This window comes from Coregonus clupeaformis, unplaced genomic scaffold (assembly GCF_020615455.1).
Source record: "Coregonus clupeaformis isolate EN_2021a unplaced genomic scaffold, ASM2061545v1 scaf0012, whole genome shotgun sequence".
In the NCBI taxonomy this organism is placed as follows: domain Eukaryota; kingdom Metazoa; phylum Chordata; class Actinopteri; order Salmoniformes; family Salmonidae; genus Coregonus; species Coregonus clupeaformis.
The window spans coordinates 394,342-538,520 of NW_025533467.1; the positions used below are offsets into that span (position 1 = coordinate 394,342).

Sequence of the window (144,179 nt, forward strand, 5' to 3'; positions counted from 1 at the left end):
ATGCTCAATCTAGCCCGGCCGATACGTGGAGCTGGAATGTACCGAACCGGGCTATGCCTGCGTACAGGAGACACCATGCGCTCTACTGCGTAACACGGTGTCTGCCCGTACTCTCGCTCTCCACGGTCAGTCCAGGGAGTAGGCGCAGGTCTCCTACCTGACTTCGCCACACTCCCTTTTAGCCCCCCCAAGAAATTTTTGGGTAGTACCCACGGGCTTCCAGCCTCGACTCCGTGCTGCCTCCTCATACCACCTCCTCTCGGCTTTAGCTGCCTCCAGCTCTTCACGAGGGCGGCGATATTCTCCCGGTTGTGCCCAAGGACCCTTTCCATCCAGTATCTCCTCCCATGTCCATGAATCCTTGATAGGCGTCCATAAATCCTGTTGCCGCTTGACACGCTGCTTGGTCCTTTTATGGTGGGTTTTTCTGTCACGATCGTCTGAGGAAACGGACCAATACGCAGCGCGTGGAGTGAACATGATGACTTTATTTAAATAAAAGCAACCACGAAAACAACAAACAAATGACGAATGTGAAGTCCTACGGTACACTGACCAAAAGGAACAAAAACCCACAATTCCCACAGGAAAACAATCAGAATAAATATGGCTCCCAATCAGAGATAACGAGCCGACAGCTGACACTCGTTACCTCCGATTGGGAGTCATTGACCAAACCTAGAAAAGAACCCCACAGAACTGCAAACAAGAAATACACCCAAAACCCAACATAACCAAACCAAACCAAACGCCAACAAAACAAATACACCCTGGCTCAAATATAAAAGTCCCGGAGCCAGAGTGTCACACTTTTGACTGGTACTGTATGTACAGTGCCTTGCAAACGTATTCATCCCCCTTGGCAGTTTTCCTATTTTGTTGCATTACAACCTGTAATTTAAATGGATTTTTATTTGGATTTCATGTAATGGACATACACAAAATAGTCCAAATTGGTGAAGTGAAATGAACAAAATAAATAACAGAAAGTTGGTGCTTGCATATGTATTCACCCCCTTTGCTATGAAGCCCATAAATAAGATCTGGTTCAACCAATTACCTTCAGAAATCACATAATTAGTTAAATAAAGTCCACCTGTGTGCAATCTAAGTGTCACATGATCTCAGTATATATACACCTGTTCTGAAAGGCCCCAGAGACTGCAACACCACTAAGCAAGGGGCACCACCAAGCAAGCAGCACCATGAAGACCAAGGAGCTCTCCAAACAGGTCAGGGACAAAGTTGTGGAGAAGTACAGATCATGGTTGGGTTATAAAAGAATATCTGAAACTTTGAACATCCCACGGAGCACCATTTAAATCCATTATAAAAAAATTGAAAGACTATGGCTCCACAACAAACCTGCCAAGAGAGGGCCGCCCACCAAAACTCACGGACCAGGCAAGGAGGGCATTAATCAGAGAGGCAACAAAGAGACCAAAGATAACCCTGAAGGAGCTGCAAAGCTCCACAGCGGAGATTGGACTATCTGTCCATAGGACCACTTTAAGCCGTACACTCCATAGAGCTGGGCTTTATGGAAGAGTGGCCAGAATAAAGCCATTGCTTAAAGAAAAAAATAAGCAGGCACGTTTGGTGTTCGCCAAAAGGCATGTGGGAGACTCCCCAAACATATCGAAGAAGGTACTCTGGTCAGATGAGACTATAATTGAGATTTTTGGCCATCAAGGAAAACGCTTTGTCTGGCGCAAACCCAACACCTCTCATCACCCCGAGAACACCATCCCCACAGTGAAGCATGGTGGTGGCAGCATCATGCTGTGGGGATGTTTTTCATCGGCAGGGACTGGGAAACTGGTCAGAATTGAAGGAATGATGGATGGCGCTAAATACAGGGAAATTCTTGAGGGAAACCTGTTTCAGTCTTCCAGAGATTTGAGACTGGGACGGAGGTTCACCTTCCAGCAGGACACTGACCCTAAGCATACTGCTAAAGCAACACTCGAGTGGTTTAAGGGGAAACATTTAAATGTATTGGAATGGCCTAGTCAATGCCCAGACCTCAATCCAATTGAGAATATGTGGTATGACTTAAAGATTGCTGTACACCAGCGGAACCCATCCAAGGAGCTGGAGCAGTTTTGCCTTGAAGAATGGGCAACAATCCCAGTGGCTATATGTGCCAAGCTTATAGAGACATACCCCAAGAGACTTGCAGCTGTAATTGCTGCAAAAGGTGGCTCTACAAAGTACTGACTTTGGGGGGATGAATAGTTATGCACGCTCAAGTTTTCTGTTTTTTTGTCTTATGTATTTTTTATTTCACAATAAAAAATGTTTTGCATCTTCAAAGTGGTAGGCATGTCGTGTAAATCAAATGATACAACCCCCCCGAAAATCCATTTTAATTCAAGGTTGTAAGGCAACAAAATAGGAAAAATGCCAAAGGGGGTGAATACTTTCGCAAGTCACTGTATGTGTGCATGCTTGACTGTATACATGTGTGTTTTGTGGGTGAAATATACAGTAAGACAGGAATTATTGTCTCACCATGGACAATGAAAATTATAACTTTTCTTCTTTTTAAAAATTTTTCCCATTCATTATTGTTCGGGATACAATAAAAACAAACTAACCTAGGCCTTTATCAACAACAATAGATATCAGGACAGTCTGAAAATAACTTTCCAAATAGAATTTTGATTCATGAGAAAGCAAGAGCCTATCCTAACTCAGTACAATATAATATCACTGAGACTGAGAGAAGACATGCCATTGGTTGTGATGGTGATGATGATGATGATGATGATGATGATGATGGTGATGATGATGATGACTTGGATTCTTTTACATTTCTCAAAAAGCCCAGGGAGGCTACTCAAATATACACGATATAGCCTTATTAAAAGTAATTATGTCCTCCAAAAAACGCATTATTCTCATCAGCTGCTCAGCCTGCAGACTTGCATTGGCCGTGTTCGAGAGCATCAAATCCATGATGCAAAGCGCATAAAAGGCTTCATAATTCATAAAGGTCATGTTAACTAACTGCTACTATCTCATAAATCTGTGTTAACCTCAGACCTTATTTTAGGTGTTCATCCCAAAACCTTATTCTTTCCCCATTCATTTTCCGAATGGAATGAAGGAAACAAGAGAACTCATTTCCGGTTTAGGACTACAAACTGGCGAGCTCTATTTCGAACAATCCCACAGACACAAACTGCACGGGCAATTTCATCCGGTGGTCACGTTAGCGAAACGCGGCGATGGATTTGGATGACCGGGAGGAGGGGTGGTTGGTCGTCGTTAGAAATCGAACTTGGAGCTAGAAGTTCAACTCATGTGTAATTATCGTGGCTAGACAGATTTCGCTTTTCGTCATTCTCAAGCCCACATTGTGTTTTCAATGATGGAGGACGACGATTTAGTGTGCGAGTATGATTCCACCTGGGACACAGAGAGTGATGATGGAGACGACCCAGGAGAGAACCAAATGCGTCATTTAAACCAGGACAAAACTAAATCGTATTGGACATCAGGTTTAGTACGTTGCATTTCTATTTTTTCTTAATTTTGTGTAGGTAGCTAACGTCCGTTATAAAAATGTGTGCCTTAACAAGGTTCGCAAAAACTAGCACCAGGCCGCTATTTTAGCTAACAGCTAACATTAGCTAAATTGACAGCATGTTAAGTTAGCTAATGGGAGCTCTATATTGGGACGAAAAGAGCCTAACGTTACTCCTCAGTCCAAGGGCCTTACATGATTGTTCAATTTAAAGGGCAAATTGGCTCTGGTAGCCAAATACTCCATCTAAACGTGAATCGATTCTCAATTGCAGTACAGTTGTATAAATATAAATCCCTTTACTTTCATATCACATCCAAAATAATTTCACAAACGCAAAATATAGTTACTGTACACTAGTGGTGCATGGGGACTAATTCTAATTTTGCCAAAACATTTACAAACGGCCCGCCCAGCGAAGGAAAGGCGACTTGTGTAAAAAAATATATATTAGAAACAGTGACGTACACTCTGAATGACCTAAAATCATCAATCCCATATTGGTCTTTCAGTCAGGCCAACCCAAGCTGTACTGTGCAAGTAGGCTAATAGTAGGCCTACTATTGAAACGGATAAATGAGGCTGTCAACTGAGTCAGAAATGCACAGGTTTCAGATTTTTCCCACATCTTTTGTTTTGTTTTTGTTAACGCTCTGTCACACTTTATTTTTACAGAAATACAACAAAATTGTAGTGTTCTAATACCATAACTGTTTGAACTGCATCAGGAGACCACTTTTGAGGTCAGGGAAAAAATCTAAGATATTTAGATTTGAGTGCAGTTGCTTTGTAATTCAAGTGCGCAGGCACCTTGCACTGTTTGGTTAGCAGTGTTTCTGTTGTACATGAGATGGAGTTTGCAAAATAAATGGCCACTGGATTGCTGCAAATAATCATGCTATTCTGACAGGTAGGCATAGGCTACTTTGTAGCTGGTTAACATTTTTAATAGGGAAGTTTTTTTTGGAAAGCCTTTCCATCTACCAGAAGACTGCTAGGCCGATCATTTGCATTGCTATATTTTTTGACACCTGGATGTTTTACTTCATATTATGAGGCATGTCTTACCTTGCGTCAAAGTAGCCTATAGCCAAAATCCCACCATAGAAACTTTCTTTCATTGTCTAGCAGCCAAGGGCATTATCCTAGTCATATTAGCAACCCATGATAGTTGTTGCATCGTTAAATCCCCCCTACCGCTGTGTGTATATTGCTGCGCCTAAAATGTGAAGAAATAATAGTTGATCAACATTTTTTTGGTAAATATTCTGATCTGTTCCATCAGCCTTATTAATTGATATGGCATATACTTTTGTAAATAGTGTATGTTGACACCCCTTAAAATGAGTGAATTAGGCTATTTCAGCCACACCCGTTGCTGACAGGTGTATAAAATCGAGCACACAGCCATGCAATCTCATAGACAAACATTGGCAGTAAAATGGCCTTATTGAAGAGCGCAGTGACTTTCAACATGGCAGATAGCTAATTAGCACAGGTAACGTTAGTTCTCTTTTGTCCTTCTGTTTTCCGTAAACAAGCGCAGTAACATGGAAATATGGCAGTGTGGGATCCCTAACCCTATAAAGGTGTGCATCAATTTGAAAATATATATTTCTTGCTGATATGAAAGATACGGTCCTTATGCTTCCAAAACCGTACTGCAAGCGCTGCGTGTTAATGTTCAGACCGAGCGGCGCGGCGCTTAACAAAACTCCACTGTACTGAAGACCCCCATTCGTCCAATGACTCTTACAGTGCCTTCGGAAAGTATTCAGACCCCTTTACTTTTTCCGCATTTTGTTACGTTACAGCTTTATTCTAAAATAGATTAAATACATTTTAAAAATCCTCAGCAATCTACAAACAATACCCCATAATGACAAAGCGAAAACGGGTTTTTAGAAATGTTTGCAAATCTATAAAACAAAAAAACGTATTTACATAAGTATTCAGCCCCTTTGCTATGAGACTTGAAATTGAGCTCAGGTGCATCCTGTTTCCATTGATCATCCTTGAGCTGTTCCTACAATTTGATTGTAGAAACCGTCCACCTGTGGTAAATTCAATTGATTGGACATGATTTAGAAAGGCACACACCTGTCTATATAAGGTCCCACAGTTGACAGTGTATGTCAGAGCAAAAACCAAGCCATGAGGTCGGAGACAGGATTGTGTCGAGGCACAGATCTGGGCAAGGGTACGAATCACATTTACATAAGTATTCAGACCCAAGTACTTTACTCAGTACTTTGTTGAAGCACCTTTAGCAGCGATTACAGCCTCGAGTCTTCTTGGGTATGACGCTACATGCTTGGCACACCTGTATTTGGGGAGTTTCTCCCATTCTTCTCTGCAGATCCTTTCAAGCTCTGTCAGGTTGGATGGGGAACGTCGCTGCACAGCTATTTTCAGGTCTCCAGAGATTTTTGATCGGGTTCAAGTCCGGGCTCTGGCTGGGCCACTCAAGGACATTCAGAGACTTGTCCCGAAACCACTCCTGCGTTGTCTTGGCTGTGTGCTTAGGGTCGTTGTCCTGTTGGAAGTTGAACCTTCCACCCCAGTCTGAGATCCTGAGCACTCTGGAGCAGGTTTTCATCAAGGATCTTTCTGTACTTTGCTCCGTTCATATTTCCCTCAATCCTGACTAGTCTCCCTGCCGGTGAAAAACATCCCCACAGCATGATGCTGCCACCACCATGCTTCATCGTAGGGATGGTGCCTGGGTTCCTCCAGACGTGACACTTGGCATTCAGGCCAAAGAGTTCAATCTTGGTTTCATCAGACCAGAGAATCTTGTTTCTCATGATCTGAGAGTCTTTAGGTGCCTTTTGGCAAACTCCAAGTGGCCTGTCATGTGCCTTTTACTGAAGAGTGGCTTCCGTCTGGCCACTCTACCATAAAGGCCTGATTGGTGGAGTACTACAGAGATGGTTGTCCTTCTGGAAGGTTCTCCCATCTCCACAGAGGAACTTTGGAGCTTTGTTGGGTTCTTGGTCACCTCCCTGACCAAGCCCCTTCTCCCCCTATTTGCCAGTTTGGCTGAGCCGCCAGCTCGAGGAAGAGTCTTGGTGGTTCCATACTTCTTCCATTTAAGAATGATGGAGGCCACTGTGTTCTTGGGGACCTTCAATAGCAAAGGGTCTGAATACGTAAGTAAGGAATTTCTATTTTTTAAATTAAATTTGCAAAAATGTCTAAACCTGTTTTTCGTTTTGTCATTATGGGGTATTATTGTGTGTAGATTGATGAGGGGGAAAAAATAATTTAATCAATTTTACAATAAGGCCGTAATGTAACAAAATGTGGAAAAAGTCAAGGGGTCTGAATACCTTCCGAATGCACTGTATAACGTTAAAGGAAAAGTTTACCCAAAATCCAGAAACTCCCAAGTGATTCCGTATTGATACTAGTTCAATACTCAGTGGAGTTTGCCCCCTCTCCCTGGATTGCAGAACTGAGACAGCTGCAAAAATGGGTCATGTGACTTGTGATGTTGCTGGACTCTGCTCCATTGTCAGTGAATGCATGATTCACAGATCCGCGAACTGTGAACAAATTCATTGTTTTATTGAAAGCTTACGGGCCGAATTAGCTATTTTTGTAAAAAGTACTATCGGTTTTCAGTCAGGATTTTTTTTATTTTACACCTAAAATATTTGAAATTATTTTTGTATCATTTTATGTAGCCGACTGCCACAGCAGTGGAGATGGGTAACAACTGGGCCCTTGTGGGGGAAACCCTGCTCACAATATGCCCTTATGGAGCTTGATGTCACTTGTTTTGTGACCCGTTTTTGTAGCAGTCTCAGTTCTGCAATCCAGAGAGGAGGAGAGGGCAAACTCCACTGAACTAGTTTAGATGTATGGAATCACTTTGGAGTTTCTGGATTTTGGGTAAAATTGGGTAAAACGTTAGCTCTTGGGAAGATGGGTTGCCACCAACACTTTCTACCAGTGAGCTGAAGTAGCGTGTACTTGATTTGTACTGTAGATTGAACTAAGTCTCTAAAAGGCTTGCTAGGCCAGGTAGCTAGCTAAACAGATGCGTGAATATGATGAATACCCAGGGAGAATGTCAATTGCATACTCCTAGCATTTGCTCTCCTCGCCTCCTTCTCAAAACCCATTGGAGGAGAAGATCAGAGGGGAGGGACCTCTGGCTTTCTCATCCAATGGGTTTTGAGAAGGACGTGAGGAGTATGCAATTTAGATTCTCCCCCAGTCTCTCTGTCAGTGGTGACCACCAACCAGGGCGCCACGCAGAAATTTAGCAGGTAGACAGTGGAATGTGTAGAATGTGCAAACAAACTGTGCTGCTGTGTGGACCTGGTTCAGGTTGCCCCTACACTGTCGTCCCTTTCTGCAACTGACCAAACAGGGAAACTATGGGATGATGCTTGTCTCCTCTTTGTTTCCATTGACTTGACACCCAGGTCAGTCTTTTTAGGTACACAAAAACCAATAAATTGATTTCTGCCAAATGTAACATCCAGTATCTCTGATGTACCATGTCTTTCAGTGGTCAAACACGTGTTCCAGAAACATGAGGGCTGCGAAGGACATGCAGAACTACAGACGAGGGTATCCTGTAAGTCTAAGGGCTCTTGTTATTACACATGAATAGGGCCTGGTGTTTTTGTTGTCCATGTGAACTTGACAGGAAAAGCATTGGTTCCTAGTAAGCCTAGCAAGGCTAACCTGGGTTTACCAAGACCCAATTTTTCCTGATCAGGGAAAACTCCAGGCCCTGCACAGATTATCTGCTTACATCTAGACATCTGACTGTGTTGTTTCTGTGTTTCTCCACAGAATCTAACAGATGATGAATGCTCAGAAGAAAGAATGTTTAATTTAAAATTCTATCTCAATGAATACCCTTCCTCCCCTGATGGTAGGTCACTTGCTATTCATCCAAGCAGTTTTTAATGGCTATAAAATGTGTGTAATGATGAGTAATCACATATACAATACCTTGCAAAAGTATTTACACCCCTTGGATTTCTTCATTTTATTGTGTTACAAAGTGGGATTAAAATGTATTTAATAGTTGTTGTTTTTTTGTCAACAATCTACTCCATACTCTGTCAAAGTGGAAGAATATATATATTTTTAAAAGATTCATACAAATTTCATAACTAAAATATAGTTGTTGCATAAGTATTCAGCCCCTTTTATTTAGGCAATCCTAAATAAGCTTGAGAGTAAAATTTGACTTAACAAATCACATACAGTAATAAGTTACATGGAATAATAGGGGTTGACATGATTTTTGAATGACTAACCCTTCCTCTGTCCCCCATACATACATCTGTAAGGTATTGAATTTAAACTACAAAGGACAGGGAGCTTTTCGAAAGCATCATAAAGAAGGGCCGTGATGGGTAACAATAACAAATCAGACATCTCTTTAAGCATGGTCAATTTAATAATTATGCTGTGGATGATGTATTAAACCACCCAGACACAGTTGTCTTTCTGAACTGAACTGAGCTGCAGGAAAGGAATTAAACTGCTCAGGGATGTTCCTATGAGGTGATTTTAAAACAGTTCTGTATATATATTTTCTGTTGTATTTTTGACTTTATGTTTTGTTTACCCCATATGTAACTCTGTTGTTTTTATCGCACTGCTTTGCTTTATCTTGGCCAGGTCGCAGTTGTAAATGAGAACTTGTTCTCAACTGGCTTACCTGGTTAAATAAAGGTGAAAATAAAAGGCTGTGATGGGAGAACTCGGGATGGATCAAAACATTTGTGGTAACTCTACAATAATGACTTAAATGACAGAGTGAAAAGAAAAATACAAATATACAGAATAAAAAATATTCTAAAACGTGCAACAAGGCCCTAAAGTAATTTTGCAAATACACTTTTTTGGCCTAAATGCAAAGCCTTATGTTTGGGGCAAATCCAACACATCACTAGCTATGTTTCCATTAACTTGTCCAGTGATTTGTTGTTGTGATATTTAGAAAGTTTGCATAGAAAATAGAGTTGACAGTTGCTTGCTAGGGTGCATTTCCATTTTAATGATCTTCTATCGGTTTAAAAACAGCTGGACGTAATGACATCACACACACACACAAATACCTACAGCGTTGAATAAAAATGGGTCACTCCTATCCAGGATCCTTAGGACATCCCTAACTTTAACCCTTAACCATAACCCTGACCTTAACCATCTTGAATTTCAACTTCAATGGGGTAGGGACGTCCCAAGGATTCCGGATAGCACAGACCAATACAAATGTAGTGATTGAAGTCTTTCCATTACCATTTAGGCAAATGCGCATTAATAAATTGGCAACAGCCTGTATGCCCTCCCACCTATCTGTTTCATGTCTCAGGTAGCCCGCGAAAGCCAGCATAGAATGCAATAATTTACTAATAGGCTATTACCATGTTCGAATTGTCATGTGCCAACATATCTCCACGGTCCGTGCCGTGGGGAAACTTGTACTCCTGTAGATCTGAAATAATTGGATGGTGAAACTTGCTAGCCAACCAGAAAAGCAAGGCGAAGCAATTCAGGCATTCCTGAAAGTCAGGACAATCCTTGTCCTGTAAAGAAATCATTTTTATAGGAAAAAAAAAAAAGATTTTGCAAGCTGTAGGCATTTAGAATTAAATGTGGAGTGGAGCTTTTATACACTGAACAAAAATATAAACGCAGCATGTAAAGTGTTGGTCCCATGTTGTTTAATGAGCTGAAATGAAAGATCCCATGAATGTTCTTATGCACAAAAAGCTTATTTCTATTTAATTGTGTGCGCAAATTTGTTTACATCCCTGTTAGTGAGCATTTATCCTTTGCCAAGATATGCCACACCTGACAGGTGGATGGACTATCAAGAAGCTGATTAAACAGCATAATCATTACACAGGTGCACCTTGTGCTGGGGACAAAAGGCCACTCTAAAATGTGCAGTTTTGTCACACAATGCCACAGATGTCTCACGTTTTGAGGGAGAGTGCAATTGGCATGCTGACTGCAGGAATGTTCACCAGAGCTGTTGCCACATAATTTCATGTTAATTTCTCTACCATAAACCGCCTCCAACATTGTTTTAGAGAATTTGGCAGTACGTCTAACTAGGGTCGTGGCGGTCACGAAATTCCGTCAGCCGGTAATTGTCAAGAAAATAACTGTCGGTCTCACGGTAATTGACCGTTAATTAACAAACACATTTAGCATCTCCTGGTTTCCACACACAGCCTACAAGCCACCGATGCTGACCTTTGGAACATCTACAAGTCTAATAAATACATGTAATATAGCCTTCACAATAAATCCATTATTTATTTTAGACTGGTCTAAAGAAGCATGATATGAAGAAAATGTAGTCTATTTCGGAAGAACAGAATAGCAGTGAGGGGAAAAAAGTATTTGATCCCCTGCTGATTTTGTACATTTGCCCACTGACAAAGAAATTATCAGTCTATAATTTTAATGGTAGGTTTATTTGAACAGTGAGAGACCGAATAACAACAAAAAAAATCCTGAAAAACGCATGTCAAAAATGTTATAAATTGATTTGCATTTTAATGAGGGAAATAAGTATTTGACCCCCTCTCAATCAGAAAGATTTCTTGCCCCCAGGTGTCTTTTATACAGGTAACGAGCTGAGATTAGGAGCACACTCTTAAAGGGAGTGCTCCTAATCTCAGTTTGTTACCTGTATAAAAGACACCTGTCCACAGAAGCAATCAATCAATCAGATTCCAAACTCTCCACCATGGCCAAGACCAAAGAGCTCTCCAAGGATGTCAGGGACAAGATTGTAGGCTGGAATGGGCTACAAGACCATCGCCAAGCAGCTTGGTGAGAAGGTGACAACAGTTGGTGAGATTATTTGCAAATGGAAGAAACACAAAAGAACTGTCAATCTCCCTCGGCCTGGGGCTCCATGCAAGATCTCACCTCGTGGAGTTGCAATGATCATGAGAACAGTGAGGAATCAGCCCAGAACTACACGGGAGGATCTTGTCAATGATCTCAAGGCAGCTGGGACCATAGTCACCAAGAAAACAATTGGTAACGCACTACGCCGTGAAGGACTGAAATCCTGCAGCGCCCGCAAGGTCCCCCTGCTCAAGAAAGCACATATACAGGCCAGTCTGAAGTTTGCCAATGAACATCTGAATGATTCAGAGGAGAACTGGGTGAAAGTGTTGTGGTCAGATGAGACCAAACTCGAGCTCTTTGGCATCAACTCAACTCGCCGTGTTTGGAGGAGGAGGAATGCTGCCTATGACCCCAAGAACACCATCCCCACCGTCAAACATGGAGGTGGAAACATTATGCTTTGGGGGTGTTTTTCTGCTAAGGGGACAGGACAACTTCACCGCATCAAAGGGACGATGGACGGGGCCATGTACCGTCAAATCTTGGGTGAGAACCTCCTTCCCTCAGCCAGGGCATTGAAAATGGGTCGTGGATGGGTTTTCCAGCATGACAATGACCCAAAACACACGGCCAAGGCAACAAAGGAGTGGCTCAAGAAGAAGCACATTAAGGTCCTGGAGTAGCCTAGCCAGTCTCCAGACCTTAATTCCATAGAAAATCTGTGGAGGGAGCTGAAGGTTCGAGTTGCCAAACGTCAGCCTCGAAACCTTAATGACTTGGAGAAGATCAGCAAAGAGGAGTGGGACAAAATCCCTCCTGAGATGTGTGCAAACCTGGTGGCCAACTACAAGAAACGTCTGACCTCTGTGATTGCCAACAAGGGTTTTGCCACCAAGTACTAAGTCATGTTTTGCAGCGGGGTCAAATACTTATTTCCCTCATTTTAAAATGCAAATCAATTTATAACATTTTTGACATGCATTTTTCTGGATTTTGTTGTTATTCTGTCTCTCAATGTTCAAATAAAACTACCATTAAAATTATAGACTGATCATTTCTTTGTCCGTGGGCAAACGTACAAAATCAGCAGGGGATCAAATACTTATTTCCCTCACTGTATACTCTGAGTTGTCCTGATCTGGCTATGGCTGTGGGCTACACTAGTTCATTTAGCAGACAAGATTTGCTTAGAATTCCGTGGCATTATTTTATAGTATGAAGAATACAATTTGAACAGCTGAATAAAATCTAAACAATATTTTCTCCAAACGATTTGAGGGAGTGCGCACATGCGGCTATTCTGTGTTGAGCGGTTAACGAAGAAATAGGTATTCCTATATGCTTAATTTAGAGTTATTAATGTAACTTTAGTTGTTATACAAATGTTGGGCTATATGTTTATATTTTTTATACATTGTAAGGCTGTACAATGCGACTAATGATGATTTTGAAAAAAGTTGCTTGAAAGGCATAAGCTCTGCTTTGTTTTTTGCGCAGGCTGTACACACTACATCAGTCACTCATTCACAATTTGACAAGCACTTGATAATGCCTAGAATTTCACGGCAGCATCCCCTTTGTGTGGCCGTAATGCACCCTAAAAAAATCGATGCCTTTTGCGGCCAGTGGCCGGTGTGCCCTTCTCCCTGAGTGCTGCGCGCTACATCACGTGATCGGGTCTTTCTCACAGGCTACAAGTGAAGACAGACACATCGGGGACGCAACTGCGTGCGTCCTTATCCAATTCCGAGGTGCATATTGAAGATATTGGAAGAACTGTCCACATTTCGTTTTTGTCAGCCAACAAGATGAGTAGGACTAATGAAAAGCAAAAGCACTAGCCTATGTCAATCTACTATCCCCCATAGTACAAAGGTCAACCTATTCTATTCTGTGCGAGAAATTAATATTCCAAACATAGTCTGTGACAGTTGTGGGATGCGATAGATCCCAAATTAATCCAACCACTAGCATCAACAAAAAAAAATTTATGCAATGTGGCTGACGCTACAGATCAGAACGTTTAGCTTAAAATGTTGATAAACTATTAGGCTATTTCTTCACATTATAAGCGCAGCAATACGCACATGGTAGTAGGCTATAAGTGTGAATGTTCCATTAGCAGAAAACACCATTATCAAAAGTGACCGCAAATGCAATTATGCATGTAATGCTTTTATTATAAATGTGCCGTTTTATGGTGAATTAATTATCTTCCCCAAACTTGAAACTCACACGCTGCTTATGTATGCCAGTTAGGCTCTACACCCCTTTGTAAAGCGGATTAATGTGTTTAATTTTAAGAAGTTATTTGGCCACTTTAGTTGTGATCCAAACCTTATTAAAACATACAGTGGGGAGAACAAGTATTTGATACACTGCCGATTTTGCAGGTTTTCCTACTTACAAAGCATGTAGAGGTCTGTACTTTTTATCATAGGTACACTTCAACTGTGAGAGACAATCTAAAACAAAAATCCAGAAAATCACATTGTATGATTTTTAAGTAATTAATTTGCATTTTATTGCATGACATAAGTATTTGATTACCTACCAACCAGTAAGAATTCTGGTTCTCACAGACCTGTTAGTTTTTCTTTAAGAAGCCCTCCTGTTCTCCACTCATTACCTGTATTAACTGCACCTGTTTGAACTCGTTACCTGTATAAAAGACACCTGTCCACACACTCAATCAAACAGACTCCAACCTCTCCACAATGGCCAAGACCAGAGAGCTGTGTAAGGACATCAGGGATATAATTGTAGACCTGCACAAGGCTGGGATGGGCTACAGGACAATAGGCAAGCAGCTTGGTGAGAAGGCAACAACTGTTGGCGCAATTATTAGAAAATGGAAGAAGTTCAAGATGACGGTCAATCACCCTCGGTCTGGGGCTCCATGCAAGATCTCACCTCGTGGGGCATCAATGATCATGAGGAAGGTGAGGGATCAGCCCAGAACTACACGGCAGGACATGGTCAATGACCTGAAGAGAGCTGGGACCACAGTCTCAAAGAAAACCATTAGTAACACACTACGCCGTCATGGATTAAAATCCTGCAGCACACGCAAGGTCCCCCTGCTCAAGCCAGCGCATGTCCAGGCCTGTCTGAAGTTTGCGAATGACCATCTGGATGATCCAGAGGAGGAATGGGAAAAGGTCATGTGGTCTGATGAGACAAAAATAGAGCTTTTTGGTCTAAACTCCACTCGCCGTGTTTGGAGGAAGAAGAAGGATGAGTACAACCCCAAGAACACCATCCCAACTGTGAAGCATGGAGGTGGAAACATCATTCTTTGGGGATGCTTTTCTGCAAAGGGGACAGGACGACTACACCGTATTGAGGGGGAGGATGGATGGGGCCATGTATCGCGAGATCTTGGCCAACAACCTCCTTCCCTCAGTAAGAGCATTGAAGATGGAGTCGTGGCTGGGTCTTCCAGCATGACAACGACCCGAAACACACAGCCAGGGCAACTAAGGAGTGGCCCCGTAAGAAGCATCTCAAGGTCCTGGAGTGGCCTAGCCAGTCTCCAGACCTGAACCCAATAGAAAATCTTTGGAGGGAGCTGAAAGTCCGTATTGCCCAGCGACAGCCCCGAAACCTGAAGGATCTGGAGAAGGTCTGTATGGAGGAGTGGGCCAAAATCCCTGCTGCAGTGTGTGCAAACCTGGTCAAGACCTACAGGAAACGTATGATCTCTGTAATTGCAAACAAAGGTTTCTGTACCCAATATTAAGTTCTGCTTTTCTGATGTATCAAATACTTATGTCATGCAATAAAATGCAAATGAATTACTTAAAAATCATACAATGTGATTTTCTGTTTTTTTTTGTTTTAGATTCCGTCTCTCACAGCTGAAGTGTACCTATGATAAAAATTACAGACCTCTACATGCTTTTTAAGTAGGAAAACCTGCAAAATCGGCAGTGTATCAAATACTTGTTCTCCCCACTGTATAGGCCTATGGGCTAGGCTACATGAGGTGTGTGACTATGATTTAAAGAAGTTGCGCAAAAAAAGGCATTGTTTCTTATGCTGGGCATCATTCACAAGTGATAGGCTAATATTGTAACCCATCAGACTATTCTTGATTTAATCTTGTCTTTACATATACTAAATAATATGTGTAAAATTTGTTTTGATTTAGAATGGACCATTATCATGCACCTGTATCGAAACGGGGCAGCGGGAAAAAATACATGTCATATATGCACTTAAATAGCGAATGGAGGACGCTTTTCCCTGTGGTTTATTTTCATGCCAGCCAGGTAGGCTATACTCCTGTTGTAAATATAAGCAATGTGCTTAATATTAGGAAAGTTGAGAAATAAATATAGTAGGCCTAGCCTATAGAAAGCTCATCCTCCTCTTTTTAATAGAGGAAATCACTCTGTTTTCTCACGCAATTGCATAGCCTATTGAAGTGTTGCGCAACATGCTCTCATTAAGTGTTTGATTTAGATTTACGAATACATTTGCATTGATGTCAAAGTGATTAGAGGGACAACATTTTAAGTTTTTACATTTTAGTCATTTAGCAGACGCTCTTATCCAGAGCAACTTAGTTAGTGCATACATTTTCATACTGGCCCCCCGTGGGAAACGAACCCACAACCCTGGCGTTGCAAGCTCCATGCTCTACCAACTGAGCTACAGGGGACTACAGAGTGCAGAGTACCAGGCAGTTAGCAAGTTTGGTAGGCTACTAATGACCATCAGCAGCATCAGAGCTTGGAGAAGCCTAATTACCGTGATTAAACGGTCACGTGGAATTTGACTGCCTTCATGACTCGTGACCGTCGGTGTGGCGGGAGTACGGTCACCGCAACAGCCCTACGTCCAACCGCACAGCACATGTATGGTGTCATGTGGGAGAGCAGTCTGCTGATGTCAACATTGTGAACAGAGTGCCCCATGGTGGGGTTATGGGATGGGCAGGCATAAGCTATGGACAACGAACACAATTGCATTTTATCCATGGCAATTTGAATGCACAGAGATGCCGTGAAGAGATCCTGAGGCCCATTGTCGTGCCGTTCATCCGCCGCCATCACCGCATGTTGCAAGCATCTGTACACAATTCATGGAAGCTGAAAATGGCCAAGTTCTTCCATGGCCTGCATACTCACTAGACATGTCATCCTTTGAACATGTTTGGGATGATCTGGATCGCCGTGTACGACAGCATGTTCCTGTTCCCGCCAATATCCAGCAACTTCGCAAAGCCATTGAAGAGGATTGGGACAACATTCCACAGGCCACGAACAACCAACTAACCAACTGATCAACTCTATGCGAAGGAGCTGTGTCGCGCTGCATGAGGCAAATGGTGGTCACACCAGATACTGACTGGTTTATCTGATCCACGCCACTACCTTTTTTTTATTAATGTGACCAACAAATGCATATCTTTATTCCCAGTCATGTGAAATCCATAGATTAGGGCCTAATTTATTTATCTCAATTGCCTGATTTTCCTTATGAACTATAACTCAGTAAAATCTTTGAAATTGTATGTTGCGTTTTATAATGTTGCTCAGTATAGTTACGTGATGACATCACGTGCCCTGTGTACTTTCAAAATTATTCGGCAATCCATCATTTATTTGAAGAACAGTTTCCATCTGTCACAAATAAAATTTGACAAAAGATAAATCCACCCCTGTCAAAAGGATTTAAAAATCTTTATATCTTCCGTTTCCATGACACAGGTTGCAAAACAAATGATTAGCAACATTGCTTTTGTTGAATAAACCTGGGTCAATGACAACCTGCCTACTGAGTAATTGCCTCCTTATTTTCAAGCATGGTGGTGGCTGAATCATGGTATGGCTTGACATTGGCAAATACTGGGGAGTTTTTCAGGATAAAAGGAAACGGAATGGAGCTAAGCACAGGCAAATTCCTAGAGGAAAACCTGCTTCAGTCTGCTTTACACCAGACACTGGGATAATAATTCACCTTTCAGCAGGACAATAACCTACAACACAAGGCCAAATCTACACTGGAGTTGCTTACCAAGAAGATGGTGAATGTTCCTGAGTGGCCAAGTTACCGTATTGACTTAAATTTGTTTAGAAATCTATGGCAAAACTTGACATTTGCTGTCTAGCCATGATCCCCAACATCTTGACTGAGCTTGAAGAATTTATGAAAATAATAATGGGCTAATATTGTGCAATCCAGGTGTGTAAAGATCTTAGGCCCCAATTCTGACCAGAGTTAAGCGCGCGTAAATGGAACGGAATTCCCTTTTTATGTACTTTTCTCTCTCCATTCCGTTTACATTTCTTTCCTCTGTCACGTCCTTGTAAATTGTTCCTGAGGGTCACTAGCATTAGTAGATCATATTAGGCTAACAGTGTGCAATAATTTGGGACATGTAGCCTATTTGAATCATTATGGAACTCTGACCACACGTAGCAGGTTAAACCTGGAGCCTGTCGTGCAGTTCCATGATTGGTGAGAATTAGGGTAGATTTTATAGGATTATTGTTTAACCCCTATTGTACACTTTTTTTTTATTTTCTTCTTTTTAAAATATTTTCTGGATTGAACTTGAATATGTCAACTTTCAGGATTAATCAAAGCACTATTTTTATTCAATGTAGTTCGCTTGGGTACTTGGTTGGGACAACGCATGCACTGGCAGGCAAGCTGCAGAAGGACGGGCAAGCTATTCCCTATCATTTCAGTGCAAATTTGACGGCCAACTAGCTGAAAATGTTTGAGGGTTTATCTAATGTTCCTTTGTTCGATTTTAGCTCATCTTGCTCTGGCTAGCATTAGTTGTTGATCTTGTTGATGTGCATATAGGGAAAGATAGGCTACCTTTTTTATGGTTGTTTGATCAATAGGACTGTAAAGTTCCCAAATGTAAGCGGACTCCCCGTGGTTTGTAGCCACATATTTGCAGAAATCCATTCAAGTGTATTTTGTGGCTTTTGTTGAATGCGTTCTAATGATCTAAAGTCTGCGCTGTTGCAACTGCTTGTAAACACACAGTCCAGTTCAAAGTGAATGATGGCAGGCCCTTGTGGCAAATGGCTTGTTTGCAGTAAGTCCTACTGTACCTCTGATTGGCTATGGTGCACCGGTCTACGTAGACTCCGGTCCTGGATTATCCAAATGCACGGCCGCGTTCCCACTCTATATTGCTATAGAGTTTTCACAAATGCCTTAGTATACGTAAATCCCAAACTTTCTAATAATTTATGAAAATGTGAAAATGACCATATCTAAGTGCTCGCTTGTCAGAAAATGTGTTTAAAAGGTGTAATTCTTCCTGGGGGTGTCTATGAACAGATTTTATTAAGATTTCAGTTCCACTTTAAGATAATTGTACTGAAAACCCCATTGAATGAAAACTCCACAAGTTTTCATTCAACCCTCCCAGCAAGTGGGAGGGTTTTCAGCGGTTGAATGAAATATATTCCGATAGCGCAAGTTAGCCACACCTGCAGATCGCATTACACGACTGAAAAGGTAAGTCTGAATACCAAATACTGAGAAGTGCGTAGGAAAGGCATGTGTAGGAAAGGGATAAATTCCTAAATCGTGATAGGGCCCTTAGACTTACCCAAGAAGACTCCGCTGTAATTGCTGCCAAAGGTGTTTCTAACATGTATTGACTCAGGGAGTGGAATACCTATGCAACAACTATATTTTAGGTATTTCATTTATATGAATCTTTTTTCTTTTTTTTTCTTCCACTTTGACATTAGACTATTTTGTGTAGATTGTTGACAAAAAATTGCAACTAAATCCATTTCAATCACACTTTGTAACACAATAAAATGTGAAGAAATCCAAGGTACTTTTGCAAGATACTGTATGTAATGCCCTCTGTGTATTTTTGTTTAGACATTTTAATCGAGTCATTTCATAAAGAATGGAGGACTGACTATAAGAGGTTGGAGAGAGTTCACTCCTACATTCAGTGGTAAGTATGGTCCTAAATGCTTTGCTTCTGTTATGGGCTAGTTGTATTTATATCTAATGTATCTGGACATCCAAAAAGGCCCAATTTTAAAACTCACGTACGACAGCAAGTTTCAACCAGAAGCAGGCCTAGATGTAGAACATGTTGTTTACTTTAGGTCAGGGATGGGCAACTGGCGGCCTTTTGTAGGCCTGTGGACCAATTACATTTATATACTTCTTTTTTTTTTGGGGGGACCCTCAGTCGGTGTCTCAACTTACTGTTGAGAGTTAAAATAATAGAATGCACAAGACGCAATTTCGAAATTTGTTTGTGCATCAGCAGTCACTCAATTAGCCGATATCAGCAAAAATAAAATTGGTAAGTTACTCTAGCGGCCAGCTATCTAAACTTGTAGTAGGCATAGTCGAATTACCGACCTGGGTGGGGCCCCTTTTGATAATCAGTTATCATGTTAAAAACTGCAAACATTTGCAACCACCCTATGCATTGGTGATTTTAGCATGTAAATCTTGGTGGGGCAAGCCACTACACTACATAACACAACAATAACAAATATATTAATTGCACTATAACGGTGACAAACGGTGCCCACAAACTGTTAGGGCCTACATAATGCTCTCCCAACAGCAGAGCTTTCTTTTCAGCACCATGTAGTGAATCCTTACCACTGCTACACCTGGCTATCAGCGGAGCCTTGTCTGGCAGCGAAACAAAAAAAACATAGCTGATATGGCTGATTTGCTTAAACAAATGTGGTTTCTACTGACAATTGAGATGTACAAACAATGGCATAAGGGGACGAAGAGCGGATAATTTTGATTCAAGACATTAATGAGCAAGCTTGGACGGACTTAGTCAATATAACTATTTGTTCAGCACTTTTGAAATGACAGAATTCAGAATATGAGCCGTTCTTACAGTATTCTCCCTGTACACCAAGTCAGAACCATAGGATAAATAAAGGAGGCATATAAGGAGACAATGAAAGCTCTTACAATATTCAATGATTACATTTCTCTAAAACAGACTATAGGCTACATGTGCACGTCCAAGTCAGAACAGTAGGCTAAGTTATGAGGGGGGAAAGGGACAAAATTATTAGGGTGAGGCACATGGGCTACTAGTATTACTTTCTTAGCTACAGTATACATATCTCCCTGGCATATTACATAATTTATGCCGCAGGATACAATACATTTTTGTGCTCACTTGAACAGGAAAGTGGTGCGGCGGTCCTTCTTGTGGGCAAATTTTGTCATCAAAGTCTGGCATTCTCTGGATTTATGGTGCTTTCAAGACAACTGGGAACTCTGAGGGGGGGGAAAAAACAAGGTCGAATCATGACGTCAGTGATCTTCAGGTCCAAGCTCTACCCGAGTTGGATGACCGTTCAAAACGTATTTTCCCAGTCAGAGCTAGTTTTTTTCAGAGTTCCCAGTTGTCTTGAACTCACTGAAGTCTGAGATTTCCCAGTTTCGAGTTTCCACTTGTTTTTCAATGCAGCAGAAGTCGTGCTGGATTGACAGTATAGCCAATGTATTCAACCTTTTCTGGCCCTTTTAAGCTTGGAAAAAAGACCCTTAAACCCAGACTTGGACAACACGCCCACTCCACTGAATAGCAGGCTAGTGATTGCTTTGCCACGCTTGCAGTTAGCCACTGATTCCTTCCAAACCACTAATTGTTGAATTTGCGATTTCCAACTTGTTGTGTAATGTTTATGGCCGATGAGCACCGATACGTTTTATCTATAATTTCTCTTCATATGACAAGATTGAAAAGGATTTGCCAGTAGATTGTCGACTTGATTCATGATGACTGCTTGCTAGCTAAGATTTTGAAAGTATGATGTTGACATGATCAGTCCAATCAAAGCTACGGTAGATATAACATGATTTGGCGCTATTTTATCTGTGGCCAATGACCTTGAGTCTTCTTGGATGGGCACTTCTAATGTTACTCTATGGCAGCACCCAAGGGGCTTGAATTTGAGCTCTCCCCGTAGATTTTGCGGCGACATAGTGTCCCCATGAGTGACAGAACACTGAGCCAATCACAGAACACTGAGCCAATCACAGAACGCTGCCCCACCACAGAAAGCACTGAGCTAGGCTGAAACGCCTCCATTTTGGAGCTGCCTTACTCAAGAAAGCAAAAAAGAAACCATATTTGTATGCGGCTTTATTAACTCAATTATTATACGTTTTTACATTGTTTGCAAACTGAAATGTGACATGTATTAATGCCAAAATAACATGCAAAACAGGCACACAAATACATACATACATGCATACGAATACAGTGCATTCGGAAAGTGTTCAGACCCCTTCACTTTTTCCACATTTTGTTACGCTGCAGCCTTATTCTAAAATGGATTAAATTAGTTTTTTCCCTCATCAATCTGCACACAATACCCCATAATGACAAAGCAAAAAACAGGTTTTTAGAAATGTTTGCAAATATATTATAAATTTAAAACAATAATACCTTATTTACTTAAGTGTTTAGACCCTTTGCTATGAGACTCGAAATTGAGCTCAGGTGCATCCTGTTTCCATTGATCATCCTTGATGTTTCTACAACTTGAGCAATCAGAGGAACAAAGCAAAAACAGGTTTTTAGAAATGTTTGTGTATCAAAAATAAATAACTGAAAATACATTTACATAAGTATTCAGACCCTTTACTCAGTACTTTGTTGAAGCACCTTTGGCAGCAATTACAGCCTCGAGTCTTCTTGTGTATGGAGCTACGAGCTTGGCACACCTGTATTTGGGGAGTTTCTCCCATTCTTCTCTGCAGATCCTTTCAAGCTCTGTCAGGTTGGATGGGGAGCGTCACTGCACAGCTATTTTCAGGTCCGGGTTCTGGCTGGGCCACTCTCAAGGACATTCAGAGACTTGTCCCAAAGCCACTCCTGCGTTGTGGAAGGCTACCCGAAATGTTTGACCCAAGTTGAACAATTTAAAGGCAATGCTACCAAATACTAATTGAGTGTATGTAAACTTCTGACCCACTGGGAATGTGATGAAAGAAATAAAAGCTGAAAGAAATAATTCTCTCTACTATTATTCTGACATTTCACATTCTTAAAATAAAGTGGTGATCTTAACTGACCTAAGACAGGGGATTTTTACTAGGATTAAATGTCAGGAATTGTGAAAAACTGAGTTTAAATGTATTTGGCTAAGGTGTATGTAAACTTCCGACCAACTGTGTGTATGTATAATGAGAGAGAGAGAGAAATTAGCAGTTTTATAGCTAATTTCAAGCAATTCTACACATTTTGGCGACCCGTCATTCAGGACAGTTGGGGCTCTAGCAAAAACATTTTTTAAAATAATAATATATATGTTTTTATTATATACAGTGAGGGGGAAAAAAGTATTTGATCCCCTGCTGATTTTGTATGTTTGCCTACTGACAAAGAAATGATCAGTCTATAATTTTAATGTTAGGTTTATTTGAACAATGAGAGACATAATAACAACAACAAAATCCAGAAAAACCCATGTCAAAATTGTTATGAATTGATTTGCATTTTAATGAGAGAAATAAGTATTTGACCCCTCTGCAAAACATGACTTAGTACTTGGTGGCAAAACCCTTGTTGGCAATCACAGAGGTCAGATGTTTCTTGTAGTTGACCACCAGGTTTGCACATATCTCAGGAGGGATTTTGTCCCACTCCTCTTTGCAGATCTTCTCCAAGTCATTAAGGTTTCGAGGCTGACGTTTGGCAACTCAAACCTTCAGCTCCCTCCACAGATTTTCTATAGGATTAAGGTCTGGATACTGGCTAGGCCACTCCAGGACCTTAATGTGCTTCTTCTTGAGCCACTCCTTTGTTGCCTTGGCCGTGTGTTTTTGGTCATTGTCATGCTGGAATACCCATCCACGACCCATTTTCAATGCCCTGGCTGAGGGAAGGAGGTTCTCACCCAAGATTTGACGGTACATGGCCCCGTCCATCGTCCCTTTGATGCGGTGAAGTTGTCCTGGCCCCTTAGCAGAAAAACACCCCCAAAGCATAATGTTTCCACCTCCATGTTTGACGGTGGGGGTGGTGTTCTTGGGGTCATAGGCAGCATTCCTCCTCCTCCAAACACGGCGAGTTGAGTTGATGCCAAAGAGCTCGATTTTGGTCTCATCTGACCACAACACTTTCACCCAGTTCTCCTCTGAATCATTCAGATGTTCATTGGCAAACTTCAGACGGGCATGTATATGTGCTTTCTTGAGCAGGGGGACTTTGCGGGCGCTGCAGGATTTCAGTCCTTCACGGTGTAGTGTGTTACCAATTGTTTTCTTGGTGACTATGGTCCCAGCTGCCTTGAGATCATTGACAAGATCCTCCCGTGTAGTTCTGGGCTGATTCCTCACCGTTCTCATGATCATTGCAACTCCACGAGGTGAGATCTTGCATGGAGCCCCAGGCCGAGGGAGATTGACAGTTATTTTGTGTTTCTTCCATTTGCGAATAATCACACCAACTGTTGTCACCTTCTCACCAAGCTGCTTGGCGATGGTCTTGTAGGTCTACAATCTTGTCCCTGACATCCTTGGAGTGCTCTTTGGTCTTGGCCATGGTGGAGAGTTTGGAATCTGATTGATTGATTGCTTCTGTGGACAGGTGTCTTTTATACAGGTAACAAACTGAGATTAGGAGCACTCCCTTTAAGAGTGTGCTCCTAATCTCAGCTCGTTACCTGTATAAAAGACACCTGGGAGCCAGAAATCTTTCTGATTGAGAGGGGGTCAAATACTTATTTCCCTCATTTAAAATGCAAATCAATTTATAACATTTTTGACATGCGTTTTTCTGGATTTTTTTGTTGTTATTCTGTCTCTCACTGTTCAAATAAACCTACCATTAAAATTATAGACTGATCATTTCTTTGTCAGTGGGCAAACGTACAAAATCAGCAGGGGATCATATACTTTTTTCCCTCACTGTATATATAATTTTTTTATAGAGCCCCAACTGCCCTGAATGATGGGTCACCCTATGGCAAAATGTGTAGAATTGCTGGAAATTAGCTATAAAATTGCTAATTTTTCTCTCCACCCAATGGCAAAATGTGTACAATTGCCACCCACGAACCACTGCGGCCCCTCATGATGAGTTCTGTTTTTTTGTGGCCCCACCCCCATCAGTTGCCCATCCCTGTTTTAGGTAGTAATGCTGTTATAATGTGGTATTATACTTTATTACCTTATGAATAGGCCTATAATTTGCCTGACAATGATAGCAGCACAGTAATCTTATCAAGTGTCAAACTTGCAATAAACTGTCAATCACTCACATTTTGGCACTTTGCCATAGCACGGAGCAGTGAAATATCAACAGGAACGCTATCACAAAAAATACTGATACAACATCAGTGAAGCGATTGCACTGTGCTATTAACTTTAATTTTTTTTAAACATTTTTAGTCATTTAGCAGACGCTCTTATCCAGAGCGACTTACAGTTAGTGCATACATTTTTCATACTGGCCCCCCGTGAGAAACGAACCCACAACCCTGGCGATGCAAGCGCCATGCTCTACCAACTGAGCTACAGGAGGGCCTATTATTATTGATATTGGCATGGGTCCTCAGATCCTCAAAGTTCTACAGCTGCACCATTGAGAGCATTCTGACTGGTTGCATCACCGCCTGGTATGGCAACTGATCGGCATCTGACCTACACAGGGTAGTTCGTACGGCCCAGTACATCACTGGGGCCAAGCATCCTGCCATCCAGAACCTATATACTAGGCGGTGTCAGACTCCAGTCACCCAAGTCATAGACTGTTCTCTCTGCTACCGCACGGCAAGCGGTACCGGAGCGCCAAGTCTAGGTCCCTTGATGACAGCATTGCACACTCTTGGCATTCTCTCAACCAGCTTCACCTGGAATGTTTTTCCAACAGTCTTGAAGGAGTTCCCACATATGCTGAGCAATTGTTGGCTGCTTTTCCTTCACTCTGCCTTCCGACTCATCCCAAACCATCTCAATTGGGTTGAGGTCGGGGGATTGTGGAGGCCAGGTCATCTGATGCAGCACTCCATCACTCTCCTTCTTGGTGAAATAGCCCTTACACAGCCTGGAGGTGTGTTGGGTCATTGTCCTGTTGAAAAACAAATGATAGTCCCACTAAGCCCAAACCAGATGGGATGGCGTATCGCTGCAGAATGCTGTGGTAGCCATGCTGGTTAAGTGTCCCTTGAATTCTAAATAAATCACAGACGGTGTCACCAGCAAAGCACCCCCACACCATTACACCTCCTCCTTTACGACACAGAAATCATCCTTCACCCACACGCGTCTCACAAAGACACAGCGGTTTGAACCAAAAATCTCAAATTTGGACTCCAGACCAAAGGGCAAGTTTCCACCGGTCTAATGTCCATTGCTCGTGTTTCTTGGCCCAAGCAGGTCTCTTCTTATTATTGGTGTCCTTTAGTAGTGGTTTCTTTGCAGCAATTCGACCATGAAGGCCTGATTCACACAGTCCCCTCTGAACAGTTGATGTTGAGATGTGTCTGTGACTTGAACTCTGAAGCATTTATTTGAGCTGCAATTTCTGAGGCTGGTAACTCTAATGAACTTATCTTCTGCAGCAGAGGTAACTCTGGGTCTTCCATTCCTGTGGCGGTCCTCATGAGAGCCAGTTTCATCATAGCGCTTGATGGTATTTGCGACTGCACTTGAAGAAACTTTCAAAGTTCTTGAAATGTTCCGTACTGACTGACATTCATGTCTTAAAGTAATGATGGACTGTCGTTTCTCTTTGCTTATTTGAGCTGTTCTTGCCATAATATGGACTTGGTCTTCTACCAAATATGGCTATCTTCTGTTTACCCCCCTACCTTGTCACAACACAACTGATTTGGCTCAAACACATTAAGAAGGAAATAAATTCCACAAATTAACTTTTAAGAAGGCACACCTGTTAAATGAAATGCATTCCAGGTGACTACCTCATGAAGCTGGTTGAGAGTGGTCCAAGTGTGCAAAGCTATCATCAAGGCAAAGGGTGGCTATTTGAAGAATCTCAAATATAAAATATATTTTGATTTGTTTAACACTTTTTTGGTTACTACATGATTCCATATGTGTTATTTCATAGTGTTGATGACTTCACTATTGTTCTACAATGTAAAAAATAGTAAATAAAGAAAAACGCTTGAATGAGGAGGTGTGTCCATACTTTTGACTGGTACTGTGTGTGTGTGTGTGTGTATCTATGTTGGGGTCACTTAGAAATGTCCTTGTTTTCCATGAAATGAGTTTGAATAGGAAATATAGCAAAATGAATGGGAAATGTAGTCATTGACAAGGTTAGAAATTATGATTTTTAATTGAAATAATAATCGTGTCCTTCAAACTTTGCTTTCGTCAAAGAATCCTCCATTTGCAGCAATTACAGCCTTGCAGACCTTTGGCATTCTAGTTGTCAATTTGTTGAGGTAATCTGAAGAGATTTCACCCCATGCTTCCTGAAGCACCTCCCACAAGTTGGATTGGCTTGATGGGCACTTCTTACGTACCATACAGTCAAGCTGCTCCCACAACAGCTCAATAGGGTTGAGATCCGGTGACTGTGCTGTTCACTCCATTATAGACTGAATACCAGCTGACTGCTTCTTCCCTAAATAGTTATTGCGTGGTTTGGAGCTGTGCTTTGGGTCATTGTCCTGTTGTAGGAGGAAATTGGCTCAAATCAAGCGCTGCCCACAGGGTATGGCATGGTGTTGCAAAATGGAGTGATAGCCTTCCTTCTTCAAGATCCCTTTTACCCTGTACAAATCTCCCACTTTACCACCACCAAAGCACCCCCAGACCATCACATTGCCTCCACCATGCTTGACAGATGGCATCAAGCACTCCTCCAGCATCTTTTCATTTGGTCTGCGTCTCACAAATGTTAATCTTTGTGATCCGAACACCTCAAACTTCGATTTGTCTGTCCATAACACTTTTTTCCAATCTTCCTCTGTCCAGTGTCTGTGTTCTTTTGCCCATCTTAATCTTTTATTTTTATTGGCCAGTCTGAGATATGGCTTTTTATTGCAACTCTACCTAGAAGGTCAGCTTCCCGGAGTCGCCTCTTCACTGTTGACGTTGAGACTGGTGTTTTTGCAGGTACTATTTAATGAAGCTACCAGTTGAGGACCTGTGAGGCGTCTGTTTCTCAAACTAGACACTAATGTATTTGTCCTCTTGCTCAGTTGTGCACCGAGGCCTCCCACTTCTCTTTCTATTCTGGTTAGAGCCAGTTTGTGCTGTTCTGTGAAGGGAGTAGTACACAGCGTTGTACGAGATCTTCAGTTTCTTGGCAATTTCTCGCATGGAATAGCCTTCATTTCTCAGAACAAGAATAGACTGAGTTTCTGGCCATTTTGAGCCTGTAATCGAACCCACAATTGCTGATGCTCCAGATACTCAACTAGTCTCAAGAAGGCCAGTTTTATTGCTTCTTTAATCAGCACAACAGTTTTCAGCTGTGCTAGCATAATTGCAAAAGGGTTTTCTAATGATCAATTAGCCTTTTAAAATGATAAACTTGGATTAGCAAACACAATGTGCCATTGGAACACAGGACTGATGGTTGCTGATAATGGGCCTCTGTACGCCTATGTAGATATTCCATCAAAAATCAGCCGTTTCCAGCTACAATAGCCATTTACAACATTAACAATGTCCACACTGTATTTCTGATCAATTTGATATTTTAATGGACAAAAAAATTGCTTTTCTTTCAAAAACAAGGACATTTCTAAGTGACCCCAAACATTTGAACGTGTGTATGTGTGTAAAGTCTCCTCGTTATTGTTATTTTATTGTGTTACATTTTGTTTTATTTAGTAAATTATTTTCTTAACTGCATTGTTGGTTAAGGGCTTGTAAGTAAGCATTTCACGGTAAGGTCTACACCTGTTGTATTCGGCGCATGTGACAAATAAAATGTGATATGTAGCAATCTCAAGTTGTTATAATCCACTGTTGCTCTCAGGTTGTTTCCACTGCGGGAGCCAGGAGTGAACTACATGGCCTCTGAGCTCACCAAGAAGGAGATCCAGGTGAGTACTTCACCATAACGTTTTGCTTGATCTTTGTGGTGGAGCACTGATGTGCAAGTGTAGTTAAAGGGTACAATAAAGCACTGTGAAATGCCCCTTCAACAAAATGAGGTGTGTTGAATGAAACAGTAAGCATTGGGTGACTTGTCGAAGGACTCCCTTGGGTCTAGTAAGCAGACGAAGCTTTGATGTGAATGGAGCTTTTCCTCCATCAAAGTGATGATGATGATGATCTCTGTGCTCTTGTCCGACTGTGTGATCAGGCCTTCCGGGAGAGCGAGGAGGCCAAGAAGAGGCTGGTGGAGTCCTACGAGCTCATGCTGGGGTTCTATGGCATCCAGCTGGTCAACAAAGACACAGGCGAGGTCAAACGTGCCGACAACTGGAAGGAACGGTTCGCCAACCTTGAACGGTGAGTTGCTGAATCCATGTCTTGGCCAACTTTACAGGGTGTGGTTTCTTAGGACCATGTTAAACCACTTATGACCATTCTTGGACCAATTTCTAAATGAGAAACACTCATTTCCTTGTGTCTTAGTTGTTAGGTGTTCACTGTGTGAATAGGGGTCCTCCATCTAAATATTGGTTGTGTTTTCTCTTGTCCCCCCCCTCAGGAACATGCACAATAACCTTCGCATCACGCGCATCCTGAAGAGCCTGGGGGAGCTAGGCTTTGAGCACTACCAGAGCCCGCTGGTGCGCTTTTTCCTGGAGGAGACACTGGTCAAGAAGAACCTGAGCAGCGTCAAGCGCAGCGTGTTTGACTACTTCCTATTTGCCGTGCGTGACAAGCAGAAGCGCAAAGAGCTGCTGCGCTACGCCTTCCAGCACTTCGAGCCCAAGGACAAGTTTGTGTGGTGCCCCCGAAAGATCCAGAAACAGCTGAAGAAGGCAGAGAAGGGGAACGGAGAGGGAGGGGAGGAGGGCCGCCCACGAGCCAAGGCTAGAGGATTAGAGGCTGGGGGAGCCCAGAAGGAAGAGAAGGGTGTCACAGAGGAGGTGACGGAGACGGCCAAGTTGACTGATGAAGCAGTGAGTAGTGACCGAGATAAGCAGGCCGAGGGGTCTTCTGTTGATCCTCCTGGGCCAGCGGTCTCCTCAGAGGACTCTGAACCACTGGGAAACGGGAACCGTAATGATACTAACAATGTTGACATGGACCATTCAGGCAGCCCAGACCCTGAGTCTGTTAAAGGAGACCACAGTATGGAGGAAGGACTCAAAGAGAACAGTCAAGCCAAGGACAGCATCCAGAACTCAGTCCATGTCAAGCCAGCTGCATCTGAAATGGAGTCTGAGAAGTTGGAGCAACCGACCAAGAAGAAAAGGGAAGGTCACAAGGGCGTGCCTAGCAACAGGCGGGAGGAAGGCACGGTTGTCCACAACAACAACCACTCCAATCAGATGAGCCTGTCCGTGACATCATCCCACAAAGCCAAGACTGATGATCCCAAAAAGAATTCGCCCAAAAAGAATTTGACCAAAAAGGATTCGCCCAAAAAGGACTTGACCAAAAAGGATTGGCCCAAAAAGGACTTGCCATCGGACTCCTCAGAACGAGGTGAAAAACACCCAAGGACTGACTTTAGTGATGTGACTGATAATAACGCAGTGCCAGTGGGTGGGGAGAACACAGAGAAAGCTGTAAAGGGCCAGACAAATGGGAAAGAAGTAAAAAATGAAGTGGAGGTGATGGATGTGGAATCCACCTACCAGCCAAGTTCAGACCAAGACATGGGATCTTCCTGAAGGAAGGAAGGAAGGAAGGAAGGAAGGAAGGAAGGAAGGAAGGAAGGAAGGAAGGAAGGAAGGAAGGAAGGAAGGAAGGAAGGAAGGAAGGAAGGAAGGAAGGAAGGAAGGAAGGAATCAGAGGCAGACTAAAGGGACATATGTTCACTTATGGCCAATCCCAAAATCGACCCCATCAGATAATATAGGTATAAGCCATATGGTAAAAGCTCCATCTTGCTGTCTAATAATGTAGGCTAGATGGAATTCTCTCCATATTGCTTACACATTTCCAATCCTCTCAGAATGGCATACATTCTGACTTCTACAGAAATGCCTATGAAGTAGGGTCTGGGTGGTTTCCACTGATTAACAGTACATTTTCAGGCCTTATTATATTAACATTTACTGTCCTCAGTGTTCACATTAGAGTGGGTATGTTATTTTTGTTGGTATGGATTACTGAATTTATTTGTTCACGTCTGAAATTGTGTTGTGACAGGGAAGGGGATTATGGTAATGACTGCGATCAGTTCTCCATGGTTGATCAGTTCTCCATGGTTGATCAGTTCTCCATGGTTGATCAGTTCTCCATGGTTGATCAGTTCTCCATGGTTGATCAGTTCTCCATGGTTGATCCGGCAACTGCAAGTAGTTAGGAGCTTTGTACTGAGGAGATTGATAAGGAAAGTCTGTAATTAGAGTTAACATTGAAATTATTAATTACATATCACACAATGAATTTTTGCTTGCTTGTTACAACTTTACAGTCATTTTGCACAAAAAAATAAAGACATTTGGAAATATACTTTGTATCTAGTATGATGTATCATGTGTCCTTGTTCAGATGAGTGTTATTTTTTTTACTGAAAGCCCATACTGTGAAATGGGATTGTAATGTCATTAGTTTATTTCAAGAATGTTGCACAATTATTATTTTGGGTATGAGAGGTATGATCTATAGATGACTGCCAAAAAAAAGAAAAAAACATTTGACTGGTTGATTGTATTATGTCTTCTTGGCAGTATTGGAATAATGAGATGTAGCTATATGGAAAAACGACTTTTGCTTTGTTGTTGGATGATATGTGTCATCAATAGGATGTGGGTGTTCTTTCCTTATGTTCTGGAGCGTATTTGTATGTATTGATTGTTTAATTGTTTATTTTTATATTGTATTATATGATTTACCTGATGCCCTTGTACTCGTTTATTGAATTGCAAATCTCAGGAAAACCCTGTGGGAGATAGTAAACAACATTTCTTCCATCTCTGAGGTTATGTTTGGGACATAAACCATGTTTCCAGTCACAGTTTTCATGCTAGTAAAAAGTCATACCGTATAAAAGAAAATCAAGACCGTTTATAAATGCCGACAGATAATTTGGTCGTTCGACATGGTGGGATCTTTTTGTGTCGGTAAATATGGCGGTGTAAACCATATCGAAGTAAACTTGGAGTCACACGATCATATGTTGTGTGGTCCTCCCAGAACGACTCGGGAAACCATGCAGTTTATTAGGCTACAGATTAAATAATTTATGATCAACTTCACAGGGTGGTGACAGTGCACGGTGATGAGTTTGATGCTAATTTCCAATAGACATCGAGGGTCTTATTCTGGTGACATGATGATCGATGCTTGACTCCAGTTTGACAAATATAAATATTCTCACAGTAATCCATACTAATCTCATAATGTGAACTAGCCTACCCGCACTGTATCTGTGAGCAGCTGTTGGCTAGAGACCAAGACCAGAGTAGGCACATTTGCTATTTAACGCAACAGTTTTCGTGACAAAACTATCGGTTGAGTTAAATGCGATGGTAACACATTGCACTTTAGATTTTTACTCTATGTGAAAGCTTAAAGGAACATTCCACCCAAAAACTATTTTGTGGTGTTTGTTTCATTAGTCAATTGTTGATATAGTCCCAAAAATGTTTTGCATGTCAGCAATCAAGTTAAGAGATATAACTTTCAAAATACAGCCGGTATGATGCATTTTGCATCTCATGCAGCTCATATGATGCAAAATGCATCATACCCGCTGTATTTTGAAAGTTACTGTGTATATATATTAAACTTGATTGCTGACATGCGAAACATTTTGGGACTATATCAACAATGGACTAACAATGGAGTTTTTTCCTTTTAGTGAAAAAGTACATTTTCTGTGCACTGTCATCACGCACTGATTTGGTCCGTTTGGTGGAAACCACTGGTTGGAAAATGCACATTTTCTTTATGCGGAATTTGGAATATTCGCATGAAAATATGTCACCAATTGGATGGCATTTCTTCCATCTCTGAGGTTATGTTTGGGTCATCTTTGTTTTTCACCATGGTGAAGATTTTGTCATGAATGTCCATTTTTAAAACTTTTCCGCAAATTAATTAATCTATTAATTGTACATGTTTTGAAATTGTGTATAGAAAGGGTTGTTATAAAATATACTCCACTTAGGTGGGGTTAGGGATGGAATTTCAGATTCCTTTGTCCATGCAACCTCCAAACTCTACCCTTTTTTCCTGTTAAATGACAATAAAATAAAGATTGTACAATTTATTTGAATGTGTTTATTTATTTTTCAATTTTTTCTAGAATTATAAAATTCTTCAGATTCCAACCTTGGTTTTGTCTGAATACTTTACTATGCTAACAGCTGAGGTGCAGTGGCATGGATACTGTCCAAATGTCACCAGGTGAATGTATTCAGAGTAGGCTTGCTTATCCAATATGCTACCTGGTATGAGAATGGTCCAGTCTGTGAGTTTTACAAACTGAAGTTGCATGTTGGTGGAAGTGAAACTTAGTTGTGGACCAAGGAAGGGTCAGTCCTCCCGGAAGTCTCTGATTTCACGTCCAAAACATTCCAAACCCTAGTGTAGCTTCTGCCCTATGGGTGGGTACTTCATGTTGATCTCAATGGTTTGGATAGGTGTAAGCAATATGGTGTAGCGCCTCTAGGCCGGTGGAGTTTCCACCATTTTGCTTGTACCTACCCAAACATTGGCCCCCATGGATTTGCAGGAACATTTTAGCGCAGCCCACTTTTACTGGCTCAGAAGTCGTGCCCCTCTACCTCGCTCTCCCCTCCATCAGTCCCGTCCCCCACCCCCCCTTCCTCATCCCTCTCTACAGTACGACTGAGCTCAGCCCCTTCGGCTGGAGGCTCGGGTTTATCTGGAATCAACGTGAAAGGCATTCAGGAGCCGCGCGCTGTAAAGTGAAGGAGCGGTCCGTCGCGAAACCTGGGGGAGAGCGAGCGATAAGGACTGGGAACGGGGTTTGACTTTTTCCGCGTAAACTCGGATTTGAGGGGCAAGCGGGGAGCCATGGCTATGTTCTCAGCTCTCGGGCTGCTTTTGCTGTGCCAGCTTTTGACATCATCTACATCCCAGGTAAGCTGTGGCTTTGGTGCGCCCGTTATCAATCCATGCCTGCTGTTTTCATCAGCTAACCTGTGTTCGGAGTTGCGGGTAGTAGCTACTTTGTAAGCTGCCTGATGGATTTGGAGGCGTTTGATAACTAACAGGTTCTTCTCATTCAGTTCCTAATTTCTGCCTTAGCCTACCCTGTGCGTGTAAATGTGACAGTCTAATCCTTCCATGGTAATTAGGCTACCTGCAAGGCGGCTACCTGCACTTTTGTTAGGCTATTTACCATCCATTTTGACATGCACCTTTGACCCAGTTTTATACATCGGTGATATATAGACGATTTAGTTCCTACGTTGTCTTTGTTTTATAAGGTTGTAGCCTGTAAAAGGTGTCGATTGAAGCAATGAGGTCAAATTGTGCAGATTATGCAAACTCCCTATCCATTTATTTATTTAATCGTACACGGGTGTCCGTGAAAGACTGTCTTTGCAGTAATCATTTTTCATTTACTTGCACATTTCTGGAGTCGGGGTTATGTTTTCCTTGAGGCTGAGGAATGCAGAGCCTGGAGACCAGTGGCCTGTGCACAATGACAGCTTTGTTCATTCAGCCGTGCTCCTGGGAAGCTCTAGGAAAGACCAAAGCTTATTAGTCCAGCCTGAAATTAAGTGAACTCTATTTGTGTGAATTATTTGTGATATGTTCATCCTTTTATTACACTTAAATTATGAGTTTGTGACCCCAGGATTTCTTCGCACTATCTGTGCGTAATTTTGCGCATGGTCGTTTAACGGGTTATTTGATTCGCATGGCTTTGGCACCATCTATTTTATAATACATTTGATTGTTTTTCACATTCTTACAACTGAATCAGGGAAATTTATTTTTACTTTGTTGTAGTTTATTGTTTAGGAGATTCAGAGCAATGCATTATAACATTGCCTACTGAAGCCTGCAAAATGTGACCTCTTCTTTTTGTTCTAAATAATGATGCACGATCAATTCACACTATTATTCGACCGCTTTCAAAGCATTTTAGGCTTTTTTTTTTTGTTGTTGGTGCAATTGTATCCTGTCTGTTTTCATCCTTAATGCCTACATTCCTTCCATGTCCTTTTTGACAGTAGTTAGACATAAGGAGCTTGATTTTAGGCCATTTTATAGAGATTCATAGCATGATAATCCCTGTCTTCTGGGTATTTTTTTGTATTGATTTTTGAGGTAATGGTTTTGTGTTGCAGAGACCCGGCCCACGAGGAGCAGTCGGATCACCAGGACCCCCGGGACCCGAGGGGAAGGATGGCACTGATGTGAGTTAGCCAGACATGGAGTGTTGTAGTAGAGCAGGGTTTTGCTATCCAATTACTGACTTAAGTTGTCATCATGGCTGAGGCAATCAAGAAACATGTCACAACGAATTTTAACATTTACCTATGTGGACCTACAGTACATTAAACTTTTTATAGGGAAGGTGTTGTCTCTTTGATCCTAATAATAATCAAAGTAATTTTTTAGTTTCTACAATTTCTTAAGGGAAAAATAGAAAAATATGAGTTTATCCAAATCAAATGGATTGAAAATCCAAGTATGACTGATATTCTATTTCTAATCAAGGTTGATCAAGTTGTTTCAATTTCCCATCATTGATAGTGGTGTTTTAGTATGGCTCTTGCAGTCAAATTATGGTCAAATGCTCTCTCATAATCCAGTTTATAACAGATTGACTCCTCCCACTGAGTCAATGCCCGCCCCCACAGGTATTTATTTGGTCATCATTAAACACTCCGCACACAGGCCTCCTATTGGCCAAAGGGCAGCCAATGACACATCAGAGCCAATCATGACAGATATGAGAAAAGCCTTAAATTGGAACTTAAACCAGACATCAAGTCTGTACTATATGTTAAAGGTGAAATAGGATTATGTGCTTAAAAACATAAGGCCTATGTTCTCAAACTTTTACAATACCTTTAAATGTTAATGAGCCCAAACAGAGCTTGCAACTTTACTGATCTCATAACAGAAATTCCATATATTTGATATACATACTGTATCTTTATGTCTATCAAATCTTTAGATTTTGGGGATTGAAACTTGTGTTGCTTTAGTGGAGTAAAGTCAATTCACCACAGCTTGGAAGACCAGCCAGCCATACAGAGGACCCATTCATTCATACATTCCCCAACTCTACGAGATAATCTAAAATTACCCATCACACCTCCTCCCTCTCCCGTTCCCTACCCCCTGTCGAAACCAACTGGAGGCTTTCATCATGTGACCACTCTGCTCCGTCAGGTCCATTTTAGCACTGTTTAGGGCAGAGAGTAACTACAACCAACTGTGTTAAAGCACTTCATACACCCAGTCTGTCTATCACTGTTAGCCATTCAATGTATAGCTCTAGGGTGGGTTTCATTTCAGTCGTGTTTTGATTTACCTTTTATTAGAACAAAAATGTCCAGAAGGACGTCCATATTTCACAGCTTTCTGCTGAGATGTATTAGTCTTTAAACACACACAGTAATCGAGTGACATTTGTGACTGGATTTGTATTAACAGACAACTAATGTCAAAATCTGTCAGACTGAAATCAAAAGGCAGATGCCTCTTAGACGTGTCCTTTTGGAATCTTATGTTGTTTCTTTTAATTGACAGGGCAAAGACGGCCCTGCTGGACTTTCAGGGAAAGCTGTGAGTATAACAACTGAACAGAGCCTTTTACAACGACGGATCAACAACCCAATTGTTTAGGGTGTGTGATTGTTATAACACCGAGCTGTCCCAATGTTTCAGGGACCCAAGGGGAAAGCAGGGGTAGCAGGAGGACCAGGGAACCCAGGCCTGCCCGGCCTCCCGGGGGTGGACGTAAGTGACCCGTAGAAACTCAAAAACACACATACACACTGGTCCTGTTGTTGATGCGTAAAATATTGCCTGAATTGCTGTAGAACTCAGTTGCTGTAGAACCTATTAGATATACAGTAGTTTGAGGCTATTGATCTCAAGCTGTAGTCCTTGACACTTGCTTAGACCACTTCCCGGTATTCAATGTATCTCATCGTATAATTAACTACCTGGAGTCGACTGATTTGGACTGAACCGACATTTACCTGCATTCATGCATACAGAGCGAGTAACCTGTCCTCTAGAACAAGTATGAACAATTGGCTCATAGCTACCTCTTGTTAGAGAACTTGATAAGAACATTATATGTCTGCCATCTATCTAAACAGTTGAATTGAGCAATTTACACATAAGAAATAGCACAATATAATGTCTAATAATGTTTTCATGATGTTGTGATTCTTCCTCAGGGATTGACAGGTGCTGATGGGCCTGCAGGGAAAGACGGTCCTCCGGGGGAGGTGGTAAGTGAAGTGCCTCTCAATCTCCCAGGGTTCCTGACTGTTTGCCTCTGGATGTGCCCCATTTACTTTAATGACCTCAACTGAAGACTGCCCCTTTGGCCTCATCAATCACCCACTAAAACACACATACTCACACATATATATATATACACACACACACACACACACACACACAGGTACACACAGGCACACACACACACAGATACAGTAGGTACAGAGTGACAAAGTCAATAACCATTCGAGGTGCTTCAGTTTGCTCAATTTATGAAAACACATACAGAAAGCTGGTGTTGTGACCTTAGCATGACCTTAGACTGAGGAAGGTACCATTCATTCCTCTATGTATCATTACTGTATGACCCTTCAGAATAGAGAGAAAGGGGGTTAGTTACAGTGAGCTTCTTGGAGAGACCTTGGTGGGCTAAAGCTGGTACCTACTCAGGCCTCCGTTTTCTCCCTATCGGGACGGATTTGTCGAACAGGCTCTGGCCCTTTGTGGGAATGTTTTTAATGAGAGATTGGGTGATTCTGAGTCGGATTTATCTTGCGCTGCTTCCCTAATCCCACCCGGAATGCTCACAGCTTCCCACCAAACAGGCCCAGACTGTAGGAAATAGAGGGATCTGCAGCTTGGATGCTGGAGGAAAAAATAAATACTGTTTCCTCCGAGGAAGGCATGAAAGCACTACAGCGCCGGAGAGCCTAATAATGTTATCTAGCACCACAGGACTGGATATGAAGTGTTGGGAGTCATGCATTAAATATTAGGTATAAAAGGGTGTTAAAAAGGTCCTGTGATCACAAATTGAAGGGTGTAAATGGGTCAAGGTGGAGGCAGCCCTCTGCACTTCAACTAATTAGTCCCACTAATCAGGAAGTGAGTGTTTACCTGACTGCCTAATTACCTGGATTAAATGTGCCATGCTGCAATTGGCTTAAAACCTGTCCAATATTTCCTGGCTAACATTCATGTACTAATGGGATGAAGGTTGACAAGCTTGGGCGTTCTCTCCCTCCCCCTGAGGAATATGGATTGAAGCTGTTTTCAGAGAAAAACTCTGTTTCCCTGTCAAGACATATCGACCACCTCCCCAAAACATTCACCAGATAATGAGATGCACCAATGCTCTTTGATACCCATACGCAGCATCTTTACTGCTGAGAGTAGGGAAGGATACTGTATATTTTCACTGTTCAATCCAAGTAGTTCATGTGCGCTTCCATTGTAGCAGTGAAGACTTCAGTCTCACTTTGCACAAGGGTTAGTGTAGTTTCATGGACCTTAGTTCAAATCAAGCAGATAATATTAGAGATACTGAGAATAACAGTAGAGAGAGGAAAAGGGAAAACTAACCACCACACATTCCATACATCACAGGAGACATGCAGGCGTGTGGCTGTATGTCTGTGTGTGCATATGTTTGCAGATGCGTGAGTGATGTGACTATACGTGTGTGCATGTATGTGTGTGAGTGTGTGCAAGGGTCTTACTGTGTGTGTGTGTTAGTGTGTGCAGTTGTTCACCATTCTACACTCATCCAATGAAAAGTCAGCGGACACAGGGTGGAATGCAGTGTGGGTTGCCGTGACACCACTGTGTTAAGACTGATTGTGAGTCTTATTCTTCCTCACACCACACAGACACTCCAAACACAGCTGAGATCCAATGGGGTGGGGTTGGGGAGGACAGAGGAGGGGTCAAGGGGAAACAGAGAGGAAACAGGGAGGAGGGAATGAAAGAGTGGCAAGGAAAAGCAAAATAAAATAAGGAAAGCATGGGATGGGGTAGGGGTGGTCCATCTTTATTAGGCTCTTGCTGTGGGTCATATGAGTGTCACTGCAGAACAGGGTCTGTTGTTTCCATTTGTAACGTCTTTATAATAATGTAATAATTGTAATTGTTTCCCACCTATTTGGACCAAGGCAGTTGCTCTAGTTTTAGCTCACTGATACATGAATCAATGCTGACACGTCATCCCCTCCCAAAGTTCTCGAAAACACAGTTTTGGCATAAGAACATGGAAATAATGTTTTAGGTTTTTTACCTAGTTCCCACCTAGTCTCATGTTTAATTGTATCTGTTGAAGTCGTCTGAGGGGTTGTGTGTCTGTGTCTCTACAGGGCGATGCTGGACCTCCCGGGCCAGGTGGACCTCCTGTAAGTACTGTTACATCTTCCACCTCTGTTACATGCCATCAACATCACCTATATCACAACACCCCCTCACCTGTCCACATTCATAACCTCTATTACACCCCCTCAACTGTCTATAGCTAAACCCATATATGGCCTAGAGTGTTTCAGGTCACATGGTCAAGAAACATGCTGGGCCCTTCCTACAAGACACACACCGATATGCCCAGTTATAACTGGGAGTGTACACAAACTGATGGGTATGTATGTCTTAATATGCCTTCCCCTGTCTTCCGTAGGGCAGAGGGAGACCAGGAGCTCCAGTGAGTACAGATGATTATAAACACTTTTCTTATGTTGTCACTTTTCTTGTATGTGTTTGTGCGTAGATCTTTTTGCATGTAGATGTGTTTTATTATACATTTATGTGTGTGTGTGTGTGTGCGTACGTGAATGCTTGCGTGTGTGCGTGCGTGTGTGTGCGTGCGTGTGCGCTCACCCAACCCATTTCTATTGTTTCCAGGGGCCACCAGGAGCCAATGGGCTTGCGGGCGGAATCGGGCCACAGGGACCAGCGGTGAGTGTTAAGACAAATTAATGAATCAATCCCAATTAAGAAATATGTACAACAGACAAAACAGGGAAATATACACTTAACCAGTTGTGTAATACACTCTTTGACTGCCACTACTGGATATCTAGTGGACTCACTGCTAATTCATGATTAGGTAATCAAGTTGGCGAGTTAACTGTTTAACTACTGAATGACAAATAAAGTCTGCAGTACCAGAAGCAGTATCACTCCAGGACCAAGGCTAAATAATAATAATAATAATAATATGCCATTTAGCAGACGCTTTTATCCAAAGCGACTTACAGTCATGCGTGCATACATTTTTGTGTATGGGTGGTCCCGGGGATCGAACCCACTACCTTGGCGTTACAAGCGCCATGCTCTACCAGCTGAGCTACAGAGGACCACAAGACCTCTGACAGACAGACATGTCTCTTCAGTCCAATCCTTTTTAAATTAACCTCTGCTAGAATCAAGCATCAATTACTGTTTACAGTAGTCAAGTGGGAGAATCAGAACGTCCATGAGCGGAGGGGGTCCTGTTAGTAGGCTACCCCAGCGTAAGGTCTCGTCTCTGTGGAGTGGAGTGGGGGGAGGCCCCTGGAGAGAGAACCAGGACTGATTGGAGTGATCATGATTTCAGTTGAGCTTCTTATCGGAGACGCTGACCAGGGGTGCAGCAAGGAAGAGTCAGCTTTGATTTTAGTTTAACATGATGAGGGTAGGGGCAATGTGACTCTATGCACTGATTTTGTACAGTTTATATGCAAATGAATCCTGTTTATTGACCTGTGTGTTCTTCTCTCTCTCTCTCTCAGGGCCCTGAGGGTCTTCCAGGATTGGCTGGGCCTCCCGGCCCTGATGGACCACCAGTAAGTACAGCACATCTACATTATCTGCTGATTCTTCACATTAGTGAAATCTCTCATTGTCATTGTTTTTGCTGCCATCAGTCAGTGCATCTACGTACTGCCACCTAGTGGATTTCTAGAGTATAACTGCAGTTTTCACAAGGAATGGAGATGCATGGCCTCACAGATGTGGGGTGAAGAAATGCTTAAAGAAAGAAAGATGGAAATGTTACTCATTCAATTATATATCAATCTAGACTTCATTCTCTACCTTTCTAAGGGTCTTCCTGGGGCTCTCCCTGATGGCAGTGGAGATCTGTTGGTAAGTGTCAGGATGTTTTTTAGACCCAACACATTTAAGGACATGAACCCTGTACTGTACTGATTGCTATGCACAACATTGAACAGCAGTATGACATTATTTTTACTACATGCCTTTACCTAATGCAGTGTTGTCTGTCCCCTCTATAGTGTCCTGCCATCTGTCCTCCTGGTCCCTCCGGCCCTCCAGGAATGCCTGGGTTCAAGGTGGGTACAGGACATTGTTGCCACAGATAAAACAATGAGACAGATATTTCACCGGATGTATAAATGTGAAGCATCCGGTTGGTGTTTCCACTCACTACCAAATATGGTGGTGAGAGGAAGCCCAGTGGCCGGCAGTGGGAGAAGATGGAGCGAGATGGATTTTGGCCGACATTCTGCTAATTTTCTCATCGATGAAACATTTGATCTCAATACAGTTGTCTGTTTCCAAAGCTATAATTTGTTACGAACAGAGTGGACTAAGTTTAGTAGAATTTACCCTTTGCCAAAGTTTCAAAAAACTGCGTGTTTAGAAGGAGTGCAAAGGGCGAATTGAGTTATTGCACATGCTCACTTCACAGAGTAGGCGTTCCCTAATGGAAATATACAAATACATGCTGCAATGAGCCAATAAGCTCTCTCTAGCTCATGCTTGGCTCTTCCCACCTCCTTGCTTGTTCTGCCTACTATGATTAATTTGCTCCCATTGGAAATGAAAGGATGTGGTCTATCTTGGGTTAGTTATAAAAAATATTTGTTGTCACTCTACCTCACTTATTGTGACTTCTTAAGCTCTGAAATGTGTGCTCTTCAAATGGCCGCTTCCCCCAGGAACATGACAGCAAAACTAACCGTTGTATCTCTCCCTCTCCCATTCTCATCATCTACCCCTCTTTGTCTTTCTCTATATCTCTCATCATCCATTTCTAAATATGTATCCCTTGCTTCTTCTGTCTGTCTTTCCTTTAATCCTTCTCTCTCTATATATATATCTTTATTTAGGGTCACACAGGGCACAAAGGAGATAAGGGAGAGCTCGGGAAAGACGGAGAGAAGGTGAGATCAATCAGAGTTGAAAGAGTGAAAATCAGAGTATTTGACTAGTCTGAAGTCTTTATCCAGATGTTAACTATGTGTTGTTAACTGTGTGTCGTGTCCTCTCTCCCAGGGTAATGCTGGCCCACCTGGTCCTCCAGGGATTCCCGGCACTGTCGGCCTGCAGGTGAGTTTTGTCACCTAATGTGGCTCAAAACACAGACATTTCTATCTGTTGGCTGTGTGTTTACATTGTCCATTCCTTTCTGCCTGAGCCCTGATGTGTGAATGCTATGCAGTGTTGATTGTTCTGATAGGTTCTGATGGTGGTTCTGATTGATTCGGCTGGTCCCTAACCATCTTGTGGTGTTGTTTCCCAGGGTCCTCGTGGTTTGAGGGGACTTCAGGGCCCAATGGGGGCAGTAGGAGACAGGGTGAGTACCACGCCTCTGAAGGTCTTTGTCACAGACCTCTGTCATCTGTCTGAAATTTACAGACCAGCACTTCAATGAGCTGCAGTGTAAACTTGATGTGCTCTCAATTTTCCTGATTATAATGCATTATCTCTCGTTCTCTCTCTCTCTCTCTCTTTTTAGGGTTTACCAGGTTTCCGAGGCAAACCTGGTACTGCTGGCGTCATCGGCAAGACAGTGAGTCTCTCCTTGTTTGTACTGTCTGTTGAGGAGTATATAACTCGTACTACACAAGTTACACACTCCTCACTTTGGTGTTGGTCTTTATGTAATTGTGTTAGGTGTCTACCATTGGTCCCATCAATAAAAAGCTCTGTGTGTGTCATTTGATAATTCCAGGGTGATGCTGGAGAGAAAGGACCAGAGGGATTTAGAGGGCCAAAGGGAGAGATTGTGAGTAAATAATACACACATACATTTTTGTATTGATATTTGCATGTCTGATTGAACATCATCTTTACAGATAACTCTAATTTCTAATCAAACAGCAGACTAAACAGTCATATGATGATAAATGGTGTGGGTACAAGGGATTGTAAAGGATCTAATGTTGTGCTACAAACAGTTAATTGCAGGTACTGTAACATTGTTTCTTATCATTTCTCAACAGGGCAAAATTGGTCCAAAGGGAGTTCCTGGCGGAGCAGGACCCAAAGGGGAGCCTGTAAGTCTTCAAATACAAATCTCTAATGACAACAGATATCTCGGACCCCTGACCAACAGTGTTTCTCTCTCCCGCAGGGCATCCCTGGCAGAGACGGGAAAGATGGCACCCAGGGACTGGATGGCGAGAAGGTAAAGTGGCACCCTTTTCTCCCAACATGCTCTCTGCTCTGTTTCCCATGAGCCCACAGTGAGGGTGTGGCTGATTTGTTTGACCTTTATTTTACCAGGTTAGTCTCATTGAGATTATCAATCTCTTTTACAAGAGAGACCTGGACAAAATAGCAGCACACAAAGTTGCAGACACATTTACAACATAAAACACAAAGCACTAGAGTTTAAAAAAACATAAATGTACACAGCAAGATGGTTTGGGAAAGTGTGGTGCATCTACAGATGTAGGATCTTAATTTGATCCAGTTTGCTACAGCAGGACGATAACCCCGCAGCATTTTTACATTTACATCATTTAGCAGACGCTCTTATCCAGAGCGACTTACAAATTGGTGCATTCAAGTTATGATAGCCAGTGGGACAACCACCTTTTTTTATTTCTATTTATTTTTTATTTTATTTTTTTATGGGGGGAGTAGAATGATTACTTTATACTATTCCAGGTATTCCTTAAAGAGGTAGGGTTTCAAGTGTCTCCGGAAGGTGGTCAGTGACTCCGCTGTCCTGGCGTCATGGGGGAGCTTGTTCCACCATTGGGGTGCCAGAGCAGCAAATAGCTTTGACTGGGCTGAGCGAGAACTGTGCTTTCGTAGAGGTAGGGGAGCTAGCAGGCCAGAGGTGGATGAACGTAGTGCCCTCGTTTGGGTGTAGGGTCTGATCAGAGCCTGAAGGTAAAGAGGTGCCGTTCCCCTCACAGCTCCGTAGGCAAGCACCATGGTCTTCCTCCCAGGGAAGGACTGCCCACTCCATGATCTCGCCATCACGGTTGACAACTCCATTGTGTCCTCCTCCCAGAGTGCATTTTAATTATTATGTGGATTATAATGAATGGATTTTTATTTTATACTCCCTTTTTCTCCCCAATTTTCCGATCTTGTCTAATCGCTGCAACTCCCCAACGGGCTCAGGAGAGGCGAAGGTCGAGTCATGCATCCTCCGAAACATGACCCGCCAAACCGCGCTTCTTAACACCCGCCCGCTTAACCTGGAAGCCAGATGCACCAATGTGTCGGAGGAAACACCGTTCAACTGACGACCGAAGTCAGCCTGCAGGTGCCTGGCCCGCCACAAGGAGTCGCTAGAGCATGATGAGCCAAGTAAAGCCCTGCCGGCCAAACCTCCCCTAAACTGGACGATGCTGTGCCAATTGTGCGCCGCCTCATGGGTCTCCCAGTCGCGGCCGGATGCGACACAACCTGGGATCGAACCTGGGTCTGTAGTGACGCCTCTAGCACTGCGATGCAGTGCCTTAGACCACTGCGCCACTCGGGAGGCTCTCCATCATAATGTTTAACCTACTGTAGCGTTAAACTCATGTAAAGGGACAAGCTCCTGTAATTTCAGGATCTTTTGAAGCTCGTTCCAAGTGGAACGGGCAGAGAACTGGAAAGCTTTTTTCCCCTAGTTCTGTACGGGCCTTAGGAACAATCAACAAAACACAGTCATGTGAGCGCAGGCGGTAGTTTTACTTTGTCTGCTGGATAATGTAGTTACACAAGTAAAATGGGAGCAAAATGGGAGCTATCTCACATTTTTGATGTCATAGTGACAGTGTTTCTCTGCGTTGCCAGGGCGATGCTGGACGGAATGGGGTACCCGGTGAGAAAGGACCCAACGGCCTTCCTGTGAGTATCGAGCATGACATTATCTAGCGTCCCACTGTGTAGAGTTAGTCTCACTGTACCCTCTTACTGGGAGATGCCCTTATAAACTCTGATTCTCTTACACACTCTAATGACTACATAGACAGAGATGCTGTCCATTTTGTAAGGAGCCTCTGTACTCTGTATGGATTTCCATTTCAAATAGACCTATAGACATTCTCACATCTCAAATAGACAACAGTTAGTACCTCTATGCTCTGCAGTAAAGAACACAGTATAGATTTCTTTACAGTCCACTCTGTCCTAACTAGCCATTAACTCTGTCTCCCACAGTGTGTTAACCAGTCCCTAGTCCCATGGCATCATATTGCTACTGTGGACACTACTCTAGAGTCATGTTTCTATGTCTGTGTTTCAGGGTTTACAAGGAAAGGCTGGCGCAAAGGGCGCAAAAGGAGGAGTTGTGAGTATGACAACAATGCATAACTAAGTCATGAAGACAGTGATTTCATAAAGACAGGGATATTATGTATACAATGAGGCTATAAAGAGAAGGATATCATAGTTATCACAGAGCGATTTCACAATCAGTGGGTGTCAAACAGGCAACACAAACACCTAGAATTACCTAATAATGTCCATTAGACCACACTGTGACAGCTATGAATAAACAGTGATGTCAGAAAGACTGTGGCACAGCATACAGACAGTGATGTCATATGGCCAATTATGTCATATGCACATAATCCAGATAGGCATGTCATAAAGACTCATAGCAGTAATGTCATACAGGTGTGTCATATCATTGGTCATTTCATGTCAGAAACTTTTAGTGATGTCATAAAGCCAGTGATTTCACAATGATATTGTGTAATGAAAGGATGGAATCATACAGCTAATGATGTCACAACTGATATCATAGGATCAGAGAAACAGCCAGTGATGTTATAATCAGTGATATCATAAATGTGTACAGTGATGTCATACAGCCAGTGATGTCACAAATTGTATCATACAATCAGATAAACAATACAGCCAGTGATGTCACAAATTCTGAGATGTCACAACTGATATCGCACAATTTAGAGAAACCATACAGACAGTGATGTCACAAATTACATCACACTTTCAGGGAAAATATATAGACAGTGATGTCACAAATGACATCGTACAATGGCAGTGAAGATAAGCCACCACATAACCATTCCCCTTTTCTTCCCAGGGCGACCCAGGAGAGATGGGAGAGGCAGGGCCGTCTGGAGAGCCAGGTATTCCTGTATGTATCTGATGGGCTTCTGGGGCACTTGTGGGCTGCAGTGGGGTATTTCAGGGGTTTCTGTGTTGTTGGTCATTTTGTTACAATGCAGTCATGGTGTGTCAGCTCCTCTCACCTGCCTGCACCATCATCTGACTCCTCCCACAGGGTGACATTGGTATCCCAGGAGAGAGGGGCGAGGCGGGACCCAGAGGAGTGGCTGTAAGTAGTCCAGGTTAAAGTTCAATACCGTATCTATGGAAACATGGCAGCATCCACCTGTTAAAAGATGGCAGTGGGTAGAGTGGAGCCATATACCAATCAGAATAGTAGTCAACATAGCAGAAGAAAATGTTCTTCTTGACCATTAGAACGTATTGGTTAAAACAGACTCCTGGTAACAAAAATCAGTTGTTTCATATCTTCATGGGGCTATATATGAATATATGATGATTGAGAGAGGATAAGGATGAAAACCTCCACTTATTAGTTAAATGATAAAACACAATAGTTTGTGATTAACTAGGAGACTGTTGCATAGTAACGTACAACATGTTCTTACACCCATAGGAAAATGTAGTCCCATACCTCCCCCCAGCAATATTATATGGAAAGTACCTATCTATATTCACTCTATATACAGCTATTCTCCTCCAGTGAGATGAGGCAGTAGGGAAGACAGGAATGTATGAAATAGGGATAATGAAAGAGGGTCAGAGAGACAGAGGGGTCTTTGTCTTTGGTTCCCCATCAGAACCCTAGAGAGGGAATGCAGGATACCATCTTGGTTCTAAAGCCAGGTGGCACTTCCCCATCACAGCTGGGTGCTGTGTCAATTTCAAAGCATTCCTCAGATAAGACATAACTCAAACACAAGTGATTTTATCAAGTTCTATACAAACAATGACTCTTGTGACTCTCATCACACACAACCGCAATATCCTCCTCTTTCAAAGTTATAAACACAATCTGTCCTGCTTTATTGCAGTCTCATAAAGGTAAGGTTCGAATAACAGATACTATTGGTTGAGGGAAGGCAGGTCTATGTGTCACAAGTCAAAGGTCAGGCTGAGATTTACTTCCTGTGTCTTTAGGCCGTCATGTACTTCCTATTGTGCTAACATGATGTGTGTTTCCCAGGGGGGCGTCGGACCAGTGGGCAACATCGGGGTTCAGGGCAGCAAAGGCTTCCAGGTCAGTGGCATGATAGGATACGGAATGAGGTGTCCCACCAAATATCCATTTAATGATTGAGTGTTGGAGTGTTCTGATGGTGTCTATGTCATGTTCAACAGGGAATAAAGGGGGCTCTGGGGGACCCTGGCCTTCCTGGACCAACCGGAATCCGCGGCGGATTTGGTGAGAGGGTGAGTGTGACCCCTAGCAGAATGCTTGCTGGCCAAAGACCTCTCTGAAGTGACCAACAGTGGTGTCCACCCCAGGAATTTGAACCGTTCACCATATGGTTCCAAGCCCAAGCATCCCTATCCACTAAACTGATGTCCTTGTGTGAATAAACAAGGCCTTTTATTTGTAGCTATGCCTTTTAAGACAGATTAGAACTCTTGACCAACTGACCCAATATTGGCTTGAGTTAAAGAGTCCATCTTCTGGAGACATTTCTGTCAATGAAAATCCCTTCACTAGAGGAGAGCCTTTTAACACACGACCTGACCAACACACACACACACACACACAGAGAACATGTTAGGGCACGATTGTTAAGGCTGCATTTACACACAAACACCAACTGGACTTTGAAAGACAAAAATGTCCCCCAGATGGCATTCCCCCAGCAGTCCTAGTGCAATGCCTACATTAATTTTTACACAGAATCACACACTGCAGCGTGCGCGTACACACAAACGTACACATAGCTCCTCCTGCCAGACCCATTAAGATCAGAGCAGTGTGTGCTCATAACCTGGGCAGTGTGGGCTCACTCAGAATCAGAATCAGAACATTATTATAGGGTGGAGCCTTGGCAGTGTGTATTCATACTGTATCCAGGTAACAAAGCAGCCTCCTGTTCAGGAGCCGATGGCAGAACAAAGCCTGGCTTTATCCAGCTCCTGGGCTGCCCCTCTCCACAACCCACCACACCTCCATCCCTCCCTCCATTTCACTCCGCACACACAGCCTGCCATCTATGGAGCCATGCGCTCTGCTACTGGTCTTCACAACCACTGGCTCTATTTTATTAACCGTTTTTCTCTCTCTCCTCACTCTCTCGTTCCATTTCTCTCACAGGGTCCAGTCGGAGCATCAGGCCCTAAAGGAGACATGGTAAGTACATACACTAGTAGCTCCTTACATTTGGGGTCAAAGGTCAAATTAAGATAAAATCTTAGTAAACCCCCTGCCTACTGTCTTCATTCAGCAATCAGTTTGCACATGGGGATGTCCTGTCTCTTAAAGGGTTCAGAGAGAATATTGTCAAAGAGATAATGGGAAAGGTTATGGAGCTGGGGATATGGGTTTATGGGCTCATTATGGAAGATAATGTGGTAGTATATTTGACTTTTGTAGGCACATAACAATACATGGACATTATATTTTCTATGGAAGCTCCCATGCACACGCAATTATTGTTATTCAAAAATTCACTCAGGCTTCTTTTGTTTTCTGTTCAGGGCGTGGCAGGAGCTGATGGTTTGCCCGGGGAGAATGGAGAACCTGTAAGTTATCTTTCATATTTTAAATTCAGTCAAATTAATATACATCCAATCAACATGAAAATGTGTATGTCATCCAATTTCCTTTGTCTTATTAGTCAACAATCTTTTGCTCGTTCTCAGGGTCAATTTGGTCCAGTTGGCCAAAAAGGAGAGGTGAGTTATCTCTTCATCTTCATCCAAACTGTGGAGTATATCCTTGCCAGTGTTGAATGTATGTTCGTCAACCACAAAATGTATAGGTCCTAGTTCCCAACTCTCTACATTGACACATATTTTACTGACAGGTTTGTCTCTCTAATACTGTAGATAACAACCAAAAACATTGTGATCACATTCACTGTTAGGAGTACAGCCAAAACCCTACTTAGTTGGGCTTACTAGACCAGTCTATCATTGTCCTTGTCTCATTATCTTACATAACATCTTTAGCTGCTCTTTCCCTTATTATTGCCTCTCTCCCATCTATCTTTTCCCTCTGATGTGTTGCCAGTGTGTTGCTACTAAGTGCTGGTGCCCAGGCCAGACTGCAACACACTAACTCATTGCACAGGATCCTCCCAGCTCACATTCTAGGATTAGCTGGATTAATTAGCTTGCTGTACGGTTGCTTTAGTGTTATTTGCCCACTCTCTGCCATCCCTACAGAGAAGGGAGCCACGCTAAGCTGCAGCACAGTTTGCCTTACAATTAATGTAATTACAGCCAAGGCGCTGATGTGGCTCACTAACTCTCCCTGATGCTAGCTAGCTATAGTAACTCTGACACTTAGGAGCTATTGTTGTGTTCATTAGATTAATTATCAAGTGAGACAACGCCTCATGGGACTGCACAACTGTATTTATTATTGTGGGGGGAAATGGCCAGGCCTACAGTTTTTACTTTATAGAAAGTCTTTGACAAGTCAGGTAGTTTCTTTTTCCGGGGTCACCTAGAATGATCTGCTAAACCAGCTCTGAGGCGAAGGCAAGAAATGAGCTGTCTGATTCCCTCAGATCAAGATGTTGGAGAAGTTCAAAGTTTTTCCACAGAGTGCAATAGACCAACACTTTCATCCCTCACAACTGACCATCTCCACTGACTTTCACACTCTTTGACATTTACTGAGTGAACACAAGAGCTGTAGATTGGATTTTTGATTGTGTTTACAGTCTGGGAAGCGTGGAGAGCTGGGACCCAAAGGTGTGGTGGGACCACAGGGAGAGCTCGGAGCCAGAGGGGTTCCTGGGAAACCAGGCCTAATGGGCTTCCAGGGTGAACAGGGTCTGCCTGGAATCGCTGGCAAGATTGGTGTTCCCGTGAGTAACCAGGGATAAGGCTCTACTTCGATCCCTGTAAACTTGGCACCCTTGCGTCAAGAATGCCTCAGATTGACAACACCTGCTGAATGAAATGTCTGTCTTTTCTGCCTCTGTTTTCAGGGTAAACTGGCAAGCGAACAGCACATCAGAGAATTGTGTGGATCTATGATTGATGGTGAGGATTTTGGAGATCAAACGGGCTGTAGGGTGTAGTGTCCTTGTCTAAATGACCAAAAAGGGCCATTAGCTCCTTTTTTACAAGAATGTGTTTGCAAATGTCTCTTCCTCTGTCCTTTCTCTCTCAGATCAGATTGCACAGCTGGCTGCCAACCTCAGAAGGCCCCTGTCCCCTGGCCAAGTGGGTCGCCCCGGTGCTGCCGGACCTCCAGGGAAGCCAGGAGAGACTGGGTCTATCGGTCACCCCGGCTCCCGTGGACCTCCTGGCTACAGAGGACTGCCTGGATACCTGGGAGACCCCGGTCCCAGAGGTAAGTAACAGGAGATACACAGGTCCATGTCAAGAAACATACTCAAAATGTCTGCCTTTCTGATCAGCACAGAGCAATGGACTTTGCAGCATAGAACATACTGTACGTCTCATAAGAAGTGTACAGATAAGTGTGACCATCTCTATGTTGGGCCTATTGCACAATTGGTAGTGCCAATAGACTGCCTTCTTTCAGTAACATTGTTTTCTGTCTCTTCCACAGGTGATCTTGGTGAACAGGGTGACAAGGGACCCATCGGAAAGGCCATCGAAGGGCCCATTGGAGACCAAGGATACCAAGGTATGACAGTTTATACACTGTGCATTCACAGTGAGAGGGGTTTGGGCTAGAATGATAAAAGTTCAAGGGTAGCCAAGTGGAGTTGCATCAGTATACTGTCTCTGCCAGTGTATAAACCCTTTTTTGTGGGACACCTGAGCCTATATTGGAGAGAGTAGTGCCGGTTTCCCTGTGTTTAAATCAGTGTATCCCTGTTGGGAGACTTGGCTCATTCCCTGCATTCTGTTTCTGTACCCATAGGTATCCCAGGAGTGCTTGGAATCGTCAAAGACGGGCGTGACGGATCCCCAGGAGATCCAGGTGAGCCCGGAGAGGCAGGTAGGACAGGAAGGACCGGGCACTCGGGCTCCCCAGGAATCTGTGACACTACCGCCTGCCAGGGGGCAAATGTCCATGGGAAAACCTCCAATCCCAAGAACCATTAAACATTACTTCCCTCATCCTGGAACCAGCCACCCCGGGAGGAGAAAAAGAGAAGGAGAGGAGAGAGACGAGTCACAATTTCCTCTTGAATGTATTTAAAACAAGACGGGAACAGTAACAACAGATGTGAGATTTACTTTGAGAGGAAGAGAACATCCCAAGAGGAAAACAGCAGTTTGGGAAAACAGAGACAAAAATCTAGACTCCATCCATCTATGAAGTGGACAAAGCTGATTAAACATTTCACAAGAGCGCTAGAGAACACCTGCAATCGCTCCAAATACCATTGAAAGTAAATTACAATTTAATAAAAAAAACTGAAAAATAACTTTACTGGAAAAGTGCTTATAGGCCATTATTTTTCAAAACCATTTATTTGTGTAAAGATATGTACTTGAGTTGTTTCACCCCCTTACCATCTTGCTTCACATACCCCTGTCTGGAAGATAATTATCCAAAACACTACAACTGTGATTGTCCTTGCAGTGAATGTGCATGTGTCAAGGTCCTTTCTGCTTAGACCCGGGTGTTACCTCACAAGACAAGCTTACTTAAAATAAGAAGATATGTGCCGATGAGCAAAATGAAGTCTCTGCCAAGGTGCTTTGGGTGTAACAGGCAATGCCCAGATATTTTGTATATTGATGCAACCACAGTATTTTCCAACTCTTGCTAGACTAGCTTTTTAAAATCATTTTGTAAAGTTTATTTGTTGCCCTTTTTCTTTTTTCACATTTCATGATTACATGTTTGATTTTAAAAAATCTCCTCTTCCAATAGGTTTTGAAAATAAAAAAATGTTGTGGATGCATCAGAAATTGCAATTGTAGTATAACTCATTAAAGATTTGTGTGCTTTACCTTTTTTATTTTGCAATAACCACATCCACTTTGTACCGGTGCTGTAACTATTAAATATACATGACTTTAAATACTATTTATTATTTGTGGGTGACTGTTGTATGTACAGTAAGATGCTACAGCACCATGTTGTAAGAAATAACAAATAAAGCCACTTTTCAGTAAAACATTACTCTTTTCTACATAAAGTTAACCAACTGAATGTTTATGCAATAAAACAATCAGGAGATAAACAAAGGCAAGTAAATTAAGTCACATTTATTTTATAATATCTAATATAATCAATGTAATATGAAAAACTGTCACAGTAACTTAGGAAAGAGTTCCAGAGTTGTATGTACAGAGTGGAACAACACTGAACAATATACATTTAGAAGGCTACATTTGTTGTTAATGTGGTTTACTGTTGCCACAAGTACTAAACAACCCTGTATAAAACACATTCTAAATAAATTACAATTGCAGATATCAAAGATGCACGTAATATTAAAAATAACTATATTACATCTGTTAACTAAACTGAAATCTAGTCAGTGGATCACCACGTTTTCAACTCCTCTTACATTTACATTTTAGTCATTTAGCAGACGCTCTTATCCAGAGCGACTTACAGTTAGTGAGTGCATAGATTTTCATACATTCTCTTCTATCGTAGAGAAACAGTGCCTCCTGTGCACGACTTTCAGTAAAGTACTCTTCTTTTTTATAAAAAGGTTTTTGGCTCATAAAGAATCACAATTATGTAAAGTTGTATAAAAAAAAACATATCTCCTTCTTCCTCATGTACACTAACCTGATCCATAGGAGTCCTGGAGTGCAGTTAAACTTGCATTGGACAATCAAGACCCTCAAAACCATGTTGAAATGTTACTTCCATGGTCTGAAACTTAAAACCTTCACCTGTTTTAATTATTGTCATTCATGAGGTTTGGAAGGGAAGCTCGTTTCAAATATCAGTCGAACTTTAACACTTTTTAGCAAAATAAACATTTATGAAATCTCTGATCAAATAAATATGACCAACTAGATCAAGACGGAAATGTACATGTTGGAGTACATGCCCTGTCAAGGGGGGTAATAATCATTTCGAGGAAAAAAATTTTTTCAAGGTGTTGTAATAAAGAAATAAACAGAACACCCAAATCCTTTTCCTCTCCTCAAAAAACAATCAAATGGATGTGTCTGTCTCTCTGGCAATACCTGATGCTTTTGTGACAGCTAACATTCCAAAGCCAAACCCGATGGAGCACAGCAACTCGAGGGTAAAATAAATTAATAATAAATATAATAATTATTAAATAGGTGTAGGTGTGTATTTACTGCTCTGATGCCTGTGGAGCGCTTCGTGGCTCTGCTGTCTCCTGGCGGACCATGACTTGACCTGAGGCACTGCTGGGCTTGAGCCTCTGACCAGTCTTGCCACAGAACGTGCCCTGGAACTCCTGAGGAAGAGGGCAGAGTCAGTCACCACAGGAGGAATACCTGTGCCTCAGGACACTACAGCAGCATGACACTGCAATATGTCTGTTGGTGAGGTCATAGCCATATAGGGACTATCAACTTAGGTCAGGCACTCACCTGTTTGATGGAGTCCCCGTACACCTCTCTGACGTACTTGAGGAAGGCGGTGGTCCATTGCAGGGTGGTGGCTTTGTCCGTCTCGTGGTTACAGAACGGCGCCAGCACATTCAGCTCATCACAGCAGAAGCGGATCCTCCTCCTAAAGTGAAAGGTGTCACTGACAGGTGCTTCTGTTTGAGGTGTGTACTAAGTGTCAGTGTGTTTCCTCTTTTATGGTTTAGGTATGGTTTTCTGTGCTGTTAAGCACTTTGTGACAAATGTACCATGTAAAAGTGTGAATGCTAATGAGCAAGAGTAATAATGTGCCCAAGAGTGTAAAACAAGCAACAGTTTGTGTGTCTGTGAGTATACAGTACCAGTCAAATGTTTGGACACACCTACTCATTCCAGAGTTTTTCTTTATTTTTACTATTTTCTACATTGTAGAATAATAGTGAAGACATCAAAACTATGAAATAACACATATGGAATCATGTAGTAACGAAAAATGTGTTAAACAACAATATATGTTCTATATATGAGATTCTTCAAAGCTGGTTGAGAAAAGCTGGTTGAGAGAATGCAAAGAGTGTGCAAAGAGTGTGCAAAGCTGTCATCAAAGCAAAGGGTGGCTACTTTGAAGAATCTAAAATATATTTGGATTTGTTTAACACTTTTTTGGTTACTACATGATTCCATGTGTTATTTCATAGTTTTGATATCTTCACTATTATTCTACAATGTAGAAAATAGTAAAAATAAAGAAAAACCGTTGAATGAGTAGGTGTGTCCAAACTTTTGACTGGTACTGTAAGATTACCTGCGGTCCCGCTCCTTGCTGTTGTGCCTCTCTCTGCGCTGGCTACTTTCCACTGGTGGCCCTCCTCTCTTCCTGGTGCCTGCTCCTCCAGCTGCTCTTCCCTCCACTGAGTTTGGGACAATGCCGGGGGCCTTGACAGCACAGGGTCCACGGGTCCTACCGCGTTTAGCAGTCTTCGCCACAGCATCATCTGAAAGAGATAAAGAGGGTGTTAATTGTTGTTTTGTTCAGCAATACTACAGTACATGACATAGCCATGAGAAGCATGCGGAATTTGGACAGACACATACATACCTTCCACCTTCACCCAAACTTTCTCCTCTGTTGGGTTGGGGATGTTGACGCATGGAACTTTGTCAGGCATCTTGTCTGGCCGATAGCTGAATGTGAAGTTCTTTGGAATGATCAACCCTTGATGCTTATTGGGTTCAAGCATATGAGGGACCATCCCAAACCCCTAAGAATAGAATACTTGTCAAAACATAGCACTGAATCCCTTCCTTGTAACAATATAAAACAATTCAATTTTTATGAACTAGTAACATCAGTAGTATGTTGCTCATACTTGACGGGCGCCAGCGATGGGGTTGAACATGCTTCCATATGGGTATGACAGCTCAATAGGGTTGCCACGATCTGACCTCACCCACTTCTGCGGTTGTGGATGCATTGCTGCTTCTTGCGCCTCATTGGAGTGATGAAGCATTGTCAAAAAACTGTAAAAGAAAGACAAATGTTGAGTAACTCAGTCCTTCTATGACAACGTGTTTTTAGTACCGTAGTAGATAATTTACAGCTATAAACAAAGTATGGCTAGTATAGGCCTACATTATCGTCACTCAAAATTGAGGGATAAAACTTTCTTGCTAAGAGCTGCTGATTGCACATCCTGTTGTCTGGGGATGTCACAGGGGGTGCAGTTGAACCTCTTCTCCAAGCGAACTCGGGCGGGTGGGTTGGGCCTGGACAATAGCTGTGTGCTACCGTTGTTGTATGCTTCCAAGCCGCGTTCTTGGGTCGCATCCACTGCACTCCTGACTTTAGCCAACACAGAGCCGGGGACTTCACCGCAAGTGGTGGGGGTCCTTTCTCCAGGTATAACATTCCCGTCACTGACCAATACCATTTTAATTTCCTTGATGTCAACCTGTCCACCCTGGTTCAAGTCGCCGAAAATGTACTGCTGCTCATCAGTTGAAGTTGATATGACATCAGGTGGAGTGTTCAGTGGAGACTTTGCTGGGTATTCTGCTTCGCAGTTTGTGGTCGTAGGTTGGGGTGCGGGGCTTTCCACAGTGAATACGGTAGTGTTGAACCGGGCATCTCCAGATCCCTCTGGACCAGCCGCCTGTGCCTCCATGTGTGACTGGATGATGTGCTGAAGGTGGGTGTACTCCACTTCTGTCATCTCCATCAGGTTGAGCTCAGTGCCCAAAATCTGGCTTTGATCATTTGGAACACAGCCGTTTTGGCTCATGATCACCTCCACAGAATCGGGGTTATACTGCCCCAATGCAGGTGACACATGAATGGTTTTACAAGCCAAAGACTTCGACATCCTGTTGAGAGAAACATATGATAAATATCAGGCTAGAACAAGAACACAACTAGTTTCATGTTCAACATGGCTAAATATCTATCTAGCAAGCTACTTTTCCCGCTCTGATCGATCAATTCACATCGCGCATCTCAATCTCAGCTGAGCTAACGTTACGCTCAAGCTACTCTATCTCAACTCACTCCACACGAGATCAAAAATACAGCTAGCTACTACCGCGAGCTACACTTATTCTTACTGAAATGTGGAATATAGCTAGTTATCCAAGTAAATAGCTAGTAGAAATGGTACTATTTAGTCAACTTAAAAATGAGTTAACATACAAATATGCGGTAACGTTAGCTAGCTGATGTTAGCTAGCAGACGTTAGCTAGTTATAGTTAGTTACTGTAGCCAGAAACCTTTCCATCTTTTACTGACTGAAAAGTCACCACCCCTTACAATTGTCTCAATTAAACATTTGACAACTACCTGAATAGATGGATATATTTGTATTTAAAATAGTCTTCAATTATAATTTCATTAAATTATCAAAATCGTCGTTTTAAAACAGGCTCGTGTTCAGAATTTTACCAACTGACTTTGACAGAGACCAGAGAACGAACTTGATCAGAAAATAACTTGGGTGGCAACTGACGTCAGGCCTTTTCATTGGACCAAAAACAGAGCCTCTGCTGTCAGTGTCCATGACATTTTTCTAAAATATTTTTGGGAGATTTGGTAACTTGCTTGACTGCTCCCATTATCAAATGCTGGGAAATCAAACATTCAACGATGTTAATCATACTGAACAAAAATATAAATGCAACATGTAAAGTGTTGGTCCCATGTTTCATGAGCTGAAATAAAAGAGCCCAGACATTTTCCATACTCACAAAAAGCATATTTCTCTCAAATTCTGTGCACAAATTTGTTTACATCCCTGTTAGTGAGCATTTCTCATTTGCCAAGATAATCCATCCACCTGACAGGTGTGGCATATCAAGAAGCTGATTAAACAGCTCAGTTGGTAGAGCATGGCACTTGCAACGCCAGGGTTGTGGGTTCGTTTCCTACGGGGGGCCAGTATGAAAAATGTATGCACTCACTAACTGTAAGTTGCTCTGGATAAAAGCGTCTGCTAAATGACTAAAATTTAATGATAATTACACAGGTGCACCTTGTGCTGGGGACAATAAAAGGCCACTCTAAAATGTGCAGTTCTGTCACACAACACAATGCCACAGATGTATCACGTTTTGAGGGAGCGTGCAATTGGCATGCTGACTGCAGGAATGTCCACCAGAGCTGTTGCCAGATAATTTTATGTTAATTTCTCTACCATAAGCCGCCTCCAACTTCATTTTTGAGAATTTAGCAGTACGTCCAACCGGCCTCACAACCGCAGACCACGTGTAACCACGCCAGCCCAGGACCTCCACATCAGGCTTCTTCACTTGCGGGATGGTCTGGGACCAGCCACCCGTGCAGATTATGAAACTGTGGGTTTGCACAACCAAATAATTTCTGCACAAACTCTCAGAAACAGTCTCAGGGAAACACCAGGGTCTTGACCGGACTGCAATTTGGCGTCGTAACCGAGTTCAGTGGGCAAATGCTAACCTTCGTTGGCCACTGGCACGCTGGAAAAGTATAGTTTCAACTGTACCAGGCAGATGGCAGATCGTTTGGGCGACCGGTTTGCTGATGTCAACGTTGTGAACAGAGTGCCCCATGGTGGTGGCGGAGTTGGGTTATGATATAGGCAGGCATAAGCTACAAACAACGAACACAATTGCATTTTATCGATGGCAATTTGGAATGCACAGAAATACCGTGAGGAGATCCTGAGGCCCATTGTCATGCCATTCGTCTGCCGCCATCACCTCATATTTCAGCATGATAATGCATGGCCCCATGTCGCAAGGACCTGTACACAATTCCTGGAAGCTGAAAATGTCCCAGTTCTTCCATGGTCTGCATACTCACCAGACATGTCACCCATTGATCACGTTTGGGATGCTCTGGATCGACGTGTACGACAGTGTGTTCCAGTTCCCGCCAATATCCAGCAACTTCGCACAGCCATTGAAGAGTGGGACAACATTCCACAGACCACAATTAACAGCCTGATCAACTCTATGCGAAGGAGATGTGTCGCGCTGCATGAGGTAAATAAATGGTGGTCACACTAGATACTGACTGGTTTTCTGATCCACGCCCCTACCTTTAAAAAAAAAAGTATTTGTGACCAACAGATGTATATCTGTATGCCCAGTCATGTGAAATCCATAGATTAGGGCCTAATGAATTTATTTCAATTGACTGATTTCCTTATATGAACTGTAATTCAGTAAAATCTTAGAAATTGTCAATTTATATTTTTGTTCAGTGTATTTGCTTATGTGACAATTACCTCTAGAACGAAATAACTCAGCTTTCCAATCCACCTGTTCAACCTAACCTAACGTAGTTCTATCTGTGGTTCAACCAGGGCTTTTAACCGGTTAGGACTAGATGGTATACAGCTACGGACAGAATGGACTTTTCGGTTAGAAGAACTTACGCAGCAGGTTAGGATAATTAACGTAGTAGGTTAGGAGAATTTGGTTATGGTTAGGAAAATGGTTTGGGTAGGGTTGGTTAAAATGCTACAATTCTCCCCAAAATGACAAAAGAAATTAAGCACTTCCGTCCGTAGGTGTATACCATCTAGCCACATCTATATGCCATCTAAACACCATCGTTCGACATAAAGCTCGCCAGCTTGTAGTCACAGATAGAACAATGAGAACATCTTTGTTGTAGTCCTAAAACCCAGAAATGAGTTACCTCTGGTTCAGCCATCCCTATAGATGCCGTGTTCAAAACAACTGGGAACTCGGAAAAATTAGGACAAATCATGACGTCAGTGAATCTTCAGGTCGGAAAGTCGGAGCTCTAGAAAGAGGCCTGAGTACCCGAGTTGGAATGTCGAGTTGGATGACCGTTTAAATCATTTTTTCCCCCAGTCGGAGCTTGTTATTTTTTTCCTGAGTTCCCAGTTGTTTTGAATTCACTGAAGTTGGAGATTTCCCAGTTCCCAGTTCCCAGTTGTTTTGAACGCTGCAAGAGTACCAAAGTATGAGTCATAATACCAATAAAACCTAGTGGTCAAACAAGGAAATGGTTCCAATAGTTTTTCCACCATTTATTTTTCCCATAGGGGATTTTAGAAACACTTAGAATAAGGGCTGTGTTTCGTGTAGGCTTACCCTGGCGTGACATTTTGATAACCGTGTAAATCTTTCTAGGACAAGGTGAGTTTTATCAATATATTCACCTGTATTTACCCCCCAAAAATGACATGCTAATTATCTGCTAACGTGGCGATCATAAAGAACTACAAATGCCATGATGATCTGGACGAGACTGCCGAATTGAGGCAAAGGTAAGAATCTCTGGATTAACTATCTAATGTTAGCTAAATTCAGTAATGAATAAATGGGCTACATTTCTTTAAATTGACAATTCTGTGAACTGTCTTGTGCAAGTTTAAATTGACACAATACCTGTTAGCAAAGGTGCCAAGCTAGAGATGACGTGCAGGAGCTTGCAGGGATTTGAAGTCTTGCATGATGTCTACTTTGATGCTAATTAGCATTTTCGAATCTGAGAGTAAATAGCCGAATATATTGATTAGTCACCTTGTCCGAGAAAGATTTACATGGTTAATCAAAACGTCACGCCAGTGTAAGCCTACACAAAACACAGCCCTTATTTGAAGTGTTTCTGAAATTCCCTATGGGAAAAATGAATGGTGGAAAAACAATTGGAACCAGTTCACTGTTTGACCGCTCTATGGGGAATATTAATAGGGAAAGAATAGGGTGGAACGATGGCGGAGTTAGCGCTGACAAAAAGACGCCATTACTATTTCACTCTATGCTTTTAACCAATAGAGAGCAATAGTAATGTCATTGCTCGTTAGCCATTGTATGATTTTTGAATAAATGGCGAAAGTAAGGTGTGTGGTAAACACAGGCTTAGGAGATAGATCTTATATGTTTTGTTCTATGAGATAATCTTAATCAGCTAACACTGTGAATTTTGAAGCGTTTATGTAATTAAAAAAAGCACTTAAAGGCTTCATAATTCATAAAGGTCATGTTAACTGACTGATATTATCTCATAGAACAAAACGTATAAGATCTCCCACGCCTGTGTGAACCTTGTTTTCGGCATTTATCCCAAAAACTTGATTCTTTCCCCATTCATTTCCCCCACAGGAATGGCTGAACAAACCAGAGGTAACTAATTTCAGGTTTTTAGGACTCCAAGATGGCGAGCTCTGACTGCTTTTAACAGGTGCAATAGGCCTGTTGGTTGGGCAGATACATGGACCCTATATGGATCTGAGTGTTTTTTCAGGGACTGATACATGTACAGTATAAACCGTTGTCATTATGGGTTATTGTGTGTAGACTGATGAGGGGAAAAAACTATTTTATCAATTTTAGAATAAGGCTGTAACATAACAAAATGTGGAAAAAGTAAATGGGTCTGAATACTTTCCGAAGGCACTGTATGTAGCAGCTGATGATAGTTATGTAGTTTACCGTAGTTATTGGGGCACATGTATAATGTGTAATTTCATGTAATTTTTTAATGGGACGCAAAGGCCCCCAAAGCATCAACCACAGGAGCAAGAGTTGGTATTGAACTACAGCACAAAGCTGAGTGGATAAACTCATAACTGAGAAAGTGCTTTCACTGTGGGCCTGAGTTTAGGTTAATAATGCCCCAAGGCTTGACCAAAGATAATATGGCAGGACCTTTTGATTATGCATAGGCTACACAATAATTATTCAATTCAATTAACTTACATTGCAAGCAAAACTCAAACGTATGCATACTTAAATTATTAGGCAAAATTGCAATCAGACAAAGCTGATAATTGATTGTGGTTCAAATTAAATGCAAGTATGATCATTCCTTTACTGTTTTTATTGGCCTCAGTTCAACAAATTAAAACAGAGTAAAAAATAATAATAATAATAATAAATCAAGTTCATTTATTCTAAAACATATCATCATGAGATGATCCAACATGAAGGCTTTCTAATCAGTGAACAGATGACAGCAGTATGGCTCAATAGGTTTGGACTTATAAAAATAAACATAAATCCATAAACACAATGTACATATCTATTATGTTTGACTTGACATGAGTTTTAATCTGGAAATTCTGAAACGCACGTAATTTGTACCATTTTAAAACTGTAAATTGAATAATAATAATAATAATAATATGCCATTTAGCAGACGCTTTTATCCAAAGCGACTTACAGTCATATGTGCATACATTTTTACGTATGGGTGGTCCCGGGGACATTCAAAAGGTTATGGGTGTTTTATGATGTAGAGAAAACGACTACTTAGTACATTATGAACTGAACCAACTTCAAACTTAGTCCATGCATTTCTGTTAACAGTAGTCTCCAGTTAAACAGGCCCTTTGCTCTCCTGGGGCGTGTCTGTCTGGGGGGTGTCTGTCTGGGGGGGGTCTGTTGATTCAACCTTTTTACCCTTTCCCTCCATTTGTTCTTCTTTCTTTCCACTTCCATCCTTTAAACTGTCTCTGTCACTGTCTTTTGAGAGTGAACGGTTGTGCAGACTAACACCTCCTCTGTTTGCCTCTCCTTCCCTGCTTGTGGCTCTGCCAATGTCTCTGTCCTTTTCTGTGGGTGTCTTTTGCTTTTCATCTACCTCCTCTCTGGGCCTGTCTACTTTTCTCCCTCTAACCCTTTCTCTCTCCCTACTCACAGGCCTACCTGTCCCCCTGCCCCACTGTCTTCCATGACTGCCAACCCGCTCTCTCCCATTGTCCTCAGGCAACTGCCTCTCCTGGGACAAGCAGGGCGATGTGCCCTGGAAGTTCCCCCTGTCTCGGGGGTTACCACCACGGCCACGCTCCTCAGAGTTGTTTTCTCTGTCTCCATAGTTTCTCATTTCACAGTCCTCTATGGGTAGGCTTGTTCTCCTCGTATCAGGCGAGTGACTACTCCGCCACTGGTCTTCTCTAAAAACATCCGGGCTGTTGTTCGGCAAACTAATGAGACCCTCCGGGGGAGTTGGGAGTAAACCTCCTTTAGGCCTCAACGGTCTTACCACTGGCCGTGGACCGTCAAACCGTGGCTGCCCCCCATTGTCTGGGAAATACCCTCGAGATGAGCCTCTGGGCTGGTTGAACCTCGAGGAGCGAGGACCCCTGGGACCATGGAAACCAGGACTTTCTACTCCCCTTGATCCTCCAAAAGTATTATTTGTTGTTGTGAAGTGATCTCCTCTTATATCTGGACTTCTCATGTCTGGATCTGGGACTCGCATTTCTTGACCCCTGTCTGGCCCTGGACGCCTCATGTCAGGCCCTGGATCTCTCATGTTTGGCCCTCTCCTTACACCCAACATGTCTGGCCCTGGGCCTCTCCTATCAACACTAATCTCTGACCCTCTCCTATCATCCCACATGTCTGGCCCTGGCACTCTCCTATCCCCCCTCATGTCTGGCCCTGGATCTCTCATGTCTGGCCCTGACCATCTCCTATCACCCCTTGTGTCTGGCCCTGGACCTCTCATGTCTGGCCCTGGCCATCTCCCATCACCTCTCGTGTCTGGCCCTGGACCTCTCATGTCTGGCCCTCTACTCTCATCCCACATGTCTGGTCCTGCACCGCTCATGTCCGGCACTGGACCCCTCATGTTTGGTGAAGACCCACTCCTATCATCCCACATATCTGGCCCTCTCCTATCACCCCTCTTGTCTGGCGCTGGATCTCTCATGTTTGGCCCTCTCCTATCATCCATTGTGTCTGGCCCTAGACCTGGCCATCTGATGTCTGGGTCTGGATCTCTCCTATCACCCCTTGTGTCTGGCCCAAGACCTGGCCCTCTGATGTCTGGCTCTTGATCTCTCATGTCTGGCCCTGGCCCTCTCCTATCAACCCTTGTTTCTGGCCCTGGACCACCCATTTCTGGCCCTGACCCTCTCCTAACCCCCCTCTTGTCTGGCCCTGGATCTCTCATGTTTGGCCCTCTCCTATCACCTCTTATGTCTGGCCCTAGACCTGGACATCTGATGTCTGGCCCTGGATCTCTCATGTCTGGCCCTGTCCCGCTCCTATCACCCATTGTGTCTGGCCCTCTCATATCTGGCCCTAGACCCCTCAAGTCTGGCCCTGGCCCTCTCCTATGACCCCTTGTGTCTGGCCCTCTGTCTGGCTCTTGATCTCTCGTGTCTGGTCCTGGACCCCTCATGTCTGGCCCTCTCCTATCAACCCTTGTGTCTGGCCCTCTCATGTCTGGCCCTAGACCCCACAAGTCTGGCCCTCTCCTATCACCCCTTATTTCTGGCCCTGTCCCTCTCATGTCTGGCCCTGGAACCCTCATGTTTGGCCCTGGCCCTCTTCTATCACCCCTTGTGTCTGGCCCTAGACCTGGTCCTCTGATATCTGGCTCTTGATCTCTCGTGTCTGGTCCTGGACCCCTCATGTCTGGCCCTGGCCCTCTCCTATCAACCCTTGTTTCAGGCCCTGGCCCTCTCATGTCTGGCCCTGGAACCCTCATGTCTGGCCCTGGACCCCTCATGTCTGGCTCTGGACCTGGCCCTCTCATATTACCCCTCATGTCTGGCCCTGGCCCTCTCCTATCAACCCTTGTTTCAGGCCCTGGCCCTCTCATGTCTGGCCCTGGCCCTCTCCTATAACCCCTTGTGTCTGGCCCTAGACCTGGCCCTCTGATGTCTGGCTCTGTACCCCTCATGTCTGGCCCTGGTCCTCTCCTATCACCCCTCATGTCTGGCTCTGGACCCCTCATGTCTGGCCCTGGCCCTCTCCTATAACCCCTTGTGTCTGGCCCTAGACCTGGCCCTCTGATGTCTGGCTCTGGAGTTCTCGTGTCTGGCCCTGGAACTCTCATGTCTGTCCCTGGACCTCTCCTATCACCCCTCGTGTCTGGCCCTGGATCTCTCATGTCTGGCCCTGGACCTCTCCGATCACCCCTCATGTCTGTCCCAGGACATCTGATGTCTGGCCCTCTCCTATTACCCCTTGTGTCTGGCCCTAGACCTGGCCCTCTGATGTCTGGCCCAGGACCCCTCAAGTCTGGCCCTGGCCATCTCCTGTCACCCCTTGTGTCTGGCTCTGGAACCCTCATGTCTGGCCCTGGCCCTCTCCCATCACCCCTTGTGTCTGACCCTAGACCTGGCACTCTGCCTGGCCCTGGACCCCTAATGTCTGGCCCTGGACCTCTCCTATCACCCCTCGTGTCTGGCCCTAGACCTGGCTCTCTGATGTCTGGCCCTGGATCTCTCATGTCTGGCCCTGGATCTCTCATGTCTGGCCCTGGATCTCTCATGTCTGGCCCTGGACCCCTCATGTCTGGCCCTGGACCCCTCATGTCTGGCCCTGGACCCCTCATGTCTGGCCCTGGACCCCTCATGTCTGGCCCTAGACCTGGCCCTCTCATGTCTGGCCCAGGATCTCTCATGTCTGGCCCAGGATCTCTCATGTCTGGCCCTGGATCTCTCATGTCTGGCCCAGGATCTCTCATGTCTGGCCCAGGATCTCTCATGTCTGGCCCTCTCCTATCACCCCTTGTGTCTGGCCCTAGACCTGGCCCTTTAATGTCTGGCCCTGGATCTCTCATGTCTGGCCCTGGATCTCTCATGTCGGGCCCTGGATTTCTCATGTCGGGCCCTCTCCTATCACCCCTCATGTTTGGCCCTGGCCCTCTCCTATCACCCCTCATGTCAGGCCCTGGACCTCTCCTATCACCCCTCATGTCTGGCCCTGGTCCTCTCCTATCACCCCTCATGTCTGGCCCTAGACCTGGACCTCTGATGTCTGGCCCTGGATCTCTCATGTCTGGCCCTCTCCTATCACCCCTTGTGTCTGGCCCTAGACCTGGCCCTGGATCTCTCATGTCTGAACCTGGATCTCTCATGTATGGCCCTCTCCTATCACCCCTCATGTTTGGCCCTGGCCCTCTCCTATCACCCCTCATGTCTGGCCCTGGACCCCTCATGTCTGGCCCTGGACCTCTCCTATCACCCCTTGTGTCTGGCCCTAGACCTGGCCCTCTGATGTCTGGCCCTGGATCTCTCATGTCTGGCCCTCTCCCATCACCCCTTGTGTCTGGCCCTAGACCTGGCCCTCTGATGTCTGGCCCTGGATCTCTCATGTCTGGCCCTGGACCTCTCCTATCACCCCTTGTGTCTGGCCCTAGACCTGGCCCTCTGATGTCTGGCCCTGGATCTCTCATGTCTGGCCCTGGACCTCTCATGTCTGGCCCTGGACCCCTCATGTCTGGCCCTCTCCCATCACCCCTCATGTCTGGCCCTGGACCTCTCCTTTCACCCCTCATGTTTGGCCCTGGCCCTCTCTCATCACCCCTCATGTCTGGCCCTGGTCCTCTCCTATCACCCCTCATGTCTGGCCCTGGATCTCTCATGTCTGGCCCTGGACCTCTCATGTCTGGCCCTGGACCCCTCATGTCTGGCCCTCTCCCATCACCCCTCATGTCTGGCCCTGGACCTCTCCTTTCACCCCTCATGTTTGGCCCTGGCCCTCTCTCATCACCCCTCATGTCTGGCCCTGGCCCTCTCCTATCACCCCTTGTGTCTAGCCCTAGACCTGGCCCTCTGATGTCTGGCCCTGGATCTCTCATGTCTGGCCCTCTCCCATCACCCCTTGTGTCTGGCCCTAGACCTGGCCCTCTGATGTCTGGCCCTGGATCTCTCATGTCTGGCCCTGGACCTCTCCTATCACCCCTTGTGTCTGGCCCTAGACCTGGCCCTCTGATGTCTGGCCCTGGATCTCTCATGTCTGGCCCTGGACCTCTCATGTCTGGCCCTGGACCTCTCATGTCTGGCCCTCTCCTATCACCCCTCATGTCTGGCCCTAGACCTGGCCCTCTGATGTCTGGCCCTGGATCTCTCATGTCTGGCCCTGGACCTCTCATGTCTGGCCCTGGACCTCTCATGTCTGGCCCTCTCCTATCACCCCTCATGTCTGGCCCTGGCCTTCTCCTATCACCCCTCATTTCTGGCCCTGGCCCTCTCCTATCACCCCTCATGTCTGGCCCTGGTCTCATCATATCTGGACCTCTGATGTCTGACCCTGGGTTTCTCCTTTCCTCCCCAATATCAGGATCTTTCCTCTCTAAACTGCTGGACCGTTCCCCCTTGTTGTTTGGAGAGGCCATGTGGGGAGGACCTTGTGAGGGTATCTGGGTTTCTATCAGAATTTCTGATGGGCTCTGTATACTGTGCTCCCTTGGTGTTACCAGCGAGGCATGAGCAGGTCTTACCACTGCCTGTGGACCATCGAAACGGAACCGTGGTTGCCCCCCTGGGAAGTGCCCTGGATATGAGCCCCTGGGCTGGTTGAACCTCGAGGGACGAGGACCCCTGGGGCGGAAACCAGGACAATGTGCTCCCCTTTGATCCTCAAAATGTCCTCTTTGAACAGGTGAGGACATCCTTGGACTGCTGAAATGAGTCGATAGTGGTCTCTGTCCTCCAAAGTTAGCTGTTGGTGTAAAGTGGTCCACTCTCATGTCTGGACTTCTCATATCTGGATCTGGGCCTGGCATTTCTGTATCTCTCATGTCTGGGCCTGAACTCCTCATGTTTGGATTCCTAATTTCAGGTCCTGGATCCTTCATATCGGGATCTGTCATGTCTGGTCCTGTACCTCTTCTATCATCCCACATGTCTGGCCCTCTCCTATCACCCCTGATGTCGGGCTCTGGACCTCTCATGTCTGACCCTGGACCCCTCATTTCTGACCCTGGACCCCTCATGTCTGATCCTGGACCCCTCATGTCTGACCCTGGACCCCTCATGTCTGACCCTGGACCCCTCATGTCTGGCCCTGGACCCCTCATGTCTGGCCTTGGACCCCGCATGTCTGGCCCTAGACCTCGCATGTCTGGACCTGGACCCCTCATGTCTGGCCCTGGACCTCGCATGTCTGGCCCTGGACCTCGCATGTCTGGCCCTAGACCTCGCATGTCTGACCCTGGACCCCTTCTATCATCCCACATGTCTGGCCTTGGACCCCTCATGTCTGGCCCAGGTTCTATCATATCTGGACTTCTGATGTCTGGGCCTTGCTGTCTTCTTCCCTCCCTCATATCGGGATCTCTCCTCTCTAAACTGCTGGACCGCTCACCCTGGTTGCTTGGAGAGGCCATGTGGGGAGGACCTTGTGAGGAAAACTGGTTCTCTCTCATAATGTCTGATGGGCTCTGTACAATGTGTTGGTCCTTTATTTCTGGTTGAATAGGCTCACCTCCATTGTCATGATGCTGGTTGGTGCCTCTTTGTGTTCCTAGCAGCTCTAGAGGTCTTACTACTAGCTGATTATGTGGACCATCAAACCGGGACCGTGGTGGCACCCACCTCGAGGTACGAGGACCCCTGGGGCGGAAACCAGGACGATGTGATCCCTGTTGATCCTTCAAATTTCCTCTTGGAACGGATAAGGGGATCCTTGGACTATTAAAATGGGGCGATGGTGATCTCTTTCCTCCAAAGTTAGTTGTTGGTGAGAAGTGGTCCTCTCTCATATCTGGACTTCTCATGTCTGGTTCTGGACCTCTGATATTGGGACTTAGATGCATCATTTGTGGCCCTCTCCTTTCACCCCTCATGTCTGGTTCTGGACTTCTGATATTGGGACTTAGATGCCTCATTTGCGGCCCTCTCCTTTCACCCCTCATGTCTGGCCCTGGTCCCATCATATCTGGCCCTTGGTTTCTCCTTCCCTCCCTAATATCAGGATCTTTCCTCTCTAAACTGCTGGACCGCTCACCCTGGTTATTTGGAGAGGCCATGTGGGGAGGACCTTGTGAGGAAAACTGTTTTTCTCTCATAATGTCTGATGGGCTCTGTACACTGCGTTGCTCTAGTAGTTCCCGTTGAGAGGGCCTATCCCTATTGTCTTGACGCTGGATGTTGGGGCCTTGCTGGTTGTTGGGCCCTCTTTGTGGTGATCCCAGCAAGCTTTGAGGAGGTTGTTGTTCCGCAGGCTTCTGGGGAGTGGGATTCTCATGGGGCATTTGATGGCCTGTGTCCTCAATCTCTCCCTGTGGTGGACCTCCAGAATTAGAACGATCACACAGTGGTTCATCAATGTCCTGTCTATCAAGAGGGGGCTGAGGTGAGTCATTAGCCTCCATGACCAGTGCTGGAGCTGGACTTGTAGGACCCATGTCTTCAGGAGCCTCTGGGCTCTTTGAGTCATCCCACACTTGAGGAGGAGAAGACTCCCTTTGACCCTTTGAGAGTCCCCTAGAGCCAGAATCTCGTTTTTGTCTTGGTGAAGATGGGGATCTTCTATGGCTACCAGAGCTGCGTCGAGAAGTACGCTCTTTATGAGGGAGATGGCGGCCTGGGCGCTCAGAGTGGTGACGACCTCTGTGATATGGTCGGCTCCTCTCACCCCGTCTGTGTCGTTCCCTTCGCCTATCAGAGTGTCCAGGGGACCGGTGGCCAGATCTACGAGGAGGGCTTTCGTGGCGGTCCCTGACTTTACGGTCCCGTCTTTTTGGTGAGTGAGTATCTGGTTGGCTGCTACGCTTACGCCTCCTATCAGGAGTGTCATTGCGCGATGCACCACGACACGAGCTAGACACTGAGGAGTCACGAGACCGCTCAGAACGCCTTGCTGAATCTGATCGAGTTGAGGCTTTCTCTTTTTCTTCTCCATTTGTGTCTTTCAGCTCATCAAATATAGTGTCATCCTCTGGGTCGTAAGCTACATCAGAGTCCTGGATCTCACCAGCTTCAGGATCTGAATTGTCTGTTGCCTGAATATTTTCTTTTTTAATCTCTTTGACCCGCTTTGGTGATGCATTGGGCATTTCCACATTTCTTGACACTGAAAGAGGTACAGTCTTGGTCTCGCTCTTAATCTCTTGTTTTATTGGTACTTCTGTTTCCTCCGTTTTCAAGAAACCTTTTAAAGCTCTTTGATTGACTGAAGGATTTGCCTCAGACTGCTCTCCTTCACTCTGCGGTGTTTGTAACTGAGACAGCCCAGATTTGGTAGGGGGAGACATCAAGGCATCGGAAACAGAGAAGTGGGCCATGAACATGCCCACTGCCTCTCTCTGCTGACGCAGTGCCTCCTCCTGCTCCTTCAGCTGCCGTTTCTGCTCCTCAATCTGCCTGTTGAGATCCTCAAGCATTCGCTGTTGTTCAGTCAGAGTAGCGGCTGACACAATCACAGCACCGGTAATGGTCCGGCTCAGAGGGGCTGGGGCTGGACTGGGAGCTGGGGCTGGACTGGGAGCTGGGACTGGGGTAGGAGCTGGAGCTGGGACTGGGGTAGGAGCTGGAGCTGGGACTGGGGTAGGAGCTGGAGCTGAAGTTGGAGCTGGGACTTTCTCTACACTGACCCCATCATTGTGCATATCCTCAAAGATAGTCTCATCCTCAGGGTCGTAAGCCACGTCGTCATCATCGGCACACGTGGCCTGAGCAGCAGCATTCTCCTCAAACATTTTATCTATATTAATTGGTGCAACCCGTCCATAGCCCATTGCTGGATCATACTCCTCCTCCGGGTCGTATGGTCGATCATATTCATTTTCCTCCTCCTCAATCTCTTTGACTTTGGATTTCTGCCCGTACTGCTGGACTATCGGATCCACCATTGGGGGAGGGGGCAAAGTAGTTGGAGGGGGCACTGCTGCAACTGCTGGGACTCCAGGAGAGTCCTTCCCAAACAGTGACTTCAGGATGGTCTGCAGGGGAGTGGTGGACATGCTAGTGGTCGGGGGAGGGGCAGAAGCAGGGAGAGCAGCTCTAACGGAGGACAGAAGTGATGGAATAGTCAGTGAGCCCGAGGAGGAGGAGTCTGACGGGGATCCAGTGGAAGGAGGGGAACCAGGAGGGGTGGACATGATGGGCATCGCTGGGTCGTATGGCAGGAATTCCTCCGTCCTAGGGTCAGACCCATACAGCGTAGGGAGTCTCGGGAGGCCAGTATCTCTGGAGTCTTTGGGCATGTGGATCTTGGCTCTCTTCTCTTCAACCTCTTGTGGCAAGCTTCCCGCACGTTTGGGTTTCTGGCAAATAACCAGTCCCAGAAGAAGATTGGGGCGATTCTTCTCAAAGCCTGTTAAATAAAGAAGGAGTAGGGAGATTAGTTTTGAATGTTTACAAAAAATAATGCTAATGATTCATTAGCATCTAAAAATATATACCCGCATTCAAATGTCAGTGCACCATCTGTGTAGCCTTCTACATGTTGGCCTAAATGACAGCATTTTCTTACCTGATCCTTCGAAGGGTTGAAGTTTGGATGGAATGGACTCCTTTGCGCTGAGTGGGATGAGGTAGATGTCCTTAATGCTGCGGCTGTTGTTGGCCACCACCCCGAAGCGCCGTCTGCTGCTGAAGTAGGAGAACAGAGACACATAGGCCACCTCCTCCTCCTCTGTCGCTGGGTGGAACCGGATCACACACAGCTCCTGTGGGCCAATAATAATCTCTTATCATTGAGACAGAAAGACATACACAGACCCTATCTACATTTTATAGTTTCTTTCATAATGACAGAGGGAGGGCTTGCCTTTGTAACAGAGGTCTTCACTCTCCCGATGTAATCCCACACAGTTTGAGGCATGATTCTTCCACCAAGCTGTATGGTATCAGGCAGATCCTAAACAAAATAAATGTTTTGTTAATATCCATATAGACAAAACTGCTATGTTGTTTATGAGAGGTATTGTCTTAAAATGTTCATAAATAAACTAATCTAAAGATATCTGACAATGCTCTCCTATTTTTCTCTTGCAGTCACGGTAGCATAATTATGTGTTATATTCGTTACCTCTTTGAGATATTCGGAAGGCCCGGAGACCAGATAGCCCTTGGTGACGAACTTGGCCACGCTGATCATGTTGAGGAAGCCCTTCCACACTACTTCCTGCTTGGCCAGGAACTGGGTCGTCTCCCCATCTTGAGGGGAGTGGGAGTTCACAGCCCTGCAAACACAACATCACAATTAGAGTCAATTACTGCCCATTCACTCAGCTGTAAATCATGCACAGAGGAGGAAACATAATTTATATTCTGACTGAAATGAACATGCACTAATTATCGTAAAACACTTTCTTATCAAGGATCACTTGTAGTGATGGTGGCAAGCTGAGAGGAGATACCTTGAAGAGGATGCAGAGGATCCTGAAGAACCATAGAACGATGAGGAGGATGGCTTCATCAGGATAGATTTGGGTAATGCTGGCGTTGGTGGCAGGGATTGGGGTGGTGGCAAGGGCATGAATGGCTTGCTCAGTTTCGCAGGGACATAAGAGACTGGCGGAGGTGGGACTGTAGACATGGCGACAGTTGCCATTGCAGGAGTGCGGTTGCCAGCGGTGTGGGGGTCACCAGACATAGCAGCAGAACGGTTGCCAGCAGTGCGGGGATCACGCCTTGTGATGGTTACCGTAGAAACAGCCGGGATCATGACTGGGGTATACATTCTGGACGGTGTCTTGGCTTTGCGGTTTTCCAGAATGGGGGAGGCGGGAGAATCCATGACAGGGGAGGCAGGGGATTCCAAAATGGGGGAGGCGGGAGATTCCATTGGTGGAGAAGCGGGAGATTCCATTGTGGGTGAAGCGGGAGATTCCATGATGGTTAAGACAGAATCGTCCTCCATTAGGGGGGAAGCAGGGGAATCCATGGTGGGGGAGTCAGGGGGTGCAAGGAGGGGTGATTCATCTCCTGCTGGAGTTCTCCATCCTCTCTCCTCTGTTCTGGGATCTGTTCTGGCATACATCCAGGGTGGCCGAGATGGCCTGTCTTTCCATTCGTCTGGGTTGGTGGAGGATGACGATGACCCAGAGAGTTTAGACTTCTTGGGAACAGGCTCCTCCTCACCCTCGACTGCTATCTGACCTGAAGGGCAGAAACAGACACCAACCCACACAAAACATCTGTTAGCAGCATCATTACGCTCGACACCATAGAAGTGCAGTAAATCATTCATTTGACGTTGGGAGTTGAAATCAACACTGTTGCCGACCCTGTTGCCCTTCACTAACATAGTTTGACACAGTGCAGAAGGCGAACATGATATTATGGTGTTTGTTGGATGTTGTTGTAATGTGTACACTGTAATTTTACTTTATCTTTTTTTATTTACCTGTGCAGATCTTGCACTTGAGGTCAAACAGGTGAGCTCTGTGCTCGGCAGTTGTGTCTTTCAGCATGCAGCTGAGGATGTCTGGGACTGAGCTGTTCTGGTTCGACTGGCTAGGTCTGGCCTTAGGGGCAGCAGGGAGAGTGCTCTTCTGTTCCTGAGAAAATAGGATTGTCACACATTTATTTAAAACGTTACACTTAGATGCACACTCATAGATACAGACACACCGAAATGCTCATCTAATAAAAGGTATGCTACATTTGAAGATGAACTGATCACCTATTGAGGGAGATATCATTTCCTAGATGTTTTATTGCATCAGTATGAGTAGACAATACATGTTGTACATACCATGTGTCTATTGGGCCTAAAAGGAATACTAGGTAGATCAACCTTCACTGGCTCAGGCGCTGGATTTGGCAGCACACATGGGGCTTTGGGACCAGACTCCTGGACCGGCAAGACACACAGACAACACCTCAATCAACTGGTAAAGTTATGGATACAGTTCTCAGTGAAGAATGATGGTGAATTTTGTATGCTATTTTTTATGTTCTTTTTTGTATTTCATTGTACTTGTGCACATTACATTAAAATTCAAATGGTCTTCTTTAGTTTATTATTATTATTATTATTATACGCTTTTGGCTTAGATTAGGTTTCTGCATAGGCTATATTATACTGTACCTCTGGAGTGTCTTTTTTGCTCGCCTCTGAGACCTTTGTGGCCTGCATGTCCCGCTGGCTCATCCTGGCCAGTCTGAAGGGACTGACCTCACCACGGATGACGCTGTAGAACAAACCCTGGAGACCCACCCAAATAAGAGACAATCAATGAAGCATACTACCACATGGTGAACTAGAAGTCTACTTTGTAAGGACGCGGGCACATTTGTTACATTGAATAGTTGTTTTCATATCTTTTTCAATGAAATGCTGTATAACAGAGAATTGTATATGTGGAGTTTAGATTTATTTCATATGACAAAGCATATGTTTTTTTGCTGTCTATCGACCAACCTTATTTTTGGGGTCTTTTAGGTTGAACATGATGGTTCGGTACTTGTTCATGTACTTGCTATCTGTATTGTTAAATATGTTAAACATCTCCGTCTCGATGTTGGTGACCAGCTTTGCCACTTCTCTCTCAGACCTCTCCAAATCGTCACAGTCGCACACCCTTATAAAATCAAAATGTAATTAGTCATCTTTTAATAACATTTTTGCCCTACATTCAAAAGAGAGCTCAAGCAATGGGTGTGTCCGAAATGGCACCCTATCCCTATATAGTGCACTACCTTTGACGAGAACTATGGGCTCTGGTCAAAACTAGTGCACTTTATAAGGAATAGGGTGTCATCTCAGACTAAGCCACCATTTCTTTGTCAATCAATGTGATCCTGTGTGTGTGTGAGAGTACTTTTCTATATTTTGCCATCTCTTTCTTTATATTCACCTCTTGATCAGGATGTTGGTGAGAGAGCGTTGGATGCTCTGCCTGACCTGGTTGTTGGCTGGCTGGGGGGGTCTGGAGGAAGGGGCGATAGGGGCTGGGGACACGGGCAGGATCCTTGTTTCATTCATTGGGGTGGGGGGTGAAGGTGAGGGTAGAGTGGGAGTCACGAGGGGTTGAGGCTGCTTCTTAGGGATGGTGAAGGACGTCTTGCCGATCCTCAGGGCCCCTGTTTCGTGGTGTCTGGAGGCTGAGGTGCTTGGGGCCTCAGGGGTCGGAGAGGGGCTGGATTTGGGGGGGTTGGGTTGTTTGACAGGGGATGTATCGACAGAGGGTTTCCTGGAGACACTGCAGCTGTTTGCTGGTCTCTTGGTTTTTCCTGGAGCACTTCCCAGAGGAGGGGAGGACTCAGTGATGTAGTCTGAGGGAGAGTTACCTGGAGAATGTGTCTGAGGAGCCATGGGCTCAATCTCAACCTCTACCTGCTCACTGGCCTTTTCTGCTGTTAGAAAATAGAATAACAGGGGAACTGAATCAGCACTGATAAGTCAATATGGCATCTGGTAGCTATGAATATAATCAACAAAACCTGTTATAGGAAGTCAGTGTAATAAGCCATGAGGTCAATTTGTCAACATATGTATACGTGTGTTATTGCCAGTTAATTAAGTATGAACAGTGCACGCATGTGATTAACCACTACCATTGAATCAGCTTCAAAATTGTATTTCTTGGGCTGAGATGTACAGTGTGATGAGATTAGGTTTGTTCGACCTAATAATTACCAAAAACAATTACCTTTGACTCTGTAGCCAAATGATGTACAGCTTCAAATCATGTTTGTAAAAAGTAATGTTGATCTCATGGAATGTTATTCCTTGACCACTACAGATAAATCATAAAAATGTATTTGCATTGGAAAATGTGATGGGATGTATTTGCACTATTGTTCATGTTTTTGTTGGGGGCCCACTCATTGATGGTCTGTACAGTGTGGCTTTAATGGCTCCTCAATTCATTACTAGAAAAAAAAGAGTCCCCCTTTGTGTTAGCCCATTGTGATGTTGTGCCATTGTTATCAGCTAGTAAAATCCCAGGTAGGAAAATTGTGACTTTTCTTCTTCTTTGTCAGCTAAGTCTTTTGATTGAGAACAGTAAGGCAAGGGCAGAGAGTAGGATATGGTCCCTTGAAAACCCAAAATATTTATGCTAAACAGGTTTAAGAACGGACTGTTCATAGCCCACTGAAATACTATTTGTAACCACTACAATGCAAATACATTTACATCAAATAACTTGGGGGTTGCTGGCATCACACCCTCTCCACAGGCAATGCCCTGCAGCTGACCCTGTGACGGGTTCAGCCTCTCGTGTGTGTGTGTGTGTGTGTGTGTGTGTCTCAGGCAGTTGGGTGCTGGTATTGTGACACCAAAATAGAATCATCTTTGTTGTTTAATGGACAATAAAGATATTATATCAATAATACATTTGTATTCATGTATCCATTTTTGTCTCTAGAAGGTGTTAAAGCAGTTGAGTGACAAATCAACTGTCATGTAAACTGACTGATAGTGGGACTCCATGTCGGAAACCTCAAATTTCCTGTGCTAAAACATAAAACGTATAAATGAAAATCTAATTTGTAGTGCAATGTAATAGAAGTATATCTAAATAAATGAGACCTGGCTGACAGACCAGATTGAAACAATGTCATTTCATGCAAGAAAGGTGGTAAAGAAGACCTATATTGGGGGGGCCAGGGCCCCTCTGTCCTACTGTGCAATGACAGCAGGGCAGTACTGTGACCCATGATGACCTATGACTCCAATGATCACATTTTTTTTTTAAAAGTAGGAAACCCATAATCCTGATCATATTAAATGTAATTAATAAACCCTCAAAGTTCCAAAATGGGGTGAAAAACAGCAGCCATATAGGTCAGGGAGGATTCCAAACCAGTCTAAATAGAATGAATGGCAGTAGAGGCATAATCCTGATTTTACTTAAGCAGGAAAATTAAAGTAAGGCATGTGATATTAGAAATTGTGCAATAGAATTGTCAACCTAAAATATTGTAATAGAATTATAAATAGGCCTACAGTTTATACAGGTTTTATACAACAACAACAACAAAAATGGTATAAATAGTCTCCATTTTTGTTTTCTTGAAAAGCTGAGAGTGCTATATGATACAAGCAGTACTTGTTGCATTTACAACTTGTCCAAGTCCTATCATTAACTGATTTTAGCCAGTGTATGGGGCTGCGGATTGACTGCATTGTTTGAATGGAATGTTGGCATATTGGCAGTTAATTTGAATGGAATCATTCCTCTAAAACTAGCTGGCTAGCTAGCTAACAAACATACATTCTTCAAATTCATTATTTTACACAATATCTTATCACAGCACTGGCAATGTATGGTTGATCAACACTGATCAAAATGGCTGACCTTTATACCATCATAAGAAGGTTCATGTTCATTTTAGTATTCTAAACGCCCAATCACACGGTAACTTAACCAGGGCTGGGTTTCTCAAAAGCATCGTAGCACTAAGATCATCTTTCGTCCATTTATACTGAACAAAAATATAAACGCAACAAGTTACAGTTCATAGAAGGAAATCAGTCAATTGAAATAAATTCATTAGGCCCTAATCGATTTGTATTTCACATGACTGGGCAGGGGTGCAGCCATGGGTAGGCCCGGGAGGGCACGATCCCGCAGGTGAAGAAGCCAGATGTGGAGGTCCAGGGTTGGCGTGGTTACACGTGGTCTGCGCTTGTGAGGCCGGTTGGACGTACTGCTAAATTCTCTAAAACGATGTTGGAGGCGGCTTATGGTAGAGAAATTAGCATACAATTATCTGGCAACAGCTCTGGTGGACATTCCTGCAGTCAGCATGCCAATTGCACGCTCCCTCAAAATGTGAGACATCTGTGGCATCGTGTTGTGTGACAAAACTGCACATTTTAGAGTGGCCTTTTATTGTCCCCAGCACAAGGTGCACCTGTGTAATGATCATGCTGTTTAATCAGCTTCTTGATATGCCACACCTGTCAGGAGGATGGATTATCTTGGCAAAGGAGAAATGCTGACTAACAGGGATGTAAACAAATTTGTGCACAACATTTGAGATAAATTAGCTTTTTGTGCATATGAAACATTTCTGGGATCTTATTTCAACTCATGAAAATGGGACCAACACTTTACATGTTGCGTTTATATTTTTTGTTCAGTATAGTTTAAATGGAATTAAGATGATCTTAGTGCTACGATGCTTTTGGGAAACCCAGCCCGGGATCTTTAAATGCCCCTCCCCATACCTACATGTTAATGTTTCACTCAAAGTAAATTCCTGCAAATGATGCCATTGCTAATATGATATGACTCCTGGCTTATGAAAAAGCTTGTTCATCATTAAAAGAGCCAATGAACACGCCGATTGGCAAGTGTATTTTTCTGTTACTCATTAGAAAAACGAGATTTCAGTCTTGGAAGTGTGTTTCCTGACCGATTCCGCTTTTGGTTCATGATGTTTGTTCCCCATGAGACACACTAGACGCGGAAGCCTATTTCACTTCCTCAAAATCCCCAGAATGAATCTAAGATTGCGCAATTCTACATCTAACTAAGGTGCTTGGTGCAGTATTTCTCAAGTTCAAATATGCATGATGACTTGTCTTATGTAAACAAAGTCGGAGCTGCGGGGCAGGTCTGTCTCACTGTCTATGCTATTGGATAGAGAGCAATCACTGCACCAGTTCACCCCATGGTCAAATGGACATCAAATGTAAACCCAACCTTCATTACCCGTTGTGATGCACGGATGACCAAAATTATCCCATTTACACTTTGTAGTCTATTTGGACACTAGAATAACTGTTTGACTCGAATCAATGCCACATACGCCCTTTTCAAAGGGATTTATTGCTTTTTAAAGCGCTTAATATCTCTGAACCAGTGACACCAGGCTCCACTGCTCTGAACTAAACAAAAAATGTCTCCACTAACGCATAATAACAAAAAGTGTGTCATGTCTCAGTATGTTGATATGCAAAGCTGTCAGATGTGTTGTCCACATTTACATCTGATGGTCTGTAATGTTGTGACTGCACATTTGAATGGAAGAGAAGCTGAAGTAGGCCGAACTCAAGTTTACACTTGAGTAAATGAAATAAAGGATAAAGCCAAAATAAAGGAAACACTTGAGTAAATGAGGGATACAAAGTACACTACATGACCAAAAGTATGTGGACACCTGCTCATCGAACATCTCATTTACATTAATATGGAGTTGGTACCCCCTTTGCTGCTATAACAGCTTACTCTTCTGGGTAGGCTTTCCACTAGATGGAACATTGCTGCGGGGATTTGCTTCCATTCAGCCACAAGAGCATTAGTGAGGTCGGGCACTGATGTTGGGTGATTAGGCCTGGCTCGCAGTCAGCGTTCCAATTCATCCCAAAGGTGTTCGATGGGGTTGAGGTCAGGGCTCTGTGCAGGCCAGTCATGTTGGTCCTCTGTAGCTCAGCTGGTAGAGCACGGCGCTTGTAACGCTAAGGTAGTGGGTTCGATCCCCGGGACCACCCATACACAAAAAAAATTTTTAATAATGTATGCACGCATGACTGTAAGTCGCTTTGGATAAAAGCGTCTGCTAAATGGCATATTATTATTATTTATGTTCTTCCACACCGATCTCGACAAACCATTTCTGTATGGACCTCACTTTGTGCACGGGGGCATTGTCATGCTGAAACAGGAAAGGGCCTTCCCTAAACTGTTGCCACAAAGTTGGAAGCACAGAATCATCTACAATGTCATTGTATGCTGTAACAGACCATTATTCCTCCTCCACCAAACTTTACAGTTGGCACTATGCATTCGGGCAGGTAGCGTTCTCCTGGCATCCGCCAAACCCAGATTCGTCTGTCAGACTGCCAGATGGTGAAGCTTGATTCATCACTCCAGAGAACGTGTTTCCACTGCTCCAGAGTCCAATGGCGGCGAGCTTTACACCACTCCAGCCGATGCTTGGCATTGCGCATGTTGATCTTAGGCTTGTGTGCGGCTGCTCGGCCATAGAAATCAATTTCATGAAGCTCCCGACAAACAGTTATTGTGCTGATGTTGCTTCCAGAGGCAGTTTGGAACTCTGTAGTGTTGCAACCGAGGACAGACGATTTTTACGTGCTTCGCGCTTCAGCACTTGGCAGTCCCGTTCTGTGAGCTTGTGTGGCCTACCACTTCGCGGCTGAGCCGTTGTTGCTCCTAGACATTTCCACTTCAAAATAACAGCACTTACAGCTGACCGGGGAAGCTCCAGCAGGGCAGAAATGTGACGAACTGACTTGTTGGAAAGGTGGCATCCTATGACGGTGCCACGTTGAAAGTCACTGAGCTAGAGTAAAGCCATTCTACTGCCAATGTTTGTCTATGGAGATTGCATGGCTGTGTGCTCGATTTTATACACCTGTCAGCAACGTGTGTGGCTGAAATAGCCGAATACACTAATTTGAAGGGGTGTCCAAATACTTTTGTATATATATATACATATATATATATATATATATATATATATATATATATACACATACACACACTGCTCAAAAAAAATTAAGGGAACACTAAAATAACACATCCTAGATCTGAATGAATGAAATAATCTTATTAAATACTTTTTTCTTTACATAGTTGAATGTGCTGAAAACAAAATCACACAAAAATTATTAATGGAAATCAAATGTATCAACCCATGGAGGTCTGGATTTGGAGTCACCCTCAAAATTAAAGTGGAAAACCACACTACAGGCTGATCCAACTTTGATGTAATGTCCTTAAAACAAGTCAAAATTAGGCTCAGTAGTGTGTGTGGCCTCCACGTGCCTGTATGACCTCCCTACAACGCCTGGGCATGCTCCTGATGAGGTGGCGGATGGTCTCCTGAGGGATCTCCTCCCAGACCTGGACTAAAGCATCCGCCAACTCCTGGACAGTCTGTGGTGCAATGTGGCGTTGGTGGATGGAGCGAGACATGATGTCCCAGATGTGCTCAATTGGATTCAGGTCTGGGGAACGGGCGGGCCAGTCCATAGCATCAATGCCTTCCTCTTGCAGGAACTGCTGACACACTCCAGCCACATGAGGTCTAGCATTGTCTTGCATTAGGAGGAACCCAGGGCCAACCGCACCAGCATATGGTCTCACAAGGGGTCTGAGGATCTCATCTCGGTACCTAATGGAAGTCAGGCTACCTCTGGCGAGCACATGGAGGGCTGTGCGGCCCCCCAAAGAAATGCCACCCCACACCATGACTGACCCACCGCCAAACCGGTCATGCTGGAGGATGTTGCAGGCAGCAGAACGTTCTTCGCGGCGTCTCCAGACTCTGTCACGTCTGTCACGTGCTCAGTGTGAACCTGCTTTCATCTGTGAAGAGCAATGGGCGCCAGTGGCGAATTTGCCAATCTTGGTGTTCTCTGGCAAATTCCAAACGTCCTGCACGGCCTCCTCCACATCTCCTGATGTACTGGCCTGTCTCCTGGTAGCGCCTCCATGCTCTGGACACTACGCTGACAGACACAGCAAACCTTCTTGCCACAGCTCGCATTGATGTGCCATCCTGGATGAGCTGCACTACCTGAGCCACTTGTGTGGGTTGTAGACTCAGTCTCATGCTACCACTAGAGTGAAAGCACCACCAGCATTCAAAAGTGACCAAAACATCAGCCAGGAAGCATAGGAACTGAGAAGTGGTCTGTGGTCACCACCTGCAAAACCAGTCCTTTATTGGGGGGTGTCTTGCTAATTGCCTATAATTTCCACCTGTTGTCTATTCCATTTGCACAACAACATGTGACATTTATTGTCAATCAGTGTTGCTTCCTAAGTGGACAGTTTGATTTCACAGAAGTGTGATTGACTTGGAGTTACATTGTGTTGTTTAAGTGTTCCCTTAATTTTTTTGAGCAGTGTATATTGTATATTGAAAGCAGGTGCTTCCACAGGTGTGGTTCCTGAGTGAATTAAACAATTAACATCCCATCATGCTTAGGGTCATGTCAGGGTTTCCGTTAGGAAAATGTGGCGCCGGACATTTGACTAGCAGCATGTTAATTTACTGAATGTTTGAGAAATTTACCGGATATGCATTGGGTGCGTAACCTGATTAGGGCGTCCACTCATGGTGCTCAGAAGGACAGAAATCACATTTAGATTATGGTCATTCATATTAACAGAACATGCAAGTTGAGGATGCAACGATGTGCGGTCCTTCTTACCAAATTCTGATGCACACTTTGAAGATGTTAGAATAACTGTCCACATTTACTTTTCCTCAGCCAGCAAGACAAGTAACGAACAGCAAAATCACTAGCCTATGTCAATCTACTATCCACCATAGTAGAAACGTTTACCTATTCCATTGGTCAGCTTGTCAAGAAAGAAATAGCCTATTCCAAACAAACTCTGGGACAGTTGTGGGACGAAAGATCCCAAATGCATGCAACCAGTAGGCCTAGGCTACATACAAAAAATTGAAAACGTTAAAAAGCAATGAGTCTGATGCAACAGATCAGAATGTTTAGCTTAAAATGTTGATAAACTTATTTCTTCACATTATAAGTGTAGAAATGCACACAAGGCAGTTATGTGTTAGCGAGAAAACACTGTTGTTAAAAGCATGCGAGCGGTTTCATGTGACAGAGATGAAAATATCCATTAGAAATTTAGAACGAGGGGAAATCTACAGTCGTGGTCAAAAGTTGAGAATGACAAGTATTGGTCTTCACAAAGTTTGCTGCTTCAGTGTTATGAGATATTTTTGTCAGTTGTTACTATGGTATACTGAAGTATAATTACAAGAATTCCATAAGTGTCAGAGGCTTTTATTGACAATTACATTAAGTTTATGCAAAGAGTCAATATTTGCAGTGTTGACCCTTCTTTTTCAAGACCTCTGCAATCCGCCCTGGCATGCTGTCTATTAACTTCTGGGCCACATCCTGACTGATGGCAGCCCATTCTTGCATAATCAATGCTTGGAGTTTGTCAGAACTTGTGGGTTTTTGTTTGTCCACCCACCTTTTGAGGATCGACCACAAGTTCTCAATGGGATTAAGGTCTGGGGAGTTTCCTGGCCATGGACCCAACATTTTCGATGTTTTGTTCCCTGAGCCACTTAGTTATCACTTTTGCCTTATGGCAAGGTGCTCCATCATGCTGGAAAAGGCATTGGTCGTCACCAAACTGTTCTTGGATGGTTGGGAGAAGTTGCTCTCGGAGGATGTGTTGGTACCATTTTTTATTCATGGCTGTGTTCTTAGGCAAAATTGTGAGTGAGCCCACTCCCTTGGCTGAGAAGCAACCCCACACATGAATGGTCTCAGGATGCTTTACTGTTGGCATGACACAGGACTGATGGTAGGGCTCACCTTGTTTGGGATGCCCCAAACAATCGGAAAGGGGATTCATCAGAGAAAATGACTTTACCCCAGTCCTCAGCAGTCCAATCCCTGTACCTTTTGCAGAATATCAGTCTGTCCCTGATGTTTTTCCTGGAGAGAAGTGGCTTCTTTGCTGCCCTTCTTGACACCAGGCCATCCTCCCAAAGGCTTCGCCTCACTGTGCGTGCAGATGCACTCACACCTGCCTGCTGCCATTCCTGAGCAAGCTCTGCACTGGTGGTGCCCCGATCTCGCAGCTGAACCAACTTTAGGAGACGGTCCTGGCGCTTGCTGGACTTTCTTGGGCGCCCTGACGCCTTCTTCACAACAATTGAACCTCTCTCCTTGAAGTTCTTGATGATCCGATAAATGGTTGATTTAGGTGCAATCTTACTAGCAGCAATATCCTTGCCTGTGAAGCCCTTTTTGTGCAAAGCAATGATGACGGCACGTGTTTCCTTGCAGGTAACCATGGTTAACAGAGGAAGAACAATGATTTCAAGCACCACCCTCCTTTTAAAGCTTCCAGTCTGTTATTCTAACTCAATCAGCATGACAGAGTGATCTCCAGCCTTGTCCTCGTCAACACTCTCACCTGTGTTAACGAGAGAATCACTGACATGATGGCAGCTGGTCCTTTTGTGGCAGGGCTGAAATGCAGTGGAATTGTTTTTTGGGGATTAAGTTCATTTTCATGGCAAAGAGGGACTTTGCAATTAACTGCAATTCATCTGATCACTCTTCATGACATTCTGGAGTATATGCAAATTGCCATCATCAAAACTGAGGCAGCAGACTTTGTGAAAATTAGTATGTGTCATTCTCAATACTTTTGACCACGACTGTAATATGCAACCATTAGCATGGGTTGCTAATATGACTAGGATTGTGCCTTTGGCTACTGGACAACGAAAGAAAGTTGATATAAAATAATTGCCTCCACAGATATGGTCTGATTTTGGCTAGGCCTACTTTGAAGCAAGGTAAGACATGCCTCATAATATGTAGTAAAATGTTCAGGTTTCAAATAATGAAGTATATGTTTTGAAAATGCATACCGCCTCCAGCTCATTGCTGGAGGCAGTGGTGTGTGATGCACTGATGAAGCCTGCCTTCCATTGCCTATGAATTTGCTGTTTGAGATGCAACTCTGGCGCTCTGACAGATTTTCCGCTCAAAGACTCTGTTTCTGTATGCTGTACGTGTGATAAATAAGATAGCCTACATAATGAATATACTGTACACGCGCCAATTTAATTCCACTCAATTATTTAAATGTGCCTATAGACCAAAAGCATGACCAGTCAAATGTACACTGCTCAAAAAAATAAAGGGAACACTTAAACAACACAATGTAACTCCAAGTCAATCACACTTCTGTGAAATCAAACTGTCCACTTAGGAAGCAACACTGATTGACAATACATTTCACATGCTGTTGTGCAAATGGAATAGACAACAGGTGGAAATTATAGGCAATTAGCAAGACACCCCCAATAAAGGACTGGTTTTGCAGGTGGTGACCACATACCACTTCTCAGTTCCTATGCTTCCTGGCTGATGTTTTGGGTACTTTTGAATACTGGCGGTGCTTTCACTCTAGTGGTAGCATGAGACGGAGTCTACAACCCACACAAGTGGCTCAGGTAGTGCAGCTCATCCAGGATGGCACATCAATGCGAGCTGTGGCAAGAAGGTTTGCTGTGTCTGTCAGCGTAGTGTCCAGAGCATGGAGGCGCTACCAGGAGACAGGCCAGTACATCAGGAGACGTGGAGGAGGCCGTAGGAGGGCAACAACCCAGCAGCAGGACTGCTACCTCCGCCTTTGTGCAAGGAGGAGCAGGAGGAGCACTGCCAGAGCCCTGCAAAATGACCTCCAGCAGGCCACAAATGTGCATGTGTCTGCTCAAACGGTCAGAAACAGACTCCATGAGGGTGGTATGAGGGCCCGACGTCCACAGGTGGGGGTTGTGCTTACAGCCCAACACCGTGCAGGACGTTTGGCATTTGCCAGAGAACACCAAGGCACCCTGTGCTCTTCACAGATGAAAGCAGGTTCACACTGAGCACATGTGACAGACGTGACAGAGTCGGGAGACGCCGTGGAGAACGTTCTGCTGCCTGCAACATCCTCCAGCATGACCGGTTTGGCGGTGGGTCAGTCATGGTGTGGGGTGGCATTTCTTTGGAGGGCCGCACAGCCCTCCATGTGCTCGCCAGAGGTAGCCTGACTGCCATTAGGTACCGAGATGAGATCCTCAGACCCCTTGTGAGACCATATGCTGGTGCGGTTGGCCCTGGGTTCCTCCTAATGCAAGACAATGCTAGACCTCATGTGGCTGGAGTGTGTCAGCAGTTCCTGCAAGAGGAAGGCATTGATGCTATGGACTGGCCCGCCTATTCCCCAGACCTGAATCCAATTGAGCACATCTGGGACATCATGTCTCGCTCCATCCACCAACGCCACATTGCACCACAGACTGTCCAGGAGTTGGCGGATGCTTTAGTCCAGGTCTGGGAGGAGATCCCTAAGGAGACCATCCGCCACCTCATCAGGAGCATGCCCAGGCGTCGTAGGGAGGTCATACAGGCACGTGGAGGCCACACACACTACTGAGCCTCATTTTGACTTGTTTTAAGGACATTACATCAAAGTTGGATCAGCCTGTAGTGTGGTTTTCCACTTTAATTTTGAGGGTGACTCCAAATCCAGACCTCCATGGGTTGATAAATTTGATTTCCATTGATAATTTTTGTGTGATTTTGTTGTCAGCACATTCAACTATGTAAAGAAAAAAGTATTTAATAAGATTATTTCATTCATTCAGATCTAGGATGTGTTATTTTAGTGTTCCCTTAATTTTTTTGAGCAGTGTATTTAAATCGACTGGTATTTCCATCAATTAATAGGTTAAAAAGCATTATTTCGTAATATTTTCTTCTCCCGGACAATTGGCCGGCGCCATATTTATTTATCCGCTTTTCAATATTTTTATTGACCAAAAGCCAGCTAACGGAAACACTGGGTCATGTATAAAAATGCCCAGTTGCCCATTCTTTTTGCTACCATGGCTAGAAGAGATCACAGTGACTTTGAAAGAAGGGTCTCAAAAGAGCATAGGGGGTTTAAAGTGTGTGTGTGTGTCTCTCAGTCACCAGATCTCATTCCAATTGAACACTTATGGGAGATTCTGGAGCGGCGCCTAAGACATCGTTTTCCACCACCGTCAACAAAACACCAAATTATGGAATTTCTTGTTGAAGAATGGTGTTGCATCCCTCCAAGAGTTCCAGACATCCTTCTTTCGTTTTTGCCTTAAGTAATCTTCCATCTTATATAACCAGTGCTTGACTTGGGCAGGAGCTCAACTGAGACAAGTACTGGCACCTCAAATGTTCTACTGCCTGAGCTCCTGTTCCTCTTGTAGAATATTAGCTTAAAAGTATTGTGGAGCTCCTGCTCCCAAATATAAACAGTACTGGCACCCAAAATGAGTACCGGCACTTATTTCAGTCAAAGTCAAGCACCGTATGTAACCATACCAAACGTAACATATCATTATAATTTGAGTGTCCCGGATTTACGTTTACTCTGTTACGTCTAGTCTATTAGACCCGCTGACACTGGGCATGGCAGATTTGTTCCTTATAGCGCAGATGTACACAACACTAATACTTGATGGACGCCGTATACGCTGGTTTTCGTCTTTGCTTTTTCATAAGAAGCCGAAAACCTGGATTCAGGTGGTCAATGGCTAATCAATGACACAAATTGATCAGTGACGTGCCAGGGAGACATGAAAACAAGTAGGACTGCAGCCCTCGAAGGACTGGCATGGTAGATCCCTGTCATGTAGGGACATACAGTCCTTTCATTTCTCTTTCCATCAGCTATGTAGCCCCCCCTATATCATGACTTTTCTTGAAGCCTGCCTTCGGAAAGTATACTATGGCACCTGCCATGAGGTCTGGAACTTTATGGCACAGGCAGTAGTGCACTTGAATTGTCCTCTGCTGGTTCAAGTGTTGCTTTAGCTGTTCCAGCTTCCATAGCTATTGATGGAAGCATTGAAATGACACATATTTTTTTGTTACTCTGGGCCTTTGAAGAAGTGTTCCCCTGTTTGCATTGGGGTGTGTGTGTGCAGGACACTCCTTGAGAGAGGGAGAGCCTCCCTGTATGTGAGAGCACAATGATCTCTGCTAAGAGGTCTGGGCCTCGTTTCCCAGTTGCGTTGTAACTTAAGCATTACATGATCATACCAAAAGCATCGTTATTTACGAGCCAACTTTTCAAAAGTCTTTCCCAAATAAGCAGGTAGTGTGAACCTGTAAGAGCAACAGCTAAGAGCATCGTTGGGGTCGTGTTCAGTTTTTCCCACAATCCCATTGGGGGAGCTGTCCAGTTTCCTGGTGCTGAAAGCGATGCCGCTTGCGTCATTAGCGAGCACGACTAATAGCCCACATTTCATGTGAAACGTAGGCTAGGCCTATAAATTCCGCAGACTAGGTTTTATGTATGAAAATAAATAACAAACTAACCATTTGTCATGTAATGTTAATCATTTTAAAGATTTGATCCACGGTCCACAAATATATACAGTAACTAACCCCTAACCCTCTACTACACACATTTAGGTTTTTCATAAAAATATATATTCTATGTCCATCCCCAAAGCCCTAAAGTAAACGCCACACTGAGTAAAAGCACAAGGCTGTTAGAAGCTGCACCTCAGCGCATAGCCACAGGAAGATGTTTGGGGATGGCGGTGCTGCGATTATTATTAGCCCCATCATTGTGAGTCTGCAACAGCCTCAGGTTGTTTTGAACATGCACATTTATAAACACCAACCGACTGCGCAGCCAGAGTCACCGGTTATGTTGGATAAATAATCAGCTGAATAGCAGCCATGCTGTATTATTGTTGTTCCACTGACCTGACAATGGCTTGCCGTTTATAGAGTTCCAGGTGTTTCCAATTTGTACCCGATAAGATTCAGCTTTGGATCAAATAAAACTAAGCTTGACAAAATGTTATAAATACATATTTCAAATATTACATTAGATCCTATACATTACCCAAATGAAAAATTTAACATTGTATGATCATGCCCATTCACACAAAACACTTACATTGTTATAGAAGGATATCTTGTGAGGTAAGGCAGAAAATAAGCCTAATGATGCACTTTGGCTGCTCTATGAGTGGTCAGGATCACTCCGTAGATGTGTGAAGGTTTTTAAGAGCCACGATACTAACAAAGGCTCTGGGAAAGACCTTGGCTACTAAAGATATGATCTTAACGCTACGAAGGCTCTGGGAAACGAGGTCCTGGAATGTTATGGCACAGATGCTAATAGGCTCGCTCCATAAACACAGGACTTCTGGTTAAATCCACACTTTCCTACTCAATATCCATTGTATGCGGTTGCATCTAGCAATATTACAAAACTTGCTTGATTAAATGTAGAGATTCTACACAGATCCTGTTGTGATCTATTGGAGAAACTACAGATTACTATTTATGTACTTTATTGGACTTCTGTCATATGATAATTTGTGAGATTAAGATTTAAGTGTGTCTAGTGTGCATTTTGGAGCAGTACTTCCTTCTTCTGTAAGGCATCTGTTTAGATTGTAAAAGCAGCAAATCAGGTCAAGCTCTATGCTTGAGTGTTAACCAGTCACATTAGCAAGTGAATGGAACGGCACCCTTGCCGCAATCAAGTGACTTGGATATAAAGAACATCATGACCAATAAAACGAATTATGATCTGGGCATTAAATGTGTGTAGTTGAACAATTTTATAACATCTCACTCAGAATGCTTACAGTATCTGATATAGTCGTTTCTACAGTAGAACGCTACCCAAACATGAACGATGTAAAATTATGTATTATGTATCATTAAAGTATTAGCAAAGACAGTACAGTATGAAGATAGGCTAAAACTGCATCTCCAAATAGAAATCCACGATCACACATGTAGGCGATGTCATGTCAAAGTTGGCTAGCACAGCTCATGCATAGAAACATGTCATGGGTCAAACGTTCTTCTCGCGCCGAACTGCCCATGTGCAGGACGTCAAATCAAAGGCACTCCTTCGATATAAAGTTGTTTTTGAAAAAAAAGAAAAACGTGTCAGTTTATGACTTTTATGAGGTTGGAGTAATAACATGTTCAACTTCTTAAGACATTGGCTCGAATCTAGGTTGTGCCTTTAGATTTCGAGAAAATGAACAACTAAGGAAGAATTTTTCACTTCTCTCATTGACTTCTCGAACCCTCGGCCTGGTCTGTTTCGCAAGCCTTCCCCGATGTATCGCGATGTTGTCCTTCTGGGTTTAGAAATGCTGTGGTATTAGTATTGACTGAGATTTCTCACGACACTTTCTTGGGGGTACGGTAATATGATACATTCTCAGGAGAACGTCACACTGAATAATTGCACTGTTTAAAATATATTCTAATGTCTGGCCAGTAGAGGGTGCTTGTGTTTAACAAAAGACGAAAAGACGAAAAGCTAAAACGGTAGATAATGGTTGAACAGAGAGCAGAGATGAAGACACATACTGCTTACACCTATCCAGTTCCTTCAGATCTGCAAACAAAGGAATAACAGTTTTCCTTAATCTTGGGGACCATGAGGCTGCACTGGTATGTTAGTGCTGAGCTGGAACAAAAAGCTGCACCTCCTGGAGTCCCCCATGAAAGTATTGAGTAACACTGGCAAAATAAGCAATGATGACGCCTCCACCTAGCCTTCTTATAGTTCATTCAGATCTGCAAAAACTGAGGTAGAGGTCAGGGGTTGTTATTTGACTGCGGCCTAAATCTTGGTTGTGACTAAAAACAGTATACGAGGTCTAGGTCAGGGGCTTGGTGTCTCAGTCTGTGTCCGACCATAATATTGGTAGTCACTCATCATCTCAGGTAGTGTGATAGAGGTCAGTACCCAGTCCATATTTGCAAAATACCAGTGAGGGTGTGAATACTTGTAAGTGAATCTGAAACGTATCGGATCAATATTTTTTTTTTAAATCAGCTGGTCATCTATGTCAAATGTTTCCATATGAATTGTGAGACGTAAGACACATGGCCACATTGTAAGGGTATTAGCAATGAGGTTGCGTTCCTCTAGTGTCAGATGTGTTCAGGATTTGTAACTGTCAAAAATAAAAACAGAACCACAGGAAAACAAGAAAAAATACTAAATGTACATAAAATACATGTCTGTTTTGTGGAAAACCCTTCAAATGGTTCAGAATAATGCTTGTGTACTTGACCAGGTTACTAAAATGTATAACTGGAAACTATGACTGCGTTTACACAGGCAGCCCAATTCTGATATTTTTTTCACTAAATTGGTCTTTTGACCAATCACATCAGATCATTTTCAGAGCTGATCTGATTGGTCAAAATACCAATTAGTGAAAAAAATAACATAAATTGGGCTGCCAGTCTAAACACAGCCTTAGTCATTGTTCCATGTGTGCAATAACTAAATGACTAAATAAATTGCTGTACTCCTTGCACATTTCCATGGCATTTCACTGAACCCCATTCATGTGCAGGATTCAAACAGGTGTTCACTAATGCAGGTTATTGAATTAACTCAAGACAAATAAACTATAACCCAACTGTAGAGCAAAGGCGCAAGTGTGTCCTTTTGTGAGTGATTTCAAATCCTAATAGGATAATTCAGGTCATGTTCCAAATTGGAATTATTGGAAGTATCATTTTACAATTCCTGCTGATCTGCCAGGCATTGCAGTATTGATTGTCAGTGGCATTGGCCAGCTGTGTATTTGTCTTCTTTATTGAAATGGTTAAATTAATCTGGCATTCACTGTTTGTCATGATCCTTGGAGAAATCCTGCATGGCATTGTAGGGGTTTAATGCCTGTGCCATTAAACCCCTACAACTCATCCAGAATGCCGTAGCCCGTCTGGTGTTCAACCTTCCCAAGTTCTCTCACGTCACCCCGCTCCTCCGCACACTCCACTGGCTTCCAGTTGAAGCTCGCATCTGTTACAAGTCCATGGTGCTTGCCTATGGAGCTGTGAGGGGAACGGCACCTCCGTACCTTCAGGCTCTGATCAGTCCCTACACCCAAATGAGGGCATTGCGTTCATCCACCTCTGGCCTGCTGGCTCCCCTTCCTCTGCGGAAGCATAGTTCCCGCTCAGCCCAGTCAAAACTGTTCGCTGCTCTGGCACCCCAATGGTGGAACAAGCTCCCTCACGACGCCAGGACAGCGGAGTCACTCACCACCTTCCGGAGACATTTGAAACCCCACCTCTTTAAGGAATACCTGGGATAGGATAAAGTAATCCTTCTCCCCCCCCCCCGCCCTTAAAAAATATATATATATATTGTAAAGTGGTTATCCCACTGGCTATAGGGTGAATGCACCAATTTGTAAGTCGCTCTGGATAAGAGCGTCTGCTAAATGACGTAAATGTAATGAACATCCTCTCAGCGGCTCCATGCTCCAGCTGAAAAACTGCTCCGCTCGCCAATCTCTCCAAGTCCCTATTTGCATAGAATCCTCTTTCCCTCTGGTCTGTGTGCATGTTGGGGTTTGTGTGTGTGAGCTGTTGAAATGTCTGAGGTGTAGTGTATAGCCAGGAACGGTCCGGTAAGGATTTGTGGCCAGACATAAGCCTAAAAGTGAGCCAAATATCAACTAGTGCATCATTAGTGTGTGTGTGTGTGTGTGTGTGTGAGACACTGCAAGTTGAAGATAAAAATTATTCATAAAGAAAATTGCCAAAAGTTTTAAGTTTCAACTGCTGGGGTGTGGCGCAGCAGTCCCCCAGAACAGCGTGGGATCGAATCCCACTGCAACCACCACTTTCCTCCTGTTCTCCCCTCTACCAACCTGTAACCCCATCTAGTTTCCACCTGTCTGAAATAAAGAGGGGGGAATATATGTAAAGGGTTGCAGAGCTCCCATTCCCCCCTTCTTTTTTTTTTAAGACCACACGGGGCCAAAAAAAGATAACAATATATATATATATATATATATATATATATTTTTACAAATGTTCCCATTTTGAATTATTTGAGTTTGTGTTTCCTCATCAACAAATGATATGTATTGCAATATTAAATCGAGTATGACAATTTTTTTCCCCCCTCGCTAAATGCACTAGCTAAATAAAATCTGTACAATCATGTCAGTTGCAGCAAGGTCTCTGGTAAGTCAAAAATTAGTTGGGAATAGAACTGATAGGGTTCCAGTGTCAAATGATCAAACTGCTGAACATGGGTACTCTTTTGAATACCAAGTGGCATGGGTAAAGGGGTAGCATTAATTACCAGAGGGCAAGGCAGAGGACCAGGTCGTGCCTCTGGACACCAGTGACAATAACCAATGTCCAAAATCGAAATTTCTTTGGCAGATTGGAAAATCAAACTCACTTTGAGGGAAAAACTTTGCTAAAGTATGAATCAATCTAGACCGTCATACTTATCCGAGTGAAACCACAAGTCCACATTCAACAGCACTGAACAGTTGTAAATTGTTTGGTATGGAAAAGGTGCCAAAGTGAACATGCGCACTGGCTGGGACTGCCTTTGTTGTACTCAATTACTACCATTATAGACAGCTTTCCACCAACACGTCCAGATGCTGCCCTACTGCCCCATTCCCTCCCTTTCTGCTTCACCCTACCAGTTGGTGCCTCCACATATTAGTCTGTCCCATCATGCTGTGTCTGCAAAGTCTATACCCCAAAACTGAGTATTATAAGCCTTTTATGGACAACTATCTGGCCAAAACATCCTTAACCGTGTGTGCCTCGCAGATACAGAAAACGGTCTGTCCCTGCTCGTATTCTTTGAACAACATACAAGTACAATGTAGGTAACTACCTGGTACAGCCAGAGGATGGGCCTCCCCTCAGCCTGGTTCCTCTCAAGGCTTCTTTTTCTTGCCACTGGGGTTCTGCTTAGCCTTTGGGGTCTAGGCCAGGTTACTGTCAAGCACTTCATGACAACTTGTAGCAAATGTTGCCAACTATGGTAGCTTTCTTTCAAACACATGCATACATCCTAAAATACAAATGTACCCTTTATGAATAGATGCTTCTGAAAACAAATCCCATGTCTGGATAGACAGTGCAGTCTCCGGTGCTCAGGTGAATATGATCCTTTGATGAATAGCTGAAGCATTGTTTTAAAGGCCCAGTGCAGTCAAAATTCAGTTTTTCCTGTGTTTGGTATTATATTGTACAACAGCTGATGACACATCTCGAACACTGTAAAAGTGTGAAAAAAATGTATCAGTGTTATTTCTTAATAGTTAATGGTTGCAAATACAATCTACACAGGACCTTTTCTTCAGCAGGTTTGGATGGGTGGGAGTTTTGGCTTTCCATAGTGACATCACCATGCAGTAAATTAGTTAATAGACCAATAAAGAGAGTTCTAAACCTCTCTGCCAATAACAGATAGTTTTCAATTTCCCTCTTCCTCACTCAGACCACTCCCAGACCATCCTAGTAAAATTCTTGCTTGAGAAAGTTTTTTGTGCAAAAAAAACTACAATGAACTAAAATATAAGCACAATAAGTGTTGGTCATATGTTTCATGAGCTGAAATAAAATATCCTAGAAATGTTCCATATGCAGAAAATGCTTATTCATCTCATTTGGTTCACTAATTTGTTTACATCCCTGTTAGTGAGCATTTCTCCTTTGCCAAGATAATCCATCCACCTGACAGGTGTGGCATATCAAGAAGCTGATTAAACATCATTACACAGGTGCACCTTGTGCTGGGGACAATAAAAGGCCACTCTAAAATGTGCAGTTTTGCCACAACACCAGAGGTCTCACGTTTTGAGGGAGCGTGCAATTGGCAAGCTGACTGCAGAAATGTCCACCAGAGCTGTTGCCAGAAAATTGAATGTTCATTTGCCTACCATAAGCTGCCTCCAATGTCGTTTTAGAGAATTTGGCATTACTTCCAACCGCAGACCACGTGTATGGCGTCTAGTGGGCGAGCAGTATGCTGATGTCAACGTTGTGAACAGAGTGCCCCAAGGTGGCGGTGGGGTTATGGTATGGGCAGGCATAAGCTACGGACAACGAACACAATTGCGTTTTATCTATGGCAATTAGAATGCAGAGAGATACCGTGACGAGATCCTGAGGCCCATTGTTGTGCCATTTATCCGCCATCATCACCTTATGTTTCAGCATGATAATGCACGGCCCCATGTCGCAAGGATCTGTACACAATTACTGGAAGCTGAAAATGGCCCAGTTCTTCCATGGCCTACATACCCACCAGACATGTCACCCATTGAGCATGTTTGGGATGCTCTGGATCGACGTGTATGGCAGTGTGTTCCAGTTCCTCCTAATATCCAGCAACTTCACACAGCCATTGAAGAGAAGTGGGACAACATTCCATAGGCAATCATCAACATCCTCATTAACTACGCGAAGGAGATGTGTCGCGCTGCATGAGGCAAATGGTGGTCACACCAGATACTGACTGGTTTTCTGAGTCACACACCTACCTGATGAATTTATTTCAATTGACTGATTTCCTTATACAGTGAGGGAAAAAAGTATTTGATCCCCTGCTGATTTTGTACGTTTGCCCACTGACAAAGAAATGATCAGTCTATAATTTGAATGGTAGGTTTATTTGAACAGTGAGACAGAATAACAACAACAAAAATCAGAAAAACACATGTCAAAAATGTTATAAATTGATTTGCATTTTAATGAGGGAAATAAATATTTGACCCCCTCTCAAATCAGAAAGATTTCTGGCTCCCAGGTGTCTTTTATACAGGTAATGAGCTGAGATTAGGAGCACACTCTTAAAGGGAGTGCTCCTAATCTCAGCTTGTTACCTGTATAAAAGACACCTGTCCACAGAAGCAATCAATCAATCAGATTCCAAACTCTCCACCATGGCCAAGACCAAAGAGCTCTCCAAGGGTGTCAGGGACAAGATTGTAGACCTACACAAGGCTGGAATGGGCTACAAGACCATCGCCAAGCAGCTTGGTGAGAAGGTGACAACAGTTGGTGCGATTATTCGCAAATGGAAGAAACAAAAAAGCACTGTCAATCTCCCTCGGCCTGGGGCTCCATGCAAGATCTCACCTCGTGGAGTTGCAATGATCATGAGAACGGTGAGGAATCAGCCCAGAACTACACGGGAGGATCTTGTCAATGATTTCAAGGCAGCTGGGACCATAGTCACCAAGAAAACAATTGGTAACACACTATGCCGCGAAGGACTGAAATCCTGCAGCGCCCGCAAGGTCCCCCTGCTCAAGAAAGCACATATACAGGCCCGTCTGAAGTTTGCCAATGAACATCTGAATGATTCAGAGGAGAACTGGGTGAAAGTGTTGTGGTCAGATGAGACCAAAATCGAGCTCTTTGGCATCAACTCAACTCGCCGTGTTTGGAGGAGGAGGAATGCCGCCTATGACCCCAAGAACACCATCCCCACCATCAAACATGGAGGTGGAAACATTATGCTTTGGGGGTGTTTTTCTGCTAAGGGGACAGGACAACTTCACCGCATCAAAGGGACGATGGACGGGCCATGTACCGTCAAATCTTGGGTGAGAACCTCCTTCCCTCAGCCAAGGCATTGAAAATAGGTCGTGGATGGGTATTCCAGCATGACAATGACCCAAAACACACGGCCAAGGCAACAAAGGAGTGGCTCAAGAAGAAGCACATTAAGGTCCTGGAGTGGCCTAGCCAGTCTCCAGACCTTAATCCCATAGAAAATCTGTGGAGGGAGCTGAAGGTTCAAGTTGACAAACGTCAGCCTCGAAACCTTAATGACTGGGACAAAATCCCTCCTGAGATGTGTGCAAACCTGGTGGCCAACTACAAGAAACGTCTGACCTCTGTGATTGCCAACAAGGGTTTTTCCACCAAGTACTAAGTCATGTTTTGCAGAGGGGTCAAATCCTTATTTCCCTCATTAAAATGCAAATCAATTTATAACATTTTTGACATGTGTTTTTCTGGATTTTTTTGTTGTTATTCTGTCTCTCACTGTTCAAATAAACCTACCATTAAAATTATAGACTGATCATGTCTTTGTCAGTGGGCAAACGTAAAAAATCAGCAGGGTATCAAATACTTCTTTCCTTCACTGTATGAACTGTAACTCTGTAAAATCTTTGAAATTGTTGCATGTTGCGTTTATATTTTTGCTCAGTATATTTTTGCTCATTTTAATGGGAATCTATTACAGTAAGGTACTTAATTGTTATCCAGAAATAATTTGATATTGATATAAAAACAGCTGCATTGGGCCTTTAAATAACAAAGACAGCCCTGTAGAAGTAGTTTATAGCAAAAGCAATGGATCTGAAGAAGCTAGTCGTGAGGATGAGCGCAATCTAGTATGTAAGACTAAGGACAAGGGATGCATCTCAATAGTCCCCTCTCCTCCATGAGCACTGATCTGAGTCAATGTACAATATGGCTGTGTGTGTTGGTGTCCCATGTGTGTATAGCATGACACTGCACGTTGTTTAGGATACAAATTCTAAAATCTTAATTACAAAAATGGCCAAAAGTTTACGTTCCAAGAGCGGGAGCGTGGCGCTCATCCCCTCTCCTCCATGAGCACTGATATGAAAACACAGGCGAAGTGAAAGCAAGATTGTGAACAGCGCAGATAAGAAACTAGGAAAAGCAGAGACCATTGCAATGCGCCAATGCTACAGATGTGTCTAGCCAAAATCAGTGATTGTTGAGAAAAGTGGCAGCTTGAACTTTAGCCAGGGATTTAAACCGACCCAAAGCTAACCTTGGCCTTTTCTATTAACCGGTCAACATTGCTCTATGAATCTTATAAGACTGGATGATTCTCTTCAGTATTCCACCCACAGTCACAGTTCAAACGCCATTGCACAAAGAATTCAAACCAGTTCCTCCAAAAGCTCAACTGGTCTGTAGCTTGCATTTGGTTGCCATCTTTGAGGCAGAAAATGTGCTATTGCTGTGTCACCGGTTTTTCATCCATTGTTGAATTAATCTATTTCCTATACCAAGCACTACTGAATGGCCGAAGAGACCTTGTTTTAGGACCATAGTGAGCGAGCATTCATTTTCTTTGACTCTGAAGTAATGTTTTTTCCCTGAGAACTAAAACCATATTCATGTGTCAACGAGTGAATTGGTTTTGCGCTTTCCATCAAGCAGTGATTTTTATCTGAACAACTTGTGTATCCTATTTTTGAAAACATACTTCCACTGTATTTCCTGACACAGTACTCTGCATTAGTAATTGTGTGAAGAATTTACTAGTATTTTTAAGACAGACTCACCTAATTGCAGCCTGTACCTTGTTGTTATGTTGTTGCCATGTAAGGCTGTCACTGAATAATGTACCGGTTTCAATATTTGTCAAATCAAAACATTAGCAACTATTGAAATACTGGACTGTAGAAAGACGGTGGTATTGAAGTAGAAGCATCTCAACCAGACTATACTAAACTTTCTACTATTTGGGAACTGAGGACATTTAATTTCGATTGTTGATTGGTTTGGTTTCTATTATTTTTCCACGTTTCCTGTTCAACTAGTTGAAGGAAAACATTTTATAACAAAGTTGCCAAAATTTGTACACTTACCCATTGCTGCTGACCCCTGCAAATAACCTTGTCTCCCTACACCTACAGATTGTGGATGGTATAGGTTACGTTATAGCTAGTGTCTGATGAATGCCAACTGAGTGAAAGTATTCTGTATGTGTTGGATATGCATGTGCTGTGAGTGATACATACTCGACTTGTAAAACATAGGTGATACTATGGATGTGGCCTGTACTGCAGTGAGACTAGGGTCACAGGATAAGGGAGATGTAGATGTGTCCACTTCCTTGCCCTCAACTTCTTCAGCCTCCTCTTCCTCACCCTCCTCTTCGGGCCGCTCCGCCAACAACATCTGGGGCATCCTAGCCGACCTCTGACCCTGAGGTCAAAATATTCACAGAGGTCAACATCATCTTATTTGGGGTTAAATGTACTCATACTATGTGAGTGAGTGTGTCAAAGTGTCATATTTATCTATTTCAAAGGCAAACAATCTCAGCATACATTCATCACCAAAATGAAACAAGGACAACATGCAGAAGAAAAAAATTGAAAAGTTTAGGTACAGTCTCTTAACCAAAACAACCTATTTTGAACCACGGGTTACCTTAGGGCCAGTTTTGGCTGCTGCTCTCCTCTGTGGGCGTTGTTTGGTTTTAGTCTCTTTGGAGTCAGAGAGGGTCTTCATAGTGGCAGCCGCGTGCCGGAGGATACAGTCTGTGCCGCAGTAAACGGAGTCGGGCAGGGCGTGCTTACTGCACCCTGAGCCGATGCACTGGGGCAGGGAACCGTCCAACTCCATCTCAGCTTCAGCAACCATCTCAGTCACCTCCTGCACCACAGCCTCCTAGGACCAGACTCACGTCAGCTCACATCTCAAACATGCAACTAAACACCATGGTTAAAATGTAGTCAAGTTCGTGCCGTACAAAGCAAGGAAAGCCATATAACACCACAAACTACAATTTATTTCCTTGCTTGCTAGCAAAGGAATCAGTGTTTTTTTAAGTTCTCACCTCGCTGGCCTGCTCTTCATGGACAACCTCCTCCTCCCCAGAGTAGGGCAGTGTCAGGCAGTCAGGGGAGCTCTGCTGGGGGTCTGGCTGGCTCTGGCGCTTGCTGGTGCATGTGGCGCAGATCCAGTCTCGTCCACTCCTCTCAAGCTTTCGGCCCTGCATCTCGCTGATGCCAACGCAGTCGCCATGGAACCACTCCAGACAATTGTCACAGGAGATCATGAACCTGGACAAGGAATCAGAAGAGCAATAAGAAAAGTGTCAGCTAAAGAACAACAACTACAATCAACAACCACAGACAATTTAGAAACAGATGTCTGTGGCAGATGGAAACAGCCGAGATTTAGTGTTGCTATACCAAAAACATTAGGCTTGCTTGTTTGTTTTCACAGATTAATACCGTCCTAGACAATGCTACACATACCTTTTGTTGTGTCTCTGTCGACAGATGCAGTAAAGGGCATGGGGGTTGTAGCCCTCACTGTCCGATATGCTAGAATACTCTGACTTTTCTTCCTCGATCCTCTCCTCCTCTTCCACCTTGTCCTTTGCCTCTGTTACATTATCATTTTGGCTAGCCTTTTCATCTGTTGTCTCTGGATCAGACTCAAGAGGCGGCATAGAGTCTGAGCTGGACTGTTGAGAAGGAGAAGGGCTTTGAGAATCTACCACAACCTTCTCAGGACTCCTCTCCCTTTCCGCCTGAGGCTGATGCACCTGCTGCGGTTCCAACTCATTGACAAAAATCACCTCCTCTTCGTCCGCAGTGCTCGACTCTGGCTCCACCCTCCTCCCCCTCCCACGCCCCCTACCTCTCCCTCGTCCTCTGCCTCTCCCTCTTCCCCTCCCCCGGCCTCTCCCTCTGACCCCCCTCCCCCTGGACTCCCCCCTCCCCCTAGTACTCAGCCGTTCCTGGAGCTGCTTCAGGGTCAGCTCATCACTGCCCTCCTCTATACTGGAGGCAGCTTCCACGTCCCCACTAGCCCCATAGCTAGGGGCAGGGGCAGCCATAGTTTGGGCAGGGGCAGCCATGGGCATGTAATCCTCCTCCTTCTCCCCAAGTAGAGAAAAAGCAGTGCCAAATGCAGATCCAAAGTCCTGCCAAGAGGTGGGATCTAGGCTGCCACCTGGGCAGAGCTCTTGGGGTTCTGAGGAAGGCTCTGTGTCCATTGGAATGGGGGAGGCCGTTCCGGAGTACTCCAGGTCGGCCGGGACGCTCCTCCTCCCCCCTCGCCCACGTCTTGAATAGGTCTTGGCTGGGCGGCCTCTGCCCCGACGTGAGGGTAGGGGTGGAGATTCTGGATCTTCAATCTCATCCAATCCCACAAACTCTCTTCTGGCAACCGTGGTCCGCCTGAAGCCCCAGGTCTTTTTGAACTCGCTGATGGTCGGCCTAGCTCCCCTCTCGGCCCCCTCCACCTGCTCTGAATCTCCTCTGTGCTCCTCTACACCAAGGAGAGAAGAGCAAGGGTAGAAAAACAATCCCATCATTTGGACAGCTAATGCACAGTCCATTCCATTAAGACTAAAAGGGGGAGGAAAATAGGAAAGGTCATACCTGTATCAGTGCCAGTGAGGTCATGGATCTCATTGATATCCATAAAGTCCTCCATGGTAGACATCCTGTCAAATCAAGATAGAAAAATACTAATGTTATCCAATCTACCACAAATGCTGTTGATTGAAATGAAGCACATTTACACGTTGAGCCTTGAAGAGCAGTCCATCACTTTGCATTAATCCTTAAGAGTCTGACGCACCAGTTCGTCAATCTGGGTAACAAAAAAATCCCCATCAAAATCTGTCAGTTTATGCTAGATATCATTTTTGCATGGGTAGCATCTCAATCCACCGCATCCGCCTATGTCGGCCTTCTGCATCTGCGGTGGAAGGTGGCCGAGCTACAGTGGCGTCTTCTCACAAAAACGTCTGTAGTGTCAAAACGTTTTGACCTAAACTAATATGGAAAATAAACTCTCACAAAAACGATGGCATTTTCCGTTTTGCTCTACAACCCCCACGGGACTCGTCTGAAGTCAGTACTGTCCTTGTGCCAACTTGTGTTTGTAGCGTTCAAACCGTTTGGGCTACAAACTAATGTGATCCCACTGTGGAAAGGGGAGATTCTCACGAACACGATGGTGTTCTCCGTTTTACGCTACAACCCCTACAAGTGTCACAGGACTTGTCTGACAGTAACCGGTACCAGTTTTAAAACAATGGGAGTAGAGGTAGTTAGAGTGGTTAAATACACTACCGGTCAAAGGTTTTAGAACACCTACTCATTCAAGGGTTTTTCTTTATTTGTACTAGTTTCTACATTGTAGAATAATACTGAAGACATCAAAATTATTAAATAACACATATGGAATCATGTAGTAACCAAAAAAAGTGTTAAACAAATCAAAATATATTTTAGATTCTTCAAAGTAGCCACCCTTTGCCTTGATGACAGCTTTGCACACTCTTGGCATTCTCTCAACCAGCTTCATGAGATAGTCCCCTGGAATGCATTTCAATTAACAGGTGTGCCTTGTTAAAAGTTAATTTGTGGAATTTCTTTCCTTCTTAATGCGTTTGAGCCAATCAGTTGTGTTTTGACAAGGTAGGCGGGGTATACAGAAGATAGCCCTATTTGGTACAAGACCAAGTCCATATTTTGGCAAGAACAGCTCAAATAAGCAAAGAGAAACAACAGTCCATCATTACTTTAAGACATGAAGGTCAGTCAATACGGAACATTTAGAACTTTGAACGTTTCTTCAAGTGCAGTCGCAAAAACCATCAAGCGCTATGATGAAACCAGCTCTCATGAAGACCGCCACAGGAATGGAAGACCCAGAGTTACCTCTGCTGCAGAGGATACGTTCATTAGAGTTACCAGCCTCAGAAATTGCAGCCCAAATAAATGCTTCACAGAGTTCAACAGACACATCTCAACATCAACTGTTCAGAGGAGACTGTGTGAATCAGGCCTTCATGGTTGAATTGCTGCAAAGGAACCACTACTAAAGGACACCAATAAGAAGAAGAAACTTGCTTGGGCCAAGAAACACGAGCAATGGACATTAGACCGGTGTGAGATTTTTGGTTCCAACTGCTGTCTGTGAGACGCAGTGTGGATGAACGGATGATCTCCGCATGTGTATTTTCCACCGTAAAGCACGGAGGTAGTGGTGTTATGGTGTGGGGGTGCTTTGCTGGTGACACGGTCTGTGATTTATTTAGAATTCAAGGCACACTTAACTAGCATGCCTACCACAGCATTCTGCAGCGAAACACCATCCCCATCTGGTTTGGGCTTACCGGGATTATCATTTGTTTTTCAACAGGACAATGACCCAACACACCTCCAGGCTGTGTAAGGGCAATTTTACCAAGAAGGAGAGTGATGGAGTGCTGCATCAGATGACCTGGCCTCCACAATCCCCCAACCAAATTGAGATGGTTTGGGATGAGTTGGACCGCAGAGTGAAGAAAAAGCATCCAACAAGTGCTCAGCATATGTGGGAACTCCTTCAAGACTGTTGGAAAAGCATTCCAGGTGAAGCTGGTTAAGAGAATGCCAAAAGTAAGCAAAGCTGTCAAGGCAAAGGGTGGCTATTTGAAGAATCTCAAATATAAAATATATTTTGATTTGTTTAACACTTTTTTGGTTACTACATGATTCCATGTGTTATTTCATAGTTTTGATGACGTCACTATTATTCTACAATGTAGAAACGTTTTTTAAATTTTTTATAAATAAAAACCCTTGAATAAGTAGGTGTTCTAAAACTTTTGACCAGTAATGTATGTCTAAAAAACAAAAATTAATTCCTTCGCTTTCTTATATCTCCTAGATATAGGAAAGACACTTCAAAACCGTATGCCTTACGATTTATGCCTGTTTTGCCATTTATGAATGTATTATTTAATGTGTTTTTATGGGCTATAGTAGAAGGCCAAATTCAATATTTTATATATACCTAAAGGGGTCCCCCTTGGTCAACTGCAGTTCACCAGCCGACAATGCAGAACCAGTTAAAGCTACAATATATAACTTATTGGGCGACCCGACCGACTTCATATCGAAATGTGAGTTATAGACCTGTAATTCTCATTGAAAGCAAGTCTAAGAAGCGGTAGATTTGTTCTATGTGCACTATTTATAGGATTCCTGTGCTTAAGCTTAGTTTGTCTCTTTTAATTTTGTACACCAGTTTCAAACAGCTGAAAATAGAATAATTTTGGTTATTGAAAATATATTTCACAGCGGTTTAGATAGTACAATGATTCTCTACACTCAGTGCTTGTTTGTCAAACAAAAATAATGTGCACTATTAGAATTGTAGCAACCAGGAAATGGCAGAGCGGTTCCTGCATATTGTACCTTTAAATGCTAATAATGTAATAGAGACTATGGTACAAGGTCAGAAAAAATGAAATCCTACTACACAATGCAAACAGGCAGACTCTTTATTCTACTATTTATTTCAGTTGACTTCAAGGGGGGAAAATCACATCACCTGTGATGTGAATAACTGACAGTATGTAACTACAAAGGCTAACTCATGTCCAGGGTGTTAGTGCCTCTTGCTAACACTGGGCCTACCTGAGCCCATAGAAATAGAATGAATCATTCTAGTTCACTGCCTGAGCCGCACTAACGCCCTGTACCAGAGCTATACACAAGCCATATTTGAATTCAGAATCAGACCAGCATAAAAATATATGCATCTAGCTAGTAGACAAGGCTATGAGCACTATGTCATGTTATGAATAGAAATAGACTGCAATTGGGTGTTCAAAAACAGGGCATCCCCCTCATGTTCATTACATTAAACAAAGATCATTTCTGATAAATTAGTATTCCTCCCTCATTCATCCCATAGAGAAAAGGTGAATTTCAATCAAGACTTGCTATTTACTACAGAGGCATGTAGACACACAACTCAACTTCTAAATTTAACTGATACACTGACACCGCACAAATGAAGATTAGATAAGTCTTCCACTGAAATATTAAAATTACAGCCACTGAATGAAACCAATGTAGGCATGTAGTTAGCTAACGCGTTAGCTAGTGATTAAAACAAAAACATGCAGTTTTAAAAACTAGACTAGTCACCCTCCCCCACCTAGCATTGAGCTAGCTAACAAGCTAGTTAACTTTAGCTCGTGGAATGTTTTCACTAACGTTAGCCTGCTAACGAATTTAACCAGCTCACGTTAGCTACCTAGCTCGCTAGCCAAGCGGCGTATGTAGTGGTATTATGTCTAACAGTATAACTACCAAACATTATTGATACAAAAGCAAAAATAACAGAGAAAACGTATACTAACTAGAGAGCCTACCTAATGTTAGCTTGTTAACTGGCCTATGCTGTGCACAGGGTCAAGGAGCCTTACCGCGTGACAATGTTTTAATGGAAGTTAATTTGGCTAGCTAGCATCTAACTAACTGTTGTTGTAAAATATAATTGCATAAATTAATCTAACGATACTTTTTTTTTTTTTTTTAACAATAGCTAGCTACCTTACTGGTTATCCAGTTGTGTTCTGTCGTAGGACAACGTCTACACAACCTTCCATTTTGTCTTCTCCTCCACTGTGTTGGTGCGTTCAAGACAACTTGGAACTAGGAAATCTCTGACTTCAGTGCGTTCAAGACAACTGGGAACTCGTAGAAAACAAGCTCTGACTAGTAAAAATGGTTTTGAACGGTCATCCAACTCCGAACTAATGCTGCGTTCATAACCAAGTGGGAATGTGGTACTAACCAGTTGTGAAGTCGTAAATACAAGTTGAATGTGTTGAAATCCATGAGAAACGCGATTGGCTAATGGCAAACATGCTGTGTCAACCATAAACTAAAGGTACAGCTAGGGGTGAAATAAGTATAGCCAGTTATAAGTGTAACGGTTTAGCAGATTATAAGAAAAGACAATCAGTTTTTAAGTGGCTAAAAGAGAAGGAATATAATATCAGGGTTGGGTTGGTTACTTTCTAATGTAAACCGTTACAGTTACTAGTTACTGTCCAAAATTGTAATCAGTAACGTAACTTTTGGATTACCCAAACTCAGTAACGTAATCTGATTACATTCAGTTACTTTTAGATTACTTTCCCCTTAAGAGGCATTAGAAGAATCCCCACCTTATCTTAGCTCATTGGTCACCATAGCAACACCCACCCCTAGTATGCGTTCCAGCAGGTATATCTCACTGGTCATCCCCAAAGCCAACACCTCCTTTGGTCGCCATTCCTTCCAGTTCTCTGCTGCAAATGACTGGAACGAACTGCAAAAATCTCTGAAGCTGGAGACACTTATCTCCCTCACTATCTTTAAGCATCAGTTGTCAGAGCAGCTTACCGATCACTGCACCTGTACACAGCCCATCTGTAATTAGCCCACCCAACTACCTCATCCCCATATTGTTATTTACATTGTTATTTATTTTGCTCATTTGCACCCCAGTATCTCTATTTGCACATCATCTTCTGCACATCTATCACTCCAGTGTTAATACTCAATTATAATTGTAATTATTTTGCACTATGGCCTATTTATTGCCTTACCTCCATAACTTACTACATTTGCACACACTGTATATAGATTTTCTATTGTGTTATTGACTGTACGTTTTGTTTATTCCATATGTAATTCTGTGTTGTTGTTGTTTTTACCGCACTGCTTTGCTTTGTCTTGGCCAGGTCGCAGTTGTAAATGAGAACTTGTTCTCAACTGGCTTACCTGGTTAAATAAAGGTTAAATAAAATAAAAAGAAGGCAAAAATGTATGTTACCAATTGAACGACATCTATTGCAGAATAAATCAATGTTAAAGTTTACAAAGCTGGCCATATATGGATGTTAAATTTTACTTTATGGGTTGGTTATGTAGGCTTCTCCTAACCCATCACTTTCTACTACATGTAATAATATGATTAAATTATATCTTTACATTAAAAACCAAAGTCTATCAGAATTCCAGTCATTCCAATAAATGTTATACCCCTTGATCTTCAAGAATAGGACTTGGAAATATGGAAGTATAGATTGGCCAAATTGTTTTACCTGAGCATTTCCCAAACCTAAGGACTTATTAGCCAGCCCTACTCGGACTGATTGGGCTCATTGATTCGAGTTGAAAAATAAATGCTGCGCTTATGGAATGGCATGCTTTGAGCACTACTGAAAAGTGCTATTTACATGTGAAAAATGAATGCCATATGCTGCATTTGCTATAGGCCTATTGTTTACCTGTTTGTTGGTGACACTTTGATATCTTGATAATATGCAGCTGTTTAAAGGGAAAATCCACAGATGAAACAATAACAAAACGGTCACCCCGCTGAGGGATGGGCCTGGAGAAATGTAACCATTCTCAGATTAATAGACAGAGCTATGGAAGCAAGGACTGACCATCCATGATATCAACATTATAGTTTTAACCATGCTATGAGGCTATACAGTGTTTGTTTACATTTACAAATTTTACAAACATTGGAGAAAAACAAGCTTATATTTTGGGTTCTCATGGAGTGTGACAGTTGAACTAAGCTCATGAGGCATTTATAAGTAATATTCTTCAAGAATTAATGGATATACACTACCAGTCAAAGGTTTGGACACATCTACTCATTCAAGGGTTTTTCTTAATTTTTTTTACAATTTATTACATTGTAGAATAATAGTGAAGACATCAAAACTATGAAATAACACATATGGAATCATGTAGTAACCAAAAAAGTGTTAAACAAATCAAAATATATTATATATTTGAGATTCTTCAAATAGCCACCCTTTGCCTTGATGACAGCTTTGTACACTCTTGGCATTCTCTCAACCAGCTTCATGAGATAGTCACCTGGAATGCATTTCAATTAACAGGTGTGCCCTCTTAAAAGTTAATTTGTGTGATTTCTTTCCTTCTTAATGCGTTTGGTCCTTCATGGCTAATTTTGTCATCAAATTTGTCATCAAAGTCTGGCATTCTCTGCCTGAGGCTCTGCCTGAGGCTGATGCCATGCAAGCACTCACTTACTCACTCACACACACGCACTCGCATTCAAATGCATGCAAGCACGCACGCACACATGTAAATGGTGCCACACAAACACACACAGTTGGCCTTGCTGTTTTGAATATTGTTGATGTCTTTTGTTTTGCATCTTCGTCTTGTTGTTGTTGTCTTTTTCATTTAGTTGGTTGTTGGCACATCGGGTGGGTGGTTGTTTGTATGTTTTAAAATTAAATAAACAATTATTTTAAAAAGTACAACTATGATGCTTAAACAATGTTCAAAAACCATATTAATAGATTGCTTTTTGTAAATTATATTTTGTTGTTGCATTTAAATCAAATCAAATTGTATTGGTCGGTATACATATTTTGCAGATGTTATCACAGGTGCAGCGAAATGCTTATGTTTCCAACAGTGCAGTAATACCTAACAATACAATGGCTGAGGTCTTTGATGGTCCTCTTGGCCTTCATGTGACACCGGGTGCTGCCGAATATGTTGTTATCCAGGTCATTTCCTTAGTAGGTGAGGTCAGAATTCAGCATGTAGGAGAAATCGGAGCTCATGGATTATAGAGAAGTTACTACAAGTTTCCCGCTAGTAATTACCAGGGGTGACGTCAATATGGTGACAAGTGCAGACACAATGTCTATCATGTCCACCTAATTTCAACATGTCGCAAGAGGGAAAAGGTAAAAAAGGCTAAGCTAGGGTGGGGATCTATTTTCTTACAACTAGATGTGATGCCTAGCTTAGAAAGAATACATTAATGATTAAACATAATAGGTTTGTGCTGTACTGATATAGATTGTTTAACATAACAAGCTGTGATTAATGTGAGGAACCGTTAGGGGGTAGGCTGAGACAGACTTGTGACTCACATACACACTGCCTCTTTGTTAAACCGCTCAAGGACATGTGTTCTGCTACAATGAAGAAGAACAAACTATGTCTGAGGTTGAGACAAGTTGTAAAGATAACAACTAATGCCTGGCAACAGTGAAGCGCCAAGGGCCTGGGACCAGCCTGTGCGCCATCGATAGGTTGGGTAAGTTTAAACCACACCCAGCCTCTACTCTGACAGACCCAGCAGGGAGCGGGAACTATCTCTGTCAGAGTATTTAAAGAAGAACTTATAACAAAAGCTCAGTTCTCTGACTGCCCTGCGTGGTTTTTCAGTGGGCCCGTATATACGAACATAATATTTACCATTCAAGTGTTTGCATTAATTAAAATACTAGTCTATTTTAGATGACGTGTATTGACCTCTTTTTGTTCCTATATCAGATTTGAATTGACGCAACTTGACAATTGGTGACCGCCGACGTGATCTGGTAGAGGGACTTCGCTGGGTATTGTCCGGCCGATTGGACATCGCTGTCGTTGGACGGTGTGTTTCATAAAGAGTCTGGACAACTAAAAACAGGTAAACAGACACCTATTGTTATATAACTAAAGTTCTGCACATTGGCTTTATCCAAATTATTTTTGTGAAACACCTGTTTGATGTAAGTGAACTAAATTATGAATTATTATACGAATTATTATGGGTAGATAAGGACCATATTGTGACATGCAAACCTGTGGTGAATGTGATGTTAAACCATGGTATTATAGAGTATTGTTCCACTGACACGTACCAGAGGGCTAGGTACGGCTAGGATCGGGGAAAATACTGAAGTCCCCAGGCTAGGACCACCAGGGGTGGGAACTGGGGGTATAGGGAATTATTGGCTTAAAAGTGTTGCACTACTGACACGTACCAGAGGGCTAGGTACGGCTAGGATCAGAGGGACACTTACAATTTTAGATAGTGTTGCACTACTGACACGTACCAGAGGGCTAGGTACGGCTAGGATCAGAGGGACACTTTAAAGCAGGGTTCTTCAATTCCGGTCCTGGAGGGCCGAAACACTTCTGTTTTTTATTACTACCTGGTAGTTAATTGCACTCACCTGGTGTCCCAGGTCTGAATTAGCCCCTGATTAGAAGGAGAGGATGAAAAACAGAGGTGTTTCGGCCCTCCAGGACCGGAATTGAAGAACCCTGCTTTAAAGTATAGGGTGTTGTATGAATGAGAGTGCGAATGATCCCAGTGTAATAAAAGAGTGAATGCGGGTTATTAAAACCTGTATACCTTGATAGAAAACTAATTAGGAGTTAAAGAAGTCTGTAGCTGCTTAAACTGTATAACCCGTTAATAACAATTGGGAACATAAAGGTAGAATAATGAATAACTAGTATGACTAAACTGAAATGTTTGAACTGATATAACTGAACTGTAACGTTTGATGTTTGCCATAGCATAATACTGGTTTTAAATAATTATGTTGAAGCAATTTGGTTTATTATTTGATTTAACGTTTGATGTTTGACATAGCATAATACTGGTTTTAAATAATTAAGTTGAAGCAATTTGGTTTATTATTTAATTTAACGTTTGATGTTTGACCCTGCAAAATACTGGTTAAATAATTAGACTGAAATAATTTGGTTTATCGTTGAAATATAAATATGCACCGACTTTAACTAATTAGGTGGGAATAATTTGATTTAAATAAATAGACTAACGTACTTTAAATAACGGACGAATATTACGAAAAAACGAAAAACGGACAAAACCTGTTCGGAGTGGAAACAGGAGGGAGAACCGCGTAGGGGTACATTTAAAGAAGCAGTGAGAGTGAGAGAGAGAGAGAGAGAGAGAGAGAGTAGGAGGGGGCCAGTACCCACTGATAGCCTTACCTAATCTATTGGCGGGGAATGAAAGAGGCCCCAGCAACCTTAGAATGAGGTGAGAGCTAGTGCGGTTTTCATTTGGTGACGTCACTTGCTCTATGAACTGGAAGTATTTACTTTGAAAGCATCGCGGAATGTGTGGGGTGACTGGCAATGTATGTAGAGGGTCCCTGGTTCGAACCCAGGTAGGGACAGTGGGTAAAGCTTTCGCATTGGGGCTATAGACCTAGATTACTACGTGGATTGAGAAATGTGAAAGGTTGAATTAGATAGCTTAAGTAGAAGTATTCTAGAAAGGTCTATGAAAATATGTTACAAGGTCCCCGCGCCTCCCCCGTTGTGTAGGAAGAAGCAAGAGGAGGGGTGAGAGATAGTTCAAATGATAGGAATATCATTAAATGTATGCTTATCAACGATAGCAAGTATTTGTTTTATTAATTAGGGCCTAATCAGAGAGAACAGTTAAAGAAATTGAATAGCGAACTGAAATGGCGATAGAGCTGTGAAAATTGAGTTGAGGACAAAGGAGAATAATTTATGGCTCTGGCTAGCGGAAAAAATAAATAGAGACAGTCCAGCGAGTTAGATTGAGCTGTAAGATTTCAAGTAGAGGTCTAAATACTTGACTGGAAGGCAGTGCTTTGATAAATTCTAATTGTTATTACTTTATTTGATAGGTTGCTTAACACCAGTGGTGTATGCAAATAGTTGGTGAATTCTAGAACGATAATTTATTTTCGTTACGGGGACCAGGGGATGCAAGTAGCTTTAGCTATTATGCTGAGGGAATAGCACCAACCTATAGTGGGTTCTAGATTTGTTAAATAAACAAACTTATATTTTAAACTAAAGTAATGCAATAGGCTACAATTATAACATTATCAGAAAAAGGCACCATTTAATGTGAAATAGTTATTACAATTATTATTAATAGTTATTACAGTTATTATCATTGATCCAGTAATGATAGAAGGATAGTAGAGGAAAGGCAAGGGATTAAATCTCATTTAGGGAAAGAAGAAGAGTATGAAGCTATATTAGGGAGAAAATACCATTAACTGAGGGATAGAAAACGTTTAGCTGAAAAAGAAAACAGGAATAATTTACCTTACACCCTAATATAGACATTAGACCACACCAGAAGTAGAGATGGCAGGATCACCAGTAGCAATCATGAAGAGAAGGTTCCCAGAAAATAGTGAAGATATTGGTAATATCTCTAACAAATGAGAAAAAGGACCAGAAAGATAGTAACTAAATGGCCAAAGGAGGGAACATTTGAAGTAACCGTGATTGTATTGTCTAAAAAATGAAATATGACATTTACAGGGGGGACAGGAACAATAGAAGGGGGTTGATCAAATAATTGATAATGGATCATTTGAGATGAGATCACATGTAGCAGATTAAGGGTAATCAATTAAATAATCATTGTATACTCTAGGAATTTTGAGTGGTTTTATGGATTAGTTATGAGGAATTAGATTGATGCAAACAATTATTGATGGGTTAGGACTGGGGATATCTGTATCATGTTTTGTGTGTACTACCATCTTTAGATTACTGATGGTAATTGAAGGTTAACAAAATGTATAACCAGGAGAAAGAGATTAGCTTATCTCATTGGAATGTTGCCCAGGGGTAGGGGGAGCAGTAGTGAAGTTAGGCAGTATTTAGGTCATAAAAGTGAGCTACCAAATTAAGTGGGGCCTGGCTATTTGTGGTTGTTGTTTTTCAAATTGGGTTTTTCAAATAAAAAACAACACACCTAGTATGATGGTTATAAAGGGTTGTTATGTTAAAAATAGGGGGTAAAAATAAGGGATGGCAATTGGATGATAAATTACCAATATTACCTAAGTGATTGTTTAGGTAGCTGGGAATATTGACACATGAGCAAAACATGTGTCAAAAGGGGGATGGGGATATGAGACCGAGGGGGACTGAACATCCAGATGGGGGGTAAAGAGAAACAAAGACATCACCAATTATCAATTGGAGCTAGTAGTAATGTGACGGACTTAAGTTCGGAAGCACAGGAGAGAATTTTGAACCTTACAGCCCCTGTAACCGATGTGTGGTGGGCGTGTGCCAGTAAAGGCAGTATAAGGCAGAGAATTCCAAAAGGGTGGCTAGATACATGCGCCCTGGTTCTACTGGTTCAGCTAGTTAGAATTAGTCACCAGGAACCAAGGATTAAACAGATGTAGGATGAGTTTTAACAAGAAGGAGAATAGCCCTATTTAGATGGATGCAATTGGGATACCAAGGGGGGTATCGGATGGATACCGAGCTATGAAACAATTAGGGGAAGGGTTTACTACCACGTTCTTTTGATGGGTGACAAGCAAAATGGTGGATTGGATTAATTATATCTGTTACGACCAACAACGATTTATTGGCTAGACTAGGGATGCAACAGAAGGGATCTTTGAACAATTATCCGCCATCTCACTCTTATGACTTAGTAAAAAGAGGTTGGCTCTAGATCAGGCAGAAAGGGGTGGTGTCTATAGAATGGTAAGCCATTGTTGTACATTTATCCCTAACAATACCAGTCCTGACGGGAGTATCTCTAAAGCCCTAGTTGGTTTAGATAAACTATCAGCTGAAATGAAGAGCATGGCTGGAATGGAGGGAAACGGACTGTTCTCCCGGTTGGAGAAGTGGTTTGGTAAGTATGCTGCACTGGTGCTTACTGGATTTCTGACCCTAGTAGTTGTGTTTCTAATATTAATGTGCTGTGCTGCCTGTGTAATTCCTTGTCTGAGAAAGTCTGTTACAGATGTCGTGCATACGGCTGGTATGATGCCCCTCCTAGGGGCTCAAGAAGGAGATGCAGACACTGAGATGAAGCTGACTGAGGATGACCCTTGGTTTGCTATTGGTGAGGTGCTGGAGTGACACCCTAGTGGGTGTCTAAAGGGGGAATCAAAATTCCCTGTTTGTGTTTTTACGTTTTATAAATCCATTTTAACTATTGTGAATGTTTGTCTTTCCTTATGTGAAGGTTTGAAGTTCCTGGGTGGCTGGTAGCCAACCTAGTACAAGTTAGGTGTAGATGGAAGGACTGAAGGCCTTTTTATTATCATTATTGCCTATTAATAAAAGTGTGATTCTTTTTGTTTGTATTGTATTTTAATGAGTGACACCCTAGTGGGTGTCAAAAGGGGGAATCCTAAATTTCCCTGAAATTTCTTATTTTGGGTTCACACCCAGCGGGTGTGAAAAGGGGGATTGTGGGGATCTATTTTCTTACAACTAGATGTGATGCCTAGCTTAGAAAGAATACATTAATGATTAAACATAATAGGTTTGTGCTGTACTGATATAGATTGTTTAACATAACAAGCTGTGATTAATGTGAGGAACCGTTAGGGGGTAGGCTGAGACAGACTTGTGACTCACATACACACTGCCTCTTTGTTAAACCGCTCAAGGACATGTGTTCTGCTACAATGAAGAAGAACAAACTATGTCTGAGGTTGAGACAAGTTGTAAAGATAACAACTAATGCCTGGCAACAGTGATGCGCCAAGGGGCTGGGAGCAGCCTGTGCGCCATCGATAGGTTGGGTAAGTTTAAACCACACCCAGCCTCTACTCTGACAGGCCCAGCAGGGAGCGGGAACTATCTCTGTCAGAGTATTTAAAGAAGAACTTATAACAAAAGCTCAGTTCTCTGACTGCCCTGCGTGGTTTTTCAGTGGGCCCCTATATACGAACATCATATTTACCATTCAAGTGTTTGCATTAATTAAAATACTAGTCTATTTTAGAAGACATGTATTGACCTCTTTTTGTTCCTATACCAGATTTGAATTGACGCAACTTGACACTAGCCACAGGGATGCTTTCAAGAAGAGAAAAGCTAGCCTAGCTATTGAACATGATTACTCGAGCGCAAGACAGCCAGCCCTTGGCCCTGACTCATCTGAGGACGAAATGCTTATTGATTGGGAAGGGGTTTTGAATGACTCGGATACCCCAGTGAACAGACCCAAATACAGCCCTGCCCACAATATGAAGCGAAAGGATCTCTCCCTTTAGGCCTATGATCTGCAAGCGAACATCATCCAAGCAGTTACGGCTAAAATAAATGAGGGAGCTGCTGACAACCTGGAGAAGATGGTGAAGGAGAACGCATAATGCATCGAAGCGCTCAAGGCGTCTGTGAATTTTGCATTCAGTGAGATTCAAGACATCAAGAAAGAAAACAAAGTACTCACCGAAAAGTGTGCTGTACTGGAGAAAACCGTTGCTTCCATGGAGGTGCGTCTAGCGGTCTCCGAGAGATATCGACGGAAGTGGCCTCTGCGTCTTAATGAGGTTCCAGAAACCAATGAAAATGTAAAAGGAAAGGATAGATATCTGCCTGAATGTGGCGCCTGAGCTTGGAAAGAACTACATGGAGAATGCTGTAGATGTTGCCCATCGCCTTGGGAGGAAAAAAGAAAACACTGAATGGTCCCGCTCGGTGATAATCCTGTTTGCATTCCGTACAGCGAGAGACCGGCTAAGAGACGCGGTCTGGAGCAATGCAAAAGGAAACGACTTTCTGAAGGAGAAGAAACTTCACTTCAAGGAGAACTTGACACCGATGGATAAAGCAGCAAGGGAAAAGCTATGTCCCTTGGTTCTCCAGGCTCGCAAAGAAGGGGACAAGGCATACTACAGAGCAGAGAGAGGATTGCCATAATAAATAAATATGCAGCTCCAAAAAATGTTGGTGATTAAGAATATTAACTGTTTACTTTGCAAGCTCACCAGCAATGGGGCAACAATTACTAGTTTAGGCCTACTGGTCTTTTGCTATGCAACAATTGCTTGACATTGATAATTTACTTATGAAGCTTGCATTTGGAATTTGTTGTTAAAATGAATTATTACTGTGTCGAAGATGCATCATAGGCGCAGCTCTTCACTTGCGCTCTACAAACTCCCGCCAGTTGAGAGTGCTTTTTAAAATCTTGTTTAAATATTTGCTGTTGCTTTCACACTTTTAAATGCATAGGCCCTATGTGGTAAATCTATATTCCATCTAATACCACAATAATTGCTAGCTTTTCATCATTCCATCCCGTACCATTTATTGCAACACGTAGACATTTCTGTTTCATGTTTGATAGGCCAACGATACATTTTCATTTTATAGCTATACTGAACCAAAATATAATCACAACATGACATTTTCCACATGCACATAAAACGTATTTATCTCATTGTGTGCACAAATTTGTTTACATCCCTGTTAGTGAGCATTTCTCCTTTGCCATGATAATCCATTCACTTTACAGGTGTAGCATATCAAGAAGCTGATTAAACAGCATAACCATTACACAGGTGCACCTTGTAATAAAAGGCCACTCTAAAATGTGCAGTTCTTACAATTACATAGGATAATAAAAATATGTTGTAGACAAAATAATGAAAAGAGCTGTCTGGTAGCCTCAATAAATAGACAAAGATGTGTAGTTGAACAAGTCGTTACATGTATAGATTTTTCTTTTTACTTGACTTGAAAACTTGTGACTCCACTCGACTTGACTTGCGCTTAGAATGCACGACTTAGACTTGACTCGAGTCTTGACCCGTTCTACTTGAGACTTGCTTGTGACTCGAATAATAGTGACTTGGTCCCATCTCTGCTACAGAGTGAAAGCTTTCATTGAGGGAATGATAGGGAAGGAGATCATTCCCGGTTGACCTACCATCCATCATCCAGCTTCCAGCTGGTATCTCAGGAGTAACGTATAGCCCAAATGGACAGTAAACAGGGTTTATTACTTTATCTCTTATTTTATTTTACTTTTAATGGACGTGAAGCCGGTTTCTGTTAACGCCAGGAGCTGGGATACGCAATTTGTTGAAGATGGAAGCCTTTTTTCTATTTTGTAAAGACTAATGCAGATCTTATTTTTGTACAAGAGGCACATTCATGCTCAGAAGACAATACTTTTTGGAAAAGTTAATGGGGTGGTGACCACAGGATATGGTTGATATTTTGGAGGGTAAAAAATCAATCAGAAGTACAATTTACTTGGAGTAATAAAGATGTTTCCTTACGGTCTAGAATTGACTTATGAATGATATCCTCCAGTCTTGAGCCATATACTACTGAAGTTCATATTTTGCCAGCAGTTTTGACAAATCACAAGGTTGTAGTTTTAACATTTAGGGTAGTTAGTGACCATGGTGAGTATTTTACAAAAGGCTATTGGAAATTGAACAATTCATTATTATTTCATGAAGATCTAAAATATATAATTCCAGGGTTAATTTCTACCCATTGGAATTGAGCTCTTACCCAAGGAGAATTTGGTAAATCTTGAGAACTGTTGAAGTTCCGAATACATTTGGCTATCAATACTTATGGGAAAGAGCATACTAAAAGAAGAAGAGTTCAGATAGTGAAATTAATGAAAGAAATAACTGATATCACAGAAAAAGTTAACTACACTGAACAAAAATATAAACGCAACATGCAACAATTTCAAATATTTTACTGAGTTCAAGTTCATATAAGGAAATCAGTCAATTGAAATAAATTCATCAGGCCCTAATCTATGGATTTCACATGACTGGGAATACAGATATGCATCTGTTGGTTTTTTAATGGTCACTATCTGGTGTGACCACCATTTGCCTCATACAGCGCGGCACATCTCCTTCGCATAGAGTTGATCCGGCTGTTAATTGTGGCCTGTGGAATGTTGTCCCACTCCTCTTCAATGGCTGTGCGAAGTTGCTGGATATTGGCAGGAACTGGAAAATGCTGTCGTAGATGTCGATCCAGAGCATCCCAAACATGCTCAATGGGTGACATGTCTGGTGGGTATGCAGGCCATGGAAGAACTGGGACATTTTCAGCTTCCAGGAATTGTGTACAGATCCTTGCAACATCGGGCCATGCATTTTCATGCTGAAACATGAGGTGATGGCGGCGGATGAATGGCACAACAATGGGCCTCAGGATCTCGTCGCGGTATATCTGTGCATTCAAACTGCCATCAATAAAATGCAATTGTGTTTGTTGTCCGTAGCTTATGCCTGCCTATACCATAACCCTACCACCACCATGGGGCACTCTGTTCACAACATTGACATCTGCCCAGAACAGTTGAAACCATTATTCATCAATGAAGAGCACACTTCTCCAGTGTGCCAGTGGCCATCGAAGGTGAGCATTTTCCAACTGAAGTTGGTTACAATGTCGCACTGCAATCAGGTCAAGACCCTGGTGAGGACGACGAGCATGCAGATGAGCTTCCCTAGACGGGTTCTGACAGTTTGTGCAGAAATTCTTCGGTTGTGCAAACCTATAGTTTCATCAGCTGCCTGGGTGGCTGGTCTCAGACGATCCTGCAGGTGAAAAAGCCTGATGTGGAGGTCCTGGGCTGGCGTGGTTACACGTGGTCTGTGGTTATGAGGCCATTTGGACGTACTGCTAAATTCTCTAAAACGATGTTGGAGGCGGCTTATGGTAGAGAAATTAACATTAAATTATCTGGCAACAGCTCTGGTGGACATTCCTGCAGTCAACATGCCAATTGCACGCTCCCTCAAAACTTGAGGCATCTGTGGCATTGTGTTGTGTGATAAAACTGCACATTTTAGAGTGGCCTTTTATTGTCCCCAGCACAAGGTGCATCTGTTTAATGATCATGCTGTTTAATCAGCTTCCTGTAAGGTGGATGGATTATCTTGGCAAAGGAGAAATGCTCACTAACAGGGATGTAAACAAATTTGTGCACAAAATATGTGCGAAATAAGCTTTTTTGTGCGTATGGAAAATTTCTGGGACCAACACTTTATATGTTGAGTTTATATTTTTGTTCAGTATATGATCTTGATGATAAGGTTCAACTTGATTCTTTGCTAAGTCAATTGAATACATTGTATGAGGATAAAGATAGAGCTGCCTTTATAAGATCTAGAAAACAGTGGTTAGAAAAGGGTGAAAAGAACAGCAGGTATTTATTTAATTTGGAAAAGAGAAGAGGTGAACTGAATATGGTTAGGAGACTCAACATTGATGGCATAGTCACTGAGAATAATACATCAATATCAGACTTCACTGCAAACTTTTATAAGAATTTGTACTCATTTGACTCTGGCCTGATTAACTCACATCAAGTATTCAGCTCCATTCATTTACATTTAAGTCATTTAGCAGACGCGCTTCCTGATGGCAATTCTGTTGATGAGGAATTCAATAACGTTTGCTGTTAAGAGTTGACCATAAAGGAGCTCAAATATGGTATCAAACAGTTATAAATAACAAATCCCTTGGTAGTGATGGGCTAACCTCTGAATTCTATCAAACATTTGGGGATCTTATAGCAAAATTCTTACTTGCTACATATAAGGAAGGTATAGAAAAGGGAGAGCTACCAGCCTCATTGAAACAAGGTGTTATAACTCTTGTCCCTAAACCACATAAGGATACATTATTTATTGATAATTGGCCCCAATTACACTTTTAAACAACGATTATAAGATACTACCTTCCATTAGAGCTGTTATGATGAGTTTATCTGGTATCAAGGAATTCAATATGCAAGAAGATATTTAAAGACTTAGATGTTGAGTTGATACATGTATTTAATAGATATGGTACCGGGTTCAGCATAGCAAACGGCACGTGGGTTGCCCTTTGTCATCTGAACTCTGGACAAAGGAAATCTCTCAGTTTATATACTTCATGTTACACGGGTCTTCACCAACATCTGACAATCATCAGTGGACACTCCCCACCCTGATGGTACCAGCTTGTACCCCCAGGCAGGATATTCCATCTATCAATCATTCTAAGATAAACACCAGTAAGCTCCCTAGACATACTGGAATCCTTGGCATTCAGACTCTGTGGCACCAAGAGTTACCTATCTAATGGATTGACCCTCGTTCCTACAATACTGTGAAAATATGTAATATCGATCCCCCATTTCTTTTTTTCTGTTGTAAGTAAAATTCCCCAGATATAACATTCCTTAAACCAAACAATTCACATAAAACTTCATATCAAAATAAAATGTTCTCCAATCAGTAGTATAGATATATGATTGGAGTCTAAACTATGCTAGATAACTGAGAATTCACCCCCCTCTACTTTCTATACCTGAATCCAACCATATCAATATATTTAATCAACAAAGGTATAAATTCTCAGTCATTGTCACAGATTCAGCCAAGGCTGCTCCTCCTCCTTGCTCGGGCAGGCTTCGGCGTTCGTCGATTCCAAGATTAATGGGCAGGTGGAGAGAGTGAACCAGGATGTGGGTAGGTTTCTGAGGTCCTATTGCCAGGACCGGCAGGAGGAGTGGTCGGGATATATCCCCTGGGCTGAGATAGCCCAAAACTCACTCCGCCACTCCTCAACTAACCTTACGCCTTTCCAGTGTGTGCTAGGTTATCAGCCGGTCCTAGCAGCTTGGCATCAGAGCCAGATCGAAGCCCCTGCGGTGGACGAGTGGTTTCGGCGCTCGGAAGAAACCTGGAACGCTGCGCATGTCCATCTGCAGCGGGCTATCAGGCGGCAAAAGGTGAGCGCCGATCGCCTCCGCAGTGAGGCTCCGGTGTATGCACCAGGAGATCAGGTCTGGCTCTCGACCCGAAACCTGCCCCTTCGCCTGCCCTGCCGGAAGCTGGGTCGGCGGTTTGTGGGGCCATTTAAAGTCCTGAGGAGATTGAACGAGGTATGCTATAGGTTACAACTGCCAATTAATTACCGCATTAACCCCTCGTTCCATGTGTCTCTCCTCAGGCCAGTAGTAGCTGGTCCACTCCAGGAGAGTGAGGTACGAGAGGCTCCTCCGCCCCCACTGGACATCGAGGCGGCTCCGGCGTACTGGGGGGCCTGCAGTATCTCGTGGAGTGGGAGGGGTACGGTTCGGAGGAACGGTGCTGGGTCCCTAGGAGGGACATCCTAGATCCCTCCATGTTGAGGGATTTCCACCGGAGTCATCCGACTCGCCCTGCTCCGCGTCCTCCTGGCCGTCCCCGAGACCGGGGTCGGCGCACGGCTGGTACCGCGCGTCAAGGGGGGGGTACTGTCACGGATTCAGCCGAGGCTGCTCCTCCTCCTTGCTCGGGCAGGCTTCGGCGTTCGTCGTCCCCGGAGTACTAGCTGCTACCGATCTATGTTTTGGTGGTCGTCTTGTTTGGTCTTTATTGTTTACACCTGTTTCCCATTATGTTACATTGTATTCCCTTTATAACCCCCTGTCTCTCATTGGTTATTGTGTGTGATTGTTTTCCGTAAGGTCGGCATTGCTGTTTGTATGCGAGTATTGTTTCCTCCCTGTTAGGAGGTTTTGTTTTGTATGTTCCTTTACTGTGTAGTAAAGTACGTCTGCCAGTAGCTTGGTGTCCTGCGCTTGACTTCGCTCACCGCATACACGTCACCTTGACAGTCATCTGGATCATGCACGATGAAACATCTCAAACCTCTATGGACTCAGTCTGAGTAAAAGATCATTACATGACTAACTAATATATTCACGCTAGATATCTATTGTAGGCAAAACCTCAATTATATATAAGGAAAAATCCCACCGACCATACAAGAAAAACAGACATAAAAATAAATGCTTAACATCATGACATCATCCAAGAAAATACATTAATACATGACAATTTCTAAGTTACAGTGGGGAAAAAAAGTATTTAGTCAGTATCGTGTCGCGTCGAATGCTGGTGCTCATTGCTGTCAAACAAAGGAGTCCGCTCATACTGAACCTGGATCATAAGTTTTATTTATATCACAAGCTTTCAGCATGAGTTACAGACTTGCAGGTTCTGGAGAGCAGTGTCCTCGAATTCTAATGGCTGCTCTGACTCCCTCTTTGTCTAGCTCATACTTATAAACAATGGCAGAATATGGGTTGCTCCCTCTTCCGTCCAATCACCGGTCTCCCCTGGGGCGTCACCCTAAAACTGACTACTTTTGAACTAACATAAACAACATTCCATTTCTTCATGAAAAACATTTAACAAAGGCATAATCCTAATACACTACATTTCCCCCCTTCGAGACTAACTAAAAGTCTCGAAAACAAACAGAATAGGATTATGACCAGTAACAATTTATCTTATCTTTAACATTAAACCAAAAACATTCTCCTCTAGAGTGTAAATACCTTTCTATGAAATATGAATAACTGTTTATGAAGTGTGAATACATTACTATGAAATATGAACAAATCTTTATGGAGTGTGAGAGCGAAAAACTGTCCGGCAACCTTCGTTCCAAATCCATCCATCAATCAAGACAGTAAAATTCTCTCACGGTCCCTCTGCCCCAGGCAACCACCTAGGTACTCCCGATAAACTCATAAATCCCTATCAATGCATTTGAAACTATGATGCAATTAAATACACATGTAAGCCCCTGCAAACAAAATCCTATCCAAAAAATGTCCACTCTAAGGCTGGTCAACCCATTGGACCCTACAGTGGACCTCTCCCTGCCTAGACTCCCTGTCCCTAAGCATCAACGAAATAAACAAAAACATCTAAGATCCCCACATGTATTCAATAACATCAAATATCATTCTACAAAAACTAATACCTAAGAATATGACACAAATTATGTATTACACATGCAAATATGTCTATATTTCATTGCAGACACTGGAATGTAGTCCACCCCACTTCATCTCCCCGTAGTCTCAACTTCCAATGCATTGTTGATGATGGAATGGGAACGTTTCCACACCTTTCTGGTCCATCTCCTTCAGTCATTGTCCTTTCATATTGTCCCTTCATATTGTCCTTGTTTGAGTATTTCAATCTCCACATATTCCCCCAAATGCTTCTGGAAGAAAAGAAAAGACCAAACAGTATCTTTTGCAAAACAACACTTTCAAATTAAACATCAATATCAACTAAGAATATAAAAATTATATATAAATGATGTATGAATCAATATAAATGATAGAATAATGAAATAGGATAATTATTCATTCATACACTTCCCCCCTTTGATTCATAAAATCATACTAAAATCACCCTAATATTGAAACAAATTTGAAAAATGATCAAATAATCAAAAAGGATATTTATCCATTAATACTCCATCCAGACCCCCTTGTCCATCTTCATCCAGATCAGGAACAGTCAACAATGGCATCTGAGTGTTGTCTCCAGGCATCACTCTCCAACCTATCTCAATATCATAGCTTTCTCAAAGGTCAGTAACAAATTACAAACCTCACACACAGTGCTATCAAACCTGCTATTAAAATGTAATCCATCACTGCTCCTACTGGCCTAACTGATCTTGCAACCAAGTCTTCGCTGACCATCCAGCTCCTTCAGATCTACCAAACGCATCCCTTATATATTTCAACGCATAGTGATACTATCTGAACTATCTGGACTCAACGTATAACTAATATTATCAATATGATCTTCCCAAATGTTACACCATACCATGGAAAAAGTCCCCCCTTCTCCCTTAGATTTATCCTTCAATGATAGGCTTGAAGACTATGACATGTCGCCATGTCTCTTTTCATCCTATTTTCAACCCTAGATTTATCTGTGTCTGGTGCTACCCCTCTTTTAATGGTAAAAACCTCATATGGAAGCTTCAATGTTGACATGTAACAACATCCTGTCCATCCATAGGGTAAGAATATATACGCTTTATCACCACAAACCCTCCAAATATCTCTAAAATTCCCAATAGTCACATTGTCAGGCAAAAGCTAATCTTTTAACCCTCAAAGTCCTGCTCATCTTACTAACTGGAACATAAAAAGTAACATTATATTTGTCATTACTACCCTTAAGGTCATGCTTACCCAAAGTTATCATATAACATCACAATCTGATATTCCCATAAACATACCCTTTCCATCATATGTTTTATTAGAACAAAAACAACTTTTAGCCCTCACTGCTTTCACCTCCAATGCTTCAGGGTTCGCTGTTACCTGATTTTCCTTACCATCCAACAAATTCACATAGGGTAATTCATTTAACCAAGAACACCTAAACCTAGGCTTACACAAATGTTTTGACAACGACATTATTTTATCTGTTACTGATTGTTGTTGCTGATACAACAGTCATGACAAAGCATAAGATTGACACATACTTGATAGAGGTCGAGCGACCGTCTCTAACATGTTTGGCTGGAATTCTCAACAGACATGGACCCTCAAGATTCCTCACTGATCTTACAGAATGAGTTAACTGCTGGAACCAAAGATTTCTACCTGCCCCTCTATCTCTAATTTTTCACAACAGAAGAATCAAACCACATGCATTTAGTTTCTCTCTTCCCTAACGAGTGGTACTGATCAGATACCTCTCCTTGTCTGTCATTAAAATCAAAGACCTCATCCTGTACCTCCATGATAGTATCCTTCACTATTTCAGATGAATCTATATTGTTCTCTACTACTATCTGCTCTCCTATTTTAACCCTATTCGTACTATCATTGACAGCACTCTCCATCCGTAACATAAACCCCTGAGTCCTTCTTGCTACCCCCTTTAATTTCAGAAAAGTTGTTGTCGGTGTCATACTTCCTACATTTGCCATTGCCATCGTATCATTAATCCCTTCCAAAGTTACCATTAAAGTAGTTGATTTAGTTGATGTATTAACCTTAATTATTTCTAGTGGGAAAGCTACCGATATCCTATGTGCATTATTTACTGTTGGAGTGACTACTGTAATCTACTCCTCCTGAACTCCCTCGGTGACTGTGGAATCTTCAACAGATTTCACATCTTCCATTTTAAGCGTCACTTTACGAATTACATAGCCCTTTAACCAATAAGTCGTAACCGGAACAAATTTTAATGCTTGCACTAGATAAGTACACATATATTCTCCCTGATCTTTCTCTGTAACATTACGCAAAATAAATGAACAATCACTCATAACCCTCTTCCACTTCATATCGTTGTACAAAATATACTTCCTTTGACTAGGTGCAACAGCTTCTACATCTGGTCCTGATAACAATACTTCTTCTCCATAATTATCTCTCCATGTGGGAGGAACGTCCCCATCCTAACCCTAATAACAGTCTTTTCCTCTAAAATTGGTGCTGGAGCTATTGGTTCCCTTATAATCAAATGCGATATATTTATGGCTTTAATAACTATCAATGTTGAAAGAGTTAAATTGCTTCTCACTGTTGTTTTAATAGACTGAAGTGTTAATGTCCTTATTGTTACTTCATCTAGTTTCCCCAAAGCTTTGAACTCTTTGCTTGTACTTCCATCTATCACCACTAGTGTCACTTTTTCAACTCTCAGTCCTACCTCTAATCCCTGACTTTCAAACTTTTGATTATAAAAAAATACACCCACAATTACCTTGATCTTCCTACTCTAAAATGTCCTTCACCACTGTTCTCTCTCTTACTACTAACTTTGAAACTTAGCTTACTGTCTTAGAGTTCCTTCAACCTAGTTCTCCTAACTTATTTTAATCTAATCTTTTCTCCTAACCCTTAAAAACCTTTTCCCACTGATCTATTCACAAAATCCCTTTACCACCAATTTTTTGAATGTGTGATTGGGAAGTCCCCACATGCTTCTGACTTCTTTACACACAGACTTGGCAAACGACTAAACACCTTTTAGCCTAGCCTGAAATCTCTTGGTGTAAGAATGTAACCCAGAATAACAGTCACCCCTTTTAACTTTATTTTTCAGACAGATTGTCTAATAGGCAGTCTAATAGATTATCATCCTTCCTATGATATTATCTTTTTAAGCCAATCTGGTTCCCAAAAACCCTATTCTTTTAAAATCCTCTACTAGACAGTCGTCTAGTGTACATCTTATTGTACAGTTCAATTTACACCCTGCATCTCTTCCCAACAATGCAATAGGTATATGTTCTAATATTAGTATGTCTATTTTAATTTCTCTTTGAGTTTTATAGCAGAGCTCCATTGGTTCCTTAAGAGTAATTAACTGTTTTACTACCTCAAATCCCTATCCTAATTAGTTAATTTTACATAGTGAGATGTTTAACCTCTTTAGGCTGAACACAGATAAAAGCTTTTCCACTATTCACTATCACTTCTCATAGTCCTCTGTTTTGACTTCAATTGTTAGATATTTTCTCTTGCTATCAGCTGACACCCCCCTTTCGGATCTTCTAGGCACCTCTAGAATCCTTGCTCCGGACCCCTGTAGGGGTTCACCTGGAGAACAGGTGATCTTCACTTGCTCCTTTATCTTCCTTAGAAATGTTCTCTGTTGTTTCCTCCTGGCGCATTGCACTCACAGGTAAAGTGACCAATCTGTCCACAATTATAACACTCTTCTGAAAGTTGCTGGAAGTGTAGCTGAACTCTTCCTCCTCCTTCTAAGCCTTCTCGTCCTCTTCCTCTCCAATTCTGTGTCTATCCAGAAACTGGCTGTGGATATGAAACACCTGGTACCCCCCTTGGTGGCTGGTACAATTGCATTTGATCTTGTTCAGTTGAAGCTGTAACAGTGATTGTTGATTTGGTTCACTCTGATTCTTCATAACCAAAGCTTCTCTTCTCCTTCTCCACCAGTTGTATGATTGAGTTTTTTGAGAGTTTCTTCATCCTGTTCTTTGTTGTTGACATATCAGGATTCTTCAACAGCTTATATTCTAAGTTCTGTCCTCGAAATATCATCTTCCATCATCTTCTTACTTTTCTTCAGCTTCTTGGCCTCAATGTATTCTTCTCCTCCAATTCTTGGGATCCTTTTCTCAGCAGTTTTTCTTCTCTTCTGTATCTTCATCCTCATCTTTCCGAACCTCATTCTTCTCTTAGTTTCCAGACATCTCGGTTTTTCTTACTTCTGGAGTTTTGGATTCATCTTCATTGTCGTTTCTGCTTGTCCTCTATCTATTATTCGTTCATCTTCATCTCTGATGCAATAATCACCCTGCTGGAGGATCACTGGAAGCTGAGGATAAACATCCCTAAGCTCTACTTCCTTCTCATAAGGTGGGTGTCTTTTTGCTGAATCCGTGTGTGAGAAAGGTGTACTAACTTCTGCCATTAGTTTTTCTGTCACCTTCTCTATACCTTTGTTTATCTTATCGCTGGAATCTTTTATCAGTTTTTGTTTGAGAATGAAGGGCAACTTTTGTTTCATTTGCCGGATAACCTAACATTACTTTAGTTAAAGGATTACTATTTTGTACTATATCAACCGGTGTAATGACTTTCATAGCCTTGATGTCGTTTTTCCCCATTGTAACAACCCTTTTATATTCCTTTATCGTTAATTATTTTATTTTAGACTATATAGCCTATGGCTTCCCCCCTTTAATTATTAATATAACCTAAAAAAAATATATATAAAAAAAAAAAAATTTTTTTAATCATTCAACCAAAATATGAATATGAAAAAAATCAATTACATTTTTTATTCAAAAACCATTTCTAATTAAAATAAAATATCAATTAAAAAATCAATTAAAAATTATGAATAATTAAAAACAATTTTTTATTTCTATATCCTATCTTACCAATTTGTCAATTAGTGGTGGCTATCTTACCACAACCCATCAGGAAAGAAAATGCAAGTAGTCAACTTCAGACTACAATCCTAAAAACAAAGCCTCTAACAAAGCCTCTAACCTTACCATTACTACAATTCCCATAAACCCCCTTGCTCTATAAGCACCTAATTATCTTAATTTTACAGAATAATGTCAGTCCTTGATTCCCAACACATCTCCAATCAAATCCAAGTGATGCCAGAGACTCTAAAATGCAATTTTTAATGAATCAGTATTTGCCAAGCCTATGTGAAATTGTCATAACATCAAATATCCTGTAGGGGAAGATTTTGTAACCAGACCAGTACCAAAACCTCTTTGACTTGATCCTCTGTCGCGTCACGTGACGTGTACGTCAGCACCCCCTCTCTTTCTCTCTCTCTCTCCTGTCGTATCGTCCTATTGCTCCTCTCATATGACAAAAGAACAGAGACACAGGAAAATATTTTAGTAGTTAATGCAATACTGAGTTACTTCAACCATATTCAATATTCCACCACTCACATTCGCTTTAAGACTTAACTCAGGACTAAATAGATCGCTCAAAAACATTTTTATTTTATTTTAATCCGTCATTTAATTTAATTCATTATAATCCGTCAACATATATCTAATTTATAAATTCACTACATCTCAACAAATAGTTTCATTTTCGAACAACAGTCACTTTAACGATTAGAAGATTCGTGTCCAAATCTCTCTTGTCTGTGGCTATTTCTCTGTCTCCCCCTGCAGCACGCAGCCCCACAGAAATATGACACTTTACCCACAATCCCGTGTTGTAGTTTTAGCAAATCCCCTCGTGTTGTAGTTTTAGCGCCGTAAAATCAAGCGCATGCGCAAATCCATGTAACAATACGATTGCCAAACAATAGAACGCCAGCATTCTACCTCAGTTCTCTATTTTACACTTATAGTCAGACAATAACACTTAACAGAGCTCACATTTGCGTAGAACTCTGAATTCCACACACACAAACACATTTAAGAGGGTTATTCCATCGCAATGGGACCTCTAAGGACACCCGTTAGCATGTAGCACGCAACACAATTAGCATTTAGCCTTAGCATTTAGCATTAGCCGCTATGTACAATGTGGCATGAAACCCAGCCAGCATTTAGCATTAACATTAGCCTTTAGCTAACTGTGGCCTATCCCACGCAACAAGGACCCTGCACTGCCCTTTCCTTTTGACTTATTTTCTTACCGTTTGTGCTACCGTGGGTTTTAATGACCATCTACTGAGAAATTACACCCAAGCGGACCCCCCGTCGGATGAAAGTCGAGCAATAATCACAATCAGATAAATTCCATCAACCCGAGTTTTCTTTAAAACACACCGACTGCACATTCTAACGCGCAACCGGATTTGTCGGCCCATTCTAAATGGCCCCCCTGGGGTCTTACGCGGTACAGTGCTCTAATGTATACGCATATCTGCCTTAATTGTACATCTGCCAATATCTGCCTTAATCCCTACCATCGATTGCTCTAAAATTCCAATTATTTACCGTTTACCAATGCAACCACATTTTAGAATAATTATTACAGACTCCTAGTCGACCGCAATAGCACCACATCCGCACAAAACCCAAGTAATTTAAACGGTACACCTTTCAGTGCCCCTTCATAAACCAGCCAAACAACTAAACGCCCAATAATTTGTGAGGAATCTCACCTTAGCCGGGTTGAGCGGTAGTCACCTCGCGATTCAGGAATGGGACAAAGAACGATGCATACAGATCCCGGACGAGCCCCCATTTATCGTGTCGCGTCGAATGCTGGTGCTCATTGGTGTCAAACAAAGGAGTCCGCTCATACTGAACCTGGATCATAAGTTTTTATTTATATCACAAGCTTTCAGCATGAGTTACAGACTTGCAGGGTCTGGAGAGCAGTGTCCTCGAATTCTAATGGCTGCTCTGACTCCCTCTTTGTCTAGCTCATACTTATAAACAATGGCAGAATATGGGTTGCTCCCTCTTCCGTCCAATCACTGCTCTCCCCTGGGGTTGTCACCCTAAAACTGACTACTTTTGAACTAACATAAACAACATTCAATTTCTTCATGAAAAACATTTAACAAAGGCATAATCCTAATACACTACATCAGCCACCAATTGTGCAAGTTCTCCCACTTAAAAAGATGAGAGAGGCCTGTAATTTTCATCATAGGTACACGTCAACTATGACAGACAAATTGAGAAAAGAAAATCCAGAAAATCACATTGTAGGATTTTTAATGAATTTATTTGCAAATGATGGTGGAAAATCAGTATTTGGTCACCTACAAACAAGCAAGATTTCTGGCTCTCACAGACCTGTAACTTCTTCTTTAAGAGGCTCCTCTGTCCTCCACTCGTTACCTGTATTAATGGCACCTGTTTGAACTTGTTATCAGTATAAAAGACACCTGTCCACAACCTCAAACAGTCACACTCCAAACTCCACTATGGTCAAGACCAAAGAGCTGTCAAAGGACACCAGAAACAAAATTGTAGAACTGCACCAGGCTGGGAAGACTGAATCTGCAATAGGTAAGCAGCTTGGTTTGAAGAAATCAACTGTGGGAGCAATTATTAGGAAATGGAAGACATACAAGACCACTGATAATCTCCCTCGATCTGGGGCTCCACGCAAGATCTCACCCCGTGGGGTCAAAATGATCACAAGAACGGTGAGCAAAAATCCCAGAACCACACGGGGGGACCTAGTGAATGACCTGCAGAGAGCTGGGACCAAAGTAACAAAGCCTACCATCAGTAACACACTACGCCGCCAGGGACTCAAATCCTACAGTGCCAGACGTGTCCCCCTGCTTAAGCCAGTACATGTCCAGGCCCGTCTGAAGTTTGCTAGAGTGCATTTGGATGATCCAGAAGAGGATTGGGAGAATGTCATATGGTCAGATGAAACCAAAATATAACTTTTGGTAAAAACTCAACTCGTCGTGTTTGGAGGACAAAGAATGCTGAGTTGCATCCAAAGAACACCATACCTACTGTGAAGCATGGGGGTGGAAACATCATGCTTTGGGGCTGTTTTTCTGCAAAGGGACCAGGACGACTGATCCGTGTAAAGGAAAGAATGAATGGGTCCATGTATTGTGAGATTTTGAGTGAAAACCTCCTTCCATCAGCAAGGGCATTGAAGATAAAACGTGGCTGGGTCTTTCAGCATGACAATGATCCCAAACACACCGCCCGGGCAACGAAGGAGTGGCTTCATAAGAAGCATTTCAAGGTCCTGGAGTGGCCTAGCCAGTCTTCAGATCTCAACCCCATAGAAAATCTTTGGAGGGAGTTGAAAGTCCGTGTTGCCCAGCGACAGCCCCAAAACATCACTGCTCTAGAGGAGATCTGCATGGAGGAATGGGCCAAAATACCAGCAACAGTGTGTGAAAACCTTGTGAAGACTTACAGAAAACGTTTGACCTGTGTCATTGCCAACAAAGGGTATATAACAAAGTATTGAGAAACTTTTGTTATTGACCAAATACTTATTTTCCACCATAATTTGCAAATAAAAATCCTACAATGTGATTTTCTGGATTTTTGTTTCTCATTTTGTCTGTCATAGTTGACGTGTACCTATGATGAAAATTACAGGCCTCTCTCATCTTTTTAAGTGGGAGAACTTGCACAATTGGTGGCTGACTAAATACTTTTTTCCCCCACTGTACATGTAGACTACAATATAGGTAGATAAATATATCCCAATAAAAATAACTTCAGTCATCATTCTCCATTCTTCATTAATCCTAATTCCATCCCGTATTTCTCTAATATTTCCCATAGCTTTAGTTACATTTCCAAGACCTTCCGATTCTGATGGTAAGTATGTACAACATGTACAGTGAGGGAATTTTTTTTTGATCTCCTGCTGATTTTGTACGTTTGCTCACTGAAAATAAATGATCAGTCTATAATTTTAATGGTAGGTTTATTTGAACAGTGAGAGACAGAATAACAACAAAACAATCCAGAAAAACGCATGTCAAAAATGTTATAAATTGATTTGCATTTTAATGAGGGAAATAAGTATTTGACCCCCTCTCAATCAGAAAGATTTCTGGCTCCCAGGTGTCTTTTATACAGGTAACGAGCTGAGATTAGAGCACACTCTTAAAGGGAGTGCTCCTAATCTCAGTTTGTTACCTGTTGTGATGTCACGAGAGGCTGTGTCCTGGAGGGACGTTACATCCCCCTGAGGTGGCTGCAAACCCAGACAGCTATGGCTCCATCTGTTGGTATGGTCGGGAACTCCACCCCTCTATGGCCAATCTTCCCACGCAGCTGAAACAAATGAGGAGCTGATGAGCTGAAGGTTTGGGAAGGGAAGAGACACACTGAGGGAGTGTGTGGGGGGTGAAGAGACACAGTCTCCAACCTGGGCTCTCTGGAGGACAAGAGTGCTGCACGTCCACTTCCATGAGGAATATAAGGATTTGGAGATACTTACCTTTGGGAAATACTCACCTTTGGATATATGCACCTGTGGAAATACGTGAGAGACATTTGGAAGGACTTTTTTGCTGGGTTGGCCACTAGCTGCAACGTGGACTACAGTAAGGCTGGGGAAAAGTTATCTGAGCGAGTGAGAATTATGACTTTGGATGTGGAAGAGACATCTCTGAACTGTTAACCCTTAAAGAGCCACAAGAGAACAGAATTTTGTTATATTTTCGTTAATTTCCCAAGACCTATAATAAAATCCTTGTTTTGTTTGAACCTTGTCTCCTTGCACTACTTGAGCAATCCCGCTGAAAGCTGTGTAGCCTCTCGTGACGTCACAGATGGTGGAGAATACGGGCACGCTCAAGCATTAATAGTGCATGTCAGAGGAGGATACCGAAGGTTTGATCACCCAGTTTTCCAAGTTGGCCGTAGGCTCCCCGCCGACTGAAATGGAGGACATATTGAAAGCCCTTGTTGCTGGCCAGCAAGCCCAGATGCAAGCAAACGTGGCTCTCTTGGAGGAGCAAAAGAAAGCCAACCTTCTGAAGGCAGAGGAATTGCAGTTGCAGAGACAGAGGGTTGTCCAAAATACCCGCCCAATAAAGGCAAGTGACTTTATATCTAAGATGGGAGCTACCGATGACATTGAGGCATACCTGCATGCATTTGAGGCCACGGCCACTAGGGAAGCCTGGCCCAAGCAACAGTGGGTTGGTCTGTTAGCCCCCCTTTCTAACCGGGGAATCGCTGAATGCTGTCCGGGACCTGGGCCCTGACCAGGTTACTGACTATGATGCCCTGAAGTCTGAGATCCTCAGCAGATATGGACTCACAAAGTTTGGTATGGCCCAGCGCTTTCACGGCTGGACCTTCCAACCAGACCAACCTCCTCGGGCGCAGATGCATGAACTTGTCCGAATCGCAAGGAAATGGCTGGATCCGCAGAGGAATACAGCAGCGGCGGTGGTGGAGGCCGTTGTGGTGGATCGTTACCTACGCGCCCCTGCCTTATGAGGCAAAACGGTTCATCAGTCAACAGGCCTTGACCACGGCTGATCTGACCGTGGAAGCTGTGGAAAAGTACCAGGCCACAGCGGAGATGCTGAATGCTTCCCGAAAAGACCCCAGGAGTGCGGCCCCACCACAAATGGGAAGAACCCGTCCAAAGGACCCCAAGGTCTCGAACCCAGCCACGTCAGGACTTATCCCGGCTCCAGGGGGAGCCAGAAACCAGGCGGGTCCAAGAAGAGTACACCAGGAGGGGGAAACTCGACAGTGTTACCGGTGTGGGGAGATGGGACATATCTCCTGGCAGTGTGGGAAACCAGCCGATGAACCTATGCCCACTGCGGAGTCCTCCAGCTCAGCACCCACACACCGTTTTGCCTCGCTCTTGGGAGTCGTAGATGGCGGCCCAGATCGACCCCCCCACCTGCCCGGTAACTGTGAATCACCATGATGTGGAGGCCTTACTGGATTCTGGTAGCCGGGCCACCCTGGTGCGTAAGGATTTGGTGGGCCCAACGTGTCTGACCCCCGGGAAAGTCCTCCCAGTTTCCTGTGTCCATGGGGACACCAGAGAATACCCCATTACTGAACTTACAATGACCAGCACACGGGGAACCATACACACGACGGCGGGGGTGGTTGATTCCCTCCCCGTCCCTGTCCTAATTGGACGAGACTGCCCAGCCTTTTACCCACTCTGGAGAGAGTCTCAGGAGAGGATAACCCGAGTACCTCGGAAACGGAGAGGCAAGACTCATCCTGGGAAGGCTCCGGTGCAATCCTCCGAGTTACTCACTCCCGCCCGGGCTCTGATAGGGATGGCAGGTGCCCAGACCGACACAGAGACGGAGCTACAGAATCTGGACAAAGAACTGTCTGGTCTGAAGGGGACCGCTGAGAGGTATCGTTTGTTAAAGCAACAGTTAGACATGAAGACAGAAGAGTTAGATATCCTCCAGGCTAAACTCCAACAGAGCTCCTTCCATAAGCAACAGGAGGAGCTGGAGAGGCTGCGCAGGACCATCGAGGAGTGTGAGGAGACCCTGCGCAGTAGTAAGGAGGTCCAGAAGAAGGCAGAGGAGAAGTACAAGGTGTTGGAGAACAAGATGAAGAATGCGGAGGCAGAGAGAGAGAAGGAACTGAAAGCTGCTCAACAGAAGCTAAACTCTGCTAAAACCAAGGCTGATGCGTTCAGTAAGAAACTCAAGGAGAGACAACAGGAGGCTGAGTCCCTGGTCCTAGAGGTGGAGGAGTTGAAGAGAGAGCAGGCTGGCAAGCACCACGGCAATGCGGACGCCCTCTCCGGCGTGATGCCTTCTTCGCTGCCTTTACCCCGACGAGGACGTCGGTCCCGAGGAGGGGGATGTGTGATGTCACGAGAGGCTGTGTCCTGGAGGGACGTTACATCCCCTGAGGTGGCTGCAAACCCAGACAGCTATGGCTCCATCTGCTGGTATGGTCGGGAACTCCACCCCTCTATGGCCAATCTTCCCACGCAGCTGAAACAAATGAGGAGCTGATGAGCTGAAGGTTTGGGAAGGGAAGAGACACACTGAGGGAGTGTGTGGGGGGTGAAGAGACACAGTCTCCAACCTGGGCTCTCTGGAGGACAAGAGTGCTGCACGTCCACTTCCATGAGGAATATAAGGATTTGGAGATACTTACCTTTGGGAAATACTCACCTTTGGATATATGCACCTGTGGAAATACGTGAGAGACATTTGGAAGGACTTTTTGCTGGGTTGGCCACTAGCTGCAACGTGGACTACAGTAAGGCTGGGGAAAAGTTATCTGAGCGAGTGAGAATTATGACTTTGGATGTGGAAGAGACATCCCTGAACTGTTAACCCTTAAAGAGCCACAAGAGAACAGAATTTTGTTATATTTTCGTTAATTTCCCAAGACCTATAATAAAATCCTTGTTTTGTTTGAACCTTGTCTCCTTGCACTACTTGAGCAATCCCGCTGAAAGCTGTGTAGCCTCTCGTGACGTCACACTGTATAAAAGACACCTGTCCACAGAAGCAATCAATCAATCAGATTCCAAACTCTCCACCATGGCCAAGACCAAAGAGCTCTCCAAGGATGTCAGGGACAATATTGTAGACCTACACAAGGCTGGAATGGGCTACAAGACCATCGCCAATCAGCTTGGTGAGAAGGTGACAACAGTTGGTGCGATTATTCGCAAATGGAAGAAACACAAAATAACTGTCAATCTCCCTCGGCCTGGGGCTCCCATAAAGATCTCACCTTGTGGAGTTGCAATGATCATGAGAACGGTGAGGAATCAGCCCAGAACTACACGAGAGGATCTTGTCAATGATCTCAAGGCAGCTGGGACCATAGTCACCAAGAAAACAATTGGTAACACACTACGCTGTGAAGGACTGAAATCCTGCAGCGCCCGCAAGGTCCCCCTGCTCAAGAAAGCACATATACATGCCCGTCTGAAGTTTGCCAATGAACATCTGAATGATTCAGAGGAGAACTGGGTCGAAGTGTTGTGGTCAGATGAGACCAGAATGGAGCTCTTTGGCATCAACTCAACTCTCTGTGTTTGGAGGAGGAGGAATGCTGCCTATGACCCCAAGAACACCATCCCCACCGTCAAACATGGAGGTGGAAACATTATGCTTTGGGGGTGTTTTTCTGCTAAGGGGACAGGACAACTTCACCGCATCAAAGGGATGATGGACGGGGCCATGTACCGTCAAATCTTGGGTGAGAACCTCCTTCCCTCAGCCAGGGCATTGAAAATGGGTCGTGGATGGGTATTCCAGCATGACAATGACCCAAAACACATGGCCAAGGCAACAAAGGAGTGGCTCAAGAATAAGCACATTAAGGTCCTGGAGTGGCCTAGCCAGTCTCCAGACCTTAATCCCATAGAAAATATGTGGAGGGAGCTGAAGGTTCGAGTTGCCAAACGTCAGCCTCGAAACCTTAATGACTTGGAGAAGATCTGCAAAGAGTGGGACAAAATCCCTCCTGAGATGTGTGCAAACCTGGTGGCCAACTACAAGAAACATCTGACCTCTGTGATTGCCAACAAGGGTTTTGCCACCAAATACCAAGTCATGTTTTGCAGAGGGGTCAAATACTTATTTCCCTCATTAAAATGCAAATCAATTTATAACATTTTTTTAATGCGTTTTTCTGGATTTTTTTGTTGTTATTCTGTCTCTCACTGTTCAAATAACACTACCATTAAAATTATAGACTGATAATTTCTTTGTCAGTGGGCAAACATACAAAATCAGCAGGGGATCAAATACTTTTTTCCCTCACTGTATCTCCCCCTACAATCACATACACTCCCCCTTGAGCTGCTGTAATAGCATCCAATGCTATACGATTACCAATTACATATTGTCTAATGAGTGACATGTCAGACCCAATTGCTTGAAAACCCATGAATGTTAGTAGGTACCATGATTAGTCTGAACTATGTTCAACCCTAAATCCGTTCCTGTAATATGCCTTAGGAGAGATACAAAGGATAACACTGTTTTCAATCACAGATAAGCAGGACAGCCTTGGATTAGGTAGGAGCAAGGAATTCTACCCCGAGGTCAGAACATATGACAAGAAAACAAACATTCCTCTTTCACACACCAACCCAGTGATATGAACCAAATAAATTATTGCATAGCAACACATATGTACCAATGTGGAACCCTTTCAATGTAAAAATACACATCAATCCCCCCTCTCTGGGACTTCATAGGTCTCATATCAATACATCCAAATATTACATTTTTTACATTTAGCAGACGCTCTTATCCAGAGCGACTTACAGTTAGTGAATTCATACATTTTTCATACTGGCCCCCCGTGGGAATCGAACCCACAACCCTGGCGTTGCAAACACCATGCTCTACCAACTGAGCTACACAGAATGTGTATATAGTTACTAATATGTGAATACGGTAACATAAAAATCAACTAGTTCATGATATAAGGCCCAATCCTTGCATTAACCTTATATGTTTCCAAACAGTCAGATTCAAAAGTTTCTACTCGAACTAACCAATATAAGTGTATCCTAACACATTAAAATAATGTATCTTTGTTTTAACCATAATATCTATTTAAGACAGTTATCTTGCGAATGCGTAATCAATACCATGTCATGCTGAAAATAGTTTCAACATCTTTCGTTACTAATATATACTAATGACTTACTTAAATCACTCATTCATCTTATAAATCATAACCAAAACCAAAGTTAAAAACCCTCAACTTAGCACACATTACCACTGTCAGAATGTACACTTATATTAACATACAGTATAACTATCCCTAATTCTATTATTACCTTCCTCATCATGAAAATCACTACAGACCATTATCATAATGCATTCTTAGTCCCAATTACTATAAAATTAGCAGTGTATATACCTCCTACATCAACCTGATACCCAAATTACGGACACAGCTGACCAACCCGTCCTTCCCCGGCACTTCATCTTCTGGCATCTCTTCATTATGTTCTTCAGACAGCTTCATAGTTCAACTTGGATTTCCCATGACAATATCCCAATTTCAATGTCTCACCCGATCAGCTACCATCTCTACCCCCCATCCTGTCTTGTCCATTTGCCAACCAGTATACCAGCAACATCAGAAATGTTGTAGTTGACCGAATCTCTCCCCATGCTCACTCCCCGTGGACTCCTTTCACACTCCCCAGAGAAAAGCATGAGAAAAGCATGAGAAAAGCAGTTGATAGCTTCGATTGGATTATGTTCTGTCCTCTCTCTCGAGGTTACTACAGAGGGTGTCTTGATGCATAGCAGGGATAATTCAATCAAGAACGGTGTGAACCTAAAAAAAAAACTCTAAACCGGCTGAAGATGAGCAACAAAGGCATTGAATAGGGTCCTGTCCAGCACCATTTCTACCTGCAACCGGTGCCTGATCCAGCTCCGGTCAGCGGCTCCACTCCGGAGCCAGAGTAGTCCACTCCACCGGGGTCCAGTCCAGATCCGGTCAGCGGCTCCAGTCCAGACCCAGACGTCAGCCCCTCTCCAGGTTCGGGGTCTCCCACACCAGGGTCCAGACAGGGCTTGGAGTATAGTGGGAGGAAGGAGAGGGGAAGCAGCACGCCGAGGTCCAGACCAGACCAGGGGCGCAACAGGGAGGCGGAGAATAGGTGGTTGTCACGCCCGGAGCCGGATCCGCCTCCGAGGCGGAATGCCCACCCGGCCCCTACCCTGTTAAGTAAAGGTTGTGCGGTCGGGGGGGTACTGTCACGCCCTGACTCTGGGGACTCCTATTTGTTGAGTCAGGGTGTGTATATTCTATGTTGTGTTGTTCTATGTTATAGGTTCTAGTATGGGTATTTCTATGTTGGCCGGTGTAGTTCCCAATCAGAGGCAGCTGTCGCTCGTTGTCTCTGATTCGGGACCATACTTAGGCAGCCTATTGGCACTAGTGGGTTGTGGGATCTTGTTCCGTGTTAGGTATGTTGTTTGTGTACCTTGGACTTCACGTTTCGTTTCTTGTTCTTCAAGCTGCATACTGGATCCTATTCCTACTAAACTGCTGAAGGAGCTGCTTCCTGTGCTTGGCCCTCCTATGTTGAACATAATAAACAGCTCTCTATCCACCGGATGTGTACCAAACTCACTAAAAGTGGCAGTGATAAAGCCTCTCTTGAAAAAGCCAAACCTTGACCCGGAAAATATAAAAAACTATCGGCCTATATCGAATCTTCCATTCCTCTCAAAAATTTTAGAAAAAGCTGTTGCGCAGCAACTCACTGCCTTTCTGAAGACAAACAATGTATATGAAATGCTTCAGTCTGGTTTTAGACCCCATCATAGCACTGAGACTGCACTTGTGAAGGTGGTAAATGACCTTTTAATGGCGTCAGACCGAGGCTCTGCATCTGTCCTCGTGCTACTAGACCTTAGTGCTGCCTTTGACACCATCGATCACCACATTCTTTTGGAGAGACTGGAAACCCAAATTGGTCTACACGGACAAGTTCTGGCCTGGTTTAGATCCTACCTGTCGGAAAGATATCAGTTTGTCTCTGTGAATGGTCTGTCCTCCGACAAATCAACTGTACATTTCGGTGTTCCTCAAGGTTCCGTTTTAGGACCACTATTGTTTTCACTATATATTTTACCTCTTGGGGATGTTATTCGAAAACATAATGTTAACTTTCACTGCTATGCGGATGACACACAGCTGTACATTTCAATGAAGCATGGTGAAGCCCCCAAAATTGCCCTCGCTAGAAGCCTGTGTTTCAGACATAAGGAAGTGGATGGCTGAAAACTTTTTACTTTTAAACTCGGACAAAACAGAGATGCTTGTACTAGGTCCCAAGAAACAAAGAGATCTTCTGTTAAATCTGACAATTCATCTTGATGGTTGTAAAGTCGTCTCAAATAAAACTGTGAAGGACCTAGGCGTTACTCTTGACCCTGATCTCTCTTTTGACGAACATATCAAGACTGTTTCAAGGACAGCTTTTTTCCATCTACGTAACATTGCAAAAATCAGAAATTTTCTGTCCAAAAATGATGCAGAAAAATTAATCCATGCATTTGTTACTTCTAGATTAGACTACTGCAATGCTCTATTTTCCGGCTACCCGGATAAAGCACTAAATAAACTTCAGTTAGTGCTAAATACGGCTGCTAGAATCCTGACTAGAACCAAGAAATTTGATCATATTACTCCAGTGCTAGCTTCCCTACACTGGCTTCCTGTTAAGGCAAGGGCTGATTTCAAGGTTTTACTGTTAACCTATAAAGCGTTACATGGGCTTGCTCCTACCTATCTTTCCGAGTTGGTCCTGCCGTACATACCAATACGTACGCTACGGTCACAAGACGCAGGCCTCCTAATTGTCCCTAGAATTTCTAAGCAAACAGCGGGAGGCAGGGCTTTCTCCTATAGATCTCCATTTTTATGGAACAGTCTGCCTACCCATGTGAGAGACGCAGACTCGGTCTCAACCTTTAAGTCTTTACTGAAGACTTATCTCTTCAGTAGGTCATATGATTGAGTGTAGTCTGGCCCAGGAGTGTGAAGGTGAACGGAAAGGCTGGAGCAACGAACAGCCCTTGCTGTCTCTGCCGGGCCGGTTCCCCTCTCCACTGGGGTTCTCTGCCTCTAACCCTGTTGCAGGGGCTGAGTCACTGGCTTGCTGGTGCTCTTTCATGCCGTCCCTGGGAGGGGTGCGTCACTTGAGTGGGTTGAGTTACTGACGTGATCTTCCTGTCTGGGTTGGCGCCCCCCCTTGGTTTGTGCTGTGGTGGAGACCTCTGTGGGCTATACTCGGCCTTGTCTCAGGATTGTAAGTTGGTGGTTGGGGATATCCCTCTAGTGGTGCGGGGGCTGTGCTTTGGCGGAGTGGGTGGGGTTATATCCTTCCTGTTTGGCCCTGTCCGGGGTTTCTTCGGATGGGGCCACAGTGTCTCCGGACCGCTCCTGTCTCAGCCTCCAGTATTTATGCTGCAGTAGTTTATGTGTCGGGGGGCTGGGGTTAGTTGGTTATACCTGGAGTACTTCTCCTGTCTTATCCAGTGTCCTGTGTGAATTTAAGTATGCTCTCTCTAATTCTCTCGTTCTCTCTTTCTCTCTGAGAACCTGAGCCCTAGGACCATACGTCAGGACTACCGGGCATGATGACACCTTGCTGTCCCCAGTCCGCCTGGCCTTGCTGCTATTCCAGTTTCAACTGTTCTGCCTGCGGCTACGAAACCCCCTACCTGTCCCAGACCTGCTGTTTTCACCTCTAAATGATCGGCTATGAAAAGCCAACTGAGAGACCTGAGCCCTAGGACCATACGTCGGGACTACCGGCCGTGGTGACTCCTTGCTGTCCCCAGTCCGCCTGGCCTTGCTGCTATTCCAGTTTAAACTGTTCTGCCTGCGGTTATGGAACCCCTACCTGTCCCAGACCTGCTGTTTTAAACTCTAATGATCGGCTATGAAAAGCCAACTGAGATTTATTCCTGATTATTATTTGACCATGCTTGTCACTTATGAACATTTTTGAACATCTTGGCATGGTTCTGTTATAATCTCCACCCGGCACAGCCAGAAGAGGACTGGCCACCCCTCATAGCCTGGTTCCTCTCTAGGTTTCTTCCTAGGTTTTGCCTTTCTAGGGAGTTTTTCCTAGCCACCGTGCTTCTACACCTGCATTACTAGCTGTTTGGGGTTTTAGGCTGGGTTTCTGTACAGCACTTCGAGATATTAGCTGATGTAAGAAGGGCTATATAAAATAAAATTGATTGATTGATTGATTGATTGTTTTGTCGTTGTGTTTATAAGTCTAATAAACATGTATGCATATCACGCTGCGCCTTGGTCTGACCCGTTCATGAACGAACGTGACACACAGCTCCATTAAAACGTGTCTTGGAAGCCTAAACCGTCCGATCAAGTACACGTCAGTCTCTGCAAATACATAAACGTGATCCTCAAAGATGCGTTCCCTTCTCAGAGCACGCTCGGCAATGTCGTCAAGCAGCAATAGATGTGCCATTTTGATAGCATGCCTGATGTGCAGAAACAGGCCCATTTTGGCCCTATAAATAGCGCGATCAATCACCACATAATGCAGGATTTAATCAGCTTAATTGCTGATGTAAATTGCAGTGTTAGTGTTTCATTTCATACTATGATTTTTTTCAACAAATGATCAGAAATACATTACAGTAAAATACTATCATTGTAAACGACTGTAGAATTAAATGAAATGCAGTAACCAATTATTTGGAGCAAACTGTCATCACTCAAATGTGCATAAGAATGCTCTTGAGTGTGCGTGGATTTTGTTCTTAGCTAAGAACAAATCCAAGATGAGAAAACATTAGTGAATGTCAGAATCTTCGTAAAAATTGCGTAAGTGGGGTTTAAGAACACATTACTTCGTAAGAACGGTTGGTGAATCAGGCCCATTGTTAAGTGAGACACAGTATGCTACTATACCCTGTCTTCTTATCAATCAGGAGAAGCCCTGAGATTAGGAAGTGCACATTCTTGCAGCTTGTTGTAGCACATTATTTTTCAGAGACAGGCCCCCTTTGTACTTTGTCTCTGGCCACTAATACATTTGCACATAACATATTCCATCTAACCCACAACACATTAATTACTACTGCTCATATTCTTAATACAATTTGCATATTTACCAAAAGGCCCTAGGTGACCAGTAATTCCCCCTTTGTACACATGAGTCACATCATGATTCATGCACCCAAAAAAACAAAACAACACTGTATGTTAAATCAAAATAACAAATTAACTTAAAATGACAACCCTTGTCATTCAAGGAATAGTAAAATTGACTAGCGACAGGTGTCCCTCATTCAGGGCTAGCGCTCTCTCTCTCTCCTTGTCATGGTCCGCATCATATATACGACTATGAACTATAAACTTCTTCATAATTATCAGTATTACAAATGACCCCCAACTCTGTATAATAAATTACCTTAAATTCATCATCCAATGTCTCCTGGCTTTCCAGTGTGGGTGATTAAATCACACTAGAAAGTCAGAACAGAGGTCAGAGGTAATTCAAATCCTTCAAAGAAGTGTTTCATTCTATAGTAGACTAATCATTAACAACAGTCAAAACATTTCATACATTTCATATCCCAAGTGTACAGTAAGTCCTTAGTACAGTTATTTTCAAAAGAAATCACATGTTTAATTAGAACTCACTCATAAAATAAAAAATTCCATATGTGTGTGCCTTTAAGATTTAACAAACTGCTCCCCCAGCCCACATACTCTGGAATCTTTCCACAGAGAGAGATAATTAAACCCCCATTCTCCTGGAACAGAAAGTTAACATTCAGTTACAATCAGCAATCCAAAAATAGTAATTACACACATAACATGATGCAGAAAATTCCACTGTACTACCTCACATCAATAATCGTTTGTTTCAATCTAATTCCTCATAACTACTCCAGAATAAGATTACCTAAAATCTCTCAAAAGATGAAAACCACCCAAGTTTCTCCCAATTTGCAATGAGTATTTTTAATCAATTACCCTTTATACTTCATTGTCTGTAATTCTCGCAAGGATTATCCAACCCCAAAATCGCCTTCATTTGCTCCCATGTCAAATTATCGTAGTATCGTTACTGGATCAACAGCATAGGAAATAGCTGTTTCCCCTTAAATTGTTCCTGTCACCCCTCTAAATGTCATATTTTATTCAGTCGCCAATGTAATCAATTAGTCCGGAATCAGTGATATTTTATCCCAGGCATCTATTACAAAATGTTTGATACGTGGTCTCCTACATTTCACTTAACATACATACAGTAGGGTTCTTCCACCAGTCCTGGAAGAGAATCCCACTCAAGACATATCAGATAATACTGTGTTCCATTAAGTGGAATATACACCTTCTAAACTAACAAACCCATAACCCCTTTCCAGTAATCTAATCATCGCAACCTGTTGCATTGATTTAGTAAAAATATAAACCTGTTGACTAACAAATCTAAAACCTTCAAAAAGTTGATGCTGCCCAACCAACATACAGTGAGGGAAAAAAGTATTTGATCCCCTGCTGATTTTGTACGTTTGCCCACTGACAAAGAAATGATTAGTCTATAATTTTAATGGTTGGTTTATTTGAACAGTGAGAGACAGAATAACAACAACAAAAATCCAGAAAAACGCATGTCAGAAATGTTATAAATTCATTTGCATTTTAATGAGGGAAATAAGTATTTGACCCCCTCTCAATCAGAAAGATTTCTGGCTCCCAGGTGTCTTTTATACAGGTAACGAGCTGAGATTATGAGCACACTCTTAAAGGGAGTGCTCCTAATCTCAGTTTGTTACCTGTATAAAAGACACCTGCCCAAAGAAGCAATCAATCAGATTTCAAACTCTCCACCATGGCCAAGACCAAAGAGCTATCCAAGGATGTCAGGGACAAGATTGTAGACCTACACAAGGCTGGAATGGGCTACAAGACCATCGCCTAGCAGCTTGGTGAGAAGGTGACAACAGTTGGTGCGATTATTCGCGAATGGAAGAAACACAAAATAACTGTCAATCTCCCTCGGCCTGGGGCTCCATGCAAGATCTCACCTCGTGGAGTTGCAATGATCATGAGAACGGTGAGGAATCAGCCCAGAACTACACGGGAGGATCTTGTCAATGATCTCAAGGCAGCTGGGACCATAGTCACCAAGAAAACAATTGGTAACACACTACGCCGTGAAGGACTGAAATCCTGTAGCGCCCGCAAGGTCCCCCTGCTCAAGAAAGCACATATACAGGGCCATCTAAAGTTTGCCAATGAACATCTGAATGATTCAGAGGAGAACTGGGTGAAAGTGTTGTGGTCAGATGAGACCAAAATCGAGCTATTTGGCATCAACTCAACTCGCCGTGTTTGGAGGAGGAGGAATGCTGCCTATGACCCCAAGAACACCATCCCCACCGTCAAACATGGAGGTGGAAACATTATGCTTTGGGGGTATTTTTCTGCTAAGGGGACAGGACAACTTCACTGCATCAAAGGGACGATGGACGGGGCCATGTACCGTCAAATCTTGGGTGAGAACCTCCTTCCCTCAGCCAGGGCATTGAAAATGGGTCGTGGTTGGGTATTCCAGCATGACAATGACCCAAAACACACGACCAAGGCAACAAAGGAGTGGCTCAAGAAGAAGCACATTAAGGTCCTGGAGTGGCCTAGCCAGTCTCCAGACCTTAATCCCATAGAAAATCTGTGGAGGGAGCTGAAGGTTCGAGTTGCCAAACGTCAGCCTCGAAACCTTAATGACTTGGAGAAGATCTGCAAAGAGGAGTGGAACAAAATCCCTCCTGAGATGTGTGCAAACCTGGTGGCCAACTACAAGAAACGTCTGACCTCTGTAATTGCCAACAAGGGTTTTGCCACCAAGTACTAAGTCATGTTTTGCAGAGGGGTCAAATAGTTATTTCCCTCATTAAAATGCAAATCAATTTATAACATTTTTGACATGCGTTTTCTGGATTTTTGTTGTTGTTATTCTGTCTCTCACTGTTCAAATACACCTACCATTAAAATTATAGACTGATCATGTCTTTGTCAGTGGGCAAACGTACAAAATCAGCAGGGGATTAAAATACTTTTTTCCCTCACTGTAATAGTCAAAACTGCAATTCCCTTTAACATTTTTTATCAACAGAACCCTCAAATTTACACCATGTAGCGATCGTTGAAATGCGGCGCAATACAAAGTTAGACTATTTGTAAACATCATTCGTGCTCTCTCTCATACATACCTTCAATTTAAATGTTATCTCATATCCCCTCTCCTTGATTCTCACAAAGGCAAGCAAGCTCCCAAGCTAACTGTCTAAAGATGGCTAGCTTGCTAGCTACTATCCCTACATACTACTCCACTCACCCTAGCGGAGCTTGTTAGGCTTTGAAATTCATGTTATCAAGTAAGATCATGGCCACAGTTCTATCGCAATTGCCAATCCGCTGTTATTAGAAGTCAGTACATTTAGGTAACTGTCCCTTCTAATTAGGCTACAGGTAACAAAACAAACACTTGCTATTTTTGACAAAAATATATTCAATTAATATCCATATCCAATTCAATATTTTAAATTATAACCCCATTCTCAGTAGCTGAAGCTAGCAAACCATTAGGCCACACCAAAAAAAAAGGATTCCCCCGAAATCGTTCCGCTATTCATGTTCAATAACTTAGCCTTTCAATTTGAACTAATCAAGCTGCTAAATCCCAATTACAATGATTTGTAGTCTTAACAACTGGCACATAACACAATTACCAGAGAATAGCCTTAAAGGTCGTCCAAGTATTTATTTGCAAAGATCTCACATGCTCAATGGGAATAAATTAGCAGTCAATGAGTCAAATCCACATTCACTGATTTGGAAAGAGATCTAACGAGTTTAATCAAACAGATTATGTTTTCCCTTGCGACATAATGAAATTCCTTTACCTATATCACCTTAGCTCCGCAATAATAATTAGTTTTAATGGAACCCCTAAATTGGCTTTGTACTATGTTATAAATTACGTCGATAATCTCCAGTCCTTATTGGCAGTTTTTCCCTTAAACTGATCTCTATCAAATGATCCATAAATGGCATCAACTCAGAAAACATTTATTTATTGTTTCTCACACCTAACGTACGTCTACGTTTGGGTGTGAAAGTTAGTATATGAATATTATTCAAATTATTACTTTATCAAATCTCCAGTAATCGATTATACACACCTAACATTAATCATATTTTCATATATTAACATAATCCATATAGAACGCTAGAAATTCTTAGGTACTCACATCAATCAATCCCTTCGTGTTTTTAACAATTCTCAATCGACACAAAACAGCTTCTTTAACCATACTCCCAGCGGGACCACAACACAACAACTGTATTTTCCCCGGACACTTCCCTTCCTGTCATGGGATCCTCCCAGAAAATACATACTTTCCGCTACTATATAGAATAACATCCCGCTCTCAATACCACTCCTTGATATTCTATGACCTAATTCTGTTATATATCGAAATGTATTATCCAAACTTATATAAAATTATCATACACATTTCTATAACTTATTATGCACACATCAGATTAAAATTAATGTATTTTATCCCTTTGTTTTTTAAAAACTACTTTCCTGAGGATACTCCTTATCTGTCCATGCTGATAAATCACTGAGCTATGGTTCCACATAGAAAAAATCCTAATTTACTTAACATCCCTTCCCGCAGTGTCTGATTTTCGATACTTTTAATAGGGATTTTATATATTTTTTCTCTTTTCAATGCTTACA

General features: G+C 43.1%; 4 protein-coding genes across 4 annotated transcripts; 2 read left to right on the plus strand and 2 right to left on the minus strand.

Annotated features, from left to right (window-relative positions):
• Positions 1-3,155: 3,155 nt before the first annotated feature.
• LOC121545425 (opioid growth factor receptor-like protein 1) lies at positions 3,156-30,937 on the plus strand. The gene is made up of 7 exons (XM_041855952.1): positions 3,156-3,511; positions 8,055-8,123; positions 8,345-8,426; positions 19,250-19,328; positions 28,335-28,401; positions 28,665-28,813; positions 29,016-30,937. Exons 1-7 carry the CDS (start codon positions 3,374-3,376, stop codon positions 30,148-30,150), a joined length of 1,719 nt encoding a protein of 572 aa, XP_041711886.1. The 5' UTR covers positions 3,156-3,373; the 3' UTR covers positions 30,151-30,937.
• Positions 30,938-33,252: 2,315 nt separating this feature from the next.
• LOC121545426 (collagen alpha-3(IX) chain) lies at positions 33,253-51,246 on the plus strand. The gene is made up of 32 exons (XM_041855953.2): positions 33,253-33,535; positions 34,756-34,824; positions 36,170-36,205; positions 36,308-36,379; positions 36,829-36,882; positions 39,004-39,039; positions 39,315-39,338; positions 39,539-39,592; positions 40,408-40,461; positions 40,721-40,762; positions 40,912-40,968; positions 41,749-41,802; positions 41,915-41,968; positions 42,162-42,215; positions 42,378-42,431; positions 42,594-42,647; positions 42,865-42,918; positions 42,996-43,049; positions 44,663-44,716; positions 45,114-45,158; positions 45,918-45,971; positions 46,119-46,172; positions 47,091-47,144; positions 47,246-47,317; positions 48,201-48,236; positions 48,584-48,628; positions 48,749-48,781; positions 49,777-49,923; positions 50,047-50,101; positions 50,232-50,414; positions 50,637-50,714; positions 50,955-51,246. Exons 1-32 carry the CDS (start codon positions 33,470-33,472, stop codon positions 51,137-51,139), a joined length of 2,037 nt encoding a protein of 678 aa, XP_041711887.2. The 5' UTR covers positions 33,253-33,469; the 3' UTR covers positions 51,140-51,246.
• Positions 51,247-51,942: 696 nt separating this feature from the next.
• Positions 51,943-56,516, minus strand: LOC121545428 (transcription factor-like 5 protein). The gene is made up of 6 exons (XM_041855954.1): positions 56,407-56,516; positions 54,943-55,936; positions 54,672-54,834; positions 54,378-54,567; positions 53,576-53,717; positions 51,943-53,439 (listed from the first exon to the last, which is right to left on the minus strand). The coding sequence occupies exons 2-6, from the start codon at positions 55,081-55,083 to the stop codon at positions 53,314-53,316; spliced, it is 762 nt and encodes a 253-aa protein (XP_041711888.1). The 5' UTR covers positions 55,084-55,936; positions 56,407-56,516; the 3' UTR covers positions 51,943-53,313.
• Positions 56,517-60,881: 4,365 nt separating this feature from the next.
• On the minus strand, positions 60,882-103,237 carry LOC121546443 (death-inducer obliterator 1-like). Its single transcript, XM_045212410.1, has 17 exons — positions 103,151-103,237; positions 99,191-99,255; positions 98,516-99,077; positions 98,057-98,419; positions 97,633-97,858; positions 97,224-97,463; positions 96,809-96,995; positions 73,573-74,071; positions 73,137-73,296; positions 72,804-72,920; positions 72,468-72,566; positions 72,117-72,270; positions 71,128-71,869; positions 70,797-70,950; positions 70,536-70,625; positions 70,239-70,434; positions 60,882-70,079 (listed from the first exon to the last, which is right to left on the minus strand). Exons 2-17 carry the CDS (start codon positions 99,252-99,254, stop codon positions 61,399-61,401), a joined length of 12,534 nt encoding a protein of 4,177 aa, XP_045068345.1. The 5' UTR covers position 99,255; positions 103,151-103,237; the 3' UTR covers positions 60,882-61,398.
• Positions 103,238-144,179: the final 40,942 nt, after the last annotated feature.

Coding starts and splice junctions, on each gene's coding strand:
- LOC121545428 (XM_041855954.1), bottom strand. CDS start 55,083: ATGCTTCATCACTCCAATGAGGCGCAAGAAGCAGCAATGCATCCACAA. Junction 53,718..54,377: donor AGCAAGGAGCGGGACCGCAG/GTAATCTTACAG, acceptor CTTTCACTTTAG/GAGGAGGATCCGCTTCTGCT. Junction 53,440..53,575: donor ACGGGGACTCCATCAAACAG/GTGAGTGCCTGA, acceptor CCTCTTCCTCAG/GAGTTCCAGGGCACGTTCTG.
- LOC121545425 (XM_041855952.1), top strand. CDS start 3,374: ATGATGGAGGACGACGATTTAGTGTGCGAGTATGATTCCACCTGGGAC. Junction 8,427..19,249: donor ATACCCTTCCTCCCCTGATG/GTAGGTCACTTG, acceptor ATTTTTGTTTAG/ACATTTTAATCGAGTCATTT. Junction 28,814..29,015: donor CGGTTCGCCAACCTTGAACG/GTGAGTTGCTGA, acceptor CCCCCCCCTCAG/GAACATGCACAATAACCTTC.
- LOC121546443 (XM_045212410.1), bottom strand. CDS start 99,254: ATGTCTACCATGGAGGACTTTATGGATATCAATGAGATCCATGACCTC. Junction 97,859..98,056: donor CGACAGAGACACAACAAAAG/GTATGTGTAGCA, acceptor TTCCTTGTCCAG/GTTCATGATCTCCTGTGACA. Junction 97,464..97,632: donor ATGAAGAGCAGGCCAGCGAG/GTGAGAACTTAA, acceptor GTCTGGTCCTAG/GAGGCTGTGGTGCAGGAGGT.
- LOC121545426 (XM_041855953.2), top strand. CDS start 33,470: ATGGCTATGTTCTCAGCTCTCGGGCTGCTTTTGCTGTGCCAGCTTTTG. Junction 40,969..41,748: donor CAGGAATGCCTGGGTTCAAG/GTGGGTACAGGA, acceptor ATCTTTATTTAG/GGTCACACAGGGCACAAAGG. Junction 44,717..45,113: donor AAGGACCCAACGGCCTTCCT/GTGAGTATCGAG, acceptor TCTGTGTTTCAG/GGTTTACAAGGAAAGGCTGG.